We start from the raw sequence: 143875 nt of genomic DNA on the forward strand, positions 1-143875 counted from the left end.
TTAATGAAACGCACTATACCTGCCAGTGCAAGTGGTCTAAGGCTGCGTTTGTATGTACTTTTTCATAAAGTCATTTTTATCACTTCTTTATTTTAAAAGTACTTTCTATAAAAGTTATAGCTATTTAGATTTAAAAAAAAAATATTTGACTTTTAACTTCTGCTTTTTTTAAAAGTTAAAATTTTTAGCTTTTAAAAAAAGTAAGTTTTTGACTTTTTTTATGACTTCTGCTTTTTTTAAAAGGAGGCATCCAAACAGACTTTTTTCGAAAAGGACTTTTTTTCCTTAAAAAAAACAGCTTTTGAATAAAAAAAAGCTCATCCAAACGGGCTCTAAGTTGTACATGGCTGGTGTAGTGGACCTACATGACCTAATAATTAATGCTTCCCTCAACCAAAAAATAATAATAAAAAAAGGATAATTGTATTTTCATGTCACACCAAAAAAAAATTTGTGGCCTGTACACTTAACTTGACCCCATTAGGAAAGAGAAGAAAAAAAAATGACACATATATTGATGTATGGATAGGAGGTAACAAAATTTTTCTGTTACATAAGACTAACATTGTCCTAACAAAAAATGCTTAGACTAACATATTCACCTAAAATAGAAAATTTGGAGCTTAATTCTTCATCCTCAATAATTGTTAATTTCATCAGTAAATGGATTTTTTTATTATAAAAGAAAAGTGGGAAGACCATGGTGGAGCAGAATTGCTAGCAACTAAAAATGAAATATTCCTTTTGCCTCATTCTTTTGGAACCAAACTGAACTTTATCTACCAATATCTTTTGTATGGTTATCGCTTGTGACATTCAATAGTGTTGTTACTTTTGGCAGTACATTATTACCTCCTAAGGTACAACTTAAACAAAAAATAATAATAATAAAAAAGTCTGTTATGGATCCTTTAGGCATGTGATATTTTGGATTGAAGTAACTTGATTCCATCTCATATCTCATGGTAATATTTTGTTGCAATTTTTTTTTTTGTTGCCTAAAATATTCTCTAGTTGATAGCTGATGATTAATTCTTTGAAGGCGGAAAATTAAATAAAGTGGATAAACGTCTTTGGATACTTTAATGTGATTCTGATACAATAATGCATGCATCATGATATTCCTGTTTTGAATTATATTTGATAATTACAGAGTGGAGCTTAATTATTACATGATTTACACATAATTTCTTGTTTTCTGTTCTAACATGGTACTTAAGACATTAAGGGTGTGTTTGGTACAAGGGTATTTGAAAGATTACTGGTAAACATTTTCTAGTAAATATAAATAGCCATATTTAGTAGAACTAAATAAATCCAGTTTCTGGATATCCTTAAATTATCAGTAATATCATTTACAAAGAAAATTCATGTCCTGATTATCAAAAATAATATGGTAATCATGATTCCATCGTGAAGGGAAAGGAGAACAATAATTTTTGAGACAAAAACATCAATCTTTACCCAATATTTCAGGTAATATTTTAGCGAACCAGACACATTTTTCGTAACATTTCAGGTAAACTCAATTTTTATTATATTTCCAATAATCGTGATTCTTAAATATCAAAAAATTTCTCTTGTACCAAATACATCCTATCGATTGAACTTTGTCTAAGTATTGGTATATGTATTGAATATATAGATCCTGTGACTGATCTCTCTAATCTTCCCTGGGAAATTGTTTTCTTATTCTAACCCTCATTTAACTCAGCAAACCCCGTTAATGCACGTGATGTGCCTCGAGTCAAGCCGAAGTGTCACGTGACTTTCTTCTTGTATAAACGCCAGTATCAAAAATAGGAGATCAACAGAAAATTAACAAATATAACACAACGTTAATCCCTCCATTAATTTTAATGATATGATTGGTAAGATAAAAACAAAGAAACGAAGAGTATAATTCATTATAAGGAAATAGCAGTGTTATGTTATATAACACAACTTCTTTTTCTTACCACTTAAAAGGCATGCGACTCATTTCAATTTCATTATGGGAAAAGAGTGTGTCGTTTAAAATGACATACTTTATATTCTTTTATTTTTACAAAGAGGTGAGATTCACATCTTTAAAATTTTGTTCTCTCACTCTCTCTCCTATGATTATGTCTTTCTCTCATTTAAAATGACATAACTTTGTATCCTTTAAAATGATACATACATTTTCCTTTATTATTTTTTATCTGTCTATGCAATGAGACTCACAATATTTATGTGTTTATGGCATGATATAAGAAATGTCATACACTATTATATTCATAAAACTCTTCATTGTATGCTTACTTTAAGGTATGTTTTTCTTAGATTACCTTTTCAATTTTTATTTTTGGTAGACGATTACCTTTTCATTTTATTGATAAATACTTTCAGTATAAGTAACATGATAATTATAGATATTTATTTTCCTTTTTTTTAATCTATACCCATCGTATCTAGTAATTAATATGTGTTAAAGTAAAATCCATTAAGACTGAATAAGTAAAATCTAAATTTATTAACTTCAATTATTATTATTTTCACTTTTTCTATTTATTGTCTGGGTTATATTTTCAATTTAAAATCTTTTTTTTTAGTCTTAGTTTTCTAGCTATAATTATAAAAGATGCATGATAAAACCCAAAGGAAAATGTAGACTAGATAAGCAATGAGGATGTTTAGCTAAAGTGAAAAAAAAAATCATGACTCAGAAGATAATTATAATTAATTTATCATTAACAACTGCAAGCCTTGAGCTGGAAGTAAACGTAACATTTTTCTAAAGAGTGGCCCTTTAGCTTTACTAAGTGATCAGACCAGATACGGTTGGGATGACCCAATGCGTATTAAGTTCAAATCACACACGGTTGAGACTCTTTGGGAGGTTACTAGCCTGGGCCTGATATTGCTGTTGGGGGATGAGCCTGAGCTCTTTGTCCTTCGTCCTTCACGTTGCTCCAGATGAGGGGTACCTGCAAAGACACTCCGATGCTTAAATCAGTATCAGAGGCAGGTGTTTTTATTGTGAAAGTAAAGGATGATCGTACCTTGGTGGTACAACGTGTGTTTATATAGTAGTCGAGATGTATGCTTGTATGATGTCTTTCTTCATGGTGAAGGCAAAGGTTCCTTGGTACCAACGTAGTGTGGCTGTCAGTGTTTAAATGTTGAGGAGCTTGCCGCCATGGTGTCTAGTAGTAGAGTCATAGCGAGCTGGAGCTGTCCGTAGTTTACCGGTGTGAGGGCGCGGTGGTGTTGCCTTGGCCCTTAAGTTTACTGTCTGTAGAAGGTATCCTGTTGCATGGGGAACAAGTACATCCTGCATGTCGTGAGGAGGTATTGCGCCGTGTAAGACGCGATAGGGTTATCGTGCTAGTGTGCCGCGATAGGGTTATCGCGTTGGTATATTGCGACAGGGTTATCGCGTCTGTGCTTGTCCTTCATGCCTTTATTCTGGGTCCTATATGGGTTTGGACTTTCATGTGTTTATTGAACCCTGATTAAGCCTATATTATATCCTGATCACTAAGTATTGTAAAACATCCATTGTTCATACGTGTTCAATTACCAATTTCCGCAGATTAAGTAACAGTACGATAAAGATAACTGGGAATGACATGCTAATCACTAAGCCATATTATTTTGGTTATTATATTATTTTGACTTATATATTTATTATTATTATTTTCATAAATTGAATTTAAGCAGTTCAACCAGTAACTTTTGATTAAACCAATAATTCATTGACCAAGTACACCGACCGAATCATGATTCGAGTTTAATAATTTATATAATATATTTTGAAAGGCAAAAATATTAATTTATTATTTTTTAAATAAAAAATTACGAATTTGACACTGTTTTGGAAATAAGTACACATTTATTACACAATATCACGTCCAATTTGGGCGTCACCAATCACGCCTAAATTGGGCGTCACTCAAGAGGCAATCACGCCTAATTTAGGCGTCACTCATCAGATGTTGACAGGTGTCATATCTTTTTTCCAAAAAAATAATAATTAATAATTTAATCGTAAAACTTCTGAAGGCCATAACTTTTGACTCGAGTGTCCAAATCAGGTAATTCTTTTTTTGATTCTACATAACTTTTTGAGATCTACACAATGATATCTCATTTGACATATTTTATTTCTCACAAACACAATTTAAATTTGCAAGAATGGTATATATAAGAGCGGTTAAATCCATAAGCCTCTCAGTTCTGGATTTGTGATTTAATATAAAAAAATAAATAAAGATTGGGATTGTGATTTAAATTAAAAATAAAAATAAAAAATTATTATTAATAAGGAAAACAAAATAAAGATTTGATTTGTGATTTAAACTCAAAAATTAATTTGAAAAATCTGTATTAATAAAGAAAATAATTAAATAAATATTCTAAATCTCTAAGAAAGAATGATTTTATTTTTGAAAAATATTCATAAGCCATCTTTAATTTCAGACCACGAATAATAACTCAGAAGCTTATAGCATTAATCATTAATTTCAAAAATAAAATCATTCTTCTTTAGAGATTTAGAATATTTATTTAATTATTTTCTTTATTAATACAGATTTTTCAAATTTATTTTTGAGATTAAATCACAAATCAATTCTTTATTTATTTATTTATATTAAATCACAAATCAAATATTTATTTATTTTTCTATATTAAATCACAAATCCAGAACTCATAGACTTCTGGGTTTAACCGCTCTTATAATACCATTCTTGTAAATTTAAATTATGTTTGTGAGATATAAAATATGTCAAATGATATGTCATTGCATAGATCTCAAAAATTTATGTGGAATCAAAAAAAGAATTACCTGATTTGGATACTTGAGTGAAAAGTTATGGCCTTCAGAAGTTTTACGATTAAATTGTTAATTTTTTTTAAAAAAAATATGACACATGTCAACCCCTGAGTGACGCCTAAATTAGGCGTGATTGCCTCTTGAGTGACGCCCAATTTAGGCGTGATTGGTGATGCCCAAATTGGACGTGATTTTATGCAATAAATATGTAATTATTTCTAAAACTTTCATAAATTCGTAATTTTTTATTTAAAAAACAATATATCAATTTTTTTGCCTATTTTGAAAAGCATAACTTTTATGTTTCATGTTTGGTCTTTTACTCCAACAATTACTTTCAAGTTTCAAGTGAGTAAAAATTATTGATTAAAGTATTAAAGAGATTATTCCCTTAACTACAAATATTGAGTTTAAGCACTTAAAAGAGAAAAAATATTTTTGAGAAAATTTACAAAGTGTATAATCGATGAATGGACAGAATTTTATTTTATTTTTTAAAAAAACCCACTTTCAAGCGGAAGTATATTTTCTAAATTTATGTATATAAAAAAATTCTGAATTTTTTTTTCAAAAAAGAAATCTGATTTATAATTTATAATTTATAATTTGTATAAATTTATTAAAAGCATGCAAATTTTGTTTCTATTAAAAAGGTTACCTGTTCGAAAAAAATCCAACAAAACAAAAGATAAACTTACAATTTAGTCTTTAAAATTATATCCATTTATAATTTTATCTTTAATTCAATTATTATATGAGTTAGTTTTAAAAACTGAAAGTTTTATAGGCTAAAATAAGCAATAAATGATTAAATTAATAAAATTTTTATATACTCAGAAACTAATTAATACAAGTTTTGTGAATATGAATTGCATTCAAAAAGAAATTATACACTTATGTTTCAAAAAAAACATTTAAAAAAGTATACACTTAAAAAACAATAACTTTTATCAAACAAATCCCACATGCATGCAAAAAGTTTTACATCGGGACCCTTCTCCAGCTCAAAGAAAATGAAACCATAGTTTAATTCATCAATGATGGGATAGTGGCATGCATCATAGGGCCATCAATCAAACAAACGACTGGTGCAATCCTTTAATAGTTGTTCGCTACATGAAACTTGAGACCACGATATCTCTCTCCACATGGCACAATAATAAAGTACTTAAACAACCAGCTAATTGGCATATTCGAGGGGTTGGTTGGTTAGGTAATTAACTTAATTCACCTTAATTATTTTTCCTAATTTGAGTATATTCTCTCATTTTGAAATTTACATGATACTATGACATGAAAATTTTGTGTCAATCTTTATTTATATATATATATATATAGACATTAATTAGATGAAATTTTATTAAGATTTGTAAATATTCACCAAGAAATGAATATACACAATTTTCAAAAGGAGATTACTTGAAATTTTAACATCATACAGTCCCTTATTTGAAATAAAATTCCAGAACTAATGACCCTAAGTGCTGAGTCTAAAATGTATTTTCTAAAAATAGTTTATTTATGGATAAATGATTTTTCCAGTAAATGGAAATAAGTTATATCCGGTGAGTCCAAAACAGCATTGTTTTTGGACGGAAATAAAGGTATTTAAGTAATTCTAATATATTGTAGGGTTATATTAGTTTTTATCATTATAATTTTTTAATCTTATAACTTAAAACAATGTTGTTTTGAGCTCATTGAAGATAACTTCATATATAGTGACTGGAGAAATATTTTTCCCTTTTATTTGTTTTTGTTTTAATATATGTAAGTGGATTCATGTAAATTTTTAAGATTTCAGGATCCACTTATGTATCTTAGAATAAATGAACATTCCAATAAAGTTTTGTTCCCCGAGTAGCTCAATCGCAAAGTTGAGCGCCCAGAATTGCTTAGTCGAGGGTTTGATCCTTGACCCAAGCAATTCTGGAATTCTTTTGGAGTATAGGAAAAAAGTTTTCTCTCGACGAAGAATTAGTCTCATTCTTTCTTATGTACTGTTCCAATCAGACAGTATTTCAAAGATAAGATAATCGGAGTTGACCGCGTGGTCCTAGGACAAAGTGATAGAAGGAGGTCAATTTTAGATTTCTACCAAAAAAAAATAAAAAAATGCACTTTCTACTTTTTTTCATTCTGCATTTATCTGAATCTTTCCCCTTGCTCTTCTACTTTCTCTCTCTGGTTTTTGTTGAAATGCTGAGAGCCGTTTGATTTTGATCAAAGGGTCATTATTTGTCTGTATAGAACAAGGTTGGAGAACAAAAACATCCTTATTTGGGGTTCGGTTTCTAGGATCAATCGAATTAAAAATCGTTCCTTTTTGCTCTTGGGTGTTCAAATTTACCCACAAGAATTCTACCCAGGTGAACTTGAACTCGCTTTCCACATCAATCTTCTTTCGTGATATGCATATATGATTCGAGGGAATCACACTCACCATGGAATAGTATCCATAAATTGACTCGGATTGGTCTTATCCTTGTCGTTTTAGCTGAAAAAGAATGGAATCAAGTAGCGTTGATAGTACTGTGTCATCATTGATCATGATGGATGAGGATGTTGTGCATCCCCATCAGTTTTCTTCAGTCACCAAGCTACATAGCAATGGTCCTGCTGCTACCAGTGTTCATGAGCTTCTTGAATGCCCTGTTTGCACCAATTCAATGTACCCTCCAATCCACCAGGTTTGTTCTTTATTCAATTTTGATTCATGGGTTGGGTTGGTTCCTTCAATTCTGCTCTTAGTATACGTTGACTTGGTACCTCGTTTCGTTATTTTTAAGCAGTTGTTGCATTGGAAAGTGTGCTATTGCGTTTAGGGGTTGTGGTTGGATTTTGTTCTATGGATCTTATGTTTGCTGGAATTTTAGTTCGGATGGTTTTGGTTATGTTGAGTACTAGGGGAGGTTGAGGGTAACGGTAGTTGAGATTTTTGACTTTTCTCTGTAAGACCTTGTTTAGATAAGGTAAAGTTATGTGATTAGGGATGAATGAAATGGGCAGTGTTTGAGCAGAGCTCTTTTTATTATTTATCTAGCTCTAGTGAATTTTACTTAACTCTTTTTCATGTTGGCACTGCCATATGAATGATTCATATAATAAGCTTGGTTCAATCTAAGAGGCATATGTCCTTCATCCCACTCATGTTTACATTGCTTTACAAAGCAACGTAGAAAGGGGCTGTTCCATGGTGCTTCTAACAATTGTGATTTGTGCTTCTATTGGTGGTTTTGGAAGTGGTGTGAAAAATTATATACACTATGATTTTGCCCACCTAGAGTGTGGTGCTATTTGGATCTGTTGGATGATAAACATTAATGAGTTTAACGGCTGAACAAGAAAGTTATTCCCCATCCTCTTTGTACCTATTTATGGTAGGGGCAAGGTTTGGTGTGACTGTGAGCACTTATCTCTACCAAAAAAAGAGGCATAAATGTTGGGTGAAATTTTTCATACAATACTGGATACCTTTGTAGATTGCAATTCAAAATTTAGGAAAAAAATTTGGACACACCAGTTATAAAGCTATATAACTTATTAATAGTCCTATTATCATGTCAATTGATGTTCATTACATGGTTTTGAGACTGAGAGGAAACTATAGTATGACATTCTAAATAGGGTTGTTTAGTAGTTTAGGATATTAAATAAGCTAGTAACTTGCATTAAGGGTTTCTAAGATATGCTATAGGTCACAAAACCTGCTATGGGAGAATTAGATGCATCTCATGCAACCAGCACAGGATGATGATATTTACAGAATTAGAGTTAACCAAAGGATAAGAAAATTTTCATCATTTTACTAACTTCTAATGAGAAGTAGCTGGAATGGAAACAATAAAAGGATCAGGTGTTACCGAAGATCAGAATCTAACACATGAAATCCCTTCACTCATCAGGGATCTCACGTAGCTCGCTTATTTGCAAATATCGAGTTCAACAAAATCTGGTGATTTCTTTAATTTAAGGCTTCACTCATGCTTAAGTTTATTTCAACAAGTAATGGTGTATCATGTCAGATTTTGTCTTTATTTTTTGTGAGGAATATTTTAGCTATCAAGTTTCTTGGCCTTGTAGGAATACAAATAACTAGATAAATTTTATTAACGATGCCTATTGACTGATTCTTAAATCATTTTTTTTTTGTCTGCAGTGCCACAATGGGCATACCCTTTGTTCAACTTGTAAGACAAGGGTACACAACCGGTGCCCAACTTGTAGACAGGAACTGGGTGATATAAGGTGTCTAGCATTGGAAAAGATAGCAGAGTCACTTGAACTGCCTTGCAGATACAGCTCTCATGGGTGTCCAGAGATATTTCCTTATTATAGCAAACTCAAACATGAGTCTGTTTGTAACTTCAGACCTTACAACTGCCCCTACGCTGGATCAGACTGCTCTGTTGTTGGGGATATTCCATACCTTGTTACTCATTTAAGGGATGACCACAGGGTTGATATGCATTCTGGATGCACTTTTAACCATCGCTATGTCAAGTCTAATCCCATGGAAGTAGAAAATGCTACATGGATGCTAACAGTAAGTTTACTATTCTCCAAATAATACTTGGAAGAAGAAAAGGAAAGAAAATTGTCTGAGATTGTAATGGAACTTGTTCTGGACCAGTTAAATGGTCTCAACTCCCATTTCCCACTACATGACATGCACTAAGCATCTTACTCCACCACTCTCTCTCAACTTCCCTCTATTCCACATAACCATCCACTAAGCACACTACGACACCATTAGTCACTTGCAAAACCACCCACTATGTACACAAACCCCCTATAATTCATCTATATATGGCCCCCCATAATGAAGGAGAAGGGAGGCTTTTTCATTATTCACAAAGTGTACCACCATAGTTACAGCCTTCACACTCACGTATCTTGTGCCCATAGTACATCCTATCTACTTTGCAGGTGATTTATACACACACCCCTAATCCATACCATTGGACTATTGTCTAGAGATATTGTGCTTCTCATTGCCAGTTATATCTACCTTTGCTCCGTAGATATAACTACTAGCTCTTAAGCTAGACATATTTGTTCAACTCCAAACAGAACTATATAAGCATGATTGCTTTCCGAAACTTCCTCTCCTTTGCATGATCTGACCTCCAACCAATATCTTGATGTGATATTCATTACTATGCATTTGCAGCAGAGTTTTGCTTGATTTCATGCACAAGCACAACTACAAGTTGCTTATATTGTTTTCTCATCCAAAATGATATGGCTTACTGTTGTATTGTTTCTGTCAGGTCTTCCACTGTTTTGGTCAGTATTTTTGTCTCCATTTCGAAGCTTTCCAGCTTGGTATGGCTCCGGTTTACATGGCATTCCTCCGTTTCATGGGCGACGAAAGAGAGGCTCGGAGCTACAGCTACAGCCTGGAGGTAGGAGGAAATGGACGTAAACTAACTTATGAGGGCAGTCCAAGAAGCATTAGAGATAGCCATAAGAAAGTTAGAGACAGTCATGATGGCCTCATTGTATATCGGAACATGGCACTTTTCTTCTCAGGTGGGGATAGGAAGGAGTTGAAGTTACGAGTAACAGGAAGGATATGGAAAGAACAACAGAACTCTGAAGGTGGAGTGTGCATACCAAACCTGTGTACCTAGATTTCTTGCATCTTTCCCCTTCATCTGAGTTAAATGGGGGGTTACTGTTCTTGCTAGCTGTTGATAATTTTGGAAAGTATTTACATCTGCTGAATGGTGATGGAGATTTCAACTTACAAAAGAAGTTCCTTTCCCTTTTCTTGAGTTCTAACCAAGATACTTGTCAAGTCTTTGTTCCTACGTGTATCATATGCTAAATTCCTCAAAACAGTTTTTCTCATAGAAGTGTTTAAATCTGGCATCGCTAATCGGATTTTTTTTTTTTTTTTTTGGGTTTAATCTTTTCTACATACTTTGCATAGACAATACTTGTCATTCCTTCTAGCCATATAGAAGGAACGATTGATTATATATGTTTTTATGTAAAATGATGACAAAATTAAATTAGTTGCTGCGATTGATTATAAACAATGCTATTTGTTTAATAATTTTATATTGCTTTTTTTTTTTTTTGTTTCAAATAGTTATAAAAACAACATTAATTATTACAATCAAAACAATTTTACAAATATTTAGCAACACATACGCAATCAAAACTTTGAAATAACAAAAAAGTGAACATTGTTTTTGTGTCCCGGATCAAAAGAGAAAGATATAGTATTCAAAAAAGAAAAAGAAAAAAGAGAAAGATATATCAAGTAAAACAAATTATCTAATTAGCCATAGATGACTCACCTAGTTGGTATCATTACAACTGTATAATGAGTGGTGGAATCTCAATAGAAGTTTTCTTTCCAGTTTGATTGTTTGTTGTGGCACTGAAATGGAGAAAGGTTTTTCGTGAAAAAGAAATGATAATCACACCTAGTGTTGTTAAAATTGAATTCAATTAGATGATTTCATTAGTCTAATTGTAACTTCAACCCTTAATTAACTATAACCCTTAATGGTTAGACCATTTGAATTACACAAAACCAATAAAAATCTAATTGCATCAGTTGACCACCCAAATTACTCATTTATTTTTTATAAGAGAAAAATATTTATACTTTAAATGATACAATTCAATGTATTTTAAAAGAACAAATATCAAACTCTTTTTATAAATATTTTTAAGGATAAGTTATTCAGTCATTCTCTTTTTTTACATATCCCATATTATTTTGAGGTTTATACTTCTTATGTAATATAAGATGAAAATTTTTGCAACACATATACTCAAGTGGGTCCCATTAAAATAAATAAATAAATTAAAAATATTGACACGTAAAACAGTGAGTGTAGTTTGAGAAGTCTCCTTTTATGTTGAATCCCTATTATTTTTATATGTTTCACAACTTGACAACAAAAACGACGACGTGCTTGATCGGTGCTGGACGTTATCGTCTTGGGGTTTTAGAAAAAAAGAAAAGAAAATTCCATTTTTTCACACTCCATGGTTAAGCAAAAGCTTCATTCAACCATGCTCTTATCAATTCTTTCACTGTAGTTTCTCTACCTATGTTCATCCATGGAAATTCTCAATGTTTCAACAATCCACAAAAACTTCCGAATCCCAACTTTTTGCTGCCCCAAAACTCTAAACCACAAAAAACTCTCCTACCCGATTCACAGAAACCCATTTTCACTCTATTTTTCAAGCTCCACAACCAGAAAGTTTCAAACTTGGGCGCATTTTGGCCGACCCACCAACCGCCGCAGCAACTCCCTGAGGAAGAAGCTCCTCCATGATCACCAGGTACGTCCCAATCAGATTCTCACCGACCCATCTTCTGTTTCCGGTATTGTTGTGGAAGAGAGTGATGCAGGGAATAAAGGGGTCTCTGTTGATGAAAATGTAGTTGAAGTGGAAAAACCAAAATCCAAACTTTTGGGTGAGTCTGTTTTGTTGAATAAATTGGAGAATTGGGTTGACCAATACAAGAAAGATATTGAGTATTGGGGCATAGGGTATGGTCCTATATTTACTGTTTATCAGGATTCCTTTGGAGGGGTCAAAAGGGTCTCAGTTGATGAAGAAGAGATTTTGAGAAGAAACAGGGTTCAGAGAGATGTAATTGAGGACTTCCCTGAAGTAAGTTGTAAAATTTTGGATGCCAAGAACCTAGCTAGGGAGATGGAGAATGGTAATAATGTGATTCCAAGGAATAGTTCTGTAGCGAAGTTTGTGGTTCAAGGTGAGGAGAAGGGTGGTTTTGTTAAGGCTGTTCATGGTTTTGTTGTTCAACCCAGATTGGTTTCTAAGCTTTCAGGGGTTGGAAGCAAAGTGTTGTGTGTCTTGGTTGTCCTTTGGGCAGTGAAGAAATTATTTGCTTTTGGAGATAAGGAGGTCCAGTACACAGAAATGGAGAAGGAAATGATGAGGAGGAAGATAAAGGCAAGAAAGGAGAAAGAGATGTTGGTGAAGGGTGCTGTTGAAGTTATTCCTGAACCTTTGGAGACACCGTTGATAGACATTAAAAAGCCTAAGTTGGATAAGGAACAACTTAAGAACAATATTCTAAAAGCTAAGGCTTCTCCTGATAAACTTTTAGGACAGGATTCATCTGCTGAAATGGGAACTAGGTCTATGGATATGGACTATAAAGTTCAAGAAATCCGAGAAATGGCTAGGCGGGCACGGGAAATTGAGGGAAGAGATCATTCTCTAGTTAGTAGAGATGTGGAAATGGATGACCCCGTGATTGAGGAATCATCCAATGAGATTGAAGTCATAAAAAAGAATAGCAAACAAGATGACATTTTAAGCAATGATCACAACGAAGTTGAAAGGAAAACAGCAGATAGTAATGCAATTCTGCAACCAACTTCTGTTGTGGTCACTGAGAATATTGATAATTCAACCTTGCGTGAGGTAGTTCCTGCAGATGAATGCATTTTGTATGCTTCAAATGTCACAGTTCCTGGTGATGGGGAATTCAATAAACGAGAAACAGAATTTACTGAAAATGCTGTGCCCCTGAAGGACAGAGAAGATGACAAGCCCTCAGATACTCCTATTAATGGCTCATCTATGTCCAATGAAAATTCTGTAAACAAGAAACCAAGGATCATACGGTCTGTTAAGGAAGCTAGGGATTATCTTTCGAAGAAGCATGACAAACAAGATCCTGACGCAGAATCTAAAATTGAACTCATGAAAGAAAATGTTACTGATTTGAAGTCTTCAAGTGTTATTGATTTTAATGACAATAAGTGCCAGAATCTGGAGATGAATACAATTGTGTCCAGAAGTGACACTTTGAAAGGAATCTCGGATTCTAAGCCTACCATGAATGCTAATGAAGATTCTAATCAGAAGAATAAGGAACGTGGGCCAACTAAGAATGACTACTTCAAAGACTCTGGCATTGAACCTGGATTAGAAGACCTTCAGAAGTCTGAGACCACTTTAGACCCTGAAGTTAATGGCATTGGTACAGAGACCAGGCTATCTGTAAAGACAGAAAATTGGCCAGAGAAAAATCTCCATGAAGTTGAGCCCATAATTAAGAAAATTAGAAGTGATGCTTTAAATGGAATATCACATTCTAAGCCTGTCATAAATCCTAGTGAAGATTCTAATCAGAAGGATAAGGAATTTGGCCCAACAAAGGATGACTACTTCATGGACTCTAGTGTTGAACCTGGAGTAGGAGACCTTCAAAAGTCTGAGACCACTTTAGACGGTGAAGTTAATGGTGTTAGGACAGAGACAAAACTATCTGGAAAGACAGAGAATTGGCTGGAGAAAAACTTCCATGAAGTTGAGCCCATAATTAAGCAAATTAGAGCTGGATTTAGGGATAACTACATGGTTGCAAAAGAGAGAGTTAATCAACATTTAGATATACCCACAGAGATGGAATCACTTGGAGTTGTTGAAGACGGTGGAGAATTTGACTGGATGCAGGATGATCATCTTAGAGACATTGTCTTCCAAGTTCGCGAGAATGAACTGTCTGGACGGGACCCATTTTATTTGATGAATGCTGAAGATAAAGAAGCATTTTTCAGAGGTCTTGAGAAAAAAGTGGAGAAAGAAAATAAAAGACTTTCTCACATCCATGAATGGCTCCATTCAAATATTGAAAATCTTGATTACGGAGCAGGTATTTTCCTGTTTCTAAATTACATGATTCAGAGAATTTGATCAACTTTTGATTTCTAGAAATGATTTTAGTAATATCTATTAGTTGTTTTCTGACAGTTCATGAACATGAAAATATTATTAACATGTTCCTGTATTTCTTATCAACGTTATTTTGTAGAACCAAATTCTTAAGATATATCAGCTAGCATTTTCTATGAGTAATTTTAAACATTATGCTAATAGTTGTCTTTAATTCCTCTAGATGGCATTAGTATATATGATCCACCAGAGAAAATAATACCACGGTGGAAAGGGCCTCCTGTGGAGAAAATTCCCGAGTTCCTAAACGAATTCTTAGATCAAAGAAAGACAATTTCCACAAGAAATATGAAACCAATGAAGAAGGATGAGAATGGCTTTGCTAAAAAATCAGCCGATCCCTCTTTACAAGAAAAGGTTGACAGTTCTATAGCACCTGTTAAGAAGTCAAAAAATCCAAAAACTATTATTGAAGGAAGTGATGGTTCTGTTAAAGTTGGCAAAAAATCAGGGAAGGAATATTGGCAGCACACAAAGAAATGGTCCCATGGTTTTTTGCAGTCTTATAACGGAGAGACAGATCCAGAAATTAAGTCCACTATGAAGGATATTGGGAAGGATTTGGATCGCTGGATCACCGAAAAAGAAATAGAGGAAGCAGCTGATCTGATGGACAAATTACCTGATAGGAACAGGAGTATCATGGAAAAGAAACTCAACAAGCTTAAAAGAGAGATGGAGTTGTTTGGACCGCAAGCAGTGGTTGGCAAATATCGTGAATATGCAGACAACAAAGAAGAAGATTACTTATGGTGGTTAGATCTCTCACATGTATTGGTATGTATGAATGTGTGTGTGTGTGTATATATATATATAAACTTTTTTATTTGAAAAATAATGTTTCATAGGGTATCTTTGAAGTCAATAGCGGTTGATAGCATAGTCCCTGTAGGTTTTTTCGGAAAACTTCATTTATTCTGGTGTGGATAGCAGGCAGGCCACCTTCATCCGGCTTAGTTACACCAAATAAAAAGAGTGGTTTCTGTTTTCAATATATATATATATATATATATATATTATTCTTAGTTGCTCTGTGCTCACCACACGGCTCCGTATATATTATTCTTAGTTTCCACTAGTTCACTAGCAAACATGAAATTAAGGATGAAATATCAATGTCATGTCCTAGAATGATACGTCTGGCTGATCAAAGCTTATCCTCTCTGTACTTTTCAGATTTTCCTCCCCCATTGGTTTGATTTTTTTTCTTTTTTCTACTCATTGATACTGAATTAATTTGTTTATTTTCTGTCAGTGCATTGAATTGTACACAATTGATGATGGAGAAGAGAGAGTAGGATTTTATTCGTTGGAGATGGCTGCAGATCTTGAATTGGAACCTAAGCCATATCATGTGATTGCTTTCCAAGATGCTGGTGACTGCAAAAATCTTTGTTACATAATTCAGGCTCATATGGATATGCTTGGAAATGGCCATGCCTTTGTTGTTGCACGGCCTCCTAAGGTATTAAATTGTGCGCTCTCACCAATGTTATTGGTTCCGTAGATTATTTTAGAATTGAATTTGTTGATAACAGTGAAAGCTATAGTTTTGTTTATGCTTTTGGTTGATTGTCTTGTGTCACAATTTGATATTATTGGTCCAACAAATAAGCAACCATAGGAAAATTTCTTATTTTGGGTCTGCTAGGACATGTTTTCTTTTTTATGAAATTTTGCAATTCCTCTTTGGGGTAATTTTTTTGAATGTTTTCTGAACTTTTATTGCATGTTATAGGATGCTTTTCGAGAAGCTAAAGCAAATGGGTTTGGTGTTACGGTCATCAAGAAAGGTGAACTTCAGCTCAACATAGACCAACCACTAGAAGAAGTGGAGGAACAAATTACAGAGATTGGCAGCAAAATATACCATGATAAGATGATGAAGGAACGATCTGTGGATATAAACTCAATAATGAAGGGTGTGTTTGGTTTTAGTGACAGCTCCACCAAGAGGTAATCATTTGCCATAAAATCAGCAGTGGTGTGGGATACATTACATAAAATCTTAGATTAGTCAGTTTTTCATCATTTTATTCGTATACTTATTTTAGTGATTTCTTTTGTCTCAATAAAAGGTTGAAGCGAAAGTTGAAGAAACCCAGAAAGGGATGATGGCTCTCAAACTATCAACAATAGAGTTGGAGAGCGTATGTCATCACAAGTTTGCATGGTTGAAGAAAATGATGCCATGCTTGCATGGTACTAGTTTTTGTACTTAATTTTTGGTACCCAAATCACAGTTGTTTGTATATAGTTGAGAAAGATGTAGGTAATTATATTAGCTCTACCTAGGCAACTGCTGTTGATGGCATAGTTGAAATTTTCTCCACATTTAGAAAAAGTAAGAAGTGGGGCTTTTTATTTTTTTTATTTTTTTTCCAGAGGATTTTACTTGTTTGCGGTTCAATGGCACTAAAGATGCTTCTATTGATATGTAAAAGAGAAGCCAACTTTTTAACAAAAACACTAAGATATATATTAGTAGGAAATTTGCCTCTTCCAATTCATAAAACATAAAGTTCTACAGCTTCGAAGTTGTCATTTGACTTTGTTTCCTCTGTGTTTGGATTGCTGAAAGGCATCTCAATCTGACTCTGGATCCTTTTTAAAGGCCATATGATATACAATTTTTCACTATCTCAAATGCGGATAGAATCTGTCTTGTTAAAATAATTTTATATCCTACTTTATCCTTATTAAAATGAAAAATTAATTCAATGTTTTTAAGATATTAAATGCATTTTTATTTAGTATTAGAAAGATTATCAAGAGAATGACTAAGAAGATTGTTACAAGTCCCACATTGGTTGCCTATACAACTAATGTGGGATTTATAAGATTTTGGGTACTCCCACCCTTTGAGCTAGCTTTTGGGGTGGTGACCTCAAGATCCGTAACAATTGGTGCTTTCATTGAGAGTTGAGGCCACGGAAAGGGCTACCTATAAGCTGGATTAAAGTGTGTCTTTGGACATTGAATACTGATAGGTGAGTGAAGCCGCCCACGGGCTACCGTCGGGTCAGTGTCGATAGAGTGAAAGCCTATACAACTAATGTGGGGTTTATAAGATCTTGGGCACTCCCACCCTTTGAGCTAACTTTTGGGGTGGTGACCTCAAGGTCCGTAACAAAGATATACTCATTTTTTTATATCATAATTTTCTCACCTCAAATTAACAAATATCCGGGTCATTGTTGTAAATCTGGCCTTCATCTGTTGTAGGGGAATAAGAAGATATATCATATAACGCTTTCTAGAAAGGGTATGTTTGCAATTTGCATGCATAAATTTCGTTGTTAGATGGAGGAATTGCATTTGCCAACATCACGCACTGACTTGAAAAATGGGGTGTGCATAGTTTTGACTTTTGAAGATTTCGTTGCTCCAAAATCTCATCCTTGCTTGATTTCTTGAAGGCAAAGTCAAATTTCACGTACTAAAGCAATATCCCCACATTTCATTGGTTGCATCGTCACTACCACGAGTGCATCCAACCACCCTTAATATATTATGAGAAATATCACCACTTGCCCTTGACTTATTAAACACGTACTACATAACTTTTAGAGAACCTTCACAAAAACTTAATATTTTAGAAGGTAATTTTGCACAAATAAAGGTACTAATTATTTTGCATAGCTATTATTGATTTGGAGAAGTTGCAAATTTTGTAAAATGTTTGTCAAAAGTCTTTTTGCTGAAAGAAAATAGCATTATTGAATTATTAACATAAAATCCTAAATTCACAACTACCACAGATATGTGTCAATTGCATTCTTAGCAGGCAACAACATTTTGAGTAATGACTTGTGCAAATGGCATATGTTTTGTTTTGAAGTAACCAAACCCAAAGCATGCAATGCCTAACTAACCTTGGGGATTTTGAGGCTACACTTTAGAAGAGTGAGAAGTAAAAGGTAAAAGTATAGAAAATGACTGTATCTCCAAATCTGTAGAACCCAAGCACACATACTGAACACCTCTCAATTTTCCACATGTAGTTTCACTTCTACAAAGGGTGACACTCATTAGTAATTAAAACATAAGAATACCAAGCTATAATTCAAAAGATAAAGGATTTGTCTACCATTACAAATTTCATAGTTCAGAGGTAAAAGGACAACTTGATGAAAGAATTTGTGAAACGTTGGAAAATACTAAAAAACAAGAGCTAGAGTTATTACTGTGAAATAACAGGAAAACAATCATTTGAGCTATAGAAATGTACGAGAACACATGTACACATACATTTATATACCAACTTCTATTGCAGAACTCAGCTTTAACTAAGAAATGGAACTGGTGATCCCATCAAGGCGCTGGTCCATGATGTCGGAAACAGCATCCAGAAATGTAGCTTCAGTTGTACCAGGAAGAACAGAATCCAGAGCTGCTTTTACAATTCCCTCAATCACAGACTCCTTGTTCAAGGATTCTCTGCACATGAGGCTTCCAATGGCAAAGGGGGTCATCCCTCTCTCCACTCCTTTCTTCAGAAGCATGGTTGAGATTTGAAGAGTGCGAGCACATTCAACTGGCAGATCCCATCCATGAAACTTCAAAAGAGCGATATCTTCTTCGGCATCCAGTGACTTTATATAGTCAATGATCTCAGGGGAGTATGACTGGCGAGCTTGAGGCCAATAAAGCCATTCAAAGGTACAATCTTCGAACTGTTGGAACGGCAAAAAACCTCAAATGACTGGTTTGAAGTATAAACAAGATTCAAGGAGAAAACCTACACAAATTATCACAAAATCCCTTCCCCCCACCCATCAAGAAAAAAGTCTAATGAATTTCGAAACAGGTCACCAAGAAAATGATGTTTAAGGCTAATTACATTTCCCACTTCTCAAAATACCTGCAGTCTATCCAAAATAACAACTTTAGTTTAAAGAACATGATAGTGAGAAGAATGCACCGCCCATAACCAAGCAGGAGAAAACCAAAGTTTACACTTCACATCAAGAGAACAATAAAGCACTATCACAGACATTAAAAAAGAGAACAACTTAACAACAAAAATAAGATGCTTACACTTGTGGGCAAGCAGTATCCATGATCAATTGGAATCAAAACAGCCTGGTCATTTTCATCCTCTTTGCTGAGTAAAATATTCCCAGCATGCCTATCTGCATTTGCCAGTCTTATGTCCAGCACAGATATTTTATGCACTTCCTTCACCGGGAAAGCCCCAGGCCCCATATCCTCACAACTTCCATTATTCTCCATGAACATTTGCAAAGAGCCAATCTTAGCAGTCCAGTCCCCTGAATGGTTAAATCCATTATGCAAACACTTCACCATAACAGTCGGGGGAACCCCAGCAAAGCCCTTCTCATCACCAAATAATGATCGGCGGCCAGTGATTGGATGGTCCAAAATATAAGCTGCAACTTCCCTGAATGCTCCTTGACCAACTCTAGTACCCTTTTTTAAGCCTTCACCATCTAATGACAAAGGCAAACCTCTAGGGTTATTCACAGCCATTGGCTCTTCATCAATAGGCTTAAAAACAGATACATACCTTTGCCCTGTTGAATCAAGCATAAAGTAAGCCCCCCCTGTACCCTCCGCAGATCTGATCGGATAATTTCCACTATCTAACCCGTCATATGTAGAGTTTATCATATTCCAAATCTCTGAAGCTAATTCAATTTTAGGGTTAACAATAACTGGCTCCAAAAGAAGATCTCTGTCAACAGCATTTCTTGGAACAATTTCCTCAATGGCACCATACTCCCTTCTTGCATCTTCTTTGCTAGCGCCATAATTTCTCCTATAATTGTCTTCATTAACATCATAATTTTTTGTATCATTCAGCTCTGCTGCCACAACGGACAACTCATCTAGTCCTGTCCTAACTTCTGCATATTTCATTCTAACAAAAAGATGTATCACTGCATCACTATGTTTGCTGCAGATATCATCAATAAGCCTCTGATCCTCAAGCTGTTCCCCATTACACACAACTTCCTGCTGTTCAGGATCAGCAAACTGTTTCTCCCATTTCGCAATCTGTTGCTTAACATACCCAACATCCCTGCATCTTTCTGCCTGAAAAGTAAATTCCTTCCCACAAGAAGTTCTCACATTGATGGTCTGGATATCTGAGTGTCTGATTACCAAATGCAAAACATTTCCTTCTATAACCCCATAGTCCTTGAGTAGAGAATTGCTTCGCGCTAACTCCCGGCCACCACAAACCAACTTTTTTTTGTTTGTTAATGAAGGAAGCCCCTGAGTTCTTTGGATTTTGAGTTTTACTGACTCAATGGTGTCACAAGGTAGAACACGCATTGGAGTCAAAGACCCCAAATAGGAGAGATATATGAAAATGAACTCATCATCCAAAGAAAAGTGTGGGGTATGGAATCCATTTGGAGACAACAATAGCTCCCTTAGGACAGGGCTAAGAGTGGAGACACCAGCAGATGACATTTTCACTATTGATGAAAGGAATGAAAAGCCAACAAAGCTTGAGGCTTTGACTTAAGCCTGAACCTGAACCCTAATTCCTACCAATTTTTCACAACAAGACAGCCATATATATATTTGCACAATTAGAGCAACCTGGGGGCAACGGGACACCTACCCAGATGACCAAACAAGCTCAAAACTGAAACTTTAACAAAATAAGCACAAAAATTAACAATCTTATGATGGAAAAATCGAGCCCCAAGTCCTAATTCCACATCTTTTCCCCAACAAAACCTAGAATCAACCCAACCCAGTACCCAAAGATTTCTGATTCGGATCAAATCACAAATAGGTCAGAATCAATGGCTATAAATTCATAAGAGAGAAGATTCTTACCCCCAAAAGAAGAAGAAGCAGAAAGTTTGAAGCTTTGGCACCAATAATAGGAAATAACGTAATGGGGTTTTGTTATTTGAGTTGAAGGAAGATTTCTCAATTCAATATTCGGAAAATAAGGGAAGGGTTGTTATTATATTGACTCTGACTGAAAATGAGAAACACAACAAGAGAGAGAGAGAGAGAGGATGAATTGTGGAACAAGTAGACGCGCGTAGCCGCCTGGTATTGTATACGTAGCGCTACTAGTAAAAAGCTTTTGATGTTTATACTGTACCGTACACCTATACGTAGCTTCACGAAGACTGTTAGGGGCGTTTGGTTCAAGAAAACTTTTTGGAATAGTAAGGAAATGAGATAGATAGAGAAATGATTGGAAAGATAGATAAAGTGAGATAGGTAGAAAAATGTAAAAAAAAAAAGTTGTTTGGTGGGAAAAAACTTTACTGGGAAAATTAAGTAACTTTATGAAATCAACAGTGCATTAAAAGTCAGATAACCGGTTTTCCGAAAAATCCCACCTTCAAATTGGGTTTCTAAACAGTGCGGATATCTATGTTTCTCATAAATCCAGACAAATTGGATTAGATGGGTTTTTGGTGAAAAACGTTGAAACAAACATGGTGTTTTTAAAAGCCATACTTGAGAAAGATAGATGTCCGCTGAAAAGCTCCCAACCAAACACCAACTTAAGATTTTTTTTTTTTTTGGGGTCTTTTTTGTCCTTTTCTTTCGGAAATAAACCAGCAACATCAATAATCGTGGTATGTTCGGAGAAGCCGTTAAGTTACAAAATCGAGTGTCTCTCTCTCTCTCTCTCTAACCCACTAATGGCTTTTAACGTTAGCAATGACCACTAATGACAGAGACACTATTTTTTGTTATTTTAAAATGTAACGTGGGACGTGGGTCGTATCACTAATGTGTCACTCCCCATTAACTTCATTTTTAAATCACCACTATGGATCAAGACACTCTCAGATCCTAAGTAATTAAATGATAGATCTCCAAAAAAAAAGAAAAAGGCAATTAATTGACCAATGATTAATATAAATAAATTATTAAAATACGTGTATAGACTTACCATAATTTATTTTAGCGCATGTTGAGTAATGCAGTGAAAGACAATTTTCTTACGTTTGGTATATATAAGGGGATAATTGTCTAACCTAGAGGGTTGTTTTGGTAATTGTGTTCAATACTTCGGTTTTGAACTTTTAGATTTGCACTTAGAAAAAGAAAATTAATTTCTAATTTCTCAAGCTAATGTGGAAATGTGCCTTTAAAATTGTCTGAGAAAGAATTATTCTTGATTAACATGAAGGATAATCCAAAAATATTCTTCAACTTACCAAAAAAAAGAATTGCAGTACTAAATCTCTCCATAGAATAAAATAAGCATGCTACAAATATAAATAAAATCAGTACGTAATCATCTATATAAACCTCTGCTTCATTTGCACCCTATGCACGTCACTTATACTGGAACATATTCATGGAATATTGTATCCTCATTAGTTATTACCATTTTTGCTTTACCATAGCAACGTGAATATATGTAGGCGAGCAGTAATAAGGTTTCCAACATTACAGGTTTGAGGCCTTGACGATAATAATGTAAGAAGAAAAATGTTTTTTCTCATTCTATTATTTTAACAAAATATTTAAATTAAGTAACTAGAATTGGTCTAGTGCTGAGAAATTTAAGTAAATTGCATTAGGTTATGTATTTAATTTCTACTTGTATCCAAAAAAAATATAACATGTTAAGGTGTTACGTGAAAGCTAATTAATAATTTTTTTATTATATTTCTCTAACGTAATAGATCATCAATTGATGAAAAACACAACGTAGGTAATTAGTATGGAATACCCTTCTATGATATTTGATGATCATAGAGGCACTTGGACCATATTACAATCAAAGGATGTTAACAAAGAATTATACATTTGAGTTTAACAAAAGCAATTTCATGAGCCTTAAAAACTTTCAGTTTGAAGATTCAACGGGACTAGCTTCCGCAGCCTAATTAGGTGCCAAAAATTTCTCACTCTGTGCATCTTTCTTTCTAAAAGTAGAAATTGCAGGCTTTTCTAGATGTTCTAAGGAAAGGGCCACCCTTTCAATAGCCACGAAAGATAAGAGATTCGGAAACTAGAATGGCCACACTTCCCCTCAGTTTCTGGATGATAGATTTTTCTGGTATTCAAGCTACGAGTGTGATTCTTCTGTTTCTGCATTCAGCACAAAACTGGGAAATGCTCGAGTTATGTCCCTGAAATTAAAATCAACAAGTGATTTAGAAACAACCATGTTACTTGGAATAACACAGTGATGACAAAAAAATAGAAGCAGGTGTTGTGATCAATGTTGTTTATCATGCAATAGCCATCAGTTAATTCATCACAAGAGATCAACCATGTAAGAATGCAACTGTGTTAAAACTTGGTAGGGAGAGCTTCGCCACCTATGTGGTCATACCCGGCTCTAATCAGACTAGTCGAGTAATCGATGAAAAAGAGATCAACCATGTAACCAAAATTTAGGTCCAGGTGGGCCATATATAGACTGACAAATATTAAAAGAAAGAACATACAGTTATATAAACATCCAGTTATACCTGAATGAACACCAACAATCAAGGTATTTGGTCATGTAAAACCTAAGAACTGTTTATCCCAACAACAACAAAAAAGGTAAAATAATTTCCATCATATTGACACGACCAATGCTAATGAAAATACATTGGTCAGTTGTAATACCAAGTAGCATCATCAGACATCAGCTGTATGTGAATTATAGAAAAGTTCCATTTAAATTCAAAAGTTATCTGAACCATATTAATATATATGCTAATTATGCCAAATGCTCATAAGTACAAAACAGGAAAAACCGTTTAACTGAATGCAATTTGAAGCCATGTCAAGAACTTCATTATGCAAGCAATGGATGTCTCATGTCATTGAATTTAAAACGTACATTAGATAAGGTAGAGTCATGTTCTTCAGTAATGATGGATTCTTTCCCACATATTCTTTCCATTCTTCTATGTCAATTCTCCCATCGCCTTTAGAGTCTGCTTCCACATATGTCTGTCAACACCCTCCAGAAAATATGAGAAGCTTGCATAGGAAAATTTTAGAATGTTGATTTCAGAGTCTGATATGAAAACAAACCTTGTCCACAATTGTTTCAACCACATCATCAGAGAGAACCAGATCAGATTCAATCAAAATTGCCAGCACCATCTCCTTCAACTGTAAATTTTCATATGAAAAAGTTTCCAAAGTTAAACGAAGAGCAGTTACTCTTTTTTCTTTCTTTTTTTTATTAAAAGAGATAAATCTAAAAGAAAACTATCCAATAAACTTCTCTTTTTTTTATTAAAAGAGATAAATCTAAAAGAAAACTATCCAATAAACTTCTCCTAGTTACTTCTATGCTTTCATTTTAAGAATAATTCAAATTAGTAGATTCATGAATCAGATTATATAGAGAACTTTTGGGTATTTATACTAGTGATTTACTTGCTTAAAATTTATTCTGGGGGCTCCTATCTTTCCAAATGACATATTGAAATCCAAGAAATTAAGAGAGCTCAAAGATCCAATTAACTTCCTCCTCAAAGTTACATAAATGTTCCTTGCCATTTGCTGATCTCCAACCCAGCTCAGCATGATATTTGAACCAAATATATAGGTTCTGCTGCCCTTATCTAACCCCATGATTGCTACCTAAGGAGGAGTGAGCAATGAACAAAGCATATACTTCATTCAATTTTTTTGTAAACCAGGTTTAAATATGACTCAGGTTTTGGGGCATTTATGAAGGATCAACCCTTCATAACAATTAACATATCCAATTTCTGCTTTTCGAGAGGTTGACTGAGAAGCTAGTATAGTGATTATACACCAGGATGGTACCAAGTACAGACACAGATATATTACAAAGGCAATATATGTGTAAAAAGCCTAGGCTTGCAGTTAAAATGGTATCCAAAATGGTCAAAGTGCAACTTATCAATCATGTTCCTAGTTCAGTATCCAAAGTGTTTATTGGACTCACACTAATGCTTTCTTATGTTTATCATTACTAACTATGCAAGCTTATTTCTTTTTAGGTGACTCATCAAAATCCGGGGGAGTGTTTACCTCTTCACGCTCAATGTAACCAGTGTGCCTCAAGTCATACAGTTTAAATGCATCTGCCAAAAAGAATTTTACTCAATGAGTAATCATTTACTTTACAATATCATTCTATAATTTGTTTTACATTACATTATCACATATACATGATAAACAAATTGGAATGGTCCACATTGCTTCTATTCCATGACCTGTATTTCTTACATTTTATTTTGACTGCTTCAGGAGTTTTTGGGTGAAAGACACTCAAGGATCGAACAAATTCCCCAAACTCAATATGGCCATTGCGATTGACATCAAAAAGATCAAACATCTGCGTGGAATCAGAATTTCACGAAAAAAATAAAAACTCATGACTATGATCAGCAGGGTTAGCTTTAAACAACACAACTGCACATCAATATCAATAGGATAGGCCATTCAATGAAGAAATGTAAACTACCTGTTTCAACCAGAAAATATAAATTGGGCATTAAGTCATTATCAAGCTAGTTGAATAGCATTTAGCAAAGGTTTTTTGGGTGTATAGCAGGGATATATATATATATGTGCATGCCATTAATGGAATTGCACATACATAGTTACATACTAAGAGAACAAAACAATACTAAAACCATTAAGTACAAACTCCTTCTTGCTGATACAAGGAGAATTGCTAGTAAAGGCTTTCCAATTTAGTAGTGTAACCTAATTAATTATGACGTTTGAAATTTATTTTGGCCAACCGATACTGTCAAATGACTCAAATCAACTATAACAGAAATAGGATTGTCCATAACCAGAACATACCATCAGGTAAGAACAACACAATTAGATCCACATACCCTGTCCAGAAAGAGATTTCGCATGTTGCAGTTTCTGAAAAGTGCAAAGTGAAGGTCTTCCTGTAAATACATGTAATATAAAAATCTATTATTATAAACTGTCTACAAGAAATGCATGTAAGAAGTACAAAATTATTGACACTGTGCTATTCAAATTATGAGGATGTTGAAATTCAAAATTACCTTTTGAATAAATCCATCTTTCACAATAGAAGTGCTTAATTTTTTGAATAACTCGTACAAGGTTTCCACCTCATTTATAGTAACTGCCAGACATAAGAAAGAGAGTTTCAACTCAGCAGATTTTATTCATATAAAATTGGTAATGGAAAGACAGTGAACTGTTTTCATACAACATTAGTGGAAAAGAAACTACCTAATTTAAGAAACTCCACATTTTTATTATGCAATAACTATTATGATATTGGGTATATAAGAAGTCCTTTGACTAATCACACATGTATTCATGATTTTACAGATTATCAGATTACTACATTGCACAAAACAAATTAAATTTCCACATTCAAAGCCCTAGAAGTTAATATCAAATCTGCACCAAAGGATCAAGTTACTCATGGCAGAATCAATATTTAAGATATTAGAAAAGGAAGATTTCCTTACTCACATGGTGTTTCAGAAGCAAGAATAGAAAAATCCTCATAACCAGGTCCAAGCTTATTTTCTGCTACTTCTGAGGGTAGAGTCTTATCTGCCACTACTTCGAAGGATGGTGGAGGCTTATTTTCTGCTACCTTTGAGGGTATGCAACCCATTGTATCCAAAAGTCTATTCCAGCTCAAAAATTTGTTGAAAGATTGCTCTTGAATTGAAGTTCTTCAACCTGCCACCGCCCACCCTGGCAATGAAAATTTTAGCCTATACATAATATGGGAATGAATAGTGATCAGAAATCTGAAATATATAACGATCAACGATGCAAAAATGATAATGATAATTTGAACTGTGGAAGAATGTGAGCTTTTAAGGTGGCAGAAAATCAATTCAGACCTTATTTTTCTTTGGTAAACCCAGAAAGTAAAATGCAGAAAACCGTGAAGAAGTCAACTTTACAACTAAACAAGAAACGGGTAGAACAAGCACATCCTTAAATTCAGGAAAAAGAAGTAATGAGGGAATCTCATGTTCGAGTTTAAGTTTATTTGCCTTTCCCTATTGCACTTCCTATTCTACCCCCCAAAATCCATTTTATATTCCTTATTCTTAGCAAAATATGAACCTGGAAAAAAAAAAGTTATTTTATGCATCCTAGGTAATGTGAGGCAATACGTGGTGCAAGATTCTGGGTTAAGTAAGACCAGCTTACGTATGCGTATGGACTATGTTAGATGCATTTAAAATTAAAATTTTAAAATAAAAGGAATTGATTCAACTGATATATGAATGTTCACGATTTTTTTTAGGGAGCGTTTGGTTGGATATAGATTTTTTGAATACTGGGAAAATGTAATTAGTAGGAAAGTGGTAGAAAAATGAGTTTGATAGGAAAGTTAAAAAAAGTTATTTGGTAGATCAAAATTTTACCGGAAATATTGAAATAATTTTAGCATCAACTTTTTCATTTACCCTTCAAAATCACAATACCACCCGCTGGGTGGAATTTTTCTTTGAGAACTTGGTTTAAGATTACACACACAAAATTTCACCGGCCATACAATTTTCCCAGCATTTTTTTTTAAGTGCTACCAAACATGGTATTATTGAATGTCCACCCTCACTTCCCCATGCATCCTACAAAAATCCTCCAACCAAACATCACCTTAAGCAAAATTTCATAAAAGATATATGTGAATTATAATAAATTTTTCTTTTTGAGGTTATATTTTAGGAGAAGGTTATACTTATAACCTATTTTCGTTTATAATATTTTACAATTATATCTTAACCGTTGATTTTCGCCAATAAACGGTTGTCATTTATTATGAATTAATAATTAATTAATAAATTTGATTTGTGAAAATCTTAACCGTTGATTGACGAAAATCAACGGTTAAGATATGGTTGTAAGAAGTTATATATGAAAATAGATTATAAGTATAACATTTCTCTATATTTTAATATGCATATGCCGCAAGTACCATTCACACTTTTTTTCTTAATTATTATTTTTCCTCGACATTTTACTTTTTATTAAATTTATTAACCATCCAATTCAACTCAATTAATTTGGGATAAAAGTAATGTTAATGTCAATATATAAGTTAAATTTTACTTTTAAAAAATACTAAGTCACAACTGATTGTGAAGTGATCGTTTAATAGCATAATCCTTCAGTTTAAGAATAATTTTACTATATACACACTGTTCTTATTACATCATAATTATAGTTTTGTTATTTATGAGGAACAAAAATAAAAGAATAAACTGGAATATACTTTTTATTTTATTATTTAAAAAATAATAATAAAAATAGGGTAACAAAAATGAACTACAAATTAATATATATAAAAAATAACATGAAGCTAATAGGATTAGTTTAGTAACGTGAGATTTTAGATAATCTTTATAAGGTTGTAGGTTCAAATCTCAATGCCACTATTGTATAAAAGAAAAATCATGTTGTTTTAAGAATTTAAGATGTTTATGTCATTGCATATGTGACAAGAGATGACGAAATGTGTTTGGTATGAATCCTTGTGCTACGGAAACATTTTCCTTGTTTAGCTGTTTTAAGGTTCTACACATTGATCATTCTGCTACCTTTTTCAATAAAAATTATCAAAATGTCATAGATCCAAAATATTTTTTCAAATTGTCATGTTATCAAAGTCGCTGATAGTGTCAAGTCTATTATTTGGACACGTGGTGCATTTATTGGGGCCACAAAAGTCACCTAACAGTGCAACGACAGCCTCTAATATACAGCTTTTCTAGGGACAACGATCAAATTGCCACTGTTTACCTAAAATATTACCAGAATGCCACGCCTCAGAAATTTTTTACCAAAGTACCACGTCATCAATCTCGCTATGCCACATGGTGAGTTAGGGTTGGCCACGTGGCAACATCTGGTTGGCCACGTAACTAGCTGCGCAGCGCAGCTAGATTACGTGGCAGCTGGCCTAAAACGCTGGGCTACGTGGCGTCTTACGTGGCTAAAATTGCTGGACTGTGTAGCTGTTTACGTGGCGGTGTGACACGTGTTACACTGTGACACGTGTCGCACTGTGATAAACTAGCTGGGCTGAGCAGCTGGTTACGTGCATGTGTGACACGTGTCATTTAAATAAAATTAAATAATATTAATTTAAAACTCCTAAATTTAATTACATAACATTTTCAAATACTTTAACTTAACATATTTGTAATTAAAATAAAATAATTAACAATCCAAAAAATAAGTAATTAATAGTTATAACATAAATAATTAATCATTATGATCAATTTAAATTAATATAGTTATAACATAATTATGTGGGTGTCTTTGAAACAGATCGGATGGAACTAAGTTCAATAAGTACATGACAGTTTGTAAAGTATATCCCCAGAATGAATCAGACAGAGACGAATAACTGAGTATAGACCTTGCCATTTCTAGAAGGGTTCAATTCCTCCTTTTAGTAACTCTATTCCGTTGGGGTGTCCCTGGAGAAGAAAGTTGTGAAACTATCCCCTCCTTAGTCAGGTAGGACCTGAATTCTCCAAATAGGTATTCACCTCCTCGGTCAGACCAAAAAGTCTTGATTTGAACACCAAGATATTTTTCTGTCACAGCCTTAAACTCTTGAAATTTTTCAAAAGCTTCTGACTTATGACGCATCAGGTACACGTATGCAAATCTTGAGTACTCATCAGTGAATGTGATGAAATACTTATACCCAACGAGGATCTAGTAATGGCACCGAAGACCCAAATAACAATTTTAGTTTTTACAAGTGACTTGCCCAACGTAAATGATTGTTAACAATAAACAAAAGTAGTTATTATAATCTACTTGCGATTAATCGGTTTATTGCTATTCTTGTTTGTAAACCGTGTGCTTTGTATATATTTTTTTTTCAAAAAAATGTCATCTTTCAATCCATTAGCTACTATTATGAGTCAAAAACCTATGGATGGTAAAAACTACAAACAATGGAAAACCAATTTTCATATTGCAGACAATTGTGATTTCTAAGCTTGTCCTCTCAATCACAATTAGGAATACACAAACCTTTCAAAAAAATCAAAAATTTTATTTTTACCCATTGTGATTTTATGATTTATCACTTGATTTTCTATGATTATAAACTTGTCACTTAAATGTATTGTGCTTAAATAATTTATCATTTAACCTCTCGTGATTTCATATTTTCACTTACACTCATTGTGATTACAAAAAATAATCACTTAGACCCTTTATGGTCCTATAAATATAAAAATATTTACTTTTTCAAAATTTTATTTTATGTAATTATGATATTGTCAAATAAAATCAATAATTAAATATTCAATTAAAATATATTAATGTTATTTATTTTGAAGTTAACTTATAAATGATCTTAATTGTTAATTCATTTTAAATATATATTTAAAAATAAAAAAGATTATTTAAGATAAATTAAATATGTATTATCAAAATAAGATATTTACTTTCTTTAGATAATTTTATAACGATATTGGATAAAAAATAGATAAAATAAAATAATGTTTGATTTGAATTTATTTTCATCATGAAAATAAATAAAAAATTTTAAATTTATTTTTATTTATTTTCCTTAAATGCATTAGATGAGGATATAAAATAAAAAAATTTATATGTATAAAATTATAAGGATATAATTGATATTATTATTGATTAAAAATAATTTAAGTAAATAATTTATATTTTTCAGTACATAATTTTAATTTATAATATGATAATAATATAAGATAAAAGTTGAGAAAATTAAAAAAATTTTATGTATATATAAAACCACAAGGGGTCTAAATGATATTTTTTTATAAAACAATGTGTGTAAGTGAAAATTTAAAACAACAAGGAGTTAAATGATAAATTATTTAAACACAAATGGCCTAAATGACAATTTTAAAATCACATAGAATCAAATGATAAATCATAAGATCAGAACGAGTGAAAATGAAATTTTCCTGTTCAAAATCTACCTTATTCTCTCTCGAAGTTATATTTCAACTCTTTTTTTTTTGGTATTTCGATCGGTTCATCATTTCGTTACTAATCCGATTAGGGGCGGGTCCCATGATTAAGATTTTAAATCTCTCCCAAAATTGATATAGGGAAGGATTGAAAATATACTCTCACCAAAACGATGATAGCTCAGTTGGCGCATGGGAGCCGAGCAAGTAGATGTGAGTGCATGTGTTTGATTCTCTTCAGTATCACATTTGGAGGGGTTTAAAGCCTTAATCCTGGATCCGTCCCGAATCGGACCCCATATCAGACTAGTCGTAAAACGATCAACTGATTGAAATATTTCCAAAAATATATATATATATATATATATATATATATATATATGTATATATATATATATACTCTACACATCGAAATTTTGGCTCAACAAACTGAGAGGGAGTGATCAAGATTCAAATATTCAATAAACAATATTAGAATTTTTTTAAAAACAATTAAAATAAAAAAGATGAAATTACAAAATGTAAAGAACTAATTCAACTCAAAAGTTTAAGCGATTGGATGATGTTACATTAATGATTTTATATATCTCAACACGCCCCCTCACACGAGAGCCCACTGGGCTTGAAAGGTGGACAATGCATAGATCCATCTACCTGTGCGAAGAAAGAAATTTCACTAGAAAGAAAGTGAGGGCGAAGAGAATTAAACCCGGTACACCGAGACTCTGGTATCATGTAAAGAACCAATTCAACCCAAAAACTTAAGCTATTAGGTGAGGTTACATTAATGATTTTATATATCTCAACACAAAACTACCAACGAAATAAAAATGGATTTTTAAAAAAATGTTGAAACCCAGTTTCACTTCGTTTAAATGATTATTATTCATTTCCTCTTTTTAGTGGAGTGATCAGGTTTTGCCTGATTTCGTGATCAGATTCTTGAATCCACGAGATAAAGTGTCACTGTCAACTACGGGTATAAGAATAATGAGTACCCTCCTTCCATATTAACAAAGGGGCAAAAATATTTTATACAAAAAGTGACAATCAAAATGCTTAGATACACTTCATTTTTGTGTGATAGAAATAAAACATGTGCGTTAAAAAAACAACATAAGTTTAATTATAATTAAATAATAAATATTACATAAACGGAGTATGAGAAAGTGAACATATAAACTGTGTGGCTTATCTTGACGGCAAAACGACCGTACTACGGTTAAATTCTAAATGTATCTCCAGACGATGATACATTTGAAAAGAATGGCAATGTAGAGCAGTCAACCACGTAAGGTTGACTGACGTGTTCAGTCCCGCCAAGTAGCAAGACGGCACTGCATGCCACGTCTGCCACCCCTGCTGTCCCGCCAAGCCACCTGACGCGTTGCAGACCCGTCAATGTGCAAGCCGGCAGTTATCCCGCCAGGTAGAATGACGCGATCCAGTCAGCATGGAAGCCGTCCACCATTGTGACGTGAATGGCTGGAATGGCTACCCAATCAGCTTAATCCCGTCAACCATCTTGACGGGTTATGACTGGAATGGCTGGAGATTAAAGCAAGATACCAAATGGAGTTAAGGGAACTCAAGGAACAACAGTTTGGGCTAACAGCTAAATCTTCATATTGTAGTGACAGAGAGCACAAAACAGAAGATGAAGTTAAGCCACCTTCACTGACAGAAACATTAAATAGATTAACAGATTGCTTGTATCCCTTCCTAATTATCATGTTTTTATCCCTTCCCAATTATCTTGTTTTCTCCTTGTATCCCAAAAAAAAAAAAAGTTAACGCTGTTCTGTTCAAATAAATAGATTAAAAAAAAAAACTACCAAAAAAATTATAGATGAAAAATCATGAATTTAAAGTTTAACAATAAGGTTGATAAACGTTATTGTTAGCACAATAAATTGATAAATAGTATATTCTTTAGAACGTTATCTTGGTAACTTACATCCACTTCATCGAACGTTATCTTGGATAACTTACACGCCTCAATTATCAAATTCACGATCATTAATATCCTTTAACCAAAATCTGATTTTTATTTTATTTTTTAAATAAATTAACACTGCAGTGTATGTTGATGCTTTTTTTGGGGGGCATAGGATTATAACTAGTAGTAGTTTTCCATGTGAATAAGTTGAAATTCCTAAGAAAAAAGGTGGGCAGGATGTAGAAATCAGATAGTATCTATAAGGTGGATTTATATATATAATCTACAAAAGAATCCAATGAGTGCTCTTATGGACATGGGGATGGTTACTTGAATCACAGTTCCAGTTGTTAGGAACGTGTTTCAAGTGAATCCTATTATTGCCTCCTTTTAATGTTTCTGTCAATGAAGGTGGCTTAACTTCATCTTCTGTTTTGTGCTCTCTGTCACTACAATAGGAAGATTTAGCTGTTAGCCCAAACTGTTGATCCTTGAGTTCCCTTAACTCCATTTGGTATCTTGCTTTAATCTACAGCCATAACCCGTCAAGATGGTTGACGGGATTAAGCTGATTGGGTAGCCATTCCAGCCACTCACGTCACAATGGTGGACGGCTTCCATGCTGACTGGATCGCGTCATTCTACCTGGCGGGATAACTGCCGGCTTGCACATTGACGGGTCTGCAACGCGTCAGGTGGCTTGGCGGGACAGCAGGGGTGGCAGACGTGGCATGCAGTGCCGTCTTGCTACTTGGCGGGACTGAACACGCCAGTCAACCTTACGTGGTTGACTGCTCTACATTGGCGATTCTTTTCAAATGTATCATCGTCTGGAGATACATTTAAAATTTGACCGTAGAACGGTCGTTTTGCCAAAAATTTATATATAAAAACAGCCTATTGTATAATTTTCATAGGAAAGCAATATTCAGAACCGTGAACAGGGTTAATCAATGATGAAGAAAGTGGATGCAAGAGCATAAACAGAACAATATAGTTATGGAACTTAACAGTGACGACAAATAAGACCATGGTTCTCTCTTTTGATGAGCCATTAGTTTTCTTGTCGCTTTCCACTGACAGTTAGAAATCATAATCTCGCCGACTACCAAGTATTGCCACTTCAAAAATATCAACGTGTGGTGTCTGACATTTTTTGACACTATAACATGTGTTGTAAAAATTAAAAAAAAATTCAAAGATTACGTTACGTTGCATTTTTAGTTCTAACTATTAGATTCGTTGAATTACTATTATTATTTTATAATATATTTTTTTCTCCCGCCCTCCTTGTACTGAGCAAAAATGACAGCTATTGCAGCCGTATTATTACCGTGTCAGAGAAAGTAAAAAATTGAGTCATGGTGATTGTTACATCCCCAGCCTCGAGCCGGTTCAATTAACATGCATATGATACTTAACAGAAACAGCGGAAGACTTAACTTACGAAAATACGAACTAACTTTTTCTTTTTCTTTAATCCTTTTTCACATGACATATCACATTGCATACTTCTTCTAATTTAATTCTTATTTTACGGAGACGAAAATCGGACAGAGTAACCTCTGTAAATCGGACAACTGGGGATTTTCCAATCCCACTCTCAAGAGTTCCTGATAGACAGTTTAAAAAATATATATTTCCAGAAGTACCGGTCATGCAAATATACTCAGATACCCATCTATGGGCGCATGCTGAACTTGGCTCCGTGCCACAAATCTAATAGCATGCAATCCAATACATAACATAACTGAATACTACATAGTAATATCATCATGCCTGAATACATAAATGTACATGTATCGAATATGAACACTATGCAACAATACATCTTTTCCAAAAATACGTCTAAAACAAATAGTAGCATCCGACCACCCAGAACTCCACATCCTCATACTAGTACCTCTAGCCACGGTTAGTGTCCTTGTCACATGAGGCTCTTCAATTAACTGTGTTCCTGAAATCATATCCCCAAACGGGGTTAGAGACGAATCTCTAGTAAACTCCAGGTTTATGGAAAACCCTCCATACCCTGGGCTCACTTCCTGCATGACAGTCAGATACATAATATACAAAACATCATATAAGCAATTATCATAACTGAACAAAACATATATACATATCTTATCAAAGACAAACGTAGTCATTCCCAAGGGATGACCCCAAGCGAAAATCAACGCACGTAACAAATATCTTTTACAAAAATCATCACAATACTCACATCAGAACAAAACGTGTTATATCAGAGACGTACGCAATCGTTCCCAAGGGATGACCCCAAGCGGAAATCAACGTACGTAACAAATATCATTTACAAAATCATCATTCATATCCCATAAAACATGTCATATAATCAAATATCATAACTAAACAAAACATATACACATATCTTATCAGAAACGTACGCAGATATTCCCAAGGGAGGACCCCAAGCGGAAATCAACGCACGTGTTCCCAAGGGAGGACCCCAAGCGGAACCAGAACATATCAGAGGCGTACGCAGTCATTCCCAAGGGAGGACCCCAAGCGGAAATCAACGCACGTGTTCCCGAGGGAGGACCCCAAAGCGGAACCAGAACATATCAGAGGCGTACGCAGTCATTCCCAAGGGAGGACCCCAAGCGCAAATCAACGCACGTGTTCCCGAGGGAGGACCCCAAAGCGGAACCAGAACATATCAGAGGCGTACACAGTCATTCCCAAGGGAGGACCCCAAGCGGAAATCAACGCACGTGTTCCCGAGGGAGGACCCCAAAGCGGAACCAGAACATATCAGAGGCGTACGCAGTCATTCCCAAGGGAGGACCCCAAGCGGAAATCAACGTACGTGTTCCCGAGGGAGGACCCCAAAGCGGAACCAGAACATATCAGAGGCGTACGCAGTCATTCCCAAGGGAGGACCCCAAGCGGAAATCAACGCACGTGTTCCCGAGGGAGGACCCCAAAGCGGAACATCCGGGTACTATACAATCAATGGCCAGATATTGTTACAGAAATCATATTACAGAAGTCATATCATAACAAAACATATCATATTATCATATAGCTCTATATGAATGCATCTATATCATATATCTCATACATATCATACAACCTGACCACAGTCCGTACACTATGGCGGAACACAAAGTAGGAATGAACCCCATAAACATAGAGCTTACCTCTTGGAGCTTTACAATTTGCTTACTTGAAGAACAAGCTACTTATCATGCTCCACGAGAATCCAAACGTTCACAGTCCCTAGGTACACCTAGAGAAGGAATTCAACACAAAACTCAATAAAATGATATAATGCCATGTAAATATACAAGACACACACTTTATTGTTTATTTTCTTTTTACTTAATCATATTAAGTCATGAGTGGGTGGTTCTTTGTTCAATAAATCCCCACAAAATTTCACATATTCACTTAGTCTTAGGATAGTCCCAACTTAAGGCAGAATGTCCATTACAATGGAGCTATAAGATTTCTCTTTGTCTAGTGCCTAAACCCAAGCTTAGCCACCTATATAAATTATTTTACGCGTATAAGTGTTCTCACTTTGCGAAATAATATCTCCGAACATATACCTCCTTTGAAAATGGCTAAAACTCATTTTAAGGTCATACAAAGGAGTTACCTTATTTTCTTTTTTATTTCACCAAAGCGAAGGTCCATACACCTTAGAATATTATTCCACGCATAAAAGTATGCTCGATTTGTAAAACAGTAACTCATAGCACATACTTCCTTTGTAAATGGCTAAGAGGCACATAAAGGAATTCATGCCATCTTCATGATTCAAATGCTTTAGTCCATCAAATTCAAGCTTATCACACACCTCTAATCCAAGATTCATTAATTCATATATACACAGTATTACGGTACTGTTCATCTCTACAATACTATTCATGTATACGTCACTATTCCCGTATACAACACTATTCAAAAATATGGTATCTTTAATTTTTTAGATACATTTTCACCGTTAAAATTCTCATGTAAACACTTTTCTCAACATGAGCTAAACCTGAATCAAGCTCTAACATGCTCAATCAAACCAAATTTTCAAAATGAAACCATAAATTCAATCTTCATAAAAACATGAAAAGGAATGGAATTTCTTAACACAATGCACTCTAAAACAAAGGAGAGATGAGTATCTAAGCTCCCATGGCCTCAAGCTCCATCAAAATCCATCTTTTCCATGAAATTCGAAATCTTTGGAGGAGGAGATCTCTCTCTACAGTGAAACCCACCCAGAAATACTAGTACCAATGGATTCCTCTCGAAATTTCTCACAAGTTTGGCTTTGGAACGAAGTGATTTGGAGGTCTCTAGCTCAAGTTATGAGCTATGGAAGATTTGAGATCAAAAACCCATTCTCTTCTCTCCCTCTCTGTCGACGGCGTGAAGAAAGAAGAAGGAAGAGTGCATTGTTTTGAAATTTAACTTATATAGGTCAAGTTAAATTCAACTGGGTAAAATTTTATCTATCTACACACCTCCATTCATTACTAAACTTTACCAAATGGACTAGAATATTTTTCTAGTCATATTTTTAACTTTACTTTCACTTTTCGGGTAACTTTGTTTATCCGCATTTTTACCCCTTAACTACCAATTTAACTCATTTTTCACCTAAGGTGACTTTATTTCTTTTACTTCTAATTATTCTTCAAAATTAAATCCACAACTACTAGTGAGGGTTATTATAGTGATCACAAGTACACACATACGAGTAATCTTTTCACTATCCACACATGCATTTGTATGTACATTTGTCTCATACATAATAGGAATGGAGAGAAAGATATTTTACAACCGAAAGGGACTATCATAATTTCTGGCACATAAGTTCCTATAAAAATGGGAAATACCCTGAGTGTGGTTTGAACCGTTATTTACTTAATCAGAAGTAACCAACAAAATCTAGAAATCGATCACTCATAACAGACATATTGTGCAAGACTAGTACTAAAATTTTAGAAAGCAAGAGTCCAATGATCAACTCAGTAACATGCAAGTCAAAGGACATTTAAATGAATATTTTGATCAAAAAATGTTTGCATTTGTCAGATTTAAAAAGGCATGTCAGACCACAAACAATCTTAACTAAAAAATAACTATCCAATCTTCAAATGTTCAAAGGTGCTCTTAAGCTCCTTCAGATAATCCACAAACACATCAATTTCATCCTGCTCATTATTATCATCAAGCAAATTCGTGGCCTTGGTGATTGCAGAATTGATCTTCTCCTTTTCTTGTGAGCAAAGATTTGAATTCAAATCCTTGTTCTTTAAAGCATTCCTCATCTTGTAAACGTAATCATCCAAAGCATTCATTGCATTGACCTTCATAAGGTACTTCTTGTCTTGAGCCTTGTAATTCTCAGCTTCTTCAATAAATCTTTTGATTTGTTCGGTTGACAACCTTTCTTTGTCATTGGTTATGGTAAACTCGTTCTCATTGCCAGTGGTTTTTTCCCGAGCAGAAACAGTTAGGATACCATTTTCATCTATAGCAAAGCATTTTTGAAGAGGAAGGCCGCGAGGAGCAGGAGGTAAGCCAGAAAGATTGAAAAAACCCAACAAATTGTTATCGCTGGCTCTTGTCCTCTCGCCCTCATAAACCTCAATCAAGACCGAAGATTGGTTATCTTTAGTTGTAAAATAAGTTTGTGTCTTCTTTACAGGAATGGTAGTATTACTAGGAATCACCACACTTATTGCTTTTACTCAACAAAGCAGCCTGGACAGCTGCTCCATAAGCAACAGCCTCGTCCGGGTTGATGCTCTTGCAAAGATCTTTCCCCTTGAAGAAGTCCTGCAATAACTGTTGAACCTTGGGAATCCTAGTAGAGCCACCAACAAGTACAACATCATGTACTTTACTCTTGTCCATCTTAGAATCAATAAGACACCTATCTACAGTCTCCATGCATTTTGTAAAGAGGTCCATGTTGAGTTCCTCAAACCTTGCCCGAGTGATTGATGAACATAAGTCAATGCCCTCAAATAAAGCATCTACTTCAACGATGGTATCAGTTGCGTATGAGAGTGCCCTTTTTGCCCTCTCACACACAGTTCTCAACCTCCTCAGGGCTCTTGGGTTACCAATAATGTCCACTTTCTTCTTCCTCTTGAACTCCTGTGCAAAGTAGTTCACCATTCTGTTATCAAAGTCCTCTCCTCCAAGGTGAGTGTCTCCAGCAGTGGCCTTAACTTCAAAGACATCACCCTTAATTGAGAGGAGAGACACATCAAATGTACCACCACCAAGATCAAATATGAAAATATTTCTCTCACCAACACAATTAGATCTTTTGTCAAGGCCATATGCAAGAGCTGCCGCGGTGGGTTCATTGATTATCCGCATAACATTGAGGCCAGCAATGGCACCAGCATCTTTGGTAGCTTTACGCTGAGAGTCATTGAAATAAGCAGGCACAGTAACAACAGCATTCTTTACCGGTGACTCCAAATATGCCTCTGCAATCTCGCGCATCTTTGTGAGGACCATAGATGAGATTTCCTCAGCAGATATTTGTTTTTCCTGACCCTTGTATGAAACAAGGATCATCGGTTTGTCATTAGTACCAGCAATGACCTTGAATGGCCATAACATTAGATCATTTTGAATAATGGGATCACTATATCTTCTACCAATCAGCCTTTTCGCATCTGAAAAAATTAAATGAAAAAATTAATAATTTCGTGTTCTGACTTTTTTTTAAGTTTTCAAATTTCACTTTCAATTAGCTTTCATTCCAAATTATTGTTTTAAATTATTGAATTAAGACGTTTTCTTGAAAGGTAATTTTGTAAGTGTCATCATCTTAAATGCAAAACATCATTCATGATAAATGAGTTAGGTAACATTTATCTGTTAACATTCAGAGAGAAGAACGTTGAGTGAATTAAAAAACTCAGTGGCTAATTTGAACAAAGATGAGTTAGAGAATGAATTTGAAAAACTAAAAACTAAAGTATATTTTGTGCCAACCAAAATAAATAATGAATGTTAAGTTATAATTTGTTCATCTAAAAGCAAATATAGAAATAATAAAAGTAGACATTTAAATGAATCCACAAACAAAAGAATATCCATTTATTACCAAAGACAGTGTTGGTGGGGTTGGAGGCAGCTTGATTCTTAGCAGCATCGCCAATCAACCTTTGGTTGTCAGTGAAAGCAACACAAGAAGGAGTGATATTGTTGCCTTGGTCGTTGTGAATGATCTCCACACGAGAGTGTTGCTCTTGCCATACTGCAACACATGAGTATGTTGTGCCAAGGTCGATTCCTACCGCAGATCCCTCATATTGTTTTGCCATTTTTCTTCCTAGTGATTGTAGAATGTGTTCAAAAGATATAGGAAGTCATGTAGCAAAGAGTAAGAATTCATTTTGATTTTCATAATTGAGAAATTAAATATATAAGTCATACAGCTTATATATATATGTATATTATTAATGCAATAAATTGATTTTATTTTCTTTATGAACAATCAAGACTTAATTCACATCAAGTGTTCCCCCTAATTTGGGCAGAGTAGACTTGCAATGCTTTATAAACGAATGGAGGGTTAAGAAAAAAACTTGATCTTTGAGTGAAGAAGATCTTACTTGTTTGTATCATGTCACTGTTGACTTTGTAAATTTATTTCTGTTAATTTATTCTAATAAGTTTGAAGAGTCTTTTACATTAACCTACTTGAAAAGTAAGGTAGGGTGCGTATTTGGGAAATTCAATCCCTCTTTCCAAAAAATTTGAAAACCTTAGAGTAAAAAAAATTTCATCTTTGAATATTGTACGGACCCCACACACAAAAAATTACATATTCTAAAATCAGTTGGCAAAATCAGTATTCAAGACGAAACTTCAAAAATAAAGAGATAATAATTTTACCTTGAACAGACCAATTGCGACTCCTTCTGGCTTGTATTGCTTTTAAAGCCTTCTCTTCACAATTACTCTTTGGAATACTCGAATGTTTCAAGAACTATCTTATTCTCTCTTGAAGTTATATTTCAACTCTGTTGTTCAAAAGATATAGGAAGTCATGTTTCAAAAAGCAAGAAGCAAAAGAACCTGACATACACCTGTTTAGGAAAATTTCTTTTAATGCTACAGGAATATCGAACTCGTACTCTCTTTTACTAAAAAAGTTTTTTTATTTATTTATTTTAACCGATATATTTCTTTATAATTCCTTGAATATATATATGGATTTGTCTTCAACATGGACCATATACAAGCGAATTGCATTATGGATCATTGACGGCTTGGAACTTGGTGTTTGGCCCAACTTGTAAATGCAGACTCAAAGGCCGTAGAGTCTTAGACCAAGTATTTATGAAATCATGATGTAATCGAATTTATTCAATTATTCAACAAACATCTTTTTTTTTTAATTGGTGGAAAGATTAATGGAGAAATATGTAAAAAAAAAATTAACGGAATATAACAGTGAATGTAAACCATCAAGTGTACGTATTTGAGCACAAACCTCTAACTCTATGAAACAATTTAATTAGGCCAATGGAACCGTTTATCCAATTAAGAAATCTTATTTAAATGAATTTTTTTTATTTTATAAAAAACAGTAACGTGACTAATAAAGTGAAGTGGGTTTTCGAAGTTAATAATTAAACAAATTAAATGAATAGTAAGAAACTAAGCATAAAAGAAGATAAAAGTTTTGTTTGTTAATTAGGTAGGGAAAAATGTTACACTTGTTACTTTTTTTTTTTATTACTTGTTATTATCAAATTTTAACTGTTGATTTTCGTTAATCTAATAGTTATAATTTATTAAAATAATAATTAATTAATAAATATTACCCAATAAATTATAACAGTTAAATTTGTGAAAATCAACGATTAAAATTTGATAATAACAAATAATAAGAAAAAAAAAAAAGTAAGTTAGTTAGGTTACGTAATTCATATCCATTCAGTTAGTAGAGAGGAAGCAAGGGGGGTAATATCGTCAATAAACATGTAACGGAAAGATGCATGCGAATTTTTCAAACGAACATTTGGAAAGTTTCTTCAACAACTTCTTCTTCTTCTTCATTTGCCGGTTCGATCCTCTCTCTCTCTCTGTCAGAACCTCCGATTCACCGAGTTAACTCGTTCTTCTTCTGCAATGGAGAATCTGATACAGTTGGTGAACAAAATACAGAGAGCGTGCACCGCTCTCGGCGATCACGGCGAGGAGAGCGCCTTGCCTACTCTCTGGGACGCACTTCCCTCCATCGCCGTCGTCGGAGGACAGGTCTCACATTTTTGGATCTAGTTTCTTATTTATTATTATATATTTTAATTTTAACGTACGCGATCGTTCTTCTAGTGTAATATTTTGATTTCACTGTCTCGCCATTTTAGAAATTTAAATTTAAATTCTTGCATTTCAATTCCGCATTTGTACGTATAAATCTTGTCTTTCCTCAGTCTCAATGGCTGATTATTATTATTAATTTTTTTTATTAACTTTAATGTAAATAATACATACAATTTAGACTTATCCGTTGTTTTTTTTTTTAATTTTGTAGAGCTCAGGAAAATCTTCAGTGTTGGAGAGTATTGTTGGAAAGGACTTTTTACCTCGTGGATCTGGTAATTTAGTTAGTATATGTACTTAGTTATTCATGTGCACCTTTTTTGTTGCTTCTCCTCTCTCTCGTTGCTATAGGAAACCACTTTTTTATGCAGGGATTGTTACTCGGCGTCCTCTTGTTTTGCAACTTCATAAGATTGATGAAGGGAGAGAATATGCTGAATTTATGCACCTTCCAAGGAAGAAATTCCCTGATTTTGGTATTCTGTTGCATAAAAGATTACTTTCCACACACTTAAGGTTTTATGTTTATTGCACTTAACATCAATGTGGTAGCATGTAACTGTATCTCTCTCTTAAAGAAAAATGTTGCTTATGATGATTTGTAAAAGCGTATATTAACTAATTTTTTTTTTTTCTTTTTTTGTGCTTTTATCAAATGCTTCTTATGATGATTTTATAATTTTGCGTCATTTAAGTTTTTATTTATTTATTTAGGAAATAAAAATGTAATCTTTATGTTGCTGTTTCTCCAGTAGTTAATAATTTTGTTTGCCTGTTCTGTAGCTGCTGTTAGGCAGGAGATCGCTGATGAGACTGATAGAGAAACAGGTCGCACCAAGGGCATTTCATCTGTTCCCATCCATCTGAGTATCTATTCCCCTCATGGTGAGATATAAATATTAGCAATCAAATTCATCATCAAGTTTATGAGACCTAAGGATTAAGAACATGCATAGTTCAATTACTTTTAAGTTTGACCTAATCAGTTGATAGTCCGTTTTTTATTAACATCGTATTGACTATGGTTGCTATATTTTAATTAATCACTGTTTGCTTGCAGAGTACAAAACATACAATTACATTGATGTTCTACTTTAGCACTTCATGAATAGCGCATCAGTTTTATCTTGTTGGACTCAAATTATTAAGCAATTCAGTTTTTCCATCAAATAATTTAAATATCAATGAATACCAAGCTCTATCTCTTACTTCCACTGTCTTAGGCTCTTGCCTTCATATGAGTTACTTTTCAGATTGTCAACATTTTGGGTGCAGAAATTTGTGCTTATTTGTGGCTACATACAACTCATTTGTGCTTGTTACTCCTTTTTTTTAATCAATATTGTTGAATACCAAGACTAAGGAGATTTATAAGTAATCCGTATGTTTCAACTACACAGCGAAGAGTCTATTATATAACTTAAAAGAAAGAAAATATAAAGAGGTATACATGATATGAGACTTCTATACTACTATTCTAAACTATTATTTATAACACTCCTCCTCAAGCTGGAGTATATAGATCATATGCACCAAGCTTGTTACATAAGTGATCTATCTTAGGCCCTCTCAAAGACTTAGTGAAAACATCAGCTAATTGATCAGTTGAGTTAACAAAACTAGTGACTATATCTCCAGATAGGACTTTTTCTCTAACAAAATGACATTCTATCTCAATGCGCTTGGTCCTTTAATGAAACACTGGATTGGAAGCAATATGTAAAGCAGCTTGATTATCGCAAATGAGAGATGATGTGCCAATGTCTCCAAATTTGAGTTCCTTCAATAGTTGTTTTAACCAGATAAGTTCACTGGTGGTTGTGGCCATGGAGCGATATTCTGCTTCAGCACTTGATCTGGCAACTACACTTTGTTTCTTGCTTTTCCAAGAAACCAAGTTACCTCAAAGGAATATACAATACCCAGATGTGGATCTTCTATCACTGGGGGAACCTGCCCAATCAGCATCTGAGTATCCCTCAACTCTGGTATGACCTTTGTTTTTATAGAGGAGACCTTTATCTGGAGCATTCTTGATGTACTTGAGGATACGAATCACTGCATTCCAATGATCTTCACAAGGAGAATTCAAGAACTGACATACTACACTGACTGCAAATGAGATATATGTCTGGTCGAGTAACTGTAAGATAGTTCAGTTTCCCAACCAATCTTCTATACCTTTCTGGATCTGAAAATAGCTCCCCCTGATTTGGCATAAGCTTGACATTTGGATCCATGGGGGTATCGACGGGCTTAGCATTCAACAAAGTTGTCTCCTCTAGAATGTCCATAGCATATTTTCTCTGGGATATCACAATACCATCATTGGATTGAGCCACTTCAAATCCCAAGAAATATCGTAGTCTTTCGAGATCCTTTGTCTGAAAATGATGACCGAGATGTTGTTTTAACTGAGTAATGCCTTGATGGTCATCACCTGTAATGACAATGTCATCAACATATACCACCAAATAAATGGATCCAGAGTCTGAGCGGCGATAAAAGATTGAGTGATCAGCCGCACTCCGAGTCATACCAAACTGCTCGACATTGGTGTTAAACCTCTCAAACCAAGCTCGTGGAGACTGTTTAAGACCAGACAAAGATTTGCGGAGTTGACAAACTAGACTAGACTCCCCCTGAGCAACAAATCCAGGAGGTTGCTCCATATAAACTTCTTCTGCAAGATCACCATTGAGGAAAGCATTTTTAACATCCAATTGATAAAGGGGTCAGTGACGGATAACAGCTATAGTAATAAAGAGGCGAACAGATGCCATTTTTGCCGCAGGGGAAAATGTACCCCCATAATCTTCACCAAACACCTGAGTATATCCCTTGGCCACCAAACGTGCTTTGAGACGATCCACCTGTCCATCAGGACCAACCTTGACAGTAAATATCCATCTACATCCAACAATAGATTTTCTAGAGGGAAGAGGAACCAGATCCCAAGTACCACTGCCATGAAGTGCACTCATCTGGTCAATCATTTCCTGTCGCCATCCGGGATGGGATAATGCCTCACCTAGAGTCTTAGGAACAGATACAAAAGACAAAGAAGAAAGACAAGCAAAATGTGATGGAGAAAGGCGATGATAACTCATATTTATTGAATACCTGGGTGGAGGACGAATATTACGAGTACCTTTTCGGAGAGCAATGGGTAGGTCAATGTCGAAGGGCGGGACCGAAGCCACAGGAGTTGATGACGGCAGATCTGAGTCCATAGGAACCTCATCAATGTCTTGGGGTATGGGTGGATGTGACCGACGGTGATAAACCTGGAGAGGAGGATCTGGTGTTGGGACATATGGAGAAGTGACAGTAGGCGGTGGAGGTGTGGAATCTGGTGCAGGCGGTGGTGGTGTGAAATCTGGTGCCGAAACATATTGAATTGGAACAGAGAGTAAAGGTAACTGAGTGTCAACAGAGTCATTGGGAACAGAGGTGGAGCCAAAAAATGGCACAGACTCAAAGAAAGTAACATCCGCCGAGACAAAAGAGCGATGGAGACTGGGAGAGTAATACCGATAACCTTTTTGTGTCCGGGTGTAACCGAGGAACACACATTTGTGGGATTTGGCAGACAACTTGTCACGATTGGGACGGAGTTCATGGACAAAACAAGTAGAATAAAAAATATGAAGGAGTAAGGAATGAAAAGGCTGATGGGGAAACAAGATAGAGTACGGTACCTGGTTACCAAGGACAGAGGAAGGCATGCAATTAATGAGATAGCATGCGGTGAGAACAACCTCACCTCAAAATCTGGTAGGAACATTCCCATGAATTAAGAGTGTCTGAGTTGTTTCAATAAGGTGAAGATTTTTTCTTTCAGCAATCCTGTTTTGTTGGGGGGTGTGCGCACATGATGTGTGGTGAAGAATGTCGTGAGAGGCCATGAATGATTGAAATGGTTGAGACAGATACTCACGTAGCATTATCACTACGAAAAGTGCGGATATGAATACCAAATTGAGTAAGAATTTCATGATAAAACTTCTGAAATATGGAAAATAACCAAGTGTTTCGAGAATAATCGTCAATAAAGGTAGCAAAATATCTATAACCCCGAGTTGATTCAGTACGACTGGGTCCCCAAACATCAGAGTGAACCAAACTAATAGGAGAGGAAGCACGACGATTGACTCTATTAGGAAAAGAATTGCGAGTATGTTTCCCGAATTGAAATGATTCACATTGCAAAGTAGATAGCTTGGACAAACGTGGCACCATCTTCTGGAGCTTTGTAAGATTAGGATGACCCAACTGAGCGTGAATAGTGAGTGGAGAATCTAATACAGAATGAGCATGAGAGGAGCTGGAGAGCAGGTAAAGGCCATTGGACTCAAATCCGCCGCCAATTGTCCACCCCGAATTTCGATCCTGTAAAACAACAGAATTTTGGGTAAAAGAAATGAGATAATCAAGAGAACGTATTAAACGGCTAATGGAAAGGAGATTAAAGGGTGAGCCAGGGACATAGAACACATTATCAATAGTAATGGAGGGAAAGAGATGTACTGTTCCATTCCCACGAGACTGAACCTGGGAACCATTGGCCATAATGACAGTTGGCAAATAACCAGAGGTAGAAAGAGAGAAAAACAAAGATTTATTACCAGAAATATGATCAGAGGCACCAGAATCAAGAACCCAATGACCAAATGATGAACTTTGAGTGAAACCAGCAACGCTATTACCTGTATGCACAACAGTAGCAGTGGAACCAGGGATCGTGAGCCGAGAAATATCTTGAGGAAGGATAAATGAGCTAGAATCAGCCATGGATCAAGAATAATTTGCTGAAACAAAGATGTCGTGAACAGTAATGAAAAGAGGAGAAAAATGCTTAGGAAGGGCCGCAACGGACTCGAAACCACAAGGTAAGGCTCGATCTGAACACGGAAGGAGAGGGCGATCTTGACGGTGGAAGCCGTGCGTATATTTCACGCTCGTGAGGGTGCGACAGTGGGAATTTAGAAGCAGGCCTTGGACGGAAAGAACTGCCTCCTTGCGACGATCACAACTGTGGGTGGCTCGCCGGAAAAAAATGTCACGTGAACAGTACCTAATGAACACTACCGTGTCAACAGTACCCGATGAACAGTACTGTGTGAACAGTGCGCGATGAACAATGTTTTTTTTTAGCGGCGTTGGGTAGATCGGCTTCTTCTGAGTCCGTTGATGATGTACTTTTTTATGAAAATGGTCGCCGGAAAAAATCTCCGGTGGAGGACGGTGGTGGCAGACGATGGCCAGAAACTGACGACGATGACAGCTTTCAGGAATATTTTTACTCGATAGACAGTGGGTCTACCAGAAAGATGCAGATCTTGTTAGGCTCTAGATACCATGTTGAATATCAAGACTAAGGAGATTTATAAGTAATCCGTGTGTTTCAACTACACAACGGAGAGTCTATTATATAACTTAAAAGAAAGAAAATACAAAGAGATATACATGATATGAGACTTCTATACTACTATTCTAAACTATTATTTATAACAAATATAATTATTTAAGCATCCATTTGATGCATTGAATTTGTTGGCTTGGCAGTTGTCAATCTGACGCTGGTTGATCTTCCGGGACTTACAAAAGTCGCTGTTGGTGAGTTTCTAAGATTGGTTTTTTGCTTGTCTGTTAAAATTAAATTGCCGAGCACCATTGCATTATAAATATGGAAAGTAATGGCATAATGTTGGGTATTACAGATGGTCAACCAGATAGTGTTGTGCAAGACATTGAGAACATGGTTCGGGCCTTTATTGAAAAGGTAATTATTCTTATATACAATGATATGATGAATACGTGCATGCATACTGGAAAGATTTTGATGTACATGGGAACATTTATTTGTTATGAGGGGAGAGAAGTTAAATGCAATCATTATCCCAAGATGAAAGGTTTGTATTAAAATATCAGTTTAATGCTCATGAGATACTATATTGAGTATATTCAATTTAACCCATTCACCCTGATCCAGTGGCTGTAATGAGCTCTTCTCACTCTAATAATAGTTAAATGCTTCACAATTTATTTATTCAGATGTATGAGCACAGTGGTAAAACTTTTACTTCATGAACGAAAGGTTATGGGTTAAAATTCAAGAAACAGCCTCTTTGCAATTATGCAAGAGTAAGGCTGCGTACAAGGATTTCCTCCACTCCACACTCGCTAATCAGGGTTTAACGGAGAGTGGTTTTTATGAGCACCAGTGGTGCAAGCTAAACTTCCTAAGCATGTCATTGGAAGTAACTGAAACTTATCCTTATTGCAGCCTAATTGCATCATTTTGGCAATATCTCCTGCCAATCAAGACCTTGCTACCTCGGATGCAATTAAGATTTCCCGTGAAGTAGATCCTAAAGGTAAGGTACTGAACATAATTTTCGTGATACAGCACTGATACGGAGGGAATGTGTTATTTGAAGTTTGCTATATTAAGTAATTTCATAAAATAGCTAAAACTGAAACTACGGAAGATGTTGAAAATAAAAGCATAGAAAGGTTCATAACATCTACTGCAAAGCAAAGTAGGTTGTAGATTAATTATGTCACGTGTTGAGCTTCTCATATATGTACAGAATATCAGGTACAAGTTTCCTTGATATATAAGGGCTCGTTTGGTGGACATGATAGGATAAGGGTAGGATATGATATGGGGCTGATAAGGGTAGGATATGATATGGTGCTGATAAGCCTATATCATGTCCTGTGTTTGATGAGCACCTGATTAGCAATCTGATCAGATTATGTAGAAGGAGAAAGGAGAAAGAAAAAACAAAATATAATGCAATAAATACAAATATATTGGGTAGCGTGAGGATATATTGGGTAGCGTGGGGATATATTGGGTATCAATATTGGCATCCTATCCTGTTGAATCATAACCCAGCTCCCCTCATAGGATAAGAAATCATGTATTGGATAGGATAAAATGAGACAATAGGATAAGCTAATCATATCCTATTGATCCACCAAACAAGAGATAAAAATAGGATATGATAAGTTATCTTATCCTATCTTCTTTATCAGGTGCTCCAAACAGGCTCTAATGGTTGCCATTAGAATAGGTAAATTCAACTTGGTTCAATACCATCATACAAAGTGACGGAGATTCTATGCAGTTTTTGTTCAGAAATATATTAAGTATAAAACTAAATGTGTGTGCATTGTTTGTCATGGTTTGAAGTAATAACTTAGGAGAAGATGGTTAGACTGGTTGATGAATTTTGAGAATCAACATCAGGAGTAGGTTAGTTTCTTTAAGCTTCTACTGTTGACTTCTTTAATGAGCATCAGAATTTTTAATTTTTTGCTCTCAGTTTCTTGCTTCAGATTTGCCAAGAACTCAATGTTACTTATTATATTACAAATCTTTAACCGTTATCTCAGCAGACAACTCGATATTTTTATGAACAATTGACTGGATGATTGGATTACTATGTGGCTGAAGAGTGAAGATCACTTGTATGTGAAAATTGTTTTAATTTTCAGGGGAAAGGACATTCGGAGTTTTGACAAAGATTGATCTCATGGACAAGGGTACTGATGCAGTTGAAGTAAGCATTCTCTTCCCTTTCTCACTACAGAAATGGTAGGCTACAGTGCAAGGTTTGGCTCATGCAAAAGTCCTTCCTTCTTTGTGTCCTTTGACCAAGGTTTTGCCACGGAGAGAGTTAGTATGTAGTTACAGAAAAGCAGTATAAATTAAGTTTACGAAGGAGGTTATACTTACAACTTCTTTTTCCTTACAACCATTTTTATATGGTTGTTGGATCAAAATCAATCATGTTGATTTGATTTTGATTCAACAACCATAAAATGGTTATAAAAAGCTGTAAGGGAAAAGAGATTGTAAATATAATGTCTCAGATACACAAGTACGATAACAATTATATGGTAGAAAAGTGTCATATGGGAATCATTTTGGTGATTGAAAAAACATTTTTTTTTACTTATGTTGGATATCTACCCAGTGGAATAGAGGATAGGGATAATACATCTTGCACTTATTTAATGACATTGTATATTTTTCCTTATATTTGCAATTTATCTCTCAGCATTAGTAATGAAACTTGAGAACCACACAAACAACCGTTTCCTTACTCCTTAGAGTTAAAAATCCATATTTATTTTATTTTTTCTAAGCATAAATTACTGGAATCAAATTTGTCAAGTTCATAGAGTGGCCACCTCTTATTGTTTCTTCTCTCCTGTTCCCTTTTCTAGATCCTTGAAGGGAAAGCATATAAGCTAAACTACCCTTGGATTGGTGTTGTTAATCGCTCCCAAGCTGATATCAACAAAAATGTTGATATGATTGCTGCTCGACGTAGAGAGACCGAGTATTTTGCCAATACACCAGAATATAGACATCTTGCTAACAGAATGGGCTCTGTGCATCTTGGAAAGGTGCTATCTAAGGTATGCTGAATTGTGATCCTATGTATGATGTAATACTTGAAATTCAGTTGACACATTGATTTTAGAGGTACAAGTGATTGTTTCCAAAATTATAGCACTGATTATTGTCCTTTTTATGTTTTATTAAATATGCGTTTAAAATTTCAGCATTTGGAAACTGTCATCAAGTCTCGAATCCCAGGCCTTCAGTCACTAATTAGCAAGACTATTATTGAATTGGAGACAGAATTGAGCCGTATTGGGAAACCTATTGCTGCTGATACTGGAGTAAGCCACTTCCCCCGTTTAACAACCAAAGAAATAATGAATTTCTAAATTGCAATTTTCTTACCAGTACTAACTGCATGCATAGCTAGGTTATCCTTTTCTTTTGTCAGGTTGTCACCTGCCTCCACTCTCCCATTTGCACTTAGAGTGCACGAATAATTAATGTTCTTTCTCCATTTGCAGGGGAAGTTATACACGATAATGGAAATATGTCGAACTTTTGATCAAATGTTTAAAGATCATCTTGATGGCATGTATGTAATTTCCCCCGTTTTTATTCCATATAATGAATTAACATATAATTCATTCTTCTCAGACAGATCCAATTTGACCTTGGATATGATTGGATTTCTACAGACGGGCTGGTGGTGAGAAAATTTACCAAGTATTTGATAATCAATTTCCAGCAGCTCTGAAAAGGCTGCAATTCGACAAACATCTATCAATGGACAATGTGCGAAAGCTAATAACTGAAGCAGATGGATATCAACCTCATCTCATTGCCCCTGAGCAAGGATACCGCCGTCTTATTGAATCTTGCTTAGTATCAATTAGGGGCCCAGCTGAAGCAGCTGTTGATGCGGTATATATTTATATACCAGACTAATTAATAAGAAAAATATTTCTGCACATATAAGTTATTTGCATTTACTCCCAAAACGGACGTCGTTTTGAGATTGAAATATTAAAAAATTATAATTATAAAGACTATAATAACTCTGAAATAAATTAAAATTATAAAAATACCATGATTTCCGCCCAAAAACGACATTGTATTGTAGCTGACTTCTTTCTTCATTTTTTTTTTTTTTGGACACTGAGTAACTGAAAAATGTGATTGACACTAGCATTTCTTGGGCTTAAGGAAAATTTGCATTTCTTTCCCTGGCAAACGTCTCTGAAATTTTATAGTCTGGACTACTTTGTTTAAGGCAAAGTTTGAAGTCAATTTTGGAAATTTTAGATGAATTTCTTTTTCAGTGTTATGAGCTATGCACTTAATACATTACTTTTATAATGCTTCAGGTTCATGGAATTTTAAAGGATTTGATTCAGAAGTCTATGAGTGAGACTATGGTAAGTAGCAAATTGCTTATTTTATCTTTTGTGCATATAGTTCTCTACATGTTTAAGCCTGCAGATGATTTGTTATTAATTTAGCATAATATAAAAGTATATTTTTTGCGGTGTCTTGATGGTTGTAGTTTTCTGTTGATTGTAGGAATTAAAGCAGTATCCGACCTTGAGAGTAGAACTTGGAAATGCAGCTGTTGAATCATTGGAGAGGATGAGAGAGGAAAGTAAGAGAGCAACTCTGCTGTTGGTAGACATGGAATGTGGTTATTTAACTGTTGAATTTTTTCGCAAACTTCCCCAAGACGCAGAGAAGGGTGGAAATCCAACTAACTCACTTTTTGACAGATATAATGATGCTTACCTTCGTCGAATTGGTAAGCAACTGAAATTTAACTAAGAACGTAAGAAATTTGATTTTCTTAATCTTTTATTCCCAGGTTCCTAATAATTCTAATAATAAAGGACTAAAAGAGTCCATTAGGCACGTATTATACTTTTACTCGTCATATAGTAGTACATAACCCATTAGAGGAATCGTTTTCCCCATTTTTGCTTTACTGAGATTCCTTGAATTCAACAGCTACCACTGTCTTGTCCTATGTGAACATGGTATGTGGGAGCCTCAGGCATACTATTCCCAAGTCCGTAGTTTATTGTCAAGTGCGTGAGGCTAAGCGCAGCTTACTGGATTACTTCTTTACAGATTTGGGTAAAAAAGAGGTGAGCTTTCTTTATTGTGTAATAGGTATGTATGTGAGATGAAAATGAACTGAGCTTACTTTTGCATAATCTACGTATTGTCTTTGCAGGGAAAACAACTATCTTCATTGTTGAATGAGGATCCAGCAGTCATGCAGCGCCGAACCTCCCTTGCAAAGAGGCTAGAGCTATACAGAAGTGCACAATCAGAAATTGAGGCAGTTGCATGGGACAAGTAGAAAAGCACTAGGGCTAGTTCTCAGAAATCTGAACTTTAGTTTTATGGGGGGCATTTTTATTTTTTTTTATAAACATGATTCGATTCTTTATACATTGAGGAAGAGTATAGTTTTTTTGACATGGATCCGTGAAGTCATTTTCACCGCTCCGACTACAGGCTTATATGCTCCTGGACTGGTTGTTTTCGCTGATATAATTCAATTGTATTCACGTTTTTACTTTTTTGTTAATAAATTGATACATTATTTATTTATCTGTGCTTATTCTTTTTGTGGAAGGACGAGGAAGGGGATTGGATATCTCCAGTTAAGGGTTGGATGAATTGAAGGGATGAACAAACTCTGCCTTCTTTGTGGAGTTCTTGTGAATGATTAAATAGATGTAATAATAATTCGAAGCTATCTTTTACTGAGGCAAGCACACAATTGATCTTAAAGTTTTGTAGGATTCACTCAAGATTCTTTGTACCAACTATTCATCCAAAATTTGCTAGTATCTAAATTATATTATGCATAAATTCCTAGCTTTATATTTGGATCAAATTTGTAATTAGGTTGTATAGTAATGACTCCATCTAGCGCAGCAGAAATTCATCTAAGCTGTGTACAGAGGCAGCAAAAAATAAAACACAGATGGAGGTGCGGGGAATCGAACCCCGTGCCTCTCGCATGCGAAGCGAGCGCTCTACCATATGAGCTACACCCCCATTTGATAGTTGATCTAACATAATTTATAATTGACTATTATATTTTTATTAGCCACCCCTCAGTTATTTATAACTTAGGCCAAATTAAGTAATCTGCATTCGTTTTGGCACAAATGATCACTTGGTTAAACAAAGGGGCGATTTTTGTGCTTCAAATTTATTTGTTTAAGAATACCATGAGTTGAGTTGTCCACATTTATCATTCAAGTACTTTAATGTTTCTATACTGAACGTAGATAAATTATCTACGTTTATTTCCAAAACGACGTCGAGTTGAAAAATTAAAAAATTATAATGAGAAATATTATTATATTCCTGAAATACATTATAATTATAAAAATATCTTGATTTTCGTCCCAAAACGACGTCATTTTATACCCAATGTAAATAACTTATCTGCAGAAAAAATCAACGGTATCTTAACTTTTGTAGTGATGTGTGTTTTCTTTTTTTTCATTTCCTTTTTTCGGTGGATTTCTTGTTTTGTTTTAACTCGTGTAACTTGGATACTATTTTGATCATTTATTCTATTATTATTGATACATTACAATAATTTAACTTTATAACTAATATTCAGAAAAAAATAAAATTTTGTTTAATTGATATTTATAAAAATAGATACGTATATATATCTTAAAGTAATTTTGTATTTCTTAATAATGATATTGATGAAACTTAAAAAAATATTGATACAGATTATTTATGTCCTAAAATTCATTTTTTTGTCCGAATATAAGGATTGCATGATATACAAACAGATCAGAAATTACAAAATCTATGAAAATTCTGTTAAAATAATGTTGATTTAATTTTTTTTGTGGAAATATTTCAATTAGTTCATTGTTTTGCAACTAATCCGATTCGGGACGGATCTAGGATTAATTAAGGCTTTAAACCCCTCCCAAAGGTGGTACTGGCGAGATTCGAACGCATGTCCCCACCTGCTTAGCTCCCATGCACCAACTGAGCTACCATCATTTAGTAATATTGATTTAATTTAGTTATGGTATTTCTAGTAAAACAATTTATGCTATTGATCCTATTCAATCTACATTTATGAATTTCAACAAGACAATTTTAATGACAAAATTTGGTTCCAAAAATAAATTAGTCAAACATTTACCTATACTGTGAGTATAAATAGGTTAGGTTAAGTCAGACTTTAGCTTTAATAATTTAAGCCTATGTAAAATATTTAAAGCCTGAGCAAATTTGTTAAAAAACTAATTAAACATTTATAAAAATAAAGCTTAGGCATCCATTTATCACCCAACCTAAGGAGCAATGCTATAGCAAGACGCTGCTATCTGACTTCAGCTTACAGGGAACTCTCCCTCTCTCTCTAAACATGGGAGGGGTACTACTTTTTTCTCAGCCTTTTTTGAATTCGTAAGGTAGTCAGTCCTCTTTAAATAGGAAAAATAATGGGTTACTTGATACTTAAGTTTGGGAGTGATAGCCCATGAATTATACTGCTAGAGCCTTATCTTATCCTTATTTTCTAGAAATTCTTTCCATATTGGACCTTGGACATATCATAGTTTCTAATCTCTTTAGAAAGAAGATCTTTTGTCTCATGGTAGCCTGCTCCAGTTCCCTTATGAAACTTTCGTTATTGGGTTAGCCATACACTTTACATGTTTCTAGCGATTCACATGGCATTATCAAATTATAAAGTCTTGGATAAGAATCTACAACGCACTAGAACGCCCCTGTTGACGATCCTTTACTCTGACAGCATCTAGGGTTTCTCGAACAATGTGATATCTCACACCGGGTAAATTCTTAACCCTTCCCCCTCTTACTAGGACTACAGAATATTCTTGTAAATTATGGCCAATACCGGGTATATAAGCAGTGATCTCAAATCCAGAAGTTAAGCGTACTTTGACAACTTTACGTAAGGCAGTGTTTGGTTTTTTGGGGGTGATAGTGGAAAAGTTGACAGATAAGCCACCCTTATTGCCACTCTACAGAACCGTACATGAGATTTTCATCTCATACGGCTCCTCGTTTAATTCTTTCGAAGTCATTGGATCCTTTTCCTCGTTCGAGAATCTCCCTCTTCTTCCACTCTGTCTTAGCTGTTGGCTCTTTATTTGCGAAAACTGTCAAAGGTCAGGTGAGCGCCTACCGGGAGTGAAAGACCCATATGGCATTGATTGGCTCATATGGTCGTTTGCCAAGAAGAGTTGTGAAGGCAGTGGTGAAGGCGCTGCCAAGAAGAGTGGTGAGTCATGATCAGCTTCTTGTTTCCATGTCTTTTTTTTTTTTTTTTAGTAGACTGTTTCCACGTCTTTATATCTTCTAATTGTCTTTTTTTTTCAAGTAAAGGTACCTTTCCTTTACAATGTTATCTCAATATTATTATTACTATTCGGTAAACATTATCTCAATATTGGTATCTCAACGTGTCCTGTGTAATGTTATTTTTGTTTCATTTAGTTGTATGTTAAGTAACAGTTGTTTTTTCTAAAAAAATGAAATAATCATTTTTATTTTTATTTTAAATTTTAGAATACCAAACATCCCTGAAAATATTTTATTACAAAATTTCTTGAGAAATCATACTCTTATGTTGCATAAGATGGATCTCTCATGTCACTCTCTCTTCGAAAAATGTGCCTCTCTTTTTTCTTTTTTTCTTTTTTCTAAAAGTTGGTGAGGCCCACTTTAGTTGTCTCATAACATAAGAAAACTTCTCTCATACTACATGAGAGAAGTAATCCCCAAATTTCTTATAGCATATCCTAACTTGAGGTTTTAATTTTTAAACTTGAGTCAATTGCTCCTGCAACATGATGTTGTACATAAAGTAGCTGGCTAAACGAAAATTGGGTTTTTTACCTTAATTTTTTTCGTAGCTAATTAACCAATGTTCATTTTTAAGTACGAATCATGAATGACGTATAAAATGACATATTTTGGACAAAAAAAAAAGAGAGCATATTCATAACTTCTTACCACAGAATACAGATATTTGTCACATTACCAGCTGCATAACTCCAAACCTAAAGGGATACACGATCTGCTAAAGATTGTCAATGTGGTTATGTTAAACCGTTGCAATCAATAATTTGATATAAATTAGTCCCTTTAATAAGAGCCACTAGCCCCATTTACAGAGATTGAGATCATTAATAAACAAAGTTTAAGATACCTGCAGGTTCAAGGATTAATACTTAAACTCTCCTCATAAAGAGATTACTTCCCCTATTCAAATCACCTTTCAGTCACGATAGAATCTTCTTGATCCTGAATGCTTCCATGTAAACAAATTTATCACTGCTCCACCACGCTCACCTTCTTTATTGGAGATTATCATTATATATAATTTAAGGTGCCAAGTTCTCCTTTTACTGTTGAAACAAATTTTGATATTTCATACTTTTAAAATTATCGTAAATATTAGGAGTATTTGGCTATATGACGGGTACATACTACATACCCACAAATCTGTATAATCGCAATGAAACTTCTGTACGCACCTCAAAAAGGAAAACCAACTAAAGTAGGAAGTAACTCGAGAATTGAGATACAGGAAGACTAAATTCAAGAATAGGGTTAAACTTTTGGCTTATTTTATTTGAAAAATAATTATCTTCATTATTAAGTTCCTCCACATGATATCAGTTGCAACAATTCAATAACAAGTCAACCGACAAAAACGAACCACTATTATCTAACCAGATATTAAGAAAGTATATACAATTGAACCAAATTAATTATCAAAATCATTGACAAATTGACAATGGGGTAACAAATAATAATAATAATTAGAAACGGTCTTTCAATTCCGTAATTCATTATGTCAAAATTGTCTAACTACATAAAGAACCAAAATTTTCACCTTGAAGGTGCCTCCGAAAACCCAAAACTGACTGCGATGAACCTGCAGACTGAGCAAGATGATTAGCATGAATTCTGCTCCACAAGCAACTTCAACATAATTTAAGCAAAAATAGTGAGATCAAGTGCATTCCAGAAACATAGAAGTGTAATTTCTGGGTTGAAGGAGCCAATAAAATAGCTCTAGTTTTTGTAGGTGAGAGATAATACCTTAAATTGAAGAGAAACCTCCAATCCTCCATCTTAAATAGAGATATCTGCAATATTTCGTGAATTTGAATAATTCAATCAGTAAAATCTGATTTGCATCGTCAAAAGGATTCATTAATTCATAGTTTCTCCAGACTACAAATATACTGAAGTTTAATTCAGTAGATAGAAAGGTAGGGAAGTGGAGGACCTACCAGAAACCTCCTATAAGACAACGCAGCTATAGAACTGAAGCTGATAAGGCAGGGCAATTCGTAATTGAATTCCAGAAATGATTAAAATAACACGTCTCCTTTATGTGAAATTATGAGGTCTTTATCTTCTTTATCCACAATAATACTGCTACATTTCATTAGTAACGGCGAAGAACTTTGGGTTAAGCAGTAGCTGTGCAATCTTTACTTGAAGAGAAATTGATAGACTTGGGAGCATCACTTCCTCTAACTACACGGTTATAAATAACTTTAAATGACTGAGAGCCTTGAGGACGAGTAAGCAAACTTATTGGCATTCTCAGAGTCTGCTTCCGATTTCTTCTTCCCCGAATCAAAATGCTGAAGGTTTTCTCACTGTCCATGTTCATTTCACTACCACTTGTGTTGCTGTTTGAGCCAATGTTTTGATTTGGTTTGTTCTCAGTATTATCAGTACCCTGAAAATTTGGATTACCATTTTCTTTTATACTTTCTGAACCAACAGTCACCACTTCATCTTTACTTGTCTCTGATGCTAAAGCTTTTACCTCTTTATTGGATTCCTCAACATTATCAATGTCCTCAGGAAGAACTGAAGATGAACTAGGACTTTCAGCTCCATGACACTGCACTGGTAGCTCTGAAATGAGATCATGGGTTGGTTCAACAATAGGTACCGGAAGAGGAAATTCCACAGGATGACAGCCAGGCCAAACAACACTGGGACCAAACTTAGATACAGTGGGGTTCAAATTACATGGCCATGTAAAATGATTGGCATGAAAAGCACTGCTAGTGACTGGAAAGTTGCTGGTTGGTACTGATTGAGGTTGAGTATAAGGAGGATAAATGAATGGCAATGGTTGTATCATGTTTGGTGTTGTTGGAGGTGATTGATATGCATGGTGAGGAGAGGAACACACTGGGGTAACTGCAGGTAGCATAGTAGCAGGTCCAGGGTGAACATTCATGTTTACAGGCCAGTGGCCAATAGCTGGAACAGCACCAGGACCAGAAGGAAGAGTTGTGTTCATGGAAATTGGTGCAGCACGTGCAATGGCAGGTGATGGGTTGAATGGAACCGCAGATGCAGACAATTTCTTTAAAGGGATGCCCCCAGCATGACTCTGACTTGACGGAGATATATTGCCCCTTAAATCCTCACCACCCTGCGAAATGGAATTTGTATTTTCACTTGGTTCAAAACTGCCAGATGAATTACCTGCATCAAGTTCTTGTTTGTAAGAAGCCCCAGGATCCTCAATCACCATGGTGTTCTCAACTGTTCCTTGAGCCCCAACATCCCCAGATTCAAGCCCCCCAGCACTCGCACAATTAACTTGCACAGCATCAATCAACTGAGTTTCAAAACTGCCAGGTGAATTACTTGCATCAAGTTCTTGTTTGTAAGAATCCACAGGATCCTCCACGGCATCAATCATTATGGTGTTATCAACTGCTCCTTGAACCTCAACATCCCCAGATTCAAGCCCCTCAGCACTTGCACAATTATCTTGAACACCATCAATCAACTGAGTTTCCTCTCTCTTGTCATTAGCAACTCCAGTATCGTCTTGGGAATCATCTACAGAATCTGATAAAGAATCGTCATGCTTCTCTTTAAACACACCAATTAACTCCTTCGGGTTTGGATTAACGTTTCTATCAGCCTGAAAATCTTTCTCTTCATGCTTGCCAACATCACGTTCACAGGTAACAGGAATCTCGCTTCGAGGATTATAGACTTGTAATTTTGAAATTGACCCTGGAGGAGCCAAGGCTACTTCCTTGTATGAAGGAGATTTTCCAAGACTAACTATAGAAGTCTTAACTGGATTAACATCTTTTGGAGATGAATTTGAATCAGGTTCTGAATGAGAACTGCATAGCTTGTCACCAATTTCTAATGTCTCCTTTGCGGCAGACTTTGAAGCCGAGGGCATGGACTTGACCCTGTATGTAACAGCTTTGACTATTTTCCTTCCAAATTTAGTGCCTTGGGTGATGTTTACAGTATGATTATCTGTATAACCCCCATTGGATGTTGTTCGCTTCTTCAAGAAATAATACCTACTATTCTGATTAGCACTCCTTTCCAGAGGATATTCTGTACCAACTTCCACATTCTTCTGATAACTATAAACTTTCCCAAGTGTTGCCCGTCTCTGCTTCAGTCGCCGGCCATATGAGCCAACTGATCTTGGTCTTTGAACTGGTTGCCATCCATCCTCTCCGTCAGCATGTGCTTCTGACAAGTTTTCACCAGAAATTGGTGGCTTTTCATCTGAGATCTTTTCTAAAATAGGATGTTCTGAATCAGGCATAGAGTTGCTCTCCTGCTCAGAATCTGCACTACCTCCTGGTTCACTTATAAGTATCTCCTCATCTGAACCCTCTTTTGGAACTTCTCTTGAAGACTCATCAGAACTTGTTGCCATCACCTGCAAACAAATAAAAAATATATATATATAGACTTGTATTACAGAAAATGTGGATGCATGCAGGAGGGAGTACAAGTAGCCAGTTCTCACAATACGGTAAAGAGTAACAGTTCCAGGGCAAGAAAAAATTGCCTCCACTAGGTATATGATCCCTCAATTGCTTCTTTTCCTTCTGATCATAGACTGGATTAGTCTTGAAACTCATTCCAGGTTTGTTGGATTTTACGTCTTATAAAAGTATAAAGAAAATATGAAAATAGAGAAGATGGTTAAGTTGTACCTTACAATGTCACCATTTAAATTTTATATCAAGGGTACAACAATTCTCTTCTTTTATTGATGGTTAGTCCCTCTTCAAATAGATTGTTAGCCAGTTTGCTGTCCATCCATTATATGTCTTGTATACTAGTATTTGATTGACTATTCTACTTGCCTTTGTCAACTCAGAAAACAAGTCATCTATTTGAACTCATAGTAAATATTGAAAAAAAAAAAAAATTGTGTAGCTGACACCAAATTGAAGATTACAGGTTGTTGGTGTTTGTATCTTACAGACTTAATCCAAAAGCAATGCTTAGCGCAGAGAGAAAGAGATCTTATGAGCCAGAAGACAAGGTCTTTTGTTGACTTACAGTCATTCTAGGATCCTTTAGAATATTTCTCTAGAGTTAAGCAATGATGGGTTTGAATAAGTTCAAAAGGCAACCAACAATTCCAAAATAATCAAACCCTTGCAGCAAAATCAGAAAATGTAAGTACACAGTTGTCAATAGTAATCACTAATCAGACAACTCTTCTATAATTGTTTTGCCCCAAGATCTCAAACATTCAAACTGATGAATTGAACTTATCAAGACCAATAAATATGCAGCATACCTTTGTTATCTGGCTTCTTCTCTTTGCAGCCACATCTCTTTCTTTGGTATGGTCATTAGGATTAATGTAGTCAAGCAGATCCGACACACTGACAAATTCCAGGAAAATATAAGAAATCATTACAAAAGGTATCTGGGAATGTATGATACAAATATCACACATGTATGATGCAAGTATCAGAACCTGATACAATTATCCATGGAAACAAAACATATCAATGGTATTTTTTAAGAAATTATGCATATCATTGTTGACAAGTCAATAGGATATTATGGCACTCATAACCGCAGACACATAAAATAGGAGATGTGTCTGTTTCAGGAACATAAGAGCCATATGCAGATTAAATTTTTCTATCACAGTGTCTATGTCTGTTCTGTGCCCATGTCTATGCTTATTAGAATTGGCACAGCATCCATTTCAAAACTAAATGTCCATGATTGCATGTTGCATGCTTTGTATGGAAAACAGTTCTTTATCAGTAAATAAAATAGAGCTGTTCCCACAAGCCATATGAAAACCAAGAGAACTGTATCAACAGCAGTTCTTGACATGTAGCCTCAAACAATGTAATAAGTAATAACTGCAACGTTTCGTATTAAAATTACATATTACAATTTCCAATACAATAACTTAGCAGAACTACTCAATTAAATGACAACACAGAAAATATGGATGATAGGAGTACTTTCTGATGCAGCAATAAGTCAATAAAGTATCAAATCCAGATTGCAACGGTTAATTTTACCTTAGATGGCCTTTGCTAGCTATGGATGCATCAGGTTTTCGAGTACCATTTCGAGCAGCTTCTTGCTGTTCAAAAGCCTTGGACTCAAAATACTCAAGCCAAGCTGCAGCGTCCTGCAGAATTTATCACGAAACTAAAGATTATGCAAAACAGTTATAATTCTTTATACATTTTTTAGGAAAAAGGGAAATGAGAATTTTAATAACACAGCACCGTTGTAGATAATCATAATGATGATGCAAACTATTCAAAAACTGTTGTACGACATCATTTAAGACTTCAATCTGCCAACTGTATTACTGTTAAATACAAAGTTGTGTTGTATTATGCTAGTTATTGTTACGACTGGCATCCTAATGGGGGTCAACCCTCAGCATGGAGAGTATATTCTAGAAGGAATATTTGCCTTATCTTCTGAACTAACGAGTGTTTGCAGCACAAAGAACATACTTAAATGTGACAAATACCTGTGTACGCAAGTCATCAGGGCCAAGTTTTGCCCGCAGAATTTGCAAAGTTGTTTGCTCATGCTGCACGCTCAACGGATATGCTTCCATCAATGAGAGTGCTATTGCTATTGCATGATAACTTGCAGCAGTCTGCAGAGAATCAACATCCAACAAAGATGCAAGTGTTTTAACACAGATGAGAAGTTTTATTAGATACATAATACCATCCTATAGGTTATTATTCTCTTCTTTAAGGTCTGATCTTTGTTATCAATTCAAATCGTTACAATCATTATAAAAAGTACTAAAAATCATCAGCATTTTATATTAAAGAAAAATAAACATTTTCGACCCAACTAGCTCACAAATTTTCAAAATTATCTACCATCTAACTTCACAATTTATTATGCCAAAGGTGTAGCACACTCATTCATATGGAGCCCACTGTTGGCACTTCCATGTTAGGAAACATTCAAAAGAGAATTTAAGTAAAACATCGTGCATGAAGATGAAGAATCACTCAAAATAAACAAACTTCTTACTTCGGAAAAATCCGGGAAATAAAATGGAAAAAAATAAACCTGAATATGATCTGCACCAAGTAATCTTTGGTTGCACTTTAAAGCTTTGTGAAGGTATCTGAGAGCAACATGTACATTTCCGAGACCTTCCTCCATCATAGCCACATTAATGTAAGTTGCAGCAGTGTTTGGATGAGATGGGCCACATGTCAGATGCAGAAGATATAGAGCACGCTTTACATACCTGATTGCAGAACCAAGTAGGAAAAAAAATTAATCAGAAGAAAAACTGAAAAATAAGTTATTAATATTACAAAACTTCAAAACCCGATGTACACAAGTTGTGATGATTAATATTGTTAAAGTATAATATAAATCATTAAAAAGGCCCTCATCCAAAAGCTTAAGCTTTTGGGTTGAATTGGTTCTTTACATGATATCAAAGCCTTCTACTATGTCTCCTGGTTGCAATCGAGCGACGCTGGTGGTGACACCGGCATTGCAGTGTTCGCCCGAGGCTAGTAAAAAACTAGCGCAAAACCACCCCACGTGAGCGCCGAGGTTGCGGAGCGTGGTGGAATGTTAGGACCCATTTGTAAGATATGGGACTTGGAGTCCCACGTTGGTTGTATGGGCAACTAATGTGGGGTTTATAAGGCCTTGGGCACTCCCACCCTTTGAGCTAGCTTTTGGGGTGGTGCATCCCAAGGTCTTATCAAATGGTATCAGAGCCTCGTGTCTCGGATTCGATCCTCGCCGCCCCCTATTTTCTTTGTGAAATTCCTTAGCACAGGTAGGCTGGACTTGATGCATCATCCACCTTTCAAGTCCAACGGGTTCTCTTGTGAAGAGGCGTGTTAGAGTATAATATAAACCATTAAAAAAGCCCTCACCCAAAAGCTTAAGCTTTTAGGTTGAATTGGTTCTTTTTTTTGGAAATATTCCAATCGGTTTATTGCTTCGCAACTAATCCGATTCGGGACGGGTCCAGGATTAAGGCTTTAAACCCCTCCCAAAGGTGGTACTTTCAAATATAAATATTGTTCTCTTAAGGAAGTTAAAAAAACTAAGACGATCCTTTCAGAACACAAGTAAGGATAATCAATCCTCCTCTTTCTTTGTAATCCTTATTTTCTCTCTTGATAAATTCTTCATTTTCAAATTAAAAAATTAAGTAAATCATATCAAGTCAAAAAACCTTGAACTTAAAAAAATCCAATTTATACATCACCATATTGTACAAGACAAAAACATACTTCAGAGCCAGCTCTGTGTGTTGAAGTCTGTAATAGAATACTGCAAGATCCCCATAGCTCTTCATGGTATCAGGATGATCCAGACCTAACTCTCTCTCATTGATATCCAAAGCTTTTTGTTGGTAAATTGTAGCCTGTAATTGAAGTAAACAACTTAATGAATTGAAATCAAATCAGGGAACTTGACAATAGAAAAAAATTAGATATTTTTGCAAAGGTGCATATAAACTATAGCTGAAATATATGATTAAAATGTCAAGTATATTTAACAATATCAACCAAGACTTATCCCACCAAGTGGGGTCAGCTACATGGATCAAACAATGCCATCAGCCAATGTGTACAATTAAAAACCATATTTTCAATGAATCCATTTTGAGCAAGGTCCTTTTTCATGGTTTCTCCTAAAGTTTTCTTCAGTCTTCACTCTTCCTCAACTTCTTTTAATTAGATTATCTTCCATTTCATAAAATGTCAAGGGTAAACGGAAAAAAAAAATTATTGATGAATACAATGAGGTGTACTTTGGTTTCTGATGAAATAACGTCCACCAATACCAAAACATAAGTGAAACAAACCTGATTGAAGTCTCCAGTATGATATAAAACTACAGCAAGGAGGCTGTATGCCCCTGCTGTCATCCGATGGTAGGGACCACACACTGCTACCAGCTTGGCTAGAGCCTGTCGCCAACAAATTATAGCAGATATCATACAACAATTTCAAAATGAAAGGAATAGACAGTAGAAGAATCTTGTCAATAGTGTGAAGATTTCTGGTTACAGATACCTTTGTCCCATAGGTAACTGCATCCTCAAGTTTTCCCTTATCTAAAGCTGTTTTGGATGACTCTAGCAGCTGCCTTCCATCTGCAGATGAGCATGCTGCTTGCTGCAAAGAATCAGTATGGCATTACATACACAGTTTGGATCTATACAATCAATTTCAAGACATTATGCAAGAGAACCTATAATTAACATTATTGTTTGTTACCTTGTGAACTGGGACCAAGCTAACAATATCAGATTTGTGGAAGGGAATTGGAGAATCCATATCAAAATCCCTTGGAACAAGCTCAATTCCCACCTAATTCAGAAAGTGATGATAAGGAACAAATTGTCAATTATCAACTACTCAATGTCAAATGATAACCGTAAAGAACCAATTCAACCCAAAAGCTTAAGCTGATGGGTGAGGCTACATTAATGGTTTTTATATATCTCTAACACGCCCCTTCACACGATAGCCCACTGGGCTTGAAGGGTGTACAATGCACAAGCTCACCTACCTGTGCTTAACAAACTCCACAATATTAATTATTTATTAATTAAATGGGGGGCCGTGAGGATCGAACTTGTAACACCGAGACTCAGATAACATATAAAGAACCAATTCAACTCAAAAGCTTAAGATGACGGGTGAGGCTACATTAATGGTTTTTATATATCTCTAACAATAACCATAAGCCCTACAATCTATTGACTGATGTAAGCCTGTCCCATGTGTATCTATACATACCTGTATGCACATATACTGGGAAGAATGTTATATACATATTGTAAAAGCAAATGCAAAATTATCTAGTAAAAAAATGAGTCACATGAATTTCTTTATGAGAGTTATTGCAGTTGAAGGGAGAGAGAACAAAAGGAGGAAAGCAGGTTTACTGAATTCATGACAAGAGGCACATGCAACACTTTCGTGCGAGAAGATGAATCAAATTATGTCGACAAATTCATCAAGGTAGCATATGAGCATGTAAAACCAGCTTTTTCAACACCCAAATAACTACGAGTGTACTTCAATTTGACAGAGAAGGTTAAACTTAACACGTTTCCATCAATATGAACAGTGACAACATTCAAGTGGAAAATCCAGCTCACCTCTACATGCCCCTATCTATTTTCATAGCCACTGCCATAAACTGAACCTAATAATGAATATGTACTTGTCACAATGAATCATGAAATTTGGCATAGTATAAAAGAGCAACCTGGTACTATAAAGATCCCACTATGCTCAAGGTTCACGGAAAGGTCAAACCTATTGTGTGAGTCTATAATAGGCAGCCTTACCTTACATTTACAAGAAGCTGATTACATGATTTGAAGAAAATGGCAATTAGAAAAAGATACAAATGTGTGACTCCATAACAATGCAATCTATAATGCAAGATCAAGACACAACAGAAACTACGAATTCTATTGACTACTTCCAGACTCCATTACCTTGTGACACAAGCCACGTAAAATTGCAAATTTCCTCACATCTTTGTAATTCAAGCTGTTAAAATCCCAATCAAAACGTTTCTTCAAAAACAACTCTAGCCATTTCCAGACAAGGGGGTGAACTTTGCATGATTTATCTGATTCTCTATTTTCAGGAACACCAAGCAGCAAATTCAATGCACCAGCTATTGCTGAAGCCATTTTCTCCTTGTCAACAGCAGCAGAAATGACTGCCTGCAGGATGTGCTTGAAAGCTCGAACTATCATCTCATGAATACAAAGTGATTGCACATGTGAAAGTTTTTCTGAAAGCTTGACCTATAAAGAAAATCAAAAAGCAAATATTATACAACATGGAAATGCTTCCATCAGTGATTCTAAACCTAACACGGAAAATCCCTCTCAAAACCTTCTATAAAGATATGTAGCAGACAATACAAGAATAAAAGCAGAAGTTTTGATAATAGAATGAGAAAGTGATATAATTTGGCAAGAGTCTGGCTGGCCAACATACATTGTCTCTATAGTCATATTCTCAGAGCTAGTGAAGCAATTGTAAAGATGTCAATTCTAACAACTTCCATTTCATGAATTTGGATATATTATTATAGCTCCATAACGTGAATAATAAGGTTTAGAGCACTGACAACATGTCCAAGAGAACGCATTCGTAGACCCCTAGTATGCATAAAATCAGTTAGTGTGCGGCCATCAACTGGAGAGAGTTCCAATGAGCCAAAATCTGCTACCTGTTGCATAATTAATACTACAATAAAAACCACCAGTCTTGGGAACTAGAAAGCCTTGCAGACAATCAACCAAATAAATTCTATTTTACCAGTTTTGGTAGAGCAACATCCGTGTAATATTTCCGAGATAAGTCAACCAAATCTTGCATAGACTGTTAATAACAAGAGATTTTACTCAGACACCAGATAAAAATAGTTCGGTTCAATTGCTATAAAACTTGGAAATACTTTGTTACACCTAGAAGAGTTACCTTGCAGTGAAGTCCAGTTCCTGATTCTTTTAATCGGCTAAAAGAAGCTTCAGATAGCATCCCCTTCAGCACAAGCTCATTCTCAGCTGCTGTAGTTTCATGCTGGGATACAATTGACAGTAATGGAGCACTTTCAGCCTTCCCATTAGATTTTGAATATTCAGATGCCAAATTAGGACTGCTTGGATCAGATTTGTTTTTATTATTCTTGAGGGCTTTAAGGGGTTTCCCAAGACCCTCGACCTTCATTTCATTCTTAGCCTTCTCCAAAGACGGTTTCTTATCTTTCTCTGTATTGTTTTGGTCTTGCAAATGTTGTATCCAGCAGGCTCCAAGTTCCCATCTTACAAAATTGTCCAATCCCAGTTCCTCTTCCTCAAGCTTAGCAAGGCTTTCTTTAATCAGCGTCTCCACAAAAGCATGGGAAGCACCAAGCTCTTCACTCTCAAGAGTTTCCATCTGAGTCATCTGTTTATTGTTCTCTGGTTGGGTAGTGTGGTGAAGAAGTAATCTCAAACTGCAAGGAACAATGAAATAATTACAGGCCCTATCGTCATTTGATCAATGAGAACTTGATCAACTAAGGAAGTTGAAACTGCAGCTTTAAAGAAAAACAGAGCATCTAGAAATAGATTCAAAAAAAAAGTAACTTGGAAAAAAAATACAAAAGCTAAAACCCAAAAATGAGTCCACCAAACCATCTAGGAGTACAGCTCATCAAAAATCAATAAAAAAATATCTAAAAGTGAGCCGAGCTCAAAACTTCATCAAAAGAAACTGCCAAGAAAACTTGTTGCAATTTATACTTTCCAAATAAGAAGGCAGAGCTTATTAAAAGAAAAAAGGGTTAAAAACACCCAATTTAAAGTTCTTAAATTGTTGTAGTTAAGAAACAACACCAAAACTACAGCTAGAGCTCATTCAAAAACATTATTCTCATTCATATTGTAGCTCAAGATGATAAATTTTACAAAAAGGGAGAGCGAGAGAGGGAGGGAGCACACCTAGTTGATACGAGTATTATGTAAAGTTGTAAAGTAGTAAAAGGGTGTAACATGGAAGGGTTCATGAACCTGTTAATGTTGAGTGCGTTGGCACCACCCTCTGCCTGGTCAAGCAATTCAATACTTTGATGAGATGGAGAGTTGACATTCTGGTTATCTCCACCCTCAACTTTCACAACAATCACATAACCGCAATATCTTATATTGACAACACCTAAAGTGGTAATATCCTGCACATAAAATGGGAAAAGTAATCAGTTATATGAAAAGAAGGGGGGGGGGGGGGAACAGCCCTAGAGCACAAAAGTAACCAATCTTTATCTATATAAGAGTATCATACATGGGCAGCGGTATTCTCATCAGCAGTGATTCCTTTCAGTAGATTTCGTTCTACTAGATCCTTTTGATTTACTCCAGTAGCTTCAACTCCATCAATTTTAGTATCAATCTTACAGCTCGCAACAGAACCATCTTTCAAGACTCTGATACTCAAGTCACCTACTCTCTCAGTAATGTCATTTGCTGCAACTGAGCACCTAAAATTGGGCTCTTCCATTACATGTTTAACAGCTCTGATTGCTCTGAAAAAGGCAACATCAACAAACAGGCTGTGCAAAAGAAATGCTTTTCTATCACGAACCTGCCTTTCTTCTGCTGTCTTGCAAGGCATAGATGCAATAAATGAAAAATCATTAGCCCAAGGAATCAAATCACATTTTCTGTCTCTTCCAAGACCACCACCATTTCCTCCCCAAGTTTCATCCTCCACAGGAAGAGGAGGAAAAGACGAAGGTGATTGTGCTGCAACAGGAGGAACAAGCCATGTGTTGGCTCGGAAGCCATAGGGGAGATTCCCAAACTGAAGACAAAAGAAAATGGGGCAGAGAGGACTGATAAATACAATGATGATCACAGTGAGAAAGATTTACAAGAGCCAATAGTGAGGACTTCATTAATACATGTTCAATGGTTGTTTACAGTAGCGATACCAAACTTTTAATTAGGAATAAGAAATGTAAACAAACCAAAAGTTGTTCAATACCTTGTTACGTTCTGAAAATGCCTTAATGAGATCATCGTAAGCCTGAAAATTAAGAAATAAAATTTGTAAATTTTACTAAGTATTAACTAGCGTAAATCAAATTAAACATACAATACCGTCAATAGGAATGTTGAAACCGTGTCAAGTTTAAATTTCATCTTTTTGCACATTTATACATCTTTCTTTTTGGTTTCCCACAAGATATTGCATATCAAAATCTAAACATACATTAAACTAGTACCGAGTTTCCCACAGTAACCCAAAGTTGCCTCTACATCAGCAATACAGCAAGTTAAGTAATTAAAATCACCATATTGCACTCATATATCAGGGTAACAAAATAGATTGAGCCATGCAAACTTCATACTAAACTAATACAATATTCAATAACTCTGTAAAATCATTCATCATTTGATTATATTAAAATAACAATAAGTAGCTAGTGCTGATTTAAATACCTACTGCGAAAAGGCCTAACCAGAATGATTCAAAAACTTCATTAATTTTTCAGAATTTTTTTTTTATATTTACTGTGCTTTAAACAGAAAATAAGTTAAACAGAGAAGAAGATGAAGGAACACTAACACTGTCAAAAGCTCTGCTAAGTTGTCTCAACAAATCAACAAGATTATGACACAGAATCCGTTGTTTCCCAACACTGTAAAACCCTTTTCTGCTAGCCTCAACGTGCACCACTTTCCCGTTATACAGTTTCACCTGTGACCACACCACAACAACCACAAAACACAAGCATTTCATTTCATTCCCAAAAAAACACCCAAACGCGTGACGATAAATTCAAAGACGAAATACTCACATCGAGCGAGAAGAGATAATCCGCCTCCGATATCTCGTCCACGTGGCGCCTCGAAGCTCTTTTTATATCTGCATCGATTCATTAGCTTCAGCATCTTACCGACACATAGAATTGCAAATAATTTGCACAGAGAAGAGTGTGAAAGAGGAAGAAGGAGGAGAATTGTACATTGGAGAGGAGCAGTGAGATGAGAGAGAGAGAAAAATTCGTAAAAACTCCCCAGTTTAGGGCACGAGTGGCTTATCTCGCCATCTCCCTCCGCCGCATCTTTCGGCGTTTGCTTGGCCGGCGGAGCTCCAGACTTGGACGCCGCCGCCGCAGCCGGCTGCGGAGACGACGGACCAAAGCTGGTGGTGCAGGCGACGATGTCGAGGAGTCTACGCACGTGTGCCACTGCTTGATCTTCATCGTAATCCTCTGCGTGTGCAAAATTTGTAAACTGAGTATGAGGAAGAAGATGACTAAAACGACCTCGTATTGGCGAGCTCCTTTTCGTTTTAGTTAAAATAAAAAGTATTGTTATCAAAAAAAAAAAAAAAAAAAAAGTATTTTTTTTTAAAAAAAAAAATTCTCCATAAAATTATCCTCTGTAATTTTATAATTTCGTTATTTTGAGATTTTAAAAAAAATATTTTAAATATTTTATTCTTTGTATATCATAAATTTTATTTGATTTTTAGGAATAAGTGATTATATCTACTTTTTTTTTCATATCTATCTTGTTATCAATCTCCAATATCGTTAAATCAGAATCTCAATTAATTTTTATCATTTACCTCTTCTCTTAATATTCTGATGTAACGGTGTTAGAGAGTGATAGATATAAAAAAATAAGTAGAATAATTTTTTTTTAAACCGAAAACTATGTTGTGTTGGAATTTTAGAAAATAATTTTATGTCTTGTTATGTACAAGGGAAAATAGTTTGTCTTTTTAAAGGACACAACACAAGTTATGTTATTTTAATTGCTTATAACTATATATTCTGAAAAGTATATAGTTATAATATTAAAGTTATATTTTTTTCTCTCTCTTCACAACTTGTTGGCTGACGTGAAAAATAAAATATAAATATAAATTTAATATTATAACTATATATTCTCAAAATATATAATTATAAACAACTAAAATAACATAATTTATATCTTTTAAAAAAATAAAATATTTTTTTGTATGGTATACATTAGAAATGTTAATTTTTATTTATTTATTAAATAAAATAGTGTTAATAATACCTTCAAACAAAGTGAGGATGCAAGGCTTCAGTGCGTACACATCCACCATGTCCTTCAAACGTGGCCCTCTTACCTGTATTGTTAGAAAAGGCCTTCGTTATGAAATTATAAATTTAAAAGAAAATATATACAATAATATGTTGCATAACACTATATTGTTATTAGAATTAGCCATGACCTTAATGTTTGGCCGATCTATTAAACCGGTTATGCCTAAACTAAAAAGTCTCGTAGATTTCCTTTCTTGCAGGACCTTAGCAATATTTTAGTTCTTACATAAAAGAAATTTATAAGTTAAACTATTTGTCGTCGCATAAAAATTTCAACTTTCTGAATATGATCTTTATATACATGCAATAATAAATAGAGTTAACTAAAGGGGTTATTTATATTCTCATGTAAAATTTATCCTTAAGTTTTTGTTAAGTGAGTGCTAGGCCTTAAATTCTATTATTAAATTTAGATGAATTTATCTATGATAACATTGTAAATCCAAAATCCTTATATTTTGTCGTCCATATTTTCATGAGGTCAATATTCATTTGTTTGATTTCTGGATTGAATGTGTCACACCTTATATACCAAATGTATGAATACGATTTTCTTTCTTTTTTGTGTTTTTTTTTTTCTGATGATGTTTGCTTTCTATTGGTTACATGTCTCTAGTTTGTCAAAGAGAAGTCAAACATATTGTTATTCATGGGGCTGCATGTCTTATGTATCGTCCCTAATAGAACTTAGAATTGAACAGTGTGTAAAGAGACATATAGTACACTTATCATTAATAAATGGTTGAAATTAAAATAATGTAAATTATTTATAGTACACAATTTACCTCATGCGATAGTGAAAAATTTGTCACATAACACGTCTCCGTATTCACCGACAAAAGCCGACGAACATCTATTATTCTATCCGTTGATATTCCCTGCTTCAAAAGATACACAAATAAATAAATAAAACCATTTGATTTTGTATTTTGCATCAATTTATGTGAATAAAAGAACCCAATTATAAAGTCCTGAAAGCTATGTAAGAGAACTTGGAAAAAAAAAACAAATTATTGAAAGTAAATTGGAGCTTTCATAAATTGAAGCTACGTGTTCAGTTTAGATTTCAAGGTTGTTGGTATCCTTGAAAATCAAATCATTCATATTTTGTCATTATGTTATATTTGTCAAAATGATATTTCAGAGACAGACTCTTCATCCCATGGACATTAACAAGTGCACGCCTCTATATGTGGTGATACAAAAAGATAAGCCAAAGCTTTAACATGAAACACGGGTTCATAAATAGAATTTTTGGTGCTTGTTTAAGCCTTACCATAATGACACAATATAGCTTAAGCTAATGGGAAAGTGAGCTAATGGTTGACACATATATTTAATCTTATAATAACAATTTTTGAAGTATAAAGTTCAGCACTAATAGTCAAAATCTAGCAAAAGATTCCCATGAGAATCATAACAAAACGGACATAAGGTAGCTGTCAATAACTACTCAATGCACACACACAAAATAACCAGCAATGAAAGTTGAGAAAAGAAGACTTTCTTTTTTCAATATATTACCAAATAAACTAAGAATTTAACGTGTTTCCTTTTAAAGAATATAAGTTTATGTCTTTTCATCCTTTATAATTATGTGTTCACCGGAGAACATAGTTATAACATAAAAAAAAAAAAAAAAAAAATCTCTTTCCACGTCAATCGATAAGTTTCTAAATAATTTCTAGAGAAAAAAAAAATTAATATTATAACTATGTTTTCTTCAAAATATATAATTATAAAGAGGTGTAAGGAGATAAGTTTATATCCTTTAAAAAAAGACGAATAATTTTCCCATAAACTAAACAAACCTTAAGAACAACACGAGTTTCATCAGGAAGGTTCACAGTGATATCTATGACAACCGGAAGAACTGCAAAATTACAAGAAAGAAACAAGTTAGGCATATCCTGTTTTGAACAAGCTTTCAAAGTGTTTTTAATCTCAAAATTGAATGGTATAAGAATTTTATTACCCTTCTCTTCTTTTTTCTTCTTCTCTCCCTTGGCCTTTCCACGATTGTATCTTGGTGACATTTTCTACTCGTTTGAGTTCCTGGCACTAATAATACACAGAAGCACAAGTTAGAATATTCATTCATATATATACTATAGTATTTTATAATTATAAGGCAGCAATATAAATAAATACATCAATTATTCATTATCTGCAAATAAATTTTGTATTGCACATGGAACAAAAGGGTGTCAATTGAATACTATAGAGGTGCAAAGGAATTACCAAAGAACAAAAGCAGGGAAATTTATAGGACTTGGATGATTGAACAAAAAGAGATAAAGGGGGGGTATGGGGATAGAGAATGGTCTTTAATGCGCTATAGAGCTATTGAGGTTCAGAGAGTGGATAATAAGCATAAGAGAGAGGTTTTGAGTTGGAACTCTCATCCATTACAAGAAGGGGAAAATGATAAATGAACAAAAATGGAAAAGAGAAGCAGAGAGATATAGATGGGAGAGTGGTATGATAAGGAAAGAAGGGTTGAGATTCAATGCTCAGAATGATAATGGCATTTTCTGGCACCTTGTTTATACAGGTTAATTATCAATTTGCGGTGTATATATAAATATAGTTTTTTTTTTCTATAAAGTTTTTTAAATTTAATTCAGTAAATAATATAATATTTTAATTGTAATTTTAATTTTGGAAATTGAAATCCATTAGGTGCAGCAATTAGTGGAGGGGAAGAGGGGGACCACATAATAGATAGGGTCCACGGTAAACAGTAAACACAGGCAAGCCGTATTAGTGGTGTGAATTTCTATTAAAAGCTTAGACAATGAGAGATTTTTCGGTAATATAACGTCGAATTTTCATTAGAAAACAGAGTCTTATTAGTTTTCATAATTAATTTCTTAATGCTTAAAATGAAGAGGGCGATTATATTTATAATATGTTTCGATTATAATTTCTTATAATCAAATCTTAATCCATCAATTTAATAGTTATAATTTATTGAGAATTAATAATTAATTAATAATATGACAGAGAAAATTATAACCATCAGATTGACCGAAATCAACTATAAATATTTAATCACAAGAAGTTATAAGCGAAAAAAGATTATAAATATAACATTTTTTTTAAATGAAATAGCAAGCATTTTAGTCTATGAATTGTATTTTTAGTTCGCCTGCCTGAATTGAAAATATGCAACTTTTTCTTTTTGTCAATGTTCTCGGTGATAGAATTAAACTTGCGTTACTAATGCTTTGTATTTTTATTTTTATTTTTGAAAACTAATGCTTTGTATTTGTTCGAATAAATAACTCTAAAATTATGTTTGTTGTATTCTAATAAATTTGCATTTGTGTATTTTGATAAACATGTTAATTAAGAAAATTTTGACAGAAATAAAATAAATTTAATCATAAGCTATTTATTTGATTGAATTAGTTTAGGCATTATGTTTTTGTTTTTATTTTTGAGAATACGCCTCTTCTATTAATCCCCTCAGCTAGTCAGGTTTAGTCTAATTTATTAAAATAAACTTATATAATTCAGTTTACAATTAGGAAAAAAATTAGGCATCATATATATTTTTGTGTGTATATATTGAAAATATAAAAAAAAAAATCATTCAAATGTCTTTACCTAATAATTTAAAGTTTAGGGAGAGTTGGTTGCATAATATGATATTAAAATCTCTATAATCAAATGATTTTGAGTTCAATCTTTGTAGGCTTGTAGCCATTCTTTTAAGGGTCTGCTTTTTCTGCAGTTATTGCAGATAAGTTATCTGCAATAAGCTCAATACGACATCATTTTGGGACAAAAATTGTGATATTTTTGTAATTTTAATTTATTTCAGAGTTATTATAGTCTTTATAATTATAATATTTTAATATTTCAATCTCCAAATGACGTCGTTTTAGAAGTAAATGCAGATAATTTATCTGCATTAACTACAAAAATATTTTTCTGTTCTTTTAATAATCTAATAAATATTATGAAATTTCTTAATATAGATAGACAAGTTTTGCATTAATTGTCCGCTTTTATAAAATAATAAAATTATTAATCTATTTTCACCTAGTAATTTAAGCTTTTAGGAGAGTTTATTGTTTGATATACAGTTTTGCATTAATTGTTCACTTTTATAAAAGGGTTAAAGTTTTCTCGTATTGTAGGATAGTAAAAGAGAAAAAAAAGTAGAGACAAGTTAAATGTGAGTCCCATATTTTATATTAAAAAAGAAAAAAATTAATTGACACGAAAAACGAATTTGTGTAGAAAAAGATTTTACTCTCTTGTAGCAGGAGAGTATTATTTCCATTTATAAAATAATAAAATCATTCGTCTATTTTCACCTAGTAATTTAAGCTTTTAGCAAAGTTTATTGTTTGATATATATATCAGAAAAATATTTCTACAGTTACAACATATAAGTTATCTGCATTTACTTTCAAAATGACGTTATTTTGGGATTGAAATATTAAAAAGTTATAATTATAAAGACTATAATAATCCTGAAATAAATTAAAATTACAAAAACACCATAATTTCCGTCGCAAAACGACGTCGTATTGAACTTATTGCAGATAACTTATCTACAATAACTGCAGAAAAATGAACCCTACATATATATTTGTGTGTGAATGTGCACAGGGTGTGTTTGTGTGTGTTCGGTTTAGGATGTTGCTTTATCGGAACCAATTGATGTAAGTAAAAGATTTACAATACATACAAATCACTAATACAATTCTAAGAATATTATTGTATGTGAGGAGATACGAGTATATGCATACATAGAGGAGAGAATGTATTTGGAATAACTAACACCATTCTAAAAGTAATTAAGAGCATAAATCATACAAATCACTAATACCATTCTAAGAGTATTATTGTATGTGAGGAGATGAGAGTATGTACATAGAGGAGAGAATGTGTTTGGAATACCAACACCATTCTAAGGGAGTGTTTGATAGGGGAGAAAATTTTTTTAACCAGGTAAATGTAAATAGTGGGAAAATAGTGTTTAACTTAGACAAGTGGAGAAATTTTAAAAATGTTGTTTGGTAGACCGAAATAATACCAGGAAAATTGTATAAAATTTACTGAAACTATGTTTGGTTGAAAGAAAAAAATTGATGGAGAAATATGACAAAATTTCCAAAATACCCCTCAATATTTAGGGTGTTCATCAGAATAAACATTCAGGCTTCACTTACTTAAATACGTGCTGAATCATCCTCCACTTTTTCTTTAAAATGAATTCAACCATCTTTATGTCTCACTTGTCCACGGGTCAGTGAACTACATAGGGAAGGAGTTTTGCAAAGGAGAGAGGTAAGTAGCCAGGGGCAATAACGTAACATTTTTGGCTCTTAAAAGATCATTTCCCTTGTTTTCTTCTCATACCACCTCCAAAGTGGTGTTCTAGAACAATGTTTTGGAGCCAATTTAACGCTGCTTTCAGAGATTCATGGGGTAACCCATTGCCCAGTTTTATTTCTCATACTCCTCTACCAAACATGTCCATCACAAATCCCCTCCTACACTTATCCATCTATCCCCTTAAAAACCTTCTACCAAACACCCCCTAAAAGTAATTAAGAGTATAAACTTTTATTATGTTATTGGTACTTAATTATTTTAAACTTTATCATTACATCCTAACCTAAATTTATCAATAAGGATTGTATAAGGATTGGTAATCTTATTTATTCATATTTGGTATAAGGATTGTTAGAATTTTTTTGGAAAAATCAGAATCTCGGAAAAAAAAAATTTGAAACTTTTTGAAACAAAATGCTATCCAAAAATACCATCAAGAGAGTGATATTCTTGGATTCCCATGACATGAGAAAATTTCACACAATTCCTTTGTAATATTTTGGCCTACCAAACAATTTTTTAGTAATCGAAAAATTCATTTTTACAACATAATCTTGAAAATAATGATTCTCATGCATAAAAACAATTTTTTTTCTTTGCCAAACACTCCCTATCATTCTTTTGGGAAGTCTCGGGCATATATGATGCACGTTTTTTTTTTTTTTTTTTTTTTTTTGTTTGATCCACGTTTTTAGTTTGAAAAGGAATATCATACCAATTAATGTTAGTTGCATTTTTTCCCCAGACTCGAAATGCATCTTCTGTTTAATTATTTTGTTTCCTGATTTTTTTTTATTGACATCTATATTAATATATGTCTTAGTTTATGTTTTTTATTGACATCTATATTAATCTATGTCTTAGTTTATGTTCTTATGATATTTTAAAAATAAAAGAGGTTAAGGAAAAAAAAAATTCTCAATAGTAACTGCTCATTTTAAAATAAAAAACCAATTATTGTCAAAAAAAAAAAAAAATTCCATGCATGTCCAATATCATCTCAAATGTTTTGGTGTGTGATTAAGATTTATATACTACTTCCTTCGTTTCTTTTTAGGTTCGTTTGTTTAAAGTTCTTTTTAGATAATTTTGCCTAATAATCACTAAAATGACATCGTTTTGGAGTGAAAATCATGATATGTTTGTAATTTTAATTTATTTTAAGATTTTAATAATCTTTCTCATTCTAATTTTTTAATTTTTCAACTCAAAAACAACGTTGTTTCGGTGAATATTAGACAAAATTATCTAAACTAACATTAAATATTTTTTCCCTTCTTTTTTATATATAATTTAAGAAAGTTATCAAGTGGTCTTAATTAATGTAAAAAATAAAATATCTCTAATTTCCTTTTCTTTTTAGTTGGTCTTATAAGTTAGCTAGGTCAACGAGACAACGACACATACATGACAAATAATAGTGACATGCCCATTTAATTATGTTCCCTATTTGTAGAAATCATAATGACATTGTTCTTCTCATTCTTATTCAGTGTATAGTATCCTTAGCTATCCAAAAATAAAGTATAATTTTCACCTTCTATTCAATTACTTATATTCCTTCTACCTTTGTCTCCCATAAATGTGTTAGTCTTTCTTCGGATTTTTACTTGTTGTATTTCTATATAGCTTCTATCACTATAAAAACATACTCTATTACCAAAAAAAAATAAAAAAAATACTCGATCAAATTAATATATGATGTGAGTACATTTTTTTTTATATACAAGTGAGAATTGAACACACAGCCTAATACAACATATCCGAATCTCTCACCACTAGACCAATCTTAGTGGCTTTGATGTGAATACTTTTTGTTATAAGTATACTCAATCATTCCTGCTTACCGTTTTTCTTTTGCGGTCAATGGGGGCATTGCACCCATTATCGAGAGTTTGTGCAAATATGGAAAATTAGTATGCCTCCTTTTCTTTAAATCTCTTAGGTCCAAATAATTAACTCGCATCTAGTCAAATATATAGCTAATTTGAGTCAAACCCAATAATAATTTTAGTTAAAAGAATCTTAGGTGGTGTTTGGTTGGAAGCTTTTGAGCGGATATCTATCTTTCTCAAGTGAGACTTTTAGAAACAACATGTTTGTTTCAACGTTTTTCACCAAAAACTCATCTATCCAATTTGTCTGGATTTATGAGAAACATAGATATCCGCACTGTTTAGAAACTCAATTTGAAGGTGGGATTTTTCGGAAAATCGGTTATCTGGCTTTTAATGCACTGTTGATTTCATAAAGTTACCTAATTTTTCCAGTAAAGTTTTTCCCCACCAAACAACTTTTTTTTACATTTTTCTACCTATCTCATTTTATCTATCTTTCCAATCATTTCTCTATCTATCTCATTTTTCTACTATTCCAAAAAAAAATTCCTGAACCAAACACCCCCTTAAAGTGGTAACTTTTACCGTTAAAACCCATTGTGCATAAAAGATGTTGATAAACGTTAAAAAAAAAAAAAAATCAATGAACCGCGGGCTAGCCCCAAACTAATCGTGTTAATGAGAGAGCTTTAAGGGCATAGGGTTGAAATGGCCCTATTAGATAAAGAGCTGAAAATGAATGAGATTTTGTTTAGGGCCATATGGGCTAGCCCTAGGGCTTTAACCTTTATTGACAGCTCTACATATGTTTCTCCTATCTTTGCTAATAAATTATATAATATTAAATTATTTATTAATAAAATGAAAACGATGAGTAATGAAATCGTGATCACTTAATAATAGAGACTTTAATATAATATAAAAAAACAATTCAACTTAAAAGATATATGAAAAGCCACATTGATGATACCTATATTATATCTCTCTAACAGTCCTGTCATTTTTATGGATTTCACTTCACCGTTACCCTCAATATTCCATCACACTTAACATTCCAACCTATTGTCACATATATTTGTCTAACATTGATAGAAATTCATTTTGCTTAGCCTTGCAATAATAAGCGGAATAGCTAGCATGTCTCAAAGTCTTCTTTCAGATGATTATTATCCTCTTTGCCTGAACTTTATCCAGCATTCAGGGCATGTATATATAGAAAAGAATACCCGTAATTTAGGATATATTTTGTAATAAGAATTTTATGGAAAACACATCCAAAATTGAAGTCAATGAACAATCTAGGGTTTCAATCTTATACGTCTGAGCTAAATAGTCGTGTAGCATGTGAGTGGATAACCCACCATTCATTTGAGAACGATGTGGATAACTTGACGCGGATTATTACATTTTCATATTTTGGCTCCTTAAGTTGTTAAACCTTGTCTTTCATTTTCAATGTTCTATTGTATACTTGAAATTTAAAATTTGATTTGATTTGCTAGATTAAATGATAATAACCATAATCAAGAAGTGTGTTGCTTGCACACTTAATTAACACTTTTTGTTTTTTGTTTTTTAGGAATGTCTTCACCCATTTGAAGAAATTAATCCCCTTCATGGTGTTGAGTATAAAGATTTTTCCCACTGGCACAAGTTATTTCATACCTATCAATCCGCTCCTCAAGCACAATCCACTTACCATTTGTGCCACTCCTAAGGTTAATTAACACTCATTTATAATTGCATATATAAATTACTTAACTAGAGGTGTATAAAAGTCACCTAACTTTTAAATATTGATCGACTCATCTGGTTGTTTTTAGGTTCCATTATGCACAATTTTACGTATCTGATCTACAGATAACATTTTGTTTTCAATAAACCAAATAAGTTAATACTATGGGTGTAGATTTTAGTCACCAATTAAAATCATGATAGATCTTTTAATTCTTTTTGGTATACTAAATCTTTTAATTTTTTTTCCAAAAAACATTTATAATTTTATATAATTACATGCAAAGTATGGTCACACAAAACAGAATTGATTTCACGCTAGAATATATAGGAACATTTTTGTAATAAGAAAATGGGTTATTGTTTATCCTGCATATACAAGTGAACTATGATGCACGGACACGGACACAGACACGGGACACGGGACATGACACGACACGACACGACACGACACGCCCGACACGTTAATTCTAAAAAATGTCATATTTGGACACGTTGGGACACGTTTTGTTGAGATATATAGTCCCACATTGATTGGATGTGCAACTAATATGACCTTTATAAGGCCTTGGGCACTCCCACCCCTTGAGCTAGCTTTTGGGGTGGTGACCTCAAGGTACTTTACATGGTATCAGAGCCTCACCGTCCTCCGCTTTAAAAAGTGGAATTAAAATAAAATAAAAGAAAAAGCACAAAAAGGTAAACCAAAAATCGGCCTGTGCAAATTCCACGCTTCTAGCCTAAAGGGCTCTTGCGTGAGGGGGCGTGTTGAGATATATAGTCCCACATTGATTGGATGGGCAACTAATATGGCCTTTATAAGGCCTTGGGCACTCCTACCCCTTGAGCTAGCTCTTGGGGTGGTGACCTTAAGGTTCTTTACATGTTTTGATATTAAATAAAATTTTTAATATATATAATATAATTTATATTTAATACATATAAGAGTCCATAATAAGTCATATAACCAATTAAATATTTAAATTTCATATCATAAATATAAATATAAATAATTTTTCGTAGTTTGTTAATTTTTAATGTCAAATTTTATAACAGAAAAAAATTAATTTATAAATTATTTCTTTTATATTTAATTAACAAAATAAAATTAAGATTTAAAAAAAATAAAAATTAAAAAAAATTAAAAAAAAACGTATCCGAGCGTGTCCCCAAATGTTGACCGCGTGTCGGACGCGTGTCGGAGAGTTGACCGCGTGTCCCCAAATGTTGACCGCTTGTCGGACGCGTGTCCGAGCGTGTCCGTGTCGGACGCGTGTCCGAGCGTGTCCGTGTCGGACACGTGTCCGACACGTAAATTTCAAAAAAAATTGCGTGTCCGTGTAACGGAGCATGGGAATGGGTGAAGTACTATGGAGATAAGAGAGAGAAGAGAAAAAAATGGAGTTTACCCACTTTCATATGTCTGCATGGCTAAGGCTACATAATTCATAGCAAGTGAATCCAATATCATGTTACAATGTGAAACCTTAGGGCATTAAATTTATGGATCTTCCTACTTATATGCACTTCACTTAGTCTATTATCATTTAATATAAGACTCATCACACTTGAATATCCCAATAATAACGTAAATCCATAAAAAAATCAGACATTATTATATTTTACTTATTTTGATTATTTAATTATATTTAAATTATATAATGTTAGAAATTAAGAATAGAAATAAAAAATAAAAATAATTTGTATTATGAATTTCATTGACAAAGAAATTCTGAAATCATTTGATGACAAAACAAGCTTTCGCTGTCTTTTTTATTATTATTTTTTAAATCATTTTTTTCATTGTTTACTTGGTTCATAGTTTTCCAGCAATAACCGATATATTGGTCCTAAAAGGAAAATCAATTGCAGGTCACTTCGTTTCCATATTCAGGTCTGATCCTTTTGTTTGTATTTGAAGATTTGTAAAACAAAATTGATAAGTCCCATAGTGTTTTCTGGATACGTCATGTAGTATTTTTTGGATCCAATTATTACATATATTAAATCGGAAAAATATTTCTCTTTTTAAAAGATGTAACTTCATGTCATTTTAGATTTTAACCATTGATTTTCGTCAATCAATGGTTATAATTTATTACGTATTATTAATTAATGAATAATTTTGACTCAATAAATTATAACTGTTAATTGACGGAAATAGACGGATAAGATATAAAATAAATTATATTCTTTAAAACAACAAATATTATTTAATTCAATAGCGGAGTCACAAAAAATTTTGAGGGGAAACAAAATTATAATATAAATTTTTTTTTTGAAGTTATAACTATTTATATGACAAAAAAAATTAAAAATGATATTTATAACTAAAAGTTTATATATATTTTGAAGGGAGACGAACACTCCCACTAACCCCGCATATGTAATTGATACCCTGGCCCTGAGCGTTCTTCCACAACAACGTTGCTTGAATATTGTGTCTTTCTGTCTCTTTCAATGTTCATTCCATCATGGCCAAAGAGACGTATTTTCCTACTTGTTTACATTCTCTGTACTTGCTATAATCTCAATTCTTTTTTTCTTTCTCATACTCGGACTTATTTGTCCTCTATCTTTTTTTTCAATCTTAACATGCCATTTACATTCTTTTTCCAAAAGTGTTTTTTTTTTTTCAAAAAATAAATAATAATAATAACTTGCCAAAATTTTTGAATTAACAATGTACAATTATGTAATGATATCACATAAGCTTTAATAAAAAGAATGCCAATCATACTATTTTTACAAATCCTACACAATCTTTCACATATTTAGTTAAAAGAAAAAGTAACATTCTTTCGGCCTCTTTGGATTCTCTTATTTTTAAGGTAGAAGCTACTTATAAGCTAAAGCTAAAAAAAAGAGCTTAAAAAAATAAGCTAAAAGCTGTTTGGAAATTACGTAAAAATTTTAGCTTAAAAATTAATTAAAAGCACATATTTCAAAAAAATTATCTCTCTCTCTTTATCACTCTTCATTTTTAAAAAAAAAAAACACACAAATCAAGAAAAATAGATAAGAGCTCAAAAAAAAGCTCCTCCTATGAGCTTTTAGTTTTCAGCTTTTTTCTTCATTATAAAAAAGAGAGATTTTCGTTATAAGAGTTTTTCTCAAAACCTGTTTGGCCTAGCTTATGCTTATAAGTAGCTTCTAGCTTAAAAATAAGAGGATCCAAACAGGCACTTTACCTCATAAACAAGGCATAAATCTCAATATTACATTTACACAACCAAAAAAAAAAAAAAAAAGTATTCGAGAAGATTGTAAAAATACTTTGTGAAATTAACACTACCAAAAAAATATTAAATAAATTCTTGACTCGAATTGCCACTTCAACCAACTCGAGGTTAATTCAAGTTTTCTAGTACATATACCAATATGGTCAACTCTTGTGGTTGCAACACAAATTCATAATTTCATATATACTTAATTAATTAACGGTAGCGGCACAATCTGGTAACTTCTTCAATAAACAGTGTTGCTTTCGAAATTTTTAATTGGATAATTTGATAAACTTTAAAACGACTGTAGAATAAAGTTAAACTTAAGGACATGTAATCTAATCTGCCAATTAACAATGTGGAAATATAAAAAAAGTAACTACATACGTTATCATTTTTTGCCGTTACAAATAACTAAATGCATATAAATCCGTGTTCCGTCAACTGAAAAATAATGTGCTTATATTAAGATCAAAATACTACCAACTTCTTAGGAAATTTGACTTTTTCTATGTCTTAAAGTCTCTGAAAAGAAAAATATTAAGACCAATGGCCAATCCATTTTGCCCAGCTTATACATTCTTCAGAGATATTTTAATGCCCTTAAAAGCCACGTACGAAAAAGCCAACAATAGGACAGTGGCCACTACAGAGGGCAGAAATACAAGTACCTATAAACTCCACTAGGCTAAATGCGTGGGTCGGTATAAGATCATGTAAATAATTTTGAGTACACAGAAACGAGCTTTCAACCTTAAAATATGGTTCTTTTTGAGATCATTTCACACTATCTAGTTATTACTTGATATTGTTTTCATTAATTATGTTGTGCCATTGGTTCAAAGAGAATCAAACATTCGACAATAACATTTGGAAATGCAAAGTAGTGATTGGCCAAATCAAGCCAACCAAATAAATGTGTTTGCTAGGAATCTATAGAGTTTGAAGAGTCCCAAACGATTGACCAACCTTGTTCTCCAAATGCAAAATAATGGAAGTAGCATTCCATGTTTGAAACCAAACTCACTTTTTGGGCCTGATTGGAACACCTGACAAAGAAAATAGGATAGGATAACTTATCATATCCTACTTTTATCTCTTGTTTGGTAGGTTAATAGGATATGATTAGCTTATCTTATTGTCTCGTTTTATCCTATCTAATACATGATTTCTTATCCTATGGAAGGAGTTGTGTTAGAATTCAACAGGATAAGATACCAATATTGGATACCCAATATATCCTTACGCTACCTAATATATTTGTATTTATTACATTATATTTTGTTTTTTGTTTTTCCTTTCTCCTTCTACATAATCTTATCAGATTGCTAATCAGGTGCTTATCAAACACAAGACATGATATAGGCTTATCAGCCTCATATCATATTCTACCCTTATTAGCCTCATATCATATCCTACCATTATCCTATCATGTCCACCAAACGAGCCCTTTATGTAGTAGGCTCTCTTTTTTTACCACAATACCTATTTGTTCTCAGCCCAGAAAAGCCACAGGTATTATACAAAACATTATCCGTCACCATATAGTAGTGGTTGAAACTTCTCTTTCTAGTGAATTGGAATGTTAATTTCCACTCATGTCGGGCACTATGAGGATTCTGGCATACATTCACCAGTTAGCTACAATATTAACCTGAAGAGTGCAAACAAGGCACATCCTAGCTAAAGACAAGCATAATATAGTGTTGTAGCTAGAATGAAATGAACCAACAGGGTGCAGCACACCAATCATATCATGACTTTCTACAAGTCACTTCCCATGTGCGCAGTAACTACCATCTGACTCAAATATGTTTTGACCAATGACAACTACTTCAGCATAAGACTAGTATGCTGATGCACCGCATGAGAAGTACAACCTCTAAACTCTTAAAACTACTCGTACAATCCTCAATCTTCATGAATCAAAAGAGCAAAGAAGCACGCCTCTTCTAATAATTGAATCTCAGTAAAAAAAAAAATTAATAAATAAATAAATAGCAGTGCATGATCAAAAATATTTTTTTTGCAGACAAATCAAATAATGAAGTATTTTATTTCCCTAATGCCCACCACTGTCAGCAATGACAAAACATCACATATCAAACACAAATGCTAAAATAACTAACAGACAATAAAATATTAAATGACTAATACGGATAATCAACATGATTTCCTTATCTGCGTGTTTCCTGCACATCCAGATTAAATATATATACTTTACTATCATCGTCAAGTTCTCACAAGCCACAACTATTTATGATAAAATAAAATAAAAATTTATATGCAGCCCAAATAAACCAATGGCAGATGAAGAATTGTAAAAATTATAGGTTGATGAATAATGACTACAACATCAGGATGAATCATCCAGCAAAAATTTCAGCGTGAAAACAAAGGTTCAAGAGAAACAAGATGTTGCATGCAGTGCTCAATCAGAACAATTTTTCCGTGCATAAATCAATCAAAATGATGTTGATTCTTCACTGTTGTCAACCACTGTCAGCATTTATTTATTGTCAAATACCATTTGCACACTGATTCCTCACTGTGGTAGGTTCCTTTTCAACAAATTAAAAGGGTAAGCTTAAGATAACTACCAGGTAACTTCTACTTGCTGAGAAAATGTCCTAGAAAACAGGAAATGGGATCGTGTGATGGGGCTTGAGTTAGTTACTCTTGTTGTGCAGTCCATGCACATAGTCAGACAAGTATGTTGGTGGCCTACGTGGACAATGTGCTGGAAGTACTGATGATGGGTTTGTATCAATATGTCATGATGCACAACAAGTATCATCTCAAATAGTGAATTAATTTCCATAATCATAAATGTAACAAAATAATGAAAGAAATACATGCACAATTTTATTGAAAGTTCAATATGAATAAAGCAACCCATATCCATCATCATGGGGCCAAACTAACCCACACAAAAAATATTATTCAAGCACCGTAATCTACACACTACACTCATTACTTGACAAACCAAACCCATATAGTAAGTTAGTAACCTCAAGGAAAATGCAGAACATACTAATGTATAGTATATGTGGCCAGGATCAGAATGAAGGTTATAATCAATGCAGGAAGGACATTAGTAGCAGACAAATGATTGAAGTTAAGGCATAGAGTAACATGTGGGGAGAAGTCTAGGTTATCATTCCATACTAGAATGCAATCCACGCCTTTTATTACAACCCCTTTAAGCAAAAAGGTTAATTTTGATGTAGAAGAAGTTGCGAGTGTCACAATGCAATAACTAAGCAAGGGACAGGGGCCTTCTTCACTTTGCCTTAAAACTTCAAACACTGTAACTACCAATGTATATTCTTCCCACTCAAACCTTTTACTGTACCCATCATTTCCATGGCATTTCAAATCTCAATTAACGCACACAGAGATAAACCCAAAAGATAAAAATGTAAACTTTCTTCTCAAACAGATTGAAAAATGATTCCTTTAAGTGTACCCAGAGAAAAAATAAATAAAAAGATTTTCATTTGAATATTTGAAAAAGTGATTGAAATACAACATTGTTGCGTTGTTGAAAAGGAAAAAAGGGAGCATTGAGAGAAAAGGGCTTACGGGAACAAGAAGAAGAACATCATAATATACACAGCGCCGCTAGAAGGAGGAGTGTGGAAACGCAGTGAGGTAGAAACACCACACGGGTTGCGAATTCAGAGAAGCCCTAAACACAAGGTCCTGTTAGGAAGTCCATTTTCTGTTTTTTTCAATGTATTAAGCCCATTGCATAAATGAAAGATTGGCCCAATACTAAATTCTAATATTTGTGTAACTTCACAACTCACAAGACATTAGTAGCCAAAAAAATTTAAATATGATTATTTAAAGAGAAAGGTTATACTTCCAACTTTTTTTTACAATCTCTTATAACCATATCTTAACACTGTTGATTTCCGTCAATCAACGGTTATCATTTATTGTGAATTAATAATTAATTAATGAGTTTAATTTACGAAAATCATAACCGGTGATTGACGAAAATCAACGGTGTTAAGATATGGTTGTAAGAGGTTGTAAAAAAAAAGTTGTAAGTATAACCTTCCTCTTATTTAAATAAGAAATTATGAAATTTTGCATTTTGTAATTGGTGGCGCCCAAATAAACTGCATTAGAGTACTTGGTTGTGCATTGTCACAAATGTGACATTAATTTTTTTTTTATAGGTCTTCGTAAGGACTTAAAATCACATAAATATTTGAAGTTTTGTGAACATTAAACTATTTTCTTGTTTAAAAAAAAACTACTTTCATATATATATATAGATGAAGTTTTACTTACAACCTATTTCATCTTATAACCTCTTATAAATATTTTTTTATCTTTGGATCAAAACCAAATCAATATTTATAAAATAACATCAAATAAGAATTGTTGATCTGATTTTGATCCAACTATAAAAAAAACATTTGTAAGATGGAGAAATAGAATGGTCCATGAGCGAAATTTGTAACTGGTGGTAGTGTAAAATCTGTACTGTGAGTTATGAAGATATTAAAAATCACAAAATTGCATGCAATCACAGAAAATTAGAATGCAAAATGCAAGCATAAAATTGAAGAAAATCAAACTCAAGCCCAGCATTAAATACTATGTCAATTTTGCCCCCACTAATGGTGCCTAAGGTTCATGGACAAATACCTCTCAAAATAGAACAGGTTATCTTTGTTTCGATGGTGGCACAACCAGAAGAAACAACACCGACGGACGCAACATACATTAATCAATTGCACAGAATGAATACAAAAATTTTCAAACACATTTTTGATAGAGTTTCGGCATGAGAGAGAAATCAGGAAAAGAATCTATCTTTAATATGATTCCCTTCCTTATTTATAAACCATGATTGGTCGCGATGAATGGTGCCTACTGACAGTGAAGAGTCGTGCCTGTTCGGCAGTGAAAAGTCATGTCTGTTCAACAATGAAAAGACACATCTCTTCATACCCAACTTCTTATTCATAACTTTTGAATTTTATAAAAATTCCTACAGTCTCTCACATGAATAAGAAGTTCACTCTTCATGACTAAATGCATATGAGACTCAATGCAATGTGTGATTGATCAATGAGAAACAATTGCATCGGGACGCAATGCCTTGTACCGTCCCTAATAAGACCTATCGGATTTACTTGGTCAATCGGTGGACGCGATGCCTTGTAATTGTCAACCTTGAAAGTAAACCAAGACAATAGTAAGCACACAATTGTTTCTCGAACGCGGTTGGTCCTCTATTTCTGTCCATTTTAGCCATGGACACCTTGGTTCTGCAAGTTTATTAGAGAATATGGCCTTCTAATATTCTCACGACCCTCACTTCATACTTACATAGGTGATTTATGGCAGTGCACCCCAACACACACTGTCCAAACACATCGGAATCAAAAATCATTAAAAAGCCTACTTGCTTACCTTTTTCTTATACACTGTCATATCTATGAATGAGTATGAGTTTTGAAAAAACTCCACAGTGCTTATCCGTCAATCATCACTTGATTTTCTCTTTGAATCTAGTTTATAGGATCTCCACTCTTCTAGGTAGAGTGTCCACAATGATCAACATTTAATGGCCTTAAACTCATTCCTTTCAATAAACTATAGGTTTGGTGTTTGTCATTTTAAATGACATAAGTTATGTCATTTTAGGAGAGATACAGACACAGAAAAACGGAATCATGGGAGAGAGAAAGTAGGTGGTTTTTTTTTTAATTTAAAATTCAAATTTTCTGTGTTTGTATCTCTCTTAAAATGACATAACTTTCTGTCATTTAAAATGACAAACACTTTTCCCATAAACTATTCATTAACTCCCTAATTACACATTTAGTTAATGGATATGTATTAATACCACTAGAGAGTAATTGCCTCATAGTATCATGTCTTCAATATATACATAGAGATTTACCATTATATACAACACTCTTGCAATTTTGATTGGTACTTTACTATCATAGTGAATGCACATAGTAAAAACTAATTTCAGCCAATTCGAAATACTCCCAAGGAAGTTACATAGCCACTTGGCTACCCCCACCGACTCTGTCCGAGACAATAAATTTTTTCTTCCATGGTCGACCTTGTAATACATGTTTGTTTGGATGATTTTCAAGACACACCACCCCCACCAAGTGTGTACACATACACACTTGTGGACTTGGTGTCACTAGAGTCGGTGATTCAATTTGCATCACAATCGATATGCACCATTATTATGTACATATCCAATGAACACACAGTCCATTGTCTTTAGTCCGAACTTAACCCTTTTTTTCGGTTTCAGAATCGCGACCTTTGTCAAACACCCCATACTTCAAGATAATTTAAGATAGGCTCCCTACCTTTCCATATTTCATAGGAGATGTTCTTAATTTTCTTTTTGGGTACTCTATTAATTATATAGTTTGTCATTAAAATGACTCCCCCTCCCCAAAATTTGTGATAAACCATACATCAACAACATAATATTTATCATTTCTTTCAATATCTAGTTCTTTATATGCAATTGCATTAAATTGCAACACATAAGGAGCAATTGTTTTGTGTATAATACAAAACTCCAAACAAATAATTTCTCAAATGGGTCATCATAAAGAAGGCAATGTTGTCTTAAGATTGTTATAAAAATTGATGATAAATTTGTACAAGACTTCTATGGATAGTAATCGAGATTTGTGATCAAACAATATTATGAATGACATCTACTAACTTTCACCATAAGCAATATTTGAATAATGAGTGAAGATATTCTAACTACCAAAAATTCTCACTACTAACTTACTACCCATTACATCACCATTTGATCAAAGAGAGAGAATGTTAAAAAGTTTTTGAAGAGAGAGAAAATATTAATCTAATGGTGATTAGATAGGTAGTAAGTTAGTAGTACAAAATTTTGGTAGTTAGAATATCCCTCCTCATAATAATATGTGAAAATTGTTTTCAGATTTTGCAAATTGAAATTGCACCATTTGAATTTTCACCAATCAAACACTCAACACAGATTAATATTCAACACAAATTAATATTAAAACATGCAATAACACATAATTAAATTTACCGTATGAAAAGATATGAATGCAACAAAGGAAAAACTTATTAAAATTTTGATTATCTATTTATTTATAAAAAGCGTAGGGTCATGATTGAAAAGACACACTCATTCAAGGATGAAATCACAAACAACATATCTTTTGAAATCAAATTTCTTATTCGTAAAAATAATTAATTTAAAATTAATTCGAACAGAATTTCAACCACCCAAATGATCCTAGTAGCATCATAGATGAATATATATGGGGAGTGCGTAAGCCAAAGAGGCTTTCTCAGGATCAATCCATCGTGGGGCTGGATGTTGTTTGGTCTATACCGGGACTAGGCTGGTTGAAGCTCAATTTTGATGGTGTGTGCAAGTCAAGCCCTTAATTGGAACATTGGTTATCACAACATCTCCAGGATTCTAGATGAGCTACAACAGCTATTGTCCTGCGATCGTAGAGGAAGTTCCACGAGTCATAGTCCTAGCATGATATTGTAAGTATAAACTTTGTTAGAAGACTCATGGGCCGAGACACACCTGTAGTCCACTGATGTTAGAATGAACCAGTCAGTTTGGCGCCATTAAAGGACTCTTCTATAACCTTAGAAGTTATCACATCAACCCAATGAGTATATTTCACTTGGCAACACAGGCTTAGTAAGTGAGAAAATAATTATATTCAATTTCCATCAAATAAATAATTGGAGAGAGGTGAATAATCTTAACTGTGACTAAGCTTTTTCGTACCCAAGAAATTTTATCTGTCTTAAAGAGATAATTAGGATTGATATGAAAAATCTCCTTCTTTTTTTGTTTTTTCATATTTCCCGGTTCAAAATCCAAAAAGATTGTCTATTTATTATAATTAAAATATAAAAAGATTCAGATTTGAGTATCAGTTAAGATTTAAGAGACTATTTACAAAAAAAAAAAAAAAAGACATAAGAGACTGATTAAACAAACAATAGTAAAAATATTAAATAAAAAGTAATATTCAATACATTAAAAATATAAAAAAATTTTAACACTCTCATATCTTAAAAGTATTTTTAAAACATAGTTTGATATACGCATTATAAATGCACATCAATTCAGGTCAGGCTAGGATTCGCGCTTTCTTCTAAAGCAAAAGCGCAAAAAAATAAAAAAAATAAAAATCGGCGTATCCCTTTGCCAAATTGCTTGCATTCCCTAACTCCTGGAAAAAAGAACAAAAAGAAAAAAACGCACACGTCATGGAACGTTATTTCTCTGTTTTATTTTAATATTTATCTTTTTCAAAAGGAATATCTTTTAAACTGATTTTCGCGAAATCGAAAATTCGAAATTGAATCTGTTCTATTTTTTGTTTTTTTTGAGTTACCCAACCTTAATTATCTCTTTGAGCCCACATATCCAAAAATGCATTCAGCGGGAATTGAACACATATCCAACCCCACTAACTCAGCGCCAAGTTACCAACTGAGCTGCACCCATTGGGTGAATATGTTCTATTCTATCAACCAAATCAAATCATATTTTAAATGTTATTTATTTGTTTATATATTTTATTTATTTATTTATCTATTTGATTTTCTATATAAACAAATAAATTAATAAATTTCCCAACACACCTTTCTTTTGTTTTTGGACGGACCCGTTACTTGTGTTACGCATACATACACACATTAGCTTCTGCTTCTTTCTTTTATTTTTTTCTCTCCGCCAATTCAAATTGCTTGTTTCTCGGGAAAATTTTCACGTTGCGTTTTCCCGGGAATTCTTCTTCTGCGTTGTTCTCCGCTAATCTTTTCGGAGATCGAATCTTGCGAAATCCTCTTTTTCTCTCTTTTTTGTTTTTTTTGTTTTTGTGTTTTCCTGTGAGTTTTCTCACAAGGGAAAAACCGCTGAGAGTTTTCGTTTTTGATTCATTGGTGGGTGGCTTCATTGTTTCGATTTAGGGTTTTGTAATCGGATTTCTGCGGGTCTCGGGGTTGCAAGATTGGTGAAAGATTGGAAAGCTGTGATAATTGGATAATTATCCGTGCCTCGGGAGTTTTCGGTCCCGAATTGTGGGATTCTTGGCTGCGTTGCTTCGATTTCGATGTGAAATTAGGGTTTTGGGGATGATTACAACATGATAATTAAGCGGACTATGAAAACTGAAATGCCGAACCTGAAACGGTGTAAACTGGACGAGGCAGATTCCGAGGGTAAGAAAAAGCGAAGGGTGAATGGGTTTTACTCTCTTGGTATGCCTGGTGATGCTGAAGATTTTAGTAGCGGTTCTGGCTCTTGGAGCAGTGAAGGTTCGTACTGGGGTGGTGGTGTTGGTGGGGGTGGTGAGGTTCAGTCTAATTCAAATTCTGTAAGGTTGAATGGCAAGACGGTGCAAGGCCGGGGCTCCCAAGCGCCGCGGCCTCCGCTGTTGCGGTCGTCGCGTGGCCGCGTTCAAATGCTTCCTTCGAGGTTCAGTGACTCAGTTATTGATAATTGGAAGGATCGAGGAATCAAAACGGAGGATGGAGACTCCATCTTTGATGAAGATTATAGGGAGGGTATTAGTGCAAAGGTATTTGTAAAACTGGATAAGAGTGATAACCACCATGGCTTGGAAAATTCTGATTTGGGTGGCATAGGTTTAAATGGTTTTGATAAAAAGGAGAATGCTGATTCGTCTAGTATCAGGACGGTGAAAACTGATAGTAATACGTCTGGTATTAGCTTTGAAGGTGTAGACCAAAAGCCTAATGGGAATGCTGGAAAGAGGAAAGAGGTTTACAAGCCTGAGGATTTTGCTTTGGGTGATATAGTTTGGGCAAAATGTGGGAAGAGATATCCTGCTTGGCCTGCTCTAGTCATTGATCCCATCTTGGAGGCTCCCAAATCCGTGCTGAGTTGTTGTGTTCCCGGTGCACTGTGCGTTATGTTTTTTGGTTATTCCAAAAATGGAACGCAAAGGGTAAATTTTTTTTCTCTATATCTTGTTTATGGTCTTAAATTTGAGTTATTAATTTTGGGTTTTAGTGTTGAGATCTAAAAGAATGATGATGGGCAGGACTATGCATGGGTGAAGCAGGGAATGGTATTTCCGTTCTTGGAATTCATGGACAGGTGTGTGGTTAAACGATACTGGCTGTGCAGTTGTTTTCTGTAAGAATATTGGGCATTTAATGAATAAATATTTATGGCTTTTTTCAGGTTCCAGGGGCAGACGCGGTTGTACAAGAGCAAACCAAGTGACTTTCGCATGGCACTGGAAGAGGCAATGTTGGCAAAAGATGATTTTCTTGAATCACAGTTGGAAGCAGAGGAAGAAGTAACTACTGTAAAAGCTCATCCTGATGGACTTACAGAGGCCACGGGTTCATGTTTTGATCAGGAATATTACTGCGAGGGTCAGGTGAGTTTATTTATTTATTTATTTTTTCATTTTGTGCTTTTTATCAACGTTACTAGATGAGAGCATTTACAAAGAGGCTTTCGTCGTGTTGAGTTGTAGCTAACATAGGCTGCGCGGTAGTCAATATTTATTTATGGAGGAAGGACTAAGGAGTGCCTATGACATATACTCGTTAGCCACCGGCGGAGCTAGAAAAAGAAAAAAACCTGGGGAGCCGACAAAGAAAAACTAACATTGAGGGGGGCCTAGCTTAGAAAAATTATTTATTATTTTTTAAAAAATGTTAATAGAAATCTACTATTCATAATAATAAAAAATTATTAATTAGAAATCTAATTTTCTTATAATTATGAGGATCAGCCTTGGAGCAGCGGTAAGATTGATCCTTGCAACCTGAAGGTCATTAATTCGAGTCTAAGAAATAGTCTCTTTGCAAAAATATAACGATAAGGTTACGTACAATTGACACTCATCCCTACCCTATCAAGTTGAGGAGTCTTGTGCACCGAGATTTGCCTTTATACTATTTTTAAAATTATATTACAAATATACTATTATTAAAATTAGCCAAATCCCCTCTCAACCATAAGGAGGTACTGCCCATGTCTGTAGGCTTATATGGTCACTCTCTACTTGTTTGTCTTAGAAATAGGAATCATGTTTGAATATGACACATGGAGTGATATGCAAAAAGAAGTGAATAACCTATTACAATTGAGCTAATCATCAAAGGTTCAAATTATGCGCATGAAAGCTATCTGTCATATGCGCAAGTAAGGTTTTCTTGTTTTTCATGGCTAAAATGCAAGTTTATCTATCATATGTTGCTTTGTCCTGCAGTGATAGTTACTCTGAAAAACAGAGCTTTATAATAATTTACTGTATAAAAATGTATCTCTTATAGACTGGTTATTTGTAATTTTTTATCCACTGAATATTTTGTGCAGGATACAAGATCTTGTGCTGGCTGTGGTTTGATGTTGCCATGCAAAACCATGAAGAAGATTAAGGATTCAAGCTGTGCGCCTCAATTTTATTGCAAACATTGTGCTAAGGTTATGCAGAATAGTTCATTTATAATGCTTTCGAAGTTTTCACTAAATACTTTTGTAGCAGATATTTGATTTTCAATTTTTTTTATGCTGCTACAGTTACGTAAATCAAAGCAATATTGTGGCGTTTGCAAAAAGATTTGGCACCATTCAGATGGTGGGAATTGGGTGAGATAGTCTGTTTTGTTTATTTTATTCAATTTATTTAACATTTGTTTCAGTCAACTTGAAATTTGATATCTATTGGGGCTGAACTCTTTGAATCAGGTATGCTGTGATGGTTGTAATGTTTGGGTGCATGCCGGGTGTGCTAAAATTTCCAGCAAACTTTTAAAGGTGTTGTATTGTGGTTTATATGGCGCTACCATTCTCTTTTCTCTGAATTTATTTTTTAATTTCCCTGGTTCACGACGTGACAGAAGATAAATGACTGGCTTTTGGTTGCAGGATCTGGAAAATACAGATTACTATTGTCCAGATTGCAAGGGAAAATTCATTTGTAACTCACCAGCATCACAAACATACAAGTCCAAAATCAAGTATGTGGTGATTATCTGTTGCTTCCTTTTCTCTTCTATTAGGGGTATTCAGCATTTAATTTTGTTCTTTTTATCTTATGATATCTTTTGAGACAGTTCAATAGAGAAGAGCCAAAAACCTATGATACCTGAGAAGGTAACGGTGGTGTGCAATGGCATGGAAGGAATTTACATCCCAAATCTTCATTTGTAAGCCTTCAACACTTCTTGCATGCTATGGGATTGATATGATTCAAATATTCTGGCTTTCTATATGTGATGAAAAGAAAGGATTTTATATTCTCTCCCTTTGCTGTCTTAAATTCGTATTTCTGGAGATGCTCTCTTTGCATTTCTTCATTTTTGTCTTCTCTTTTGCCCCCAGGAATTTCCTAAGGAAGTTTCTGTGTGAATATACTTTTTTCTTCAAACGAATGCATATGCATTTATTTTATTTATGATTGTAGTTGACTATTACATTAGCATTTATCCAGTATTATCTTGAAAACATAACTACCTTCAATCTATGAGTTTGTTATCAATCAGACTAGTTTCTATACTAGGAAAACAGTTTATGAGAATTGAGAAAAATAAAAGAAACTTAGGTGAATGGATATTATTTCTTTCTAGAAGAAGTCTGTTGAGCTGCTTGTGATTGCATTTTTTTGCAGAGTTATGTGCAAGTGTGGCTCTTGTGGTTCAAGGAAGCAGACCCTGACTGAATGGGAAAGACATACAGGTTGCAGAGCCAAAAAATGGAAACATAGTGTGAAAGTTAAAAGTACAATGCTACCGCTAGAAAACTGGGTATGCATTAGTTCTTGCTATGTTAGATACATGCCAAATCTTTCTGGTGGATTCTGTTTTGGATGGTTTTGTTATTATGTTTTGCTTCTTTCTTATTTTTGACTTAACTCAAATTACTTCAGATCACAGAAAACGTTTCACAAAATGGAGTTCCCCAGCAGTTAGATCAGCAGCAGGTGCTTGCTTTTTTGCAAGGTAAATGTGCATTTCATGTAAACTTTTACTTACTGAAGCTTTCGTTTCTTTTAGTTGACCAGGTCTTATGGCATTTCACAGATGCACGCTTTCCCCTATATATATCTTTAATGGAAGAGATTTAATTTACATTTACCTTATTGTCACAGAGAAGTATGAGCCAGTTCATGCAAAATGGACAACAGAAAGATGTGCCATTTGCAGATGGGTTGAAGATTGGGAAGATAACAAAATTATTATCTGCAACAGGTGATTTCACTATTGTTCATGATCTTTGTCCCTAAGATGTAGAATTATTGGGGATGTTTAGTATTTCATTTCAAATTTATGAGGCTTTAAAGGTATTAATGTTGATTAATATATGTTGTTCATTGTGCAGGTGCCAAATAGCAGTCCACCAAGAATGCTATGGAGCAAAGAGTGTTCAGGATTTTACTACTTGGGTTTGTAGAGTATGTGAAACTCCTGATGTTGAGAGAGAGTGTTGCCTTTGTCCAGTAAAAGGCACGTCACATTTAGTATTTTGAGCAGTCTGAACTCTTGCTATTCATATGTCTGTGTGCTATAATGTTTAGTTCTGTATAAAAGTAATAAATGGCGGATCCGGCACTCTAATTCTCAGGTGGAAAAGGAGGCCTTTTTCATTCATATCAGGAATTGACCTTCTGTCTAATATTCAAAAACTTTGCTTGACTTTGGTGGACCGTCAATCTCTACTGTAACCATTCCCCCCTTCCCCATTTTCACGTAGTTAAAGGAGAATGAGCCTGATTCAAATGTGATTGTAGTTATGTAAAAGGCCCAACATTATCAATTTGCTATTTGCATTTGCATTGTGTTTTTCCTGCTCCTTATATTTATCTTCCATGGTAAGTTCTGTGATCCAGTGCTAACTTGCTTTTACTGTATGGGAAAAAAATGCTTTGCAGGTGGTGCACTAAAGCCAACTGATGTTGAGATGTTGTGGGTTCATGTAACATGCGCTTGGTTTCGTCCTGAAGTTGTTTTCCAAAACCATGAGGCCATGGAACCTGCCTTAGGAATCCTCAGAATTCCTCCTAATTCCTTTGTTAAGGTAAAATGCTGGGCTAAAAGTTGATCTTGGCTTTTGTGAACATGTGGTTTCAGCTATATAATATGACTGAAAATGTAATTTGGGTGATTCCAAATTACATTTGGCTGACAAGCTAAAATGCACCAGAATGCATTTTGGCTATGATGTAGTGATTTATCTCTAATAAAGTCAATATCTTTTCACAAAATGAAATGTACTTTTGGTTATGCTATTCTTACAAAACTCAATTGCTTCCAAATTGCTTTTGGATGACTATTCCCAAACATAAAAATGGATTCTTTCAAAATACTTTCTGATCAAAAATAATTCTACATTAGTTATCCAAATATGCACCATATAACCTTACGACTTCAATTATGTTTTTTTTTTCATATTGTTTAGTAAGATGGTGGCAGGTTGTTATGTAATCACTAGGCTCTCCCTTTTTTCTTATTTCTTTTATGTTTGGCTGGGCTGTACTAAAAAACTTGTGTACATTTTCTTGTCCACTGCGACTGCAGACTTGTGTGATCTGTAAACAAAGCCATGGTTCCTGTACAACTTGCTGCAAGTGTGCTACTCATTTTCATGTGACGTGCGCATCAAGAGCGGGATATAGTACGGAAGTAAGTTTCGCTTCTTCTAAGCATGAATAGATTGATCTGAAGTAGTTTTTTTTTTCTGGATTTGTTTTTTCCCCCTTAGTTTATCTCTTTCTTTTGAAGGGCATGAGGCAGGAGCATCCTTTATGCTTTCACCTTAAATTAATAATTTGCTACGGTGGTTTGAATTTAATTATATCAGGATTACAAGAGCTGGGGAAATATATTAATATTGTTTAAACTTACAGTTGCATTCTGTGGAGAAGAATGGGACTCAAATAACAAAGAAGTTAATATACTGTGCAGTTCACAGGTTTGAGCTCTGGTGATGTAATTATATCTAAAGTTATTTTCATCGTTTTTTATAAGGTAGTTTTATTTGTTAATTCCATCTCAGGGTCCCAAATCCAGATTCAGTACTGGTTGTACATACATCCCTGGGGGTTTTCTCTCCCAGAACTTCAATCCAAAATCATAAAGGATCCTTAAGGGGATCAAGACTGGTTTCATCAAAGAATGTAGAGCTTAATGAATATTCATCCACTGAAAATAACAAGGTTGAGCCACTGTCTGCTGCCAGATGTCGTGTGTACCAAAGGTCTCCTAATAAGGTGATTATTCTTAATATACTATTATGATCATAATAGTATATTAATTGTTCTAGTCTTTTGCTCTTATTATGTTTTGTTTTACTTATAGTCAATCACTTTTGGTATTTTTAAATGCCAATTGTTAATTTCAAATGTGCTAATCACTTACATTATCTATTTTTTTCCATTTGGTCTCTTTCAATACATTTACTCCCATATTGCCAGAGGGCTGATTTGCCAATAATTCACTTACTGAGGGGACCCAGCCTTCATTCTTTAGGTGCAATAACTCAATTGAACAGCTATAAGGTAATCTTCATGGCTAACATTATATATGTTAAACCTTTTGCTTTTGAAATAAATAACCTAATCTTGCTGAGTTGTGACTGTAATATGTGGAAAAAAAAAGTTAATTTGTTGTCTTATAATCTTGCTTTGTGATAGGATGCTGAAGATTCTAAAGCATTTACTTCTTTCAAGGAACGTCTTGACCATTTACAGGTAAATCATATCTCTCAATTCAATATATTTAATCATTTAATTTGTTTATCTCAATTTGTTTTAATTTCAAATCATATATCCTTTTTTTTGTTTGTATTCAATTTTTATGTTTGGGTTTTTCAGAAAATGGAAAAACTTAGAGTTTGCTTTGGAAAATCGGGTATTCATGGATGGGGCCTCTTTGCTCGTAGAGATATACAAGAAGGAGAGATGGTAATTTACTATATTAATTTAAGATGGTCACTGAAGTGTAAGATAAATACCATGCTGCAGCTTCTTCTGAAAGCATTAAGTTCATGCTTGTTATGTTTGTCTACAGGTTGTTGAGTATCGTGGTGAGCAGGTAAGGCGTAGTGTTGCTGATCTCAGGGAAGCAAAATACCGTTCAGAAGACAAAGATTGCTATGTTAGTCTCTTGATTAAGATTGTTTCTAACATCTGTCTATACGCACACTTTCTTTGTTTTGCTTGATCCAGTGAAGCCTGTTTTATAGTCATTTAAACTATTATCATGTTTCATTTTGCTCTTTTAACCCTATATTTGGTTCAAATGCTTTTTCTAGACAGGTTCATGATTTCTGTTAACATTTGAATTCATTTACTCCTAATCTAACACCAAACAAAAATTATGCAGCTGTTCAAGATCAGTGAGGAAGTGGTAATTGATGCAACGCACAGGGGCAATATTGCACGTTTAATAAACCATTCTGTAAGTCATTACTGGACTCTGCTGTAACCTTGTGGATCTTATCTTTGTTTTTCTTTATTTATATTTTATGGCATGCCCCGTGAAGTTGCTCAATGCTTTTTTGGGTATGAAAGGAGGGTTGGAGTGCCTGGTGGCTATTGCTCTCAGCAACGAAGGCTCTTAATCTAAATTCAGATTGTATTAGGCTGCTAGATGAACCTGATCTGGTTTTATACAGATGCTAGTTGATTTTCTTGTCCTTTGTTCCTCTGTCAGATTGCATTAGATTATGAATATTGTATGAGTTTGAAAATTTTATGATTCAAGCACAATCATGCATTATGTGGTTTTACATAAGAGAATACTGCAATGGCAAAAAAAGGAAAATACTAATGTTCAACCTGATTTGCTTCAGTGCATGCCAAACTGCTACGCAAGGATTATGAGCTTGGGTGATCAGGAGAACCGGATTGTTCTTATTGCCAAGACCAATGTTTCTGCTGGTCAAGAGCTAACGTACGGTTTGTTGTGTTTTCATATCTTTTAATGTGTGCTCACATATGCAAACATGCAAATTGGGATGTGTGGTATACTAATTTCTTAGGCATGAAAAATCTGATTAATCTGACATAAATAACTTTTATTTTTCTCTGATGTTGCAACAGGTATGATTACTTGTTCGATCCAGATGAGCAGGATGAACTGAAAGTTCCCTGCTTTTGCAAAGCCCCCAATTGTAGGAAATTTATGAACTAGGTTCCCCATTTTTTGTTCTAGGAGCAATTGCAGTTACCTAACCATAGAGTAAACATTTGTCCATTGAGCCTTTTTTTTATTATAATTTTTTAATTTTTTTACAAGTTCAGTATAATTTGTATATCATTTTTGTTATATAATAAAATAGAAAAATTCTGAGGAATTGAGCTGGAGGCAATTTTGTAACTTGCCACATGGTTCCTCTATATAAACCCAAATTGTTTTGACATTTCAGGCTTTGCAAAAGAAAATTCAATATTGGGATTGGAGTTTATCAGTCAGGACCAATGTTTTAGAAAAAGAATCAAAGAAACCGTTGTGCCTAATGATATTGGGTGTTTGATAGAAGTAGTAATTTTTTATTTCGTACTAAAGTTTTTTGGAAATTGGGAAACTCAATCTCAATTATACATGTAAATTGGTCCTCACAACATAATAGAGAGTAATCAGATTGAAAATATGGCTGTGTTTGATTGTGATTAACTTTTTTTTTCCCCTTAAAATTGTTTTATAGAATGTAATGAAATATGTATTTTTTTTTTTGTTTTGAGAGTTAAAAATCAAAATATAAAATAAAAATAACTTATATTATGTTTTTTAAATTTTATTTTAAAAATAAAAAAATAAGGGTAAATTACATATTACCCCCTTATACTTGTATCATGTTTCAAAAGACCACCTTGTACTTTACATTGTTGCAATTAATCTCCTTGTACATATCTGTTAAAATTTCTCCTCACCCCATTAATCCATCACGTGCTTCGGGTTGAACGCCTCAATGTTAAAAGAATATTTATAACTTATGTCATCTCTTTTGACTTTGGTTGTCTTCTCATCTCACCTCCATTTCTTCTCCCCTTTATTTTCTTCTCATCTCACCTCCTTGTCTTCTCAAATATGTTCATTCAACTAACGAAAGAAATTTTTTATACATCCAGGGACTTATTTCCACGTGGGTCATGTGAATCAGATTCAAAAAAAAAAACTCTTCGATCTGCAAACAGTAATTGGTCGTAAAGAAGGAGCTCACCTAAGTGAGATGGAAGTTCTTTCTATCAGATGGGTAATTTTTATAATTATTAATTGAAATATGATAAATCATTTATATTACCAAATAAATTTAATTGTTTGATCAAGTTACTGAAACAAGGATTCTTCAGCTAAAAAAATGCTCCTTAAATTGATGAATTAAGAATCAACAATTTGGTTGATTAACTAGACATAAAATAGTTGGATGTAAGACGCATAGCATGAACATTTGAATTTTTAAGAGACATAAATGCAAAGACATATCATGTTAATTGTAGAAATCTTATTCCACAAGCCTGAACATCTGCAACAAACTTTTAGGTAATTAGCAAATTTTTTGCTGAAACTAATTGATGCAGTGATTTTACATTGCTCCATCCTATCACCTTGTTGTTTGTCATCCATATTGGCTACACAACTGAGGTCAATGATTCATGAACTTCATCCATGGGAAGTGGACTCCTAAAGCAAGAGTGTTAGAGTTACATCTTGTGCAATCACTTCTTGATAAAAAAAATAAGACTTATATACATATGCATGAGTACATTGCGTGTCAGATTTCATTCATGATTTAAGGTATAAGGCAGTCAAAACAAAATACCTATGTGCTAAAAAGATTAATACCATAAAAAATCTCTACAAGAGTGTTAAAGTTACAATTTGTAAAAATGATGGAGGTGAGAATGGGTTAGGGGTTAGGGCTCCTTAACCTTTGTAAAAACGGGGTAATTTTCAAAAGGAAAGGGATTGAATTAATACCAAGTGAGAAGCACGTGATCGATTAACGGAGTGTGAAGAAATTTTAACAAATATGCTTATTTGTTAAAATCATATAATTTAAGAAGGTTAATTATAACAAAGTAAACTATAAGGTGGTATTTTGAAACATAACACAAGTAAAGGGGGTAATGTGTAATTTACCCAAAAAATAATTATAATTTTTATTTTTATTTTTTTATAAAATAGGTCTTATTAAACGGGTTTTTTTCTTCTAAAATTTAAGAAATAGGTAAAGGATATACTTACCACCAAAAAAGTTTACCACCTTTACCACTAATCTAATCATCGTTGATTTTCGTCAATCTAACGGTTATAATTTGTTGGAAATTATTGGGTCGTATTTATTAATTAATTATTAATTCCCAATAAATTCAATAAATTATAACCGTTAGATTGACGGAAATCAACGATAAAGGTGATAATTTTTGTTGTTGATAAGTATATCTGCCTCTTTAAAATATTGTTTTTGGAAACAAATTTCACCCTAATTCTTTTGGATCGCTGAACTCCTTGGTTGGGTTTTGATTGTAAAATATTGGTGAGTACTATTGTCTTTTGTTTATGTTATGCTACTTAATGAGATCAATGAAATATGACATTAATTGTGAGTCTTTATTAAAGGAGTATCGTGGTTAATTAGTGTTTGCATGAATAATTAATGAAGCGCAATTTTTAGTGGTACGTAGTAGAGTTGTAACTTGTAAGATTTGATCACTGTGAACTAATTTATATATAAAGTTTACAGTTTATATATAAATCGAATTTCATAGCTTAAGTTTTGATTGTCATTTTTTTGCATTCATTAATTCGATTAGATTTCTAAATGCATTCTAATCTCATCTTTTAGATATAATAACAACACAACGGGTGAAATCTAGAACTTCTTACAAAATTTAAATTTGATAATGAACCAAGTTTCGTTAACATTTTTATTTATTATTTTAATAAGTTGAAAGTCAGGAGAAATTCTTATGTAGATAAATGCATGTTGTTTCAGTTTTTTTAGGATATTCATTTTTTCAAGGAAAAAACGTTTATTCTTTTAAAAGATATAAATTTGTGTCATTTTAGATCCTGATCAGACCAAATACACTAAGGGCTGGCTAATATGTATTAGGCCTAATCACACACGGTTGAGATGGAGATGATGTTCGTTGTTGTGGGCTTGAAGTGGTTGTGAATCTGTTCGTCTTTGTCCTTTGCTTGTAGCACGATAAGTCCGGATGAGGGTACCTGCGAAGACACTCCGATGCTTAGTCAGTATCAAAGACATGTGTTTATATGTTCTTAATGTAAAGGATGAATGTACCTGAGTGTTGTACCCTCTGCTTATATAGCGGTTATGATGCCGCCTTAGCAAGGCGGTATGGCCTCTGATTGACCAGGTGTGGGTTGCAGGTCAGGCTAGAACCTAAGTAGTCTTATCTTCTTAATGTCAAGCTATAGAGTCGTGGCAAGCTGGTGCTGTCCTCTGTCTATTAGTTCAAAGGCGCGGTGAGCTTGCCTTGGTTCTTAAGTTAGCTTCCTCTTTTCTAGAGTTTATGCCAAAGGACGGTTATATGCGCGATGGGGGCATCACGTCTTGCTATGTGCGCGATGATGACCTTCACGCTTAGTTTTGGACCCTTCATGAGATTGGGCTTCTTTGTATGTTATTGAGCCTCCAATGGGCCTTCTATATTTTGTCCAGATCAGATCCTAACTGTTGATTTTCGTCAATCAATAGTTATAATTTATTGGGTCAAATTTATTAATTTCGAAAACCTACCAATTTCTTCTTCTTCAAAATAACTAGCACACAGGTTTAGTTTATGGGATTTGCATTTGTCATTTAACATGACACAACAAACTTTCCTACACACACAACATTTTGTGAGACCCACACTTTTTGAAAAAAAAAGAAAAAAAAATTACAGCACGCAAAACGAATCTCTATAACATTACACAATCACTTTTCCTACAACATAACTCTTATAAAACCCTTAGTTTTATATAAGTTACATAAACTAAATCATTAGTTTTGTTTACACATCCTCTCAAAGAAAAGGTAATCAGTGTTTTGAGCTTGGCTGTAATATTTTATTCATTGTACACTAACTATTGTAGTAGAACCAACTACTCATCCTTTATCACTAATATACTTCTGTTGAACTGTAATTTACAAGCTTTATGCACGAATAATTGTTCTGATGATTTTTTAAAATAGCACTAAGTACGTGGGTCAATTCATAGGGATTATTTCAACTAATATTAATGGCATCGAATTCAAGTTATGGATAATTATGTTAAGCATTTGGTAATAAATTTTTTACCGCCATTATATTTTGCCTGATTCAAACCAGATTAATTTAATAATTGATATAAATCGGTGAAGAATTTTTTTTTTTAAATAATTATTCAGTTCAAAAAAATTAAAAAAATGCTAGCTGTTAAACTAATATTATAACATACAACTTTCATTTTGCTTATTTTGATCTAAGAGGTTGTTTTATGCTTTAGAATTCAAACGGTAGCATCTTAAAGACTTAAACGATTCAATTAAACATAATTTAATGTTATATTATCAAAGCAAAATACAGTGAAATAGTTACCAACAAAAATGATTAAAACTAATTAATTTGTTTACCAAAAAAAAAACTAATATTAACTTATGCTCTAAAAAAAATTAAACTAACATGCATCTTTATTAATTAGGCCAGAAAGAAACTATCCTAAATAGATGGAAACGAAACGAGGCCTATTTAAATTCATTTTATTACAACAAATAATAAAATTGTGGTTTTAATTTTTTGTTACTTTATTTGAAATGGGAGCTTTTGGCGCGCGTATATAAGAAGTGAACCTCACGAGAACCGTTGTGTTTCGTTTTGGAATTGAGAGAGTGAGAGGGTTGTTGTTTCAGCTTCTGAACTTCAGAGAGATAGATAGAGAGATAGCTAATCTCAGATTTCTAAGGTAGCATGGGAAAGCGCCTCCACAATGCTAATTCCTCCGGCAAAGAGATTCCACCTGCAAAGCGAATCCGGAGGAGCAAAACCGTCTGCTCCTGCAACTCTCCTCGTCCTCCATTTCTCTCCGCTCATTCCACTTTCTCCTGGTTATCTCTCTCTCTCTCTCTCTCTCTTAAAAACTTCCTGCAAAACCGATTTCAATTTCAAGCTCTTTTCCTATATATGTGAATATTGCGTTTAAATGTTGATTTTATGCTTAGTGTGCATTGCTGAGTTACAGATCAGAACTTAGTTCGGATTTTCATTTGGATCTGGTTTTTGAATTGTGCTCTGTTTGATTTAGTTAATTGATTTCTTTCTCTCAGATTATTGTGTTTATACTTGAACGAATCAGTGAAATACTTGCTTGCTCTGAGACTCTTACAAAAACTCGTGTGTGATCTATCTATACGTTTTGTCGGAGATCTCCGTGTTTGTTTGCTTGTTAATACGATCTAACAGAATTTCTGCCTGTGGATGAACCTCGAATGTGATTTTTTGATATCGAGTTCAATTTTAAATTGCTTGCTGAATCATGTTTTGTGCGGTTTTTTTACGGTAGAGGAAACGAGAAAGCTGCATCAGCAGGTGATTTGTGATTTCAAAAACTTGCTTCACGGCGAACGTTTAGATCGATTATGGTTTACGAGCGCCTGAGCTATCTGTTCATTAGAGAAGCACGTTTTATGTCGATCACTCTGCAAAATCTGTTTTGGCAGAGTCAGTCATTTCAATTTTTAGCTGCACAACAGCTTAATCACTCTTCCAACTCTGTTTGCCTTCTGACGTGTGTTTGGTTTCTCGGTTCTTCTTAAATAGAAAGTTGAAAAATACTCAAATCATCATTAATGGATGCATCTTTATTTTTATTTTTTCATTTCTAGATAGAAAATGTTTAAAAGGTTCAAATCGTCGTTTTCTATAGGTTTTATCAGTACGAAAGATATATTTAGTAGAATCTATTTTTATTTTTAAATTTCTATAGTATTTTGGTTACTTACTATTTCTATAATTCTCAATGCTCAACGAGAAGGTTCGAAGAGGACATTTGGACAGAGATTGCTAAGTTTCTGGATGGAAAATCTCTGTTGATGCTTGCAGCCACAAATCGATGGTTCCGTCGAGCTATCATGGATGACGGTATATGGAAGTTTGTGTGCCTGCGTGATCTTCAGGTCCCACCCCCTCAACGCGTGGCATTCAGGTGGAGCAAGCTGTACACTTCAGCCTTCAGTAAGATCTGACCCTTTTCAATATTCAAATCAAATGCTTTCCAAACTCCAATTCGTGCATACTACATATAAAATGAAGTTTAGCAAAACCTACGATACGATGCATTGCCACCATTCGATTGACTTCGATTTTGAAATGAAATTTCAGATGGGAGCCATTCTTACATGTTCCGTCAGCAGGAGAAACACATTGGTTAGTGGGTTCTTTGGTTACCCTGATATCATTCCTCGCCACGCCTAATATTTTTTTTTAATGAAATTAGAGGTTTTAATTTTCTTAACTGGATGGTAAACTATTTCATATTCTAACTAAATGGAGGAAATAATATTATGGTAGTGGTAGGCACAGCCGTAACATAAGTGAATTCACAATAAATTTTTACACATCCCACGCACAATCATCATTACAGTATCCGCATCCTAATATATGTGAAATTCACTATACATTTTAATAGATCCTACACGCAATAATTACCCTGTCCACAGTGAACAATGTGCTTACGCAGAAAATTCGTTGTAAATGGAATTTCCTTGAACTTACCTGTTCTAGCACCGACTCTTCCTCCCCTCTTTTAGATTGCTTAGCTATGACGCAAATTCGCTGTGTAGATCTTTCAGAATTTATCGAACCACTGACTGATTCATTCTTATTGTGAATATATTATTGAACTAAAACAAGACCCACATAACTGAAAATGTATTACGGGCAATATGTGCAACTTTAACATCGTAGACTTGGAAAATTATTGACGTTGTACGGTTTTTCAATATGTACTACCAGATTGGATGCGTATTGGCGCTTTTTCTTTTGATTCTTCACTGGCCCTCCTATCAGAGAGGCTGACTTTTCCGGGAAAGATACGAAAAGAAGAAACAATGGAAAAGATGTTGCGGGCTCACGGTTGTTGCGTGCTAGACAATGTTAAATCTGGAATCTGGATAGCTGGTAATTCCCAAATTAACTTATACCCTAGGATTATCTTTGAAATTAATTAAGTCAGCATATGATCTCAGTTGTGTTTAACTAAATACATTTGTTTGATACGACTAATTTTTTCAGACCTGCAGCTTGTACGATGCCCAGTTTGTGACCTCAATACGTGCGATGGTAATTTGAACATAATCCGATTAGCCCTGTATATCCCATTGTACTGCGATTGCCTTCTAATTTGGCCAAGACAAATAAAACTACCGTGAATAATGCATCACTGATCACTGTGTTGTACAGCAAGGGTTTGCCATTAGAGTGAGGCTAGATTAAACTTACATAAATTGACAGGTTTTTCCTACTTCTATAGGAACAATGCAGACATTAGATGCAAGGCATATAGAACTATTCCTCTGTGAAGGCTACCAAAATGGGAGCTGGGAATACCAGCTTGTAGGATCTCATGATATCAAAAAACGAGCAGATGGGGCTTGTGGCGCCATTTTTGACGTCAAACGCCTGGATGATTCTTCCACATCTGGTAAATCTTGATGCTTCGAGTCAACTTACCAAAAGTCGGTAACCTCGTCAAGGTTTTTCTTGAGAATAAACCACCCATCTATTGTTAGTGCATAAAGAGATCACCTTCTGTTAGCACAATAGAACCAGATATTTGGAAATTATGCTTTGTGAATAGTTTCAATTACTCCAGCGAAGAGTAAATTTATAGACAATCCACAAACGAACTTTAATAAGAATGCTAGTTCTCAGAATGATTCTGGGTCTAGGAAATAAGTATTTCAGTAAATTACTTCATGTCCTAATCTTTTTTTATTGCCTGCCTTTTATAGAAGATAGTTATGTCATGGCATTAACACACACACACACACAAAATCTGTTTTAATTTCCAAATTAAATGGCAGCGGTATTTGACTACAAGTCATGGATTGGGAGAACAAATGACTGGCAACCCAAGGCCATGATCGCTTTCCACGCAGTAGCTGTGAACACTAATTTACAAGAAAATGAAGGTATGATTTCATGTCCTGTGTCAATTACTAGAATGAATCAAAGGAAACTTAAATCCCAGATTTCTTAGACTGTCCTTAACAATTTTAATGGCCACTGTAGGTAAACTCATATTCTACACCTTTTCTTTGCCTATGCTAGAATATTAAATTTCTCGGAGTTCAGTCCCAATTGATTTTCTTCATACAATTACTTTTCTTGATTTTCCACTTTTTTTTTAATACAAGCAGGTCTTCATGTGAAATACCATGCTATGAGGGCAGGAACTGATGGAGAAGTTGTTTCCATTAGAATATCTCAGCAGCTCCTGTGATTCATCTTTAACCCGTTTTTGAGAGTGGCTGGGGTTGGGTATTTCTTTACAAGCCTTTAAAATGCCTTATTGACATTATTATACAATACTATACTACTACACCTGAAAGCAATTACTGTACACCCATTCATTAATTTCCTACATGTAGCTATGCTTTAAGAATTGAAGGATGATCATAAATACTATTTCTAAATGAAAAGTTGAAAAATGGTAATGACAAAGCATTCTTCTATACGAGTGTAGAAAATTTCCTCTAGATCTTCACGCATCTGCTTCCCTGAAATTGAATGATTTGAGCAGTATGCTGAAATTAAACTAATGAAAGATGAATAGTGGTTTATGATCACTGGTGAGGATTTTTAATTTTTTGCCCCCAATGGGCTGACATGACAAAAACAGGAATCATAAGATCCTGCTCTCTTAGTTGCTTAAAATCTGGCAGTGTTATAAAGATCCAATTAGTATATGTAACTACTAATATCGATAAACATTAGGCAGGCAGATAAGTAATGATTCCGCAGGTAGCAGTCTCATGCCAACCTTCTATATATTTCTATTAGTCTATTACGCTATACCAATATATAATATAATTTGACTTTCGGTATTGCTTTTAAAATTGGAGGGAGTTTAAAATTAAAATACGGTTTCTTCTTCTTATAAGCTGGTCCCTTCCTACCGCAGATTTGTACATCTCAAAAGTAATGGGCATTTTGAAGGTCCTTTTTCACTTCTTCATCTTTCCTGTCATATATGCCTCACATGATTGCCAAACTTCTATCTGTGGCAACGATAGTATCCTTATTCATTTCCCCTTTCAACTAGAAGGAGAGCAACATCCTTATTGTGGCTATCCTGGTTTCAATTTAATTTGTAACAATGATAACAAAACAGTTCTAAAACTTCCTTACTCTGGAGAATTCTTTGTACGCGACATAAACTATCTCAAACAGCAGATACATGTCTACGACCCTGATGCTTGCCTTCCAAAACGTCTTCTGAGCCTCAATTTTTCAGGTTCTCCCTTCATTGCCACTTCTTGTCGTAACTACACCTTCTTAAGCTGCCCATATCTGAACGCGGGGTCACAATTCATTCCTATTGATTGCCTCAGTAATTCAACAAATTTCGTATCAGCTATCCCTTCAGAGAACTTGTCCAATTCATTGCCTGTGTCTTGCTATGTTATTAGGAGTCTTTCAGTTCCTGTTGCAAGCCCGGGACAGTATGAGGAAAACCTCAGAGATGAACTTAGTCAAGATCTTCGATTAACATGGAATACACCTGACTGCAGATATTGCGAATCACAAATGTGTGGATTTGAAAGCAGTAACAGCAATCAAGTTTTCTGTTTCTCTAATTACCAAAAAGGTAAAGATGTTCTATATTCTTCAATCTGCATTTCCATAAGGTTTATCATCGTATTCAAAGACTAGCCTAACATGTTTGAAGAATTAAAAGAAAGGAGACCTGCTAATTTAGTGCTATTATCAGTAGAGCTGACCATATTTTAGGTGCCCACTTGCCTAAGTTACAAGGAATAAATACAAAAATTTTGGTCAATGGTTTAACCTCAGTAATCAGGAAACCATGGAAGTTTCTTGTTTTGTTTATACTTTGTTTATACATATTGACTTCCGGATTTGATTTGCATATTGTCATTAAATTAATGAAATTGCAAGATAAATGCCATGCGTCATGTCCAAGCCAAAAGTCAAATTATCATCCCCACATATAATATAAGGCAGATGTTGAGTGGTTACATCAAATCCTATTTATTCAATTACTCAGTAGTACTGTTTTTTTAGATTTTAGACTAAATCAACGTTTTGGTCCTTAAAAAATTCACTTATTTTACGTTAATTTCTGAATTTTTAAAGCCCAACACCAAGTAGTTGAAATATTTGTTTTAGTACTTGAAATACTTCACCTTTTTCACATTAATTCATGAATTCTTAAAACCCAACATGAAGATAATGAAATATTAATTAGTCTCCTATGTCCTAGGGTTGGGTTTCGTTTCTTTTTGTTAATTAAAGTGTCACTATAGCACATTACATTTCTGACTTGGCCATCGGGTGACACGTGCATTGTAAGATGCTAGCATGGAAAAAATAAAATAAAATTCCCCTCTATTATTACTTCAAAACATATTTTCTATCCTAGCTTGGAAATCTTTCTCTAATTTTATCTCCACTTGAAATAATCCACATTTAACCTAGGCTTGTCTATGGGTGGCGGCTTAAGAATCCATATCCATCATTCTTCATTTTGACATGACAGATTAATGTGACATTAACTTTGTTAACCCAAATTTAGCATAGGTTGATTCAATGTGGATGTATAAATAAAAAAAAAAAAAAAGATTCAATGTGGCCCGTTAAATTACTAACATGAACCAAAAACGAATTTGTTTCTATCAAAACACCACCATTTTGGTTACGTTAGAAGTCATACCTGTGAGGGCCATCTTTGTCCCAAATTAACAACTTAATGTGCCATAGTGATACTTCCGTTAGCCAAATCAAACCCCATTTAATTTCGGCATAATTTGCTTCACAAACTAATATTTTAGCGACTTAGTCTTAGGTTTCAAAAATAAAGCATAAGTAAATATTTTGAGAGAATAAAACTAATATTTTAAATATTTTTATTGAGTTTTTAAAAATGCAAAGATTAATGTCAAATTAATGAAATTTTCCAGTACCACTACCGTTGTTTTACTATAGTTTCCAAGTACCAAGTCAGATTAAAAGTTAAAAATTTCTAGCCCAACTCTTTATATGTTAATGAAAGAAGCAACAACATGGTAGTTCTAAGAAGTTGTGTTTAGGGCCGTACTCCAATAACAAGGGGGCTAGAGGAGGTTGTGTGAAGATACTTCCAGATTATTTATTGAAAAATAAAAAGCAATAACATGGTAGCCAAGTGGTCAAGACTAGAGTTGGCAAAAACGACGGATTGGCTCGTAACCCGTAAAAAATGAGCCGGGTTGGGTTGGCAAAAATGAGCTGTCAACCCGAGCCAACCCGGCTCTTTTCAGCCCGTGAAAAAATGAGCCAACCCGCGGGTCAAACGAGCCAGCTCGCGGGTTGAGTTTTTTTTTTTTTTTTATAAAAAAATACAAAATATAATATACAAAAATAGACAAAACCCACACATGTTGTCATCATTTTTCTTCCTTCTCTAAACCTAAGTCTCTAATCTTCTCACATCCCTGCCATTTTTATATTGTTAGGCTGTGCTGGCTCTATTTGGTTCAAATATCTTACCCACTTGGTAGTAAGTGATTCTGAGTGTTCCTAGATGTTGATGTAAATTTGTTGTGAAGAAAATTCGAAACTAAAATATTTTGCTTTTATTTCTCATTTTGTAACCCTTTGTTTAAGCTAATGGAAACCACATAGCTGGTGCATTAATACTACATGGTCATTTAAATAGGCTTAAAACGAGCCAACCCGCGAGCCAATTTTCGAGCCAACTCGCGAGCTATTTAGCCAACCCACGAGCTATATTTTTGAGTCAACCCTAACTGACTCGGGTCGGGTTGAGTTGGGTTTTCTGGCTCATTTTTTTTTTCGAGCCAACCCTAACCCGACTCATTTTTTTCGGGTTGAATGCAGGTTGGGTCGGGCCGTGTTGGCCCGTTTTGCCAACCCTAGTCAAGACCTTGAAGTGAGATTATTACTATTATTTTATGTTGCTTATCTCCGTGAGCATATAGTAAGCTTGGCTGAATCTCTCAACCCAAATTGCTTTGCCCCTTTTGATATCATTTCCTAATAAACAAGGTCCTCGTGTAGTACCATTTTATCCCTTTTTGGGATAACATAACCATTCTAGACAATCTTATTTATATATGTTGGCCTTTACTGGCTTCAATTTTCAGGTAATTCACAACGTGGACTTCAAGTTTTTAGAGTCATAGCATTATGCATAGCTGGACCAGCTGCTATCTTTGCTATTGTGATGGCAAGCTGTGTGTGTTACAATGATGGAATAGCCAATGCTCGCAGAAATGGTACTTCCCAGAGGTCTGCAATATCACCTCAACCTGCCATTGTTACTACGGGTCTGGATGAGTCAACCATTGAGTCTTATGAGAAGCTAGTAATTGGGGAGAGTCGAAGGGTTCCTGGACCCAATGATGGATCTTGCTGGATATGCTTGTCAGAGTACAACAGCAAAGACACAATCAGATGCATTCCTGAATGCAAACATTGTTTCCATACTGATTGCATAGATGAGTGGCTTCGCATGAACAGCACATGCCCAGTTTGCCGCAACTCTCCCACCCCTTCTCCTGTTCCTGTTATACATGTATCCACCAATGTCATTCATTAATTAAGGATTTTATCTCATGTACATGTCATGTCTTTTAAGTGAATATTATATAAGTGAAAGTATCCGTATACTTTATGAGGAGCTGGAGTTGGATACTTCTTTTCCTAGCTTTTTAAGTTGTTTGCTTGGTGTTTTTCATGTATGTAAGGAATCTAGACAAGTCATCGAGTCTCTTGACGAGTCCTGTAATGAAATCGTCAGCAACATTTTTAAGTATTTATCTCATCCATAAAACTGACAAACATAATTAAGGATTGTCGAGCTTCAATTGACAAAAAAAACACATTGGAATTTACCATCCCTGGCCATGACCAAACCGGAGCAAGCAACCAACCACCTTAATGGCATGTATAAAAAGTCAAAAACCATGTTTCCATAAAAACATAATTCAGGATACATAATAAGATATTATCTCAGAATTGTCAAATAATTACCTTTTGGAAGAAACAATTCTATATTAAAAGAAGAAGCAGCAGCAAATAGTTACTTCTTATGTTACAATCCAACTTCCAATAGTCCTCTGTACAAGTAAAATCATTTACCATTTGGTATATGGCCATGAAGATAACATCAACCACGAAACGATAGTGAAAACAAAAGTGTAACTATTTCTGTAACAAAATTCTTGGTCAGTATTCTTAAATAGTTAGGCTGGCTGAGAAGGGAACAGTGAAGGAAATCTCCACTTTAAGTTACAATGATGCTGAATAGTTGGTAGACCATCATCTAGAAATATGACACAGAATGGGACCTACTGCAGTTTTGAAGTCATCATAAAACCTCTCCTCAGAAAACCTAAGGGCACGTTTCCTTGCAGCAGCAGCCATCTTAAGTCTCTCCATCTCTGGCATCTTTATGATTCTCAAAATGGCATCTGCATATTCTTCAACAGTGCAGGCAAGAAGTCCTGTTTGCTGTCCATCTTCATCTAATACAATGTCCATTTTTGGGCCAGCAGAATTATGGGCTGACAAACAAACATTGCAAGAATAATTAATGCAAGTAAAAGCACCCAAGATAGAGAAAATAAAGATTATTTACCAAATGGGAAAATTTCATATCACACCCACCAATTGGGATGGCACCAGCAGCCATATATTCTACAACACTAATGCCAAAATGCTCATCTGTCATGGAATGGATGCCGGCAACAGCGCCTGCTAAAAGTCCCACCAAATCTCTGCAGGATAATGCAGTGATCTAATATATTAGCAAGACAGCATTTAAAATTAAGGTTCTAAAAGTACAAATGTAACTAGAACAATTGATTCACAACTTCAAAAATAAACTTTTGTGATAAAAGTGGTCAACTAATTTTAATGAAAGACTAATCAATCATTTATACAGATTTTTTAATTAATTCAAATCCCAATTAAGGATCCATGCTACGAACTTTCTTTTTACTTTTATTGTGGTCAGTCGGTATCCAAGCTATTTTATGTGCATCTCGACTCTAGACTAATACACCTCCTCAGTCCCGTCCTGCCCATCAACATCATGACTAAAGGATTTACAAGGAAAGTCCTGGCAGCTTATCAAATTGGCTATTGATGTTTTTCATCTATAAGTCAAATGACAATAAGTGGAATCAATTTCAACTTATGGCTGCAAAAGTGTAAGAGCAGAATTTAGCTTTCTTATAGGACCAATTAGGGAGAAAAGAATCCAAAAAAATTTGAATCAGTTAATTACAGAGGAATGACAACTATCATATGTCATTAACTGAGGAATAAAAGGTATGCAATGTACTATAAAATAATTTTTTAACTTTTTATTCTGCAGAGAAAGCGCCTTTTAGGATCATTTAAAAAAAATGTAAAGTCACTAGTACTGACCTGTATGTTACATTCTTGTAAAATTCCACTTGTTCATTCACATTCAGCTCAATTGCTTTCATTTTTAACATTTGAAGTCTTTCCTCATCTGATTTATTTCTACAGCTACCCACAAATTGGAGCTTAGGTTTTGGCAAGCCAGAATCTAATCTCTTAATGGCTGTTGAAAAGGCCTCAAGTTGGACACTGTGAGCCTACAAGGAAAAGAAAAATGTAAACTTGGTAAAATCAACAAAGGCCTAAATAAGCCACCAAAAACGGTTATACCTCCCATTCACAAGTTTATAGAAGTATGCCCACCTTCTCTGGTCGAAATTGTGCAACAGATATTATTAGAGGAATTTCAGCTGATCTTTCCAAAGGAAGCACCTGATCATATTATTTACCTGTTAGAATCCACCAGTGATTACCACACTAGGCAAAGCACACACACACACACACATACATATATATAGTAAATTGGTATCATCCTCATGTGTTTATAATTATCACTAAATTGGCTTAAAGTAACAATTGTCTGGGATCTTAATAACAAGTGAAATAGGGAAAGTACTGAGTGACGAAATTAAATTCAAGTTTTGACTACATGTGCAAGGATAAGTTCTAAATTTTTTTTGTAAATATACTGCTCCAGAGGAAAACACAGGAGATAAGAACCATGACAACCTTCAATGTCATAAAGCAACATGCAATCCAGGACAGTTATCCACCCGACCAAAAGTGACAATGAAGAGAGAGACTAGACAATATACAGACAACAATTGCAGGACAACAAAAAACAGATTTCAAACCTGGAGTCCTGAAGTATCACAAGGAGGATAGACTCGCTTAATACGATCTGGAAATCCCCAAAGCTTTTCAATATGGGATTTGGTCCAAGATGAATTGACCATAGCTAGGTGTGCACAAGATCCCACAACCCCATACAAGTAGATGAAGATTGTATAATAGACGATTTTGCACCGAGAAAGCCAAACACTGCCAGAAAATAACTGTCAGATTCCTAAAATGATGGAAACGAGGTAAACCGAAATGTTGGAACTTTATAATTATTAAAGATTAAAGATTCATTTACAGGAATCATATAAGCTGTCTATAAATATCGCTTTTAGCTCAGAACAGCTACAGTAAAAGCATAAAGATATACCCTGAGGTCTCTGAATCCCAGAATCTGTTAAAATTCTGGAAATTTGGTACATATTGTAATATAGTAGTATGTATGAACAGAACACGAGACGTACATACCTTTTTGCAATTAAGGCATCATTATTGTACATCGAGCTGCGCTGACGAACACGAGACAGCATCTCTGAACTAATAGTAGGGTAATGTGTATAGCAAATAACTTTGCATCCAAACAACCTGGCAAGTGGATATGTAAAAGCATACCCACTTGTGTCAAAATAATATAAAGGGGTAAACTTGCACAAAGCCTCCCATGCAAGATACACAGAACCCAGACTTTGAGCAATCATAGTAAAGTGTGGATAAGTGGTTTCTTCAATCCACTTTCTCTTGTACAAATGCACCACCTGAGATTTATTGATCACAAAATAAGACACAGTTTATTTTAAGCTTTTTAACAAATCAAATGGATTCTAACACAAAATATTTAATCATCACATTTATCTTGTTCAATGGGTAAACCTAAAACAAACCTAACAGATTTTTGCAGTTCAGTTAAGCTGTTAAATCAGTTCCTGTTGGCTGTTAGTTGCAGAGCAAGACAATAGAATAACTAACTCGAACTGAAGCATAACAAACCCAAAACAAACTTAACAGATTACAGCTCAGCAACTAACAGCTAACAGGAACTGAACTAACAGAAGCTGAGATACAGCTCAGCACTAACAGAACCCAAACAGAAAATGCAGGAGCAGCAAGACTGATATGAGATCAGTCGCAGCAGATCAAAAACAACTAAATTACCAAAAAAGAAAAAGAAAAAGAAAAGAAAAGAAAACTACCTTTGGAGGAGAGAGGAGCGTGACACCGAAGCGATCGAGGGCACGAGCCATCAAGGATTGAGGCGTGGCATCGTGGTCTCCGGTGTAGACAAGGCAGTGAAGGTTAGGGTTTTCGTCTTGGATGGCTCTGACGGCGCACCATAGCACCCTTTCTCCGCCGCCGCCGTCGTTGGTGTATGGATGGAAGAACCCAACGGCTCTTTTCCTGTTACGTCTGCCATTGATTGCGGCGAAAGAAAATCCAACAATTATGACAGTGATGACTGCAACGATGATGAATCCAATTGTCATCATCATCGTCAGGTGATCGCAACACACAGCTTCGCGTTGCAGACGCAGATAGAGAGATACGCACAGCTTCAACGTCGTTGAATGAAAATGGGTTTGGTATTTGATATTTTAAAAATAAAATAAAATGTTTAATTAGAAAAACTATAAAAAAAAATGAGGGAAAAAAAATGTAGTAGATATAGAACTAAAAAGAAATTATTAATCTTAGTATGCCACCAAACAAAATTAAGAATAAGAAGTTATTTGTCATGTAAAAAATAAGTAATGGTTATACTTATTATTATTTTAGATTTAATATTCTTATTACCTGTTTATTCAACGCTTAAAAAATAAAAAATTATTATTATTTTTGATTTTAAATTAATCAAACGACAATAAATCAGTAGTACGAGTAATGAACTTAAAATAATAGTAATATAATTTTTCCTAAAAAAAAATTGTGTATTGAACAGTTAAAGAATATAAAATATAAAAAAATAAAGATAATATTTATCTACTTGATAATATAAAATATAGTTACACTATTATTTAATAATGCCTTGAAAAGTTATAAAAAAATTGATTTGTCAACAAGTCATTGTTTCATACTCAAATTTTATTTAATGATTTTTCAAAATATATTTAGTATTATATATATTATATATAAAAAAAGAGGGTTTTATAGCCTAATAACTATCTTATGTGATTTCTCTAAAATGTGTTAGGGGAGATGATTTTCAAAGAGGATTTTGTGGCACGAGATTTCAAAACAACCAACGAAAAGTAAAAGGGTTAATTTTTTCTAAAGTTATTTTAGATAAATTATTTGCGGTAATTAATTTTAATTATATCTTACTAGTAAAAGATAATTATAATAGTAAAGTTTTTTTTTCTCTTCTCAGATATTATCAGTTGATGTGGTAGAGGGAGAAAAATAATTTTACCATTATAACTATATCTTACTAGTAAAACGTAACTAAAATAATGAAAGGGAGACAAGATTATCTAAAGTTATTTTAGAAACTTTTTACCCAAAGTAAAATTATAAAAAAAACTACTTCCTATTGACTCAGAGGTTGACCATGATTTATATATTTGTAAAGAGATTGATTTTCCAATTCCAATCTATAACCTTTCTATCACAAAAGCAACTATCACAAGCGATGAGTTTAACAAAAATTTAGCCTAAGGAAACCATTATCACTAGACATTTTTTACACACTGCTTATGCCCATATAGTTGTTGTAGGTAATCTCAAACACCACTTATGTGCACACACTAAAGCTATGATGATGTTAAACACGCACACATCAACAATTTTTCTTAAAGCTACAATATAGTACACAACACTCTCAAGTCATTTGAGTAGTGAAATCTGGTTCAGCTGGCTTCTGAGGCAGGAATGGCATTAATCTCTGTGTCTGTGGCAATCTGTTGCGTTTGCCACTTCGCAAGGGCTTTAATGCATTGGATGCAAACCTTGATGCATATACTGTGGCAACAAAGCTTGGTGAGGACCCTTCCTCATTTTCATAAGCATGTAGCCTCTCTTCTGCTTCACGTAATGACCTCTCATTCTTTTTTTTCCTGTTTCTACGCCAAGCTGCTTGTATGAAACATGCAGCCCATGTCCTCCATTGCAGGGAATAGAACCTGTACCAACATTGTCATGAATGTGGTTATGAAGCATATATTTTTTCTTCTAGTTTGGAAATTCAAGTGTGAGAGTGTTTGTTAAAAATTAACTAAATAAGAACCATATAACCAACCAAAAAGATCTATAAACTCAATCTTTTAAGATTTTGGGCTAAGATATGATGTAAAATCCACTTATTCGGGTTTGAGTTTTATTTAGCCCATTCCCGTGATTATTGTTGGGTATGGCTCATACTTCTTATCGTGATGAGGGCCCTTGTTGTCGCGGTTAGCAAAAAGACAACCAGGGTCCCACTCCCAGATGAGCGGACGGGGTCTGGGGGCAGTGGCCCCAGGCCGGTAGAGACTAGGTACTGTTGTGGGCTTCTGATTTATTGTAATTTTCTTAGTAATTTGGGCTTGAGCCCATGAATAGCTGTTGTTAGGGTTTTCTAATTCAATTTATATTTTTCTTGTAAACCGAATGACTCGTAACGAGTGGCGGTGAGGTGAATATAGTACAGACAAGCTGGATGTAGCCTATATTAGGTGAACCAAGATAAATCACCGTGTCAATCTCTCTTCTCTCTTCTCTCTTCTCTCTTCTCTTTTCTCACTAAATCAGTTTTATATTGATATACTACATTCCTTGAGGGAAAAGAGGCCTAAATCTACCACACAAACACTTCAGTAATATTCATCCACAAAAGATGTAATGATGCATTATAAAAGTTGAAACATATAGCAAGCCTTACTTGAAAGTGTGCTTGAGCTGTTTGCTGTTTATAAGACGTCGAAATTGGGAAGCAACAAGCTTCAAGTCATCAGGCATGAGAGCAAAGGCTTCCACTTCTGATATAGTTTTTACTGTTCTGGTTGAAATAGGTAGATTTGAGGTGGAGTTGGGATCCAATGCCCATGTTAAGAGCTCTTCTCCACAAAAGTCACCAGCCTTGAGCTCAGAGGAGTTGAAGAAACCAGTTCTTCCACCATTTGTTGTGGTAGTGGCAAGTTTTCCACGCATGATGAAGAGCATTTCATCAACTGGATCTCCTTCACGAACAATGTCACTTTTCTCTGTGTAAAGTACTGGCTTAAGTCTATCACACATTGCATCCAACAACTGTTTATCCATGTTCTCAAACATTGGCACCTAGAGCAATATAAGAACATGAAATGTTTCATTACACATATACAAGTATAAGTAGGAAGGAAAAGAAAAAACCAACTGAATGGAGAGATGATTATGGATGGTACCTACTTTTTTAAGTAAATCTAAGCAAAGGTGACTCTTTATGTCCCTTCTGAGATCTTTAGGGAGGTTTCGAATTAATGTCTCTTCCTCAACACCCCTATTTTCTTGCCATTTGTATTGTTCATACCTTCTAATTCTTTCCTTCAAGTAGTCAGGTAGCATACGGTGGGACATCCACTGTTCTGCATCCCTCCTTTTGATTCTCATCTCTTCAACTCTAACAGTTGTAGATTGTAGATATTTCTGTAACAATAATCCAACACAACACATGAATTCATAAAATGAGAGGAGTGGGATGTAGCTGGCTTTTTAACACACAAAGTTGATGAAAATTTGGTTTCAAACAGAAGGCATGGAACCATTGTATTGAGGTGAGGTTATTAATGACACATACATATATATATGCAAGATACATGTCATGTCTATGATCTCATCTCCTTGTCCTAACCAAGAATTACCTGCATGTTTCCAATAAGTAATGCGAACAGAACCAATCCAAAGACAGCAATGAAGATAGCAAAGATTATCTCCCCAACATAAGTACTTGTCTGTAGGTTTTGCCCAACAGAACTGCAAAAAAGGACAAAAACTATGAATTTTGGAATGCTTTTATCCCCCATCTTCAAATAGATTGTACAAAGTTTTCGTTTATAAGATGTTACAAACACTAACTAATGATAAATCCATAGAAACATTTGTAACAAAATTAAGAACACAATGACATAAAAGTTCATCAAGAATAGAGAAGATCATTTACCAACCTTACATTGCGCAAACCCCACCAAAAGCAGTAGAAGAACTTATGAGGGAAATTTGTAGTTGATTCTACCACACGAGACTTTAGAGCTTGTAAAAATATTCCAAAATTGAAAACTGTGAGGTCTTCTGTTTCATCAGGATCAGTGTAAGGGCAAGAATTATTGAGAAGTGATAGAACACTAGGAATGCCATATCCACAGCTCATGTAGGAATCATGAGAGAATGTAGTATTCTTCAACTGTCTGCGCCAGCACCGCACCTCTGATTCTACGGAAAATAGATACCAGAAAGCTCCAACCACCTGGTATGCCATGCGTTAGATATATAATAAAATCATTCATGTGTCTTTTCCCAACAACTTAAGCTTTTAGAAGAGTTCGTTCGTGACACCACATGTGCTTGGTGATCACAAAACTTAGCATGATTACTAGGAACGTAGATTACAAAATAAGCTTACATGACTTGCTAGCATATAGAGAAAAAGATTATAAGCAGCTCCAGCCCATGCTGTCTCAGTCAATATGCCAGAAGTGCTTGTTACTTCTTTGAACATAGGATAGATCCGTAGAAGTCTTGGCACATACTGAATTATTATTACATACTTCAACAAATCCTTTGCCGCAAGTGGAACTGAGCCTTCTGGTATTGGAATGATAGATAAAATGACCATCTAAGAACACATTAAAAGTGTTAATTAAGACAATATCTACCATCTGAGAACACATTAAGAGTGTTAAAACAACATCAAATTATGTCTTTCACATCAAAATCAATTGAAGATTATTATCACAGTTGCCTTTATTTTGGATACTAAATGGTGGTACTTGTCATAGGAAAATACCAAAAGGAGTATATTACCCTCATTTTTTCCAGGGCATTACATTAAAATCATTCCATCAAAAAGGTTAATTATATATTTAGGCTTTTGAGGTAAACAACCATTAATGGTTCAGACTGATATGTCTAGTGACTCCTTGCAAAATATGGTTTATGGGGTAGAAGAGGGAGATACCTGAGGAATTGGAATAATTGATAGAATGTCAATGATGAAGTAAGAACTTAAGTATCTCATCACTATGGTACAAGGATCATCAACAAGCTCACCCCTTCCAAATACACGAGAAGAAGGGGCAATAAACCCGGTTCGAAATTGAAAGATGATGCGAAGAATGTAGAAAAGATCAAAGAATGTGCGAAGAACACTAGCAGTAATCTTCAATGTTTCATCCAAATCAAGGCATTTTCTGTTGACATCAATCACAGGGATGTAAAAGAACAGCGGGTCCACAGAGATTGCCATCACACAAGTGGTTACAAAAATTTTGTTCCATTTCTGAAGTAGTGGCCCCTGTGGATCAAGAACATTGATCCCAGAAGCCATCCTTTTGATTGATACATCACTCACAGGACTTACACTTGGCTTAACTTTTCTTTTGTGAAATCCATCAGTAATAGGATCATTTTCAAACCTGCCATCAATAATAGGATCATTTTCAAACCTGGACAGAAACATAAACTCAGTTAAGTATCTTGAGGCAAGAACCAGGTATATGTTAGCATCAGTACTTAATTTCCAACAATAACAAAACTCATAAGATCAAATCTCCTAAGAGGCCACTTCAATATCTTAGTAACATGATCATATTTGAATTTTTAATTTCTCTGTTTGGTGTCAATTTGTCATACATTAGAGAAACATCTTTTAAAATAGGTAAATTTCACTTTCTTTTTTTAGAAGAATCATTGAAATGAACCTTTTTTCTGAATGAAGGATATGAATAAAATATTTTTCTGGTACAACAGTATATGAATAACTGAGGCAGCAAATGTAATTCTAAATATGTGCAAAGAGTGTGCTAAAATCAAAAGTGCAGAATGTACCAAAAATAAGAATAAACAAAATATGTAGCAAAACCAGGCTTGAGCAGACAAAGACAAACCTCACAGATTTTTGTCCCTTTGCAGTCATGATTAAGCTACTTCAACATCAATAGAAGATTCAGGCCTGCAAAATCCAACTACAAATTTCAAACTTTTTTACTTAAAAAATTCTAAATTAACTAGAAAAGAAAAGGGTAAACTATTTATGACTTTTTTTTTTTTTTTTTTTTTTTATAAATTTATAAGTTATAAACGGAAAAATATAACACTATCTAGAAGCTATCAAAGACTCAAAAATTTATTTAAAATAATCAAGTCAACTAAGTCAATCTCCATAATGAAGTACTCAAAACCCAAACCAACTTTAGTCAGTAAATGAATTTGTGAATAAACCACAGGACAAGGAAATATAGAGAGGAGGGGTTGACTTAAACAATTAATATGAACCACAGATACAAATTTGCTAGAAGCTGAAAGGTTGTTTGTTAACTTTGGTGTGATATTGTGAAGAGTAGAAGGAAAAGGGAACACCAATATTAATTAATATCTTAACTATGCCATGCCAAGGTTGCTTGGTAACAACAGAGCGAGGAGTTCAAAACTCAAAGTTCAAAACTCAAAAAGAGCAAAAACTTTACATGCAGAGTAGTAGAAGAAGCCTTCAGAGAAAGATTTTCATGGCAACTATGTTCATTGTTCACGAAGTTATGAGAGTGATGAAAGAGAAAGAGAAAGAGGTTTGGACTATGAACAATGTGAAAAGAGTCTAAGTCAGCTTGGTCAACGACAAATAAATAAAGGGGAAATTACTTCTTACGTGACTGCAGAAGTGAAAAGTGCAGGAACACTTACTTTTATCATGATACGCGTCCGAATTCTGGATTTATTTTTTGATAGAATCCGCACGTGTATCCTAAGATCCGCACATGTATCCTAGTATCAAAAATTTGCTGCAACTTTTCTCATCACTGGTTGAGAAGCGACGGACCCATAAATAAAATCATGGTTAGCTCAGTTACATGCAAATACAATGCTAAATAGTAAATACGACCCCAGCAATCGTATGGTATAATCGTATGCCTTTTATATTAATTATTACCTGAAATTTTAGCTAAATTTAAGATTAATTATTGGGAAAATAAATAAATAAGTTCTATATAATTGCATTATTTGAAAAATTCAATTTCATTTTTCAATTATTTAAGAGTTTAACCTTTTGTAATTACTTATCAACACGTGATTATATAATAGAGAGAGGATTCAATGTTTACCGGAGAGAGAGAGAGGATTCAATTATTTCACAAATAAATCTTTAGAATACCTAGTCTCTTATCATTAATTTTATTTATATTTAATGACTCAAATTATTTTATTAACAAAAAAGTATAGCACTCTTACATTAATAGAGAGAGAAATAAAAAAATTAAACATTAATTATGACAGATATTTTAATTATTAATTTAAATAATTATTTTTGAAAATATTATTAGTAAATACATGAATTTAAGTTGTTCATAAAAATTATAATTTTCAATATTTAATATAACATTTAGTTTTAAACATATGAGAAAAACATGTTATGTTAATAAAATAAAATTTTAGTGAATAAATATTTTTTGTTATGAAATTTACTTATTAATTTAAAAAATTATGCTCTCAAATAATTATTTTAATATATCTTAATTATTTTTAAAAAAAAAAATTCAAAAACTGTGCTACATTCATTTTGAAGAATATTATACTTATATTAAATTTTTAAATTAAAAAATACTGAGATATTATATACATTATAAATCATATAGATCATATTATTTAAAAAAAAAATTTGGTAAGGTGTCATATTATTAAAATTTATCATATGAAAATATAACCTTATAATATAGATGAACATCACAACTCATAAATATTTGTAATGTTATAATAGTGTTTAAATACTCTCTCTTTTTATAAACATGTTTAAAAAAAAAACTATTCTTTTAAATTTAACATATTTATTATAAAAAATTATACCTTTAGATAAATATTATAGATTTATATATTTTTGATAATAATGATTTTAAATTAATTATTAGAGTGAATAATTAAAATATTTCTCATTATTAATGTTTAGTTTATGATTTCTCTCCTCATTAATCTAAAATTATTATCTTCTTCTTCTTCTTCTTTTGTAAAATACTATTATTATCTTTATTTATCAATAAACTAAATTTAAGCATTACATAAAAATAAAATTTAATGATAAGGGATTAAGTTAGACTTAATTACTTCTAAAATAAATAACGTGTTTAGTTCAAAGTAAAATGAGAACAAAGTTGCCTATGGTCTTCTTCTCTACCAAGAATGTTGGTCAACACAGTCATATAGGTGTAGCATAAGTAAGCGTGATATAGAATCACTTCCATTTCAACCAAAAAACTTAAACATGAGGTGAGAGTTTACTCCTTAATAACCATGGTGGGGTGAGGTGTAAATGGCTGAGTCCACATCAACATCACAAGGCGTGTTAATGGAGAAGGTATATATCAGGGAAGTACTCAAGAGTTAATGGGGTGGGGCAAAATGGAGTAATAAGGGTACCTAAGGGTGGAGAGTGCACATGGAGAAGAAGAATAGGAATAAGGTTGAAGATATTTTTATAAAATCAGACTAATTAATATTAGTATATTACATTAAAAATATGATATTTAACTGATTTCATGTATTAAGATATTCTTTTATGGAGAAGGTTATATTTATCAACTTTTTGTTTACAAACTACACTAAGTATGACCGGTCATACTTCAATCAAGAGTGTCATACTTAGTGTAATTTGTAAAAAAAAATTGTAAACAAATCATTCTCCTTCTTTTATTTGAATATATTTGATATATTAGAATCGTGAATAACTAATATAAACTTTTTTTATTGAACAAATGATTGTAAATAAAGTTTTATAATTTATATGTTAATAAATTTGAAAAAAATATTCATTTTATGCAATTTATTTAATGATTTGATATTTTTCATGTTGTAAAAGATAAAATTATCTCTTATACATATAAAAGTGTATGAGACTCATATAAAAAGAAAATAGAAAAAAAAAAACATGAATCCTATATACTTTTATGTGTTGATAGGAGAAATATTTATCTCCTATAAAATAAGAAATATTAAACCTTTTATTTAAAAATAAAAAATAATATAAGTTTGTATCTCATTATAAGTATAGACATCTCATTTTACATACGTGCAATTCTTTGTGAATTAACTGCAGTTCTCACAATTTGTTAGTATATTTGTTTACGGAGAACGCAAGTTCGAAACCCGATAAACGTATCTATTGAGAGATGGAGTTCTTAATTGTTCTCAACCCCAAGTGAATTAGTCCTAAAGGATAAATTGTTTAGCTACGAAGTAGACACTTTAAAAAATTTGATGTGTTGTGTTTGACACTTTTCGACACTCACTGATACTCTGACACTTTCCGACATTCCAATACTCATTGCAAAGATTCAAAAAAGTTCAAAGGTTACGTTGCGTTGCGTTGCATTTTGAGTTCCAACTATTATATTCGTTAGATTACAATTATAATTTTATTGAGTTTAATATAAACATTTGGGATATCTTACATTTTTTTGCAAAATTGATGGGTATTATAAGTTTAGCTTTATTTTTTTTATTAAATTATTGAATACTAAATATAATATACACTACATAAATTAAAAATATTATATAATATCAAAACGTGTCAAATTTAATATTTTTTAAATTAACATGTCAGAATGTCGTGTCGTATCCTGTGTCGTGTCGATGTCATTGCAACATAGCTATTTAGAAGAAATACTAATAAAAAAAAACTCTACCTTCGCTCTCTCTCTTAATTTTTTTTTGGAAATATCTCTCTCTTAAATTTAATCTGCATCTTACTCGATGTGATAGTACCATGCTTTGTGCTCCATCCACACAGTGCACAATACATTAATTAATAACACAAAAATGCAAATAATTTAAGGTTCCATTTTTCTCGAGTTACTGCATATAAGTTATCCGCAGTAAGCTTAATACGACGTCATTTTGGGACGGAAATCATGGTATTTTGTAATTTTAATTTATTTCAGGGTTATAAGAGTCTTTATATTTATAATATAATAAGATTTTAATACCAAAACGACGTTGTTTTAAAAATAAATGAAGATAACTTATCTGCATTAACTGCAGAAATATTTTTCTCAATAATTTAATAAGGGTCGCGTTATCTTATTATCCCCATCTCATGAAGTAACGTTGTGCACTTTTTTAATAACTTATAAATATCAAAATTAAAAACAAAATATTATTTTATTTCCAAAAATACATGGAAAAAATTTATATATGTCAAGGTAATTAATTTAAATTTTCCGTAAAGAAATTAAATAATGACTTTAATATTTCTACCGTAAATGTAGATAAGTTATCTATATTCACTCTCAAAACGACGTCATTTTGAGTTAAAAAATTAAAAAATTATAATGAAAAAAATTATTATGACCCTGAAATAAATTATAATTATAAAAATACTTTAATTTCTGCCTCAAAACGACATCGTTTTAGGCTCAATACAGATAAGTTATCTATGTTGACCGTAGAAAAAGCGAACCTTAAATAATTTACATAAATTATAAGTTTAAACCTTTGATCGAGTGAATAAGAGGTGCATGCTGCAAAACATGCTGTGCTAAGTTGCATGATTAATTTGCTTTAACTTTCAGTCATGTCTTTTGTGTACTGTGATCTATGGCCCATCATAAAGTGAAAAATCTCCACTTTCTCTTCTTCGAGCTGTATCCTTGGCTTGCACTCTTAAAAAATCTTGCTGAGGCTTCAATAATTGTTTTTTTTTTTTTTTTGATAACTTCAATAATTGTTGTTGATTATATTTAAGTTTGATCATCTTCTCATAAGGTTCTTCACTTTTATGGCACAACATTTATTCCACATATCAAACTTCATGCCTTAGTAATTAGTAAACAATAGTTATAAACTTGATGGATGAACCTCAAGAAAATATGAAACAAGACAAAAAATAAAAAGATATACATGAACAAGACTTGTTTGTTACAATCTTTTTCTCACTTTATGACTTGTCTCCATGCATTAGGTGTTTGATATAACAATTGACATCAAAAGGAGAAGACAAAAGAAGAAAGAAAGGAAAAAACAGCAAAGTTAATCTCCATTATGCGCTACCACGTGTTTCCCCGTCACATCTTTTTCTACTTTGAAGGATTAAAAGATTTCTCTACCGCTAAAAGTGTGATTAGATTTTACGTAGTGCATGTTATTGGTTTCCCTTATCATCAAGTTTTTGGATTAATTTCTTTGTTTTTTAATTTAAAAAATCTTAAATAACTAATTTTATTTTTTTAAAAGTTAAGTTATTTTCAAACAAGCTACTGAAGTCATATAACAAATAATTTTTTAACATCAAAGTATCGTGATAATAGATAAGTTTCTAAGACAGCCTTTCACTTTCAATAGGATAGTACTGGCTACCAACCATGCATGCCACCTCTTGGCTCTTGTTATTTTCAAACTTTAGTTCTTATAAAGTACTTATGAAGAATAGCTAGCTCAAGTAGTTAACAAGTAATAGTTGAATTACTAAGCAGTTAAGTGATATAATAAAATGCTTAATTTAAATGATGAATAGTTAATGGGATTACTTTGGAATCAAAAATAGTTTACTTGAACTCAAATGTAGTCAAAGTTAAGAGGTTCTTCCAGTACCACTAAATGTGTAGAAATCATATGGCAGAGTTGCCTTTGAACACGATAACAAAATAAATTCTTTCAATGAAATAAAGATACAAGCTATTTGACATGAGATTTCGAATTTAAGTCATGGGTATGCGTTAAAATCTTAATAGGGAGAATTTTATCTTTTTGTGATTTTACCTGTCTTGACCGGATTAATCGATTGATGAACCGGTAAATAAATTTAAAAAAAAAAAACACAAACCTTTGTGTGGCATCATGTTAGGATAGCGGATCCTACAATGGCAAATCAGAAATGGAACAAGATAAAGGAGGAAAAATTCAGAGAAAATGAAACGAAACTGTTCTGTATATTCAAGATGGGTTCTCCATTCATCCCTATTGTGCCTATATGACACGTTCCTCTAACCTCCTACTAACAGAATTCAGCTTAAGCCACGTAGACCCCCTTACAATGACTCATATTTGAGTCCAACAGATGACAACAACCACACTAGGCAATGGCCCATTAACTAATGACAGTAATGCATAATATCTCAAATGAAAGTAATACAAATCTAAGGCTAATGGCAGCAACTGTGTTGGGCTAACTACATCACATAGTCCTTGGCCCATGTAGGAGCTCCAGCTCTTCTCTTCAACTTGGCCTCATGATTCCTAACATTGCTCCCTCCATTCAAAGGAACCTTGTCCTCAAGGTTCATAGCAGGCAACACAAATTCTGGGTAGTACAATTGGAGATCAGCTTCATCTTCCCAAGTTGCATCTTCCGGTAGAGAGTTGGTCTACTGAATCAACCATTGCCTTTTACCCCCTTGCAACTCCAAAACATCTCGAGACATCAAGGCTGTTAAAGGTACCTGAATGGGATGATTACCATTACTGATATCGGGTAAAGGCAGTGCAGCTGTTGTGATGTCACCCTTAAATGGTTTTAATACAGAAATGTGAAATGAAGAATGAATACGACATCCCTCAGGCAATCCCACTTGATAAGCTACAGGACTCAAGACCCTAATGATAGGAAATGGTCCAAAATATCTCTTGGCAAGCTTCTGGCATTTTGTATTAGCCAAAGCGATTTGCCTATAGGGCTGCAATTTAACTAGCACCAAATCACCAACTGAAAGGGTCACATCTGTTCTATGCTTATCACTTTGTGTCTTCATCCGATTCTGAGCACTACACAGTTGCTCCTTGAGAAGCTTAAGTAACTCATCTCGGTGGCTTAAAGTAGAATCAACAGCCTCAACTCGTACAGAACCCTTAAGATATGGAGGAATCATTGTTGGGACCTTACCATAGAGGGCTTGAAAAGGAGTCATTCCAATGGCAGAATGGTTGGCAGTGTTGTGATGAAACTCAGCCCATCCCAAATACAAGGACCACTTATGATTTTCCTCATGGCAAAAAGCTCTCAAGTATTGCTCCAAATAACGATTGGTGACTTCCGATTGCCCATCAGATTGGGGGTGGTAAGCAGTGCTTGTTCTTAAAGTTGTACCACTGCATTTAAACAAGTGAGACCAGAAATGACTCAGAAAAACTGAATCTCGGTCAGATACAATGGTTCTAGGGAAACCATGCAATTTTACCACCATGTCACAAAAAAGGGAGGCTACTTTTGCAGCTGTATAAGGGTTGGCCAAGGCACCAAAGTGGGAAAATTTAGTCAAATGATCAACCACTACTAAGATGACATTAAATCCCTTAGATGTTGGAAGACCTGTAATGAAATCCATGCTTAAATCCTCAAATACCCCATCAGGTATAGGCAGTGGCTGAAGCAACCCGAGAGGTGGTGAGGTAGAAGTCTTAATCATTTGACAAGTTGAGCAGCTCTTGACAAATTCATGTACATCTTTCCTTATACCCTTCCAATGAAATGAAGCAGACAACCTTAAAAAGGTACGAGCAATCCCAGCATGGCCTCCTATCAATGTGGAATGAGCTTCCTGCATAAGCATGTCCTTCAAAGCAGAATTGGTACCCAAATAATATCGATTTTTATGGTATAAGATACCATCTCTATCGAAAATTTCTGGATCCAGCAACTCATTTTGCTGCAACTTCAGCCTAATATTAATTAAGTCAGCATCAGTTTTATTTTCCCCACGTATTTGATCAACAACAGAAAAAATAGCTTCAGATATTAAAGCCAAATTGATTCCTGCGTGCTCATCCTGATAGTGCTCATCTTCACAGCATCTGGATAAGGAATCCGCAACAATGTTGGTAGCTCCTGGCTTGTATTCAATGGAAAAATCATACCCCATCAATTTGCAAGCATATTTTTGTTGTTCCAGTGTTTGTACCGTTTGAGTTAAAAGCTCCCTTAAACTCTTGTGATCGGTACGAATGATGAATTTAGAGCCTAACAAGTAATGCCGCCACTTCTTAACCGCTTCAGTTAAGGCATACAACTCTCTAACATAAGTTGATGCCACTCTCATTCTCGGCCCAAGTTTTTTGCTAAAGAAAGCAATAGGATGATTCAACTGGTATAGAACAGCCCCTATGCCCACTGATGAGGCATCAATATCCACTACAAAAGGCAATGAGAAGTCAGGAAAGGACAATACAGGAGTGCCTGACATAACATCCTTTAAACCCTCAAAGGCCTTGGCAGCTTCATCAGTCCAAAAAAAGGAGTCCTTCTTCAACATAACAGTTAATGGTGAAGCAAGAGCAGCATAGTTTTGGATGAATCTCCGATAGTACCCCGTGAGGCCAATAAAACCCCTCAACTGCTTAATTGTCTTCGGCTGTGGCCATTGTCTCATGGCATCAATCTTCTTGGGTTCAGCCTTAACTCCCTCTCCAGAAACTAAGTGGCCTAAATATTCCACTTCAGCTAGTGCAAACCCACACTTACTAAGCTTCACCATAAACAAGTTCTCCTGCAAACAGGTCAAGGTTAATACAAGATGATTATAATGATCCTCCATAGAACTACTATAAATGAGGATATCATCAAAAAAAACTATAATGAACTTCCTAAGAAATGGCCTAAACATATGGTTCATGGCAGCCTGGAAGGTGGAAGGGGCATTGGTTAACCCAAAGGGCATCACCAAAAACTCATAATGCCCCTCATGAGTTCTGAATGCAGTCTTGGGAGTGTCTTCCGGAACCAATAATATCTGATGGTAACCACTCCTCAAGTCCAGCTTAGTGAAAATCCTTGCTCCTTGAAGCTCATCTAGTAGCTCATCAATGGTTGGTATAGGAAAACGGTCCCTGATGGTGATATTGTTCAGTGCCCGATAGTCAATACACATCCTCCAAGAATTATCTTGTTTTTTAACAAGCAAGACAGGGGAGGAAAAAGGGCTCCTGCTTTCCTTGATTAAGCCAGTAGCTAACAATTCTGAAACTTGGTGTTCTATTTCAGCCTTTTGATGATAGCCATATCTGTATGGCCTTACATTCACTGGTCGTGCTCCTTCTACCAAATTAATGGCATGGTCACACCCCCTAGACGGTGGCAGTCCTCTTGGTAATTGAAATACAGGCTGAAATTGTACCAAAATATCCCAAATAGGCAGGGGAATTTTTTGTTTCAGTTCCAGCAATTCCGGTAGAATACCAGACACCTCCTGCACTTCCATTCCCTCCAAGCTCAAACAACGTTGCTCAACAGGACTCATAGCTTTACAGGGCTTCTCACCATGCAGTTTCACCCTGCCCTCGCATGTCATAAATTCCATGGATAATTCGGAATAATCATGGAGCACCCTTCCGATTCGACTCAACCAAGACATACCTAAGATGATGCCAAAACCAGAGAGCTCAATAATCCACAAATCAACCACAAAAGAATACCCTTGGATAAGCAATGGAACACGCAAGCACTTTCTGTCACAAATAAGGAACTCCCCATTTCCCAGAAACACCCGCATCCGAGGAACTTTCACAGAGGGTAAACCCACATCAGCAACCAATTGCTTTTGGATGAAATTATGAGTGCTCCCAGAGTCTACCAAAATAGGAATCATCTGACCATGAAACTCAACCTGAAATTGAAGAGCTCTAGGATTAGTATCACCTTTCAGAGAGTGCAAAGCAGCTCCAGGTGACACTTCCTGTGACAACTCTGGTTGCCAAACAATTTGTTCTTCAGACTCCTCCACACGTTCCTCCCAATCACCCACCAGTAGGAATAACTTGGACTTACATTTGTGGCGTGAATTCCACTTCTCATCACATGTATAGCATATTCCTAGCTCCCTTTTTTTCGCCAATTCCTCATTACTTAACTTCTTGAACGGTACATTGGAAGGTAAAGCTGGAAAAGTCTGTTTCTGACTGGGCAAAATGGAATTCAATGGTTTAGGATGATCCACAGTATAAGAAGTTTTTGGAAAGCTCTTTATGCTCCCAGAGGATGTAAAAGAGGAACGAAGCTCCACAAAATGAGCATCATAGGTAATGGCCAACTGCATGGCTTGATGGAGAGATGTAGGTGAATGCAATTGAATTGCCCGTCGTAGATCAGGAAGCAAACCGGAAACAAAAAAACTCATGAGCACCTCATCTGAAAACTCGGTGACCTGATTAATGAGGGCTTCAAAGTTCTTAATATATTCATTCAACGTGCCATCCTGTGTGAGTTTGGAGAGCACTCCACGCAAATCAGTATATGTGGTACCACCAAAACGCTGACGGATGGCCACCTTCAATTGTTCCCAGGACTGAATGGAACCCTCATTGAATAACCACTGGAACCAAGGACCAGCCAAACCCTCCATACGCATACCAGCTAAACGAACCTGAAGTGCAGCAGGAACCTGTTGCAAGCCAAAATACATCTCCGTACGGAAAATCCAACTATTAGGATCAGTGCCATTGAAAACTGGCAACTCCATCCGAATTGATTTCATTATGGAACGAGGATCATCAACAGGAAAACGTGGCTGCGAAGTACCTCCAGAATCACTTCCAGACATAGTATGCACACCAGGTGTTCGAACATGTGCCGCTACCACCGCAGCATGAATCTCCTGTAATTGAACAGTTATACTAGTGAATTGATTTTGATGTTCAGTGAATCGATGTTCAACTCGAGCCTGCATGTCTTCAAAGCTACGATCTATGCGGTTTTGGAACGCAACAAATTCGTCTGCCAATTCCTGAACGCGCATGATGAAATCTTGTTGAGTTTCAATGAGATGAAAGCACCAATGTTAGGATAGCGGATCCTACAATGGCAAATCAGAAATGGAACAAGATAAAGGAGGAAAAATTCAGAGAAAATGAAACGAAATTGTTCTGTATATTCAAGATGGGTTCTCCATTCATCCCTATTGTGCCTATATGACACGTTCTTCTAACCTCCTACTAACAGAATTCAGCTTAAGCCACGTAGACCCCCTTACAATGACTCATATTTGAGTCCAACAGATGACAACAACCACACTAGGCAATGGCCCATTAACTAATGACAGTAATGCATAATATCTCAAATGAAAGTAATACAAATCTAAGGCTAATGACAGCAACTGTGTTGGGCTAACTACATCACATAGTCCTTGGCCCATGTAGGAGCTCCAACTCTTCTCTTCAACTTGGCCTCATGATTCCTAACACATCATTCTCACCAATAGTTTTGGGGAGATGTTATACTTACTACCTATTTTTCTTACTATTTATTACTACCAAATCTTAATTGTTGATTTCCGTCAATCTAACGGTTGTAATTTATGGGATCATACTTATTAATTAATTATTAATTTGTGATAAATTATAACTGTTAGATTGACGGAAATCAACGGTAACAAGTAGTAAGAAAAATAAGTAGTAAGTATAACATTTTCCATAATTTTGAAATATACATGTTATCTTTCATGTGTTGCGTTATTTATATATTTTTACTTAATAATTTAAGCTTTTGAAATAATTTAAATTATACTCCCTCACACAGGAGCATATGCTCCCTCACTTATATGCTGAAATTTAACTTTCATTTAAAAAATTGATTGTAACAAATTAAGATGGAACTATTTAGGTCATATATATAGTCATAAAGATTTTAACATGTACCAACTAATTCAAAATTTTAGCATATTGAGTGAAAAGTTATAAATAATTTTATATCTAAAATATTGATCACCATGTATGCTTTCTTTCCTTTGAAAGCCTAAAACTTCTTTGTAGCAGGTTTAAGTTATTCCTTATCTCTTCTTCTCAGCAACCCAAATCCTTTTTTCTGAATTTTTTTGTTCTTTTTTTTTGTTGTCTTCCTATTGTTCAAGATCAGCCTACAGTTTAACATAGCTAGCTTCGGGGTTTCATTTTGTTAATTCATTAGACCAGAAAAGCATGTGAAGTTGATTCCTCCATGCATGGTTAATTTTCACATATAAATAGTGATGATTTCATGGTGAAAACAAATTAGATATTTTGGCCAAAGGAACATGACAAGAACCACTTACATATAAGGCGGGTGGTAGTCCAAGTTTTTAAATGCACACAAAATAGATCAAAAATCCTATTCCTCCAATTCAAAGAATTCATAGATGAAATAAAACGAGTACTATTTTATTTTTGGGTTATACATGTATAATGTTACATGAAAAACACTATTTGGTCCTGCACAAACATAAAAGAAGAGAGAGAAAATGAGTTGAGGAAAGAGAAAATAAAAAATTGTGGACCTCACGTCTGTTTGTTTGTGTAGAGAAACAAGCTTTCATCATGTTACATAATAGATACATTTTCCTTTTTTTTTTATGTCTTCATATATCTAAGTTTATAAATTGATAATATAAAGAAACTATTTCATCTAAAAACTTAAGTTATTGTTGAGACTACATTAATAATTTTATATTTTTCTAATAGCTAACTACTTTTTAGCATGATATTTTTCTTGCCACATAATATAATTTTTTTATGTATGTCATTATATTCTACGGCGTTTTTTTATCAAATAAAATTTGTAAATGTTTATTATTTTGATATAATGTATACTTATTTTACAAAAAATTTAGTGAAGTATGATGTGAGAACCGTTAACTGTTATTACATGAGAATCTCATCTTATGCGGTGAGCATTGTACTACGTAGTGACGAGAGAATATTTAGGGCCCGTTTGGATGAGCATTTTTTTCTTCAAAAGCTGCTTTTTTTTCAAGAAAAAAAGCACTTTTCGTTTTTAGTTCGTTTGGATGTCTGCTTTTAAAAAAAGGAGAAGTCACAAAAAAAGCTAAAAACCTACTTTTCTCATAAGCTAAAATTTTTAACTTCTCAGAAAAGCAAAAGTCAAATGTCAAATATTTTTTTCAAAAGCTAAATATTTTTATGAAAATATAAATAGCTTTAACTTTTGTAAAAAATACTTTTAAAACAAGGAAGTAGTAAAAGTTACTTTTAGAAAAAGCTGAACCAAACGACCTCGAAGTGACGATGGGGATACTTTTGCGTGCGTTTGGATGGGCTTCTTGCCCTCCAGAAGTTGCTTTTTTTATTCAAAATAAAAAGCACTTTTGAAAATTTTAAATTTGTTTGGATGTGACTTTTAATAAAAGTAAAAGCTCAGTCAAAAATTAACTTTTTAGAGAAGTTAAAAATTCAAACTTCTGTAAAAAGCAGAAGCCAAAAGTAATTCAAAAATTGTAAAGTCCAATTTTATCCAACTCTCTTCAAGATCCATCTCAGTCGCAAGTTCTTCTTGTTGGGCTTCCTCCTTCAATGCTATGCCCAAGCCCATTGAGGGGTTTCCTAAAAACCCTAACCCTAGATCTCACCTCCTCTATATATTCATTAGTTGTGGGTGGAGGCTAGGTTAAGTGAATGAGAGAGAAAAATTTGAGAGATAATTATTTGATTGTTTGAGCAAAGCTTTATGCTTTGCATTTGAGAGATCTCTAGAGAGAGTTTGAGTGAAACATCTCTAGGGAGATTTGATTATCACCATTGTTGGAGAGGTTGAATTAACCACCACATTGGTGATTCTGATTATTTGTAACCATTATTTTCATAGTGGATTTTTGATATGGACTAGGTCCCGTGGGTTTTTACTTCTTCATTGAAGAAGATTTTCCCACGTTAAATCTGGTTGTATTCTTCTTCTCTCTCTCCTTTTTTCGTTTTTTATTTTTCCGCTGCGTTGCCCGATTTGGTGAAATTCAGGCCGAGGTATTGCTGAGATCTGAGATTGAGGATCTCATTAACAGACTTCCGCAAAGGCCCCTGAGCCGAGCTTGAGGGAACCGATTTTTTTCCAACAGTGGTATCAGAACCCGACTTCGACGGGTTCTGAGGGAGACGAGATGGAGACCAGTGGCATAACCAATGATGGAGACATGTTCAAGTTGACCGCAGATAATTTCACCTATTGGAGACCGATAAGGAGTGGGAGATCCTGAGTCGGAAGGCGGTAGCCACGATCAGAAAATATAATGATAAAAGCCTTTTTGAGCACGTGTCCGAATTCACGAACGCGTATGAGTTGTAGACGAAGTTGGAGTCCATGATTCAGAATAAGACTCCCAGGAATAAGGCATACCTGGTTCGCCGACTTGTGAAGCTTGAATACAAGGACGACATGAGTATGATTGAACACCTCAACACCTATAAAGGTATTGTGAATCAGCTGTCAAAAGCTGAGATGAAAATTGATAATGAGATGCAGACTTTGCTGTTGTTGAGCTCGCTGCCAGAAAGCTGGGATACTCTGGTGGTGACTTCGAGTAATTCAGCTCCAGAAGGAAAGTTGAAGGTGGATGTCGTGACAGACAGTCTCCTGAGCGAAGAAGTCAGGAGAAGAGAACGAGGTGTTTCAAGCACGTTTGAGGCCAACGTTGCTGAGAACAAAGGAAAATCTGACTCCCGAGGTAGAAGAAAAAGTAGGGGTAGAGGTCGTGACAGACGAGAAAAGTCCAGAGGTCGGTCAAAGCCGAAATATGAGTTGAAGTCCTTTTACTGTGGAAAGACAAGCCATAAGAAGCCAGACTGCTGGACCCTGTAGAATGATGAGAAGAACGACTCTGTGAAGCCGGATCAGATTATTCCCAAGAAGAGGGAAGACAAGAGCACCACTGCGGTAGCTGCCAACCCAGATGCCGAGATATTCCTCCTAGGTGAGGATAATTATTTGAATGTTGCATATGATGACTGCACCTGGATTGTTGACTCCGGTGTCTCCTTCCACGTTACTCCACACAAAGGTTTTTTCTCCTCTTATCGAGGTGGTGATTTTGGACTCGTGAAGATGGAAAATCAAGTGACCAGCAAGATTGTTGGTGTCGGTGATGTAACTCTGACCACGGATGTCGGATGCCGACTTGTGTTGAAAGATGTAAGGCATGTTCCTAACATGTGTTTGAACCTAATCTCGGTAGGCAAACTTGATGATGCCGGGTTAGTAAACTACTTCGGTAGTGTTAGATGGAAGCTGGCCAAGGGAAACTTGGTCGTGGCCCGAGGTAAGAAGGAAGGCTCCTTGTACGTGATGCAATGAAAGAATAATGGCGGAGAAGCCAATTCTGTTCGAGATGAACCTAGCTTGGAGGAGCTATGGCACAAGCGCCTCGGCCACATGAGCAAGAAAAGGCTCCAAATCTTGAACAAGAAAGGATTATTGACCGGGTTGAAAGGCTAAGCGTTGGAAAGTTGCACGCATTGCCTAGCTGGAAAGCAGCACCGAGTTTCTTTTGTGAGACCGGATCAACCAAGATGACGCAGGTATATTCTTGACCTCGTCCATACTGATGTCTGCTCCTTGTCAGAAAGATCCCTTGGAGGAGCTCAGTACTTTGTTTCATTTATTGATGACCATTCCCGCAAAGTGTGGGTATATTTGTTGAAGTCTAAAGACCAGGTACTCCAATCCTTTAAAGAATTCCATGCTACGGTTGAAAGGGAGACTGACAAGAAATTGAAGGTGGTCCGATCTGATAATGGTGGTGAGTATTGCGGCCCATTTGATGCATACTGCAGAGCGGCCGGGATTCGACTAGAGAAGACGGCCCCCAAGACACCTCAGCTGAATGGACTGGCTGAGCGGATGAACAGAACTATTGAAAAGAAGGTCTGAAGCATGTTATCCGATGCCGGATTGCCGAAATCATTATGGGGAGAAGCCATCAAAACAACTCTTGACTTGATCAACCTCTCACCATCATAGCCACTTGAAGGAGAAATTCCAGAAGAAGTCTGGACAGGTTGGAAAGCGGAAAACAATCAATTGAAAGTGTTTGGATGCCGAGCTTTCATGCATATCCCTAAAGATGAAAAGGCAAAACTCGATGCGAAGACAAAAGAATGCATTTATCTTGGTTCGCTGAGATGTGAGTTCGGGTTCCGACTTTGGGATCCAATTAATAAGAAGATCGTGAGAAGCCGAGATGTGATCTTTCATGAGCATGAGAACATTCATAACATCTCGAAGCCAAAAGTTCGAGTTACTATCAGACACGAAGAACCCATCCCTCCTGTCCGAGCTGAAGCAGAGGGAGACAATCAAGAGAATGAAGAAATTGATGACCAGCAACAAGCTGAAGATGACCAAGACATTGAGGTCCGAGTTGATGATGAGATCCGGGATGAGAATGATGAATCGGGTTCTCAAGATGAAGAACAGTCGAGATATCCAACTCGAGAAAGAAGACTCTCTACAAGATACCCATCTAATGAATACACTGTTGTTGCTGAAGACGGTGAGCCTCAGAGTTATGATGAGGCTGTGACGAGCTCAGAGAAAGAAGAATGAAAAAAGGCAATGCAAGACGATATGAAGTCTCTGCACAAGAATCAGACTTATGAGCTGACCGAGTTGCCAGAAGGAAGACGAGCTCTGAAAAATAAATGGGTCTACAAGATTAAGAATGAAGAGAACGGGCAAAAACCGAGATACAAAAGCCTGAATTGTAGTGAAGACTGCAATCAGAAGAAAGGAGTAGACTTTGAGGAGATTTTTTCTCCTGTGGTGAAAATGACCTCGGTCCGAACCGTGTTAGCCATGGCGGCTTCGATGGACCTCGAGATAGAACAAATGGATGTGAAGATGGCATTTCTTCACGGTGATTTAGAAGAAGAAATATATATGGAGCAACCTGAAGGATTCCAAGCTCCAGACCAAGAAGACTTGGTATGTCGATTGAAGAAGAGTCTCTATGGCTTGAAGCAAGCACCTCGGCAGTGGTACAAGAAGTTTGAATCATTCATGACTGTTGTAAGTTTGAAAAGACAGAAGCTGACCACTGCGTATTTATAAAGAGGTATGAGGCCGAAGATTTTCTGATTTTGTTGTTATATGTTGACGACATGCTTATTGTAGGGAAAGACAAATCGAGGATAGCCGCCCTAAAAAAGGCGTTGAGCTCGTCCTTCGCAATGAAGGACCTCGTCCCTGCAAAGCAGATTCTCGGAATCAAGATCATCCGAGATAGACAGAAGAAGCTATTGTGGCTGAGTCAAGAGAAATATATTGAGAAGATTTTGAAGAGATTTAGCATGGACAAAGCCAAAACAGTGAGCACCCCCCTTGCCGGACACATAAAGCTGAACCAGAAGCAATGTCTGAGATCTGATGAAGACAAAGATGAGATGATGAAGGTCCCTTACCAATCCGCCGTCGGAAGCTTGATGTATGCAATGGTTTGCACTAGACCCGACTCGGCGTATGCTGTTGGAATGGTAAGCCGGTATTTGTCAAACCCCGGCAAAGAACACTGGGAAGCAGTGAAGTGGATCTTCAAGTACCTCCGAGGTACGACCAATTTATGCCTCCGATTTGGAGAAGGCAAAGCCGAGTTGCAAGGCTACTTGGATTCTGATTTAGGGGGAGACACCGACTCGAGGAAATCGACGACGGGATATTTGATGAGATTTGTCGGAAGAGTTGTCTCTTGGCAATCAAGACTTCAGAATTGTGTTGCACTATCGACAACTAAGGCTGAGTACATTGTCTCTACTGAAGCAAGCAAAGAAATGTTGTGGATGAAGAAGTTCCTCATGGAACTCGGCCATAATCAAGACAAGTACGAGCTGGGTTGTGACAATCAAAGCGCAATCCATCTTGCGAAGAATTCAACCTATCACTCCCGCACTAAGAATATTGATGTGAGGTATCACTAGATCCGGGATGTGGTGGAAGGTGGAGAGCTCAAACTCGTCAAGGTGCACACTGACCAAAATTGGTCCGACATGATGACAAAGCCGGTTCCAACAAGGAAATTTGAAGACTGCTGTGAAGGAGCCGGGTTGATGCTGAAGCCGACGCATTGAAGTCGGAGGGGGAGACTTGGTTGGGATTCCTCCTTCAATGCTAAGCCCAAGCCCATTGAGGGGTTTCCTAAAAACCCTAACCCTAGATCTCACCTCCTCTATATATTCATTAGTTGTGGGTGGAGGCTAGGTTAAGTGAATGAGAGAGAAAAATTTGAGAGATAATTATTTGATTGTTTGAGCAAAGCTTTATGCTTTGCATTTGAGAGATCTCTAGAGAGAGTTTGAGTGAAACATTTCTAGGGAGATTTGATTATCACCATTGTTGGAGAGGTTGAGTTAACCACCACATTGGTGATTCTGATTATTTGTAACCATTATTTTCATAGTGAATTTTTGATCTGGACTAGGTCCCGTGAGTTTTTACTTCTTCATTGAAGAAGGTTTTCCCACGTTAAATCTGGTTGTGTTCTTCTTCTCTCTCTCTTTTTTTCGTTTTTGATTTTTTCGCTGCGTTGCCCGACCTGGTGAAATTCAGGCCGAGGTATTGCTGAGATCTGAGATCGAGGATCTCATTGACAGACTTCCGCAAAGGCCCCTGAGCCGAGCTTGAGGGAACCGATTTTTTCCCAACACTTCTTCCTCCCTTCAGCCTTCATTTTTTCTCTTCTCCCAACTTTTCATTCCTTCACTGTCGCTCCATTGTTTTCTCGGTATTCTCTCTCCTCTTCCATTCATTTTCATTTTTTTATTTGCTTTCCTTAAAACCACCTAAAAACACTACTTGGAAAAAAACGAACAAAAGAATCTGAAGAAGCTGTTGAATTTCCTCTGGTATGTGGACTTGGTGGAGTGTGGAAGTGGAAGGTTGGGTGAGAGAGGAGAGAAAATGTAACGGAATTGAAAAACCATGTTGAAAGGTGATAGGGCATCTGATCCCTAGTATGTTCTTTTGCTGGTTAAATTGAAGCATTGTGTGCTGCTGTTTGTATGAATGATTTCGATTTATACAGTGTTTTCAGCAGGCGACCGTGGATAGAAAAGGGGCTGGCAGGGGACGGCGGCTGCGGGGTGTTTTGAATAATAGGTTAGGGTTACAATGCTTGGGAAGAGGGGGGGTTTTTTGGAAAACAAAAGATTTTTTTAAGGGCACAATAGTAATGTTATTCTTTAAAAGTGTTTTTTTATTTTAACATCCAAATGATATTTTTACTCAAAAGTACTTTTAAATATTGCATCCAAACACAAAATAACTTTAGCTAGGAGATACGTTAAATATGAGGAATATTCATTGTCACTCTAGGAATATTCCATCCTCATGGACTCACAGTTTTTACCTCATACCTCAACCATATAAAGGCATTTTGAGCATTTTAATGTCATTTTTAAAAAAAAAATTAAAATAATTCAAAACCAAAAAAGTTATCAAAATAAGGTGTTAGTGGGTGCGTGTTTCGGCATTGGTTGAACCAACGACTATCAAGTGTGATCAATCTCTGTATACGGTTTAACCGTGGCTAAATCATCATGTATTCATCTCATATTCTCATGCATAACTGTTTAGATTAGCCTAACAAATAACTCACCTCCCCTTAACGAAACTTAATCACAATTTGCACAACTAGGCAGCCATTGATTCTACTAATGTCTACACATGCACAAGTTCCTTGCACGACTTGAATGCATACCTACTCAATACATGCTTTACCGTATTATTTTGATTAATTTTTTCAGTTTTGAATCATTTAGATATATTTTTTTTAAAAAAAAATGACATTGAAGTGGATACAAATCTCTTCCATGAGATTTGAAAGAGTTTTTTTCACGTATAAAATGTTGGAAATTTAAATATGAAAATACTAGTTTTTCCTACTTTTGGGTTTCCTCTGACCAACTAATAACTGATAACAAAACTAACGATTTGTTTATAACAAATATTTGACGAGGTTGGTTGGTAGGGTTAGGGTTTATGTCTAACCCATGTTCTCCTTATTGTAATTTATTGCTTAAGCCATGGCTTACATTAGTTAAAATGTGGTGTCAAACTCATTATTGTAATTTATTGCTTAAGCCAATAATAGAGAGTTCTCGTGCATTCAAGTAACCACGTGGCACTAGCTATAACAATTCCAAATGCACCCCTTGCACAAGCACTTTCAGCACCAAAGGAGATACAGCTCGCAAAAGAGCTTTTATCTTATTATTATAAAAATTATTTGGGTGCTTTTTTTTGTTTCTTTTTTGAATAAATTACAGTTATCTTTCACTGGAAGCAATCTTATTTGAGCCGGAAACATTTACGTTATGATGAGCCTAACTCTTTCAAAGGA

General features: G+C 34.5%; 11 protein-coding genes, 1 non-coding gene and 1 pseudogene across 23 annotated transcripts; 6 read left to right on the forward strand and 7 right to left on the reverse strand.

The window, feature by feature from the left end:
* Window positions 1-7095: 7095 nt before the first annotated feature.
* LOC133301481 (E3 ubiquitin-protein ligase SINAT3-like) lies at window positions 7096-20211 on the forward strand. 2 transcript variants are annotated; one of them, XM_061501115.1, is made up of 4 exons: window positions 7096-7488; window positions 8958-9344; window positions 10072-10407; window positions 20170-20211. In XM_061501115.1, exons 1-4 carry the CDS (start codon window positions 7306-7308, stop codon window positions 20209-20211), a joined length of 948 nt encoding a protein of 315 aa, XP_061357099.1. In that variant the 5' UTR covers window positions 7096-7305. The 2 variants fall into 2 exon arrangements, with proteins under 2 accessions (XP_061357099.1, XP_061357097.1); XM_061501113.1 differs by lacking the exon at window positions 20170-20211 and having other exon boundaries at window positions 10072-10737.
* On the forward strand, window positions 11885-16987 carry LOC133301470 (uncharacterized). Its single transcript, XM_061501099.1, has 5 exons — window positions 11885-14465; window positions 14709-15322; window positions 15801-16010; window positions 16284-16501; window positions 16624-16987. The coding sequence occupies exons 1-5, from the start codon at window positions 11885-11887 to the stop codon at window positions 16658-16660; spliced, it is 3660 nt and encodes a 1219-aa protein (XP_061357083.1). The 3' UTR covers window positions 16661-16987.
* Window positions 18606-21526, reverse strand: LOC133301480 (phosphatidylinositol 4-kinase gamma 4-like). 3 transcript variants are annotated; one of them, XM_061501112.1, is made up of 3 exons: window positions 20387-21526; window positions 19586-20227; window positions 18606-19221 (listed from the first exon to the last, which is right to left on the reverse strand). In XM_061501112.1, the coding sequence occupies exons 1-3, from the start codon at window positions 20987-20989 to the stop codon at window positions 18835-18837; spliced, it is 1632 nt and encodes a 543-aa protein (XP_061357096.1). In that variant the 5' UTR covers window positions 20990-21526; the 3' UTR covers window positions 18606-18834. The 3 variants fall into 3 exon arrangements, with proteins under 3 accessions (XP_061357096.1, XP_061357095.1, XP_061357094.1); XM_061501111.1 differs by having other exon boundaries at window positions 19586-20272; window positions 20348-21526; XM_061501110.1 differs by having other exon boundaries at window positions 19586-21525.
* Window positions 21527-23334: 1808 nt separating this feature from the next.
* On the reverse strand, window positions 23335-27441 carry LOC133301469 (calcineurin B-like protein 4). Its single transcript, XM_061501098.1, has 9 exons — window positions 27343-27441; window positions 26960-27210; window positions 26518-26600; window positions 26335-26394; window positions 25715-25823; window positions 25517-25569; window positions 24542-24622; window positions 24345-24457; window positions 23335-23640 (listed from the first exon to the last, which is right to left on the reverse strand). Exons 2-9 carry the CDS (start codon window positions 27105-27107, stop codon window positions 23577-23579), a joined length of 711 nt encoding a protein of 236 aa, XP_061357082.1. The 5' UTR covers window positions 27108-27210; window positions 27343-27441; the 3' UTR covers window positions 23335-23576.
* An 11012-nt stretch (window positions 27442-38453) lies between these two features.
* LOC133301467 (heat shock cognate 70 kDa protein-like) lies at window positions 38454-41375 on the reverse strand (annotated as a pseudogene).
* A 1127-nt stretch (window positions 41376-42502) lies between these two features.
* Window positions 42503-53553, forward strand: LOC133301466 (phragmoplastin DRP1B). Of its 3 annotated transcripts, none has more exons than XM_061501091.1 (16): window positions 42503-42631; window positions 42909-42972; window positions 43069-43173; window positions 43481-43582; window positions 48266-48316; window positions 48421-48482; window positions 48987-49077; window positions 50207-50271; window positions 50942-51136; window positions 51284-51403; window positions 51587-51657; window positions 51761-51986; window positions 52430-52480; window positions 52626-52854; window positions 53061-53200; window positions 53290-53553. In XM_061501091.1, the coding sequence occupies exons 1-16, from the start codon at window positions 42503-42505 to the stop codon at window positions 53416-53418; spliced, it is 1830 nt and encodes a 609-aa protein (XP_061357075.1). In that variant the 3' UTR covers window positions 53419-53553. The 3 variants fall into 3 exon arrangements, with proteins under 3 accessions (XP_061357075.1, XP_061357076.1, XP_061357077.1); XM_061501092.1 differs by having other exon boundaries at window positions 52448-52480; XM_061501093.1 differs by lacking the exon at window positions 48266-48316.
* A 499-nt stretch (window positions 53554-54052) lies between these two features.
* TRNAA-CGC (transfer RNA alanine (anticodon CGC)) lies at window positions 54053-54125 on the reverse strand. Its single transcript has one exon. It is a non-coding gene; the product is annotated as a tRNA-Ala (tRNA).
* A 3624-nt stretch (window positions 54126-57749) lies between these two features.
* On the reverse strand, window positions 57750-74492 carry LOC133301475 (protein REDUCED CHLOROPLAST COVERAGE 1-like). 2 transcript variants are annotated; one of them, XM_061501104.1, is made up of 26 exons: window positions 74286-74492; window positions 74020-74105; window positions 73856-73917; window positions 72830-72922; window positions 71995-72067; window positions 70929-71177; window positions 70761-70828; window positions 70529-70660; window positions 69944-69985; window positions 69242-69760; window positions 68971-69131; window positions 67898-68414; window positions 67736-67798; window positions 67545-67646; window positions 66898-67215; window positions 65663-65755; window positions 65459-65560; window positions 65248-65352; window positions 64670-64803; window positions 63474-63657; window positions 62911-63042; window positions 62444-62556; window positions 61696-61783; window positions 58379-60819; window positions 58185-58231; window positions 57750-58024 (listed from the first exon to the last, which is right to left on the reverse strand). In XM_061501104.1, the coding sequence occupies exons 2-24, from the start codon at window positions 74078-74080 to the stop codon at window positions 58561-58563; spliced, it is 5670 nt and encodes a 1889-aa protein (XP_061357088.1). In that variant the 5' UTR covers window positions 74081-74105; window positions 74286-74492; the 3' UTR covers window positions 57750-58024; window positions 58185-58231; window positions 58379-58560. The 2 variants fall into 2 exon arrangements, with proteins under 2 accessions (XP_061357088.1, XP_061357089.1); XM_061501105.1 differs by lacking the exons at window positions 69944-69985; window positions 70529-70660; window positions 70761-70828; ... (4 more) ...; window positions 74020-74105; window positions 74286-74492 and having other exon boundaries at window positions 57751-58024; window positions 69242-69437; window positions 69542-69720.
* An 18498-nt stretch (window positions 74493-92990) lies between these two features.
* On the forward strand, window positions 92991-101630 carry LOC133301472 (histone-lysine N-methyltransferase ATX3-like). Its single transcript, XM_061501102.1, has 23 exons — window positions 92991-94196; window positions 94293-94348; window positions 94436-94637; window positions 95585-95692; window positions 95789-95857; window positions 95957-96025; window positions 96137-96228; window positions 96325-96417; window positions 96879-97035; window positions 97137-97209; window positions 97359-97458; window positions 97589-97713; window positions 98139-98284; window positions 98785-98889; window positions 99114-99178; window positions 99263-99476; window positions 99681-99764; window positions 99900-99956; window positions 100080-100169; window positions 100276-100362; window positions 100591-100665; window positions 101060-101160; window positions 101310-101630. Exons 1-23 carry the CDS (start codon window positions 93372-93374, stop codon window positions 101398-101400), a joined length of 3084 nt encoding a protein of 1027 aa, XP_061357086.1. The 5' UTR covers window positions 92991-93371; the 3' UTR covers window positions 101401-101630.
* A 4539-nt stretch (window positions 101631-106169) lies between these two features.
* Window positions 106170-109701, forward strand: LOC133301463 (probable F-box protein At3g61730). Its single transcript, XM_061501089.1, has 8 exons — window positions 106170-106306; window positions 107233-107432; window positions 107580-107624; window positions 108213-108377; window positions 108492-108539; window positions 108730-108900; window positions 109283-109390; window positions 109619-109701. Exons 1-8 carry the CDS (start codon window positions 106170-106172, stop codon window positions 109699-109701), a joined length of 957 nt encoding a protein of 318 aa, XP_061357073.1.
* A 701-nt stretch (window positions 109702-110402) lies between these two features.
* LOC133301464 (putative RING-H2 finger protein ATL21A) lies at window positions 110403-114042 on the forward strand. The gene is made up of 2 exons (XM_061501090.1): window positions 110403-111069; window positions 113588-114042. Exons 1-2 carry the CDS (start codon window positions 110403-110405, stop codon window positions 114040-114042), a joined length of 1122 nt encoding a protein of 373 aa, XP_061357074.1.
* Window positions 113868-118189, reverse strand: LOC133301468 (GDP-Man:Man(3)GlcNAc(2)-PP-Dol alpha-1,2-mannosyltransferase). Of its 2 annotated transcripts, XM_061501096.1 has the most exons (9): window positions 117845-118189; window positions 117123-117409; window positions 116669-116855; window positions 116178-116246; window positions 115878-116071; window positions 115113-115222; window positions 114339-115009; window positions 114114-114225; window positions 113868-114007 (listed from the first exon to the last, which is right to left on the reverse strand). In XM_061501096.1, the coding sequence occupies exons 1-7, from the start codon at window positions 118139-118141 to the stop codon at window positions 114765-114767; spliced, it is 1389 nt and encodes a 462-aa protein (XP_061357080.1). In that variant the 5' UTR covers window positions 118142-118189; the 3' UTR covers window positions 113868-114007; window positions 114114-114225; window positions 114339-114764. The 2 variants fall into 2 exon arrangements, with proteins under 2 accessions (XP_061357080.1, XP_061357081.1); XM_061501097.1 differs by lacking the exons at window positions 113868-114007; window positions 114114-114225 and having other exon boundaries at window positions 114343-114379; window positions 114477-115009.
* A 1026-nt stretch (window positions 118190-119215) lies between these two features.
* On the reverse strand, window positions 119216-124400 carry LOC133301482 (cyclic nucleotide-gated ion channel 1-like). Of its 5 annotated transcripts, none has more exons than XM_061501118.1 (9): window positions 124283-124400; window positions 123704-123768; window positions 122776-123232; window positions 122221-122433; window positions 121766-122064; window positions 121463-121574; window positions 121011-121247; window positions 120505-120902; window positions 119216-119767 (listed from the first exon to the last, which is right to left on the reverse strand). In XM_061501118.1, the coding sequence occupies exons 2-9, from the start codon at window positions 123730-123732 to the stop codon at window positions 119467-119469; spliced, it is 2046 nt and encodes a 681-aa protein (XP_061357102.1). In that variant the 5' UTR covers window positions 123733-123768; window positions 124283-124400; the 3' UTR covers window positions 119216-119466. The 5 variants fall into 5 exon arrangements, with proteins under 5 accessions (XP_061357102.1, XP_061357100.1, XP_061357104.1 ...); XM_061501116.1 differs by having other exon boundaries at window positions 122776-123262; XM_061501120.1 differs by lacking the exon at window positions 124283-124400 and having other exon boundaries at window positions 122776-123007; window positions 123178-123232; window positions 123704-123717.
* Window positions 124401-143875: the final 19475 nt, after the last annotated feature.

Source organism: Gastrolobium bilobum, unplaced genomic scaffold (assembly GCF_033153095.1).
Source record: "Gastrolobium bilobum isolate Gb01-03AN ecotype WA unplaced genomic scaffold, APGP_CSIRO_Gbil_v1 utg10838, whole genome shotgun sequence".
NCBI lineage: Eukaryota > Viridiplantae > Streptophyta > Magnoliopsida > Fabales > Fabaceae > Gastrolobium > Gastrolobium bilobum.

Coding starts and splice junctions, on each gene's coding strand:
- LOC133301480 (XM_061501110.1), bottom strand. CDS start 20,989: ATGTCATCTGCTGGTGTCTCCACTCTTAGCCCTGTCCTAAGGGAGCTA. Junction 19,222..19,585: donor GATACTGCTTGCCCACAAGT/GTAAGCATCTTA, acceptor CCGTTCCAACAG/TTCGAAGATTGTACCTTTGA.
- LOC133301469 (XM_061501098.1), bottom strand. CDS start 27,107: ATGGGTTGCATACCCTCAAAGGTAGCAGAAAATAAGCCTCCACCATCC. Junction 26,601..26,959: donor TCTTGCTTCTGAAACACCAT/GTGAGTAAGGAA, acceptor TATGTCTGGCAG/TTACTATAAATGAGGTGGAA. Junction 24,623..25,516: donor GTTACATTGAGCGTGAAGAG/GTAAACACTCCC, acceptor GAAAATTTACAG/TTGAAGGAGATGGTGCTGGC.
- LOC133301475 (XM_061501104.1), bottom strand. CDS start 74,080: ATGTCACCAAGATACAATCGTGGAAAGGCCAAGGGAGAGAAGAAGAAA. Junction 71,178..71,994: donor CATCCTCACTTTGTTTGAAG/GTATTATTAACA, acceptor TTGCACACGCAG/AGGATTACGATGAAGATCAA. Junction 67,799..67,897: donor GAACTGGACTTCACTGCAAG/GTAACTCTTCTA, acceptor TGTTATTAACAG/TCTATGCAAGATTTGGTTGA.
- LOC133301466 (XM_061501091.1), top strand. CDS start 42,503: ATGGAGAATCTGATACAGTTGGTGAACAAAATACAGAGAGCGTGCACC. Junction 51,137..51,283: donor TTGGAAAGGTGCTATCTAAG/GTATGCTGAATT, acceptor TTAAAATTTCAG/CATTTGGAAACTGTCATCAA. Junction 53,201..53,289: donor CAGATTTGGGTAAAAAAGAG/GTGAGCTTTCTT, acceptor TTGTCTTTGCAG/GGAAAACAACTATCTTCATT.
- LOC133301463 (XM_061501089.1), top strand. CDS start 106,170: ATGGGAAAGCGCCTCCACAATGCTAATTCCTCCGGCAAAGAGATTCCA. Junction 107,433..107,579: donor GCTGTACACTTCAGCCTTCA/GTAAGATCTGAC, acceptor ATGAAATTTCAG/ATGGGAGCCATTCTTACATG. Junction 108,378..108,491: donor ATCTGGAATCTGGATAGCTG/GTAATTCCCAAA, acceptor TAATTTTTTCAG/ACCTGCAGCTTGTACGATGC.
- LOC133301468 (XM_061501096.1), bottom strand. CDS start 118,141: ATGATGATGACAATTGGATTCATCATCGTTGCAGTCATCACTGTCATA. Junction 117,410..117,844: donor CGCTCCTCTCTCCTCCAAAG/GTAGTTTTCTTT, acceptor AATAAATCTCAG/GTGGTGCATTTGTACAAGAG. Junction 115,010..115,112: donor TGCTGGTGCCATCCCAATTG/GTGGGTGTGATA, acceptor TTTGTTTGTCAG/CCCATAATTCTGCTGGCCCA.
- LOC133301472 (XM_061501102.1), top strand. CDS start 93,372: ATGATAATTAAGCGGACTATGAAAACTGAAATGCCGAACCTGAAACGG. Junction 96,229..96,324: donor ACATACAAGTCCAAAATCAA/GTATGTGGTGAT, acceptor CTTTTGAGACAG/TTCAATAGAGAAGAGCCAAA. Junction 97,459..97,588: donor AAAATTATTATCTGCAACAG/GTGATTTCACTA, acceptor TTCATTGTGCAG/GTGCCAAATAGCAGTCCACC.
- LOC133301481 (XM_061501115.1), top strand. CDS start 7,306: ATGGAATCAAGTAGCGTTGATAGTACTGTGTCATCATTGATCATGATG. Junction 7,489..8,957: donor TGTACCCTCCAATCCACCAG/GTTTGTTCTTTA, acceptor TTTTGTCTGCAG/TGCCACAATGGGCATACCCT. Junction 9,345..10,071: donor ATGCTACATGGATGCTAACA/GTAAGTTTACTA, acceptor TGTTTCTGTCAG/GTCTTCCACTGTTTTGGTCA.
- LOC133301464 (XM_061501090.1), top strand. CDS start 110,403: ATGGGCATTTTGAAGGTCCTTTTTCACTTCTTCATCTTTCCTGTCATA. Junction 111,070..113,587: donor TTTCTCTAATTACCAAAAAG/GTAAAGATGTTC, acceptor TTCAATTTTCAG/GTAATTCACAACGTGGACTT.
- LOC133301470 (XM_061501099.1), top strand. CDS start 11,885: ATGGAAATTCTCAATGTTTCAACAATCCACAAAAACTTCCGAATCCCA. Junction 14,466..14,708: donor AAATCTTGATTACGGAGCAG/GTATTTTCCTGT, acceptor TAATTCCTCTAG/ATGGCATTAGTATATATGAT. Junction 16,502..16,623: donor AGTGACAGCTCCACCAAGAG/GTAATCATTTGC, acceptor TCTCAATAAAAG/GTTGAAGCGAAAGTTGAAGA.
- LOC133301482 (XM_061501116.1), bottom strand. CDS start 123,732: ATGACTGCAAAGGGACAAAAATCTGTGAG. Junction 123,263..123,703: donor AAGGGACAAAAATCTGTGAG/GTTTGTCTTTGT, acceptor GTTTCTGTCCAG/GTTTGAAAATGATCCTATTA. Junction 121,248..121,462: donor TACTTATTGGAAACATGCAG/GTAATTCTTGGT, acceptor TTATTGTTACAG/AAATATCTACAATCTACAAC.